The sequence below is a fragment of the Sciurus vulgaris genome (assembly GCF_902686455.1).
Source record: "Sciurus vulgaris genome assembly, chromosome: 17".
In the NCBI taxonomy this organism is placed as follows: Eukaryota; Metazoa; Chordata; class Mammalia; order Rodentia; family Sciuridae; genus Sciurus; species Sciurus vulgaris.
The window spans coordinates 5,498,246-5,620,141 of NC_136478.1; the positions used below are offsets into that span (position 1 = coordinate 5,498,246).

At 42.1% G+C, this 121,896-nt stretch overlaps 1 protein-coding gene and 1 long non-coding RNA gene across 2 annotated transcripts; one reads left to right on the forward strand and one right to left on the reverse strand.

Moving 5' to 3' along the window:
• Positions 1-50,745: 50,745 nt before the first annotated feature.
• LOC306647521 lies at positions 50,746-111,003 on the reverse strand. The gene is made up of 3 exons (XR_013760116.1): positions 110,915-111,003; positions 97,303-97,399; positions 50,746-52,366 (listed from the first exon to the last, which is right to left on the reverse strand). It is a non-coding gene; the product is annotated as an uncharacterized lncRNA (long non-coding RNA).
• A 46-nt stretch (positions 111,004-111,049) lies between these two features.
• Positions 111,050-121,397, forward strand: MPHOSPH6 (M-phase phosphoprotein 6). Its single transcript, XM_079118003.1, has 5 exons — positions 111,050-111,159; positions 113,843-113,955; positions 117,928-118,018; positions 119,979-120,076; positions 120,702-121,397. The coding sequence occupies exons 1-5, from the start codon at positions 111,109-111,111 to the stop codon at positions 120,832-120,834; spliced, it is 486 nt and encodes a 161-aa protein (XP_078974129.1). The 5' UTR covers positions 111,050-111,108; the 3' UTR covers positions 120,835-121,397.
• The last annotated feature ends 499 nt before the right edge of the window (positions 121,398-121,896 follow it).

Here is a 121,896-nt window from a genome sequence, read left to right on the forward strand (position 1 = left end):
TTTTATGGATTCAATGGGCCACTCTACAGGAAGAAGTCATCTTGAAAAGGATAATTAGGCCTCCAATTGGTTTTCATTTTATTTCATTTTCTTGCCTGCAGTTGGCAAGCAGGGAGATTGTGTTGCTTCCACAGCCGCCAACAGCAAAGCTACCCAGTGTCCCCTATTTCTATAGCAAACTCGTGAAAGAGAGAAGCCTGCTGGTGCAAACTGCTTTGATAGGAGGAAGCATCTAAAATGCATTTTAATTTCAATTTGTGTGAAGCTTTTGTATCAAATTACAGATCTGGGGCAGGATGCGGCTCAGTGAAGAATCCCATTTTCCATCAGTTTGAATGTATTTCTTGGGCTGTCAAGGGGTGAAATAATTAAGGCTGAAATCCTGTCTCCACTGGGGACTGCCTGCTGGTGTCCCGCTTCCTGTGTTGATCAGGTCAGGCACCAAAGATTAGTATTCAGAGACCAGCACTACCCATTTGGAGGCCCAGACCAACCAAAAACCTTTGGGCAAGTGGGTGAGTCCAAGGGGCTTCTCGCTCAAACATGATCATGCTTGTGCTCTGATGCTATTTGCAAGATCACCAGTCAGCTAGGCCAGCCAACCTTGCTTGATCTAACCAAAACCTAAGAGGACAGAATTCAGTCATCAGCTGAGTTGTGCAAAACCATCAAGTACTCAGGCAGATGAATCCACCCTATTGCCCTTGCCCAAGTGAGACTGAGTCTGCAAGGCCAACGCAATCGAGTTAAAGTCACCAGTGAAAACATTCAGCCTTTGGTTTCTTGGGATTGACTTATTTCACTTAGCGTGATATTCTCCAATTCCATCCATTTATCTGCAAATGCCATAGTATTATTCTTCTTTATGGCTGAATAATATTCCATGGTGTTTGTATACCACAGTTTATCCATTCATCTGTTGAAGGGTATCTAGGTTGGTTCTACAACCTAGATATTGTGAGTTGTTATAAACGTTAATGTGGCTGTGTTACTGTAGTATGCTAATTGGGTGAGAGAAGAATGGAGGAACTTTAGATTATATGGAGGGAAATGAGAGGAAGGAGCGGGTGGAAAGATGGTGGAAAGACAGACATCATTACTCTGTGTACATGTAGAATTACACAAATGGTGTGAATCTACATCGTACACAACCATAGAAATGAAAAGATGTACCCCATTTGTGTATAATGAATCAAAAAGCAATCTGTAAAAAAATTTTTAAAAAAGAATTACAATATTAGCAGAAAAAAAGTCACCGGTGCTTAAACCTGTACGGTCTGGTCTGGCACACTGAGCGGGTCTGAGCACACACCTCCTCGACTGGCACCGTCACCCTTCTGCACTGTGAATGCTGGCTGCTAGCAACTCGCAGCTGCCTCTTCTGGTGAGAGCTGCTCTGTGCCGACAGGAGCTGCGTCGTCTGGAGGAGTGTGCGCCGCCCAGCCCTCCCCACCACCCGCAGCATGGCTGCAGCATGCTTTATGTCTGGGACACCAACCTCGGTGCTCACACGAGGGCCAGGAACCGAGCCGTCATAGGACCACAGCCTCACTTGCCTTCCCCTCATCCTCTGCTCCTCACTCTCCTGCGGGACTCTCTTGAGGACAGCCCTGAGTCAGTAGCATGTATCCAAATAGCTGTCCCAGGCTCTGCTTCCAGAAACCCAACAGGAGTCCTTTTCTATCACCGATGGAACAAGTAGCCCCAAATTTAGTAGCTTCAACCGTGCAAATGTATTATCTTCTGGCTCTGGAGCTCAGACGTGCACCCTGGTCTCACTGGACTCAACCTGAGCATCAGCAGAGCTGTATTCCTTCTGGAAGCACCAGGGAACAGGGAACAAACTGCTTCTTCCTTTTTTTTTTTTTTTTTATTCTTTTTAACCTTTTGTTGTAAAATAACAGAAAGCCACACAAAGTGAACACACAGCTTAGTGAATCATCGTAAGGTGACTACCCTTGTAATCTTCACCAAGGTCAAGAACTGGAGCTGCGGCAGCCATCCCAGAAGCCCCTCCTGGACCCTCATTCCCGTCATAACCCTGCCCCTACCCCAAAAGGAACCACAACCCCTACATTTAATAATTGTCATGTTCTTACTTTTCCTTATACTTTTATCACCCAAATGCACATCCCCAGATATCATCCCCGTCTCAGAAGGGAACAGCCCTCTGGAGACTCCACCCCCAGAAGTCTTCCCAGCTACCCCTCTTCCTCTTTACCAAGTGCACATCCCCAGATACCATTCCTTAGTTGTGTCTGTTTTGTTGTTGTTGTTGTTGTTGTTGTTTTAATTAGTTACACAGGACAGTAGAATACACTGATACATCATAGATAATGGAGTGCCATTTCTCATTTTTCTGACTATACATGATGTAGAATCCCACCAGTCCTATAGTTATATACATGCCTAGGGTAATAATGTCCGAAGCTGCCTGCATTCCTAGACTCAGGGCCTACCTCACTGACCTCTGCTCCCACTGGCACAGAGCCTCCTCTGACTTCAGTCTTCCCGCCTCCCTCAAACATGGCTGTGATCACATTGGGTGATCTGGGCAGTGCAGGATAATCTCTCCATGTCACGTCCCTCTTCTGTGTAAGGTAACTCTCTGGTCCCAGGAATTGGATGACCATTTTTCTGCCTGTCATGCCGACCTAAGGGTCAGCACAGGAGTGGTGCTGAGAATCTGATTCGCGGGAGGGCACTCTGGAGCTGAATCACCGATCTGCTGCCCGGCAATGAGGACCCACCATGGGTGGGAGATGAAGCATCTACCCCCCAACCTGAGGGCACAGTGTGATTGCTGATACCTCCACCTGTGCAGAACTGGGACCAGCTGTAGGCCTGAGGGGACAGACAGGCCTGAGCCACATCTTTGGTGTGGGAGAGGAGAAATACAAGGATTATAAAGACTGAAGACGGGCAGCTGTTGCCGAACACCATGAATGCCTCCAAGAGAAAAGATGAGAGCCTCAGGCAATCACTCAACAACTTAGAGCAAATTATGTCAGAGAGCCTCCTGGGAAGCATTGGGAGAAACCCTGATCTTCCTCAGCACAAAAGCAGAGCTGAAGAACAGACTCGGGACTTCACCATAAGAGAGTTGAACCTCTCAGCCTCAACACATCTCCTCTGCCAAGGTCAAGGTCCTTGCAGAAAGAAGTGGGACTGAGACTTGAGACTTGCGAGGGAGAGACCTTGAAATACTCTCTTGAACTCCTTCAACCTAAGACCCCCCGAGCCCTCTGGGTCTGAAAAGTGTCCCCTTCTTATTGGAACACAGGTCTCTATCCCTAGCTTGAAGAATAAACACTTTGATGAGTAGGAGCCTAACCAGGCAGTGCTCCACCTCCCTGTGGCCACCAGACCTACCTCAGGGTTGAACCGCAGCCTAACCTGAGTAGGCATGTGTTGGGCCTTCTGGGGAGAGAAGGATTCTTTGCCAGAGGATTCACAGAATCCAAACATGGATGCGCAAGAAGCCGAACATGACTGGCAGTGAATCTGGAGGTGCTGACTCGGGGCAGAACAAAGGCATTTGGGATAAAAGAGAATTTATTCAATGAGAAACTTCCTGTGATGTAGGTTTTAACTCATGGAAAACCCCCAAGAGACAAGTCTATGCAGCAGGGGTGGCCCTTGGGGACTTGGATTTCAGCCCTTAGGATGGGATGCAAAGGAGAAGGGGCTGTGGATAGCCACTTAATGGAAGCCAACTATCAGCAGTGCCTTTGAGACTTAGAAATCATAACTAAGGTATCTGGAAAAAGAAATCTAAGCTGATACTTTGGGAAGCCCCAATTCTTTGTGGAAACTAAGAGAAGCAAAATTGTACTTGTGGGGAGACATGCAGCTGTCTCCTTTGCCAGGGATAATCAATGTGATGCCGAGTACACAGGAGAACAAACAGGGATGACCAGAGGTGTGCTGTCCCTAGGAATGGCTGTTACAAGGTCAGTGCCTGGCTGGCAACTAGAAACTTGCATTTGGAAGAAACTCAGGCTAGAATGAGAGCTCCCTGTGCCTACACCATCTGTACCAACCATATAAGTTTGTGCTGAACACCTACTTTTCTTATGGAGTCTAGAATTTGGGTGCATATCAAGTAGTGGGTGCCTATGTTACCAGACCCCAATAAAAGTCCTTGACCCTGAGTGTCTAGGGAGCTTCCTGGTAGACATGTCATGTGTGCTATTGACACTTGTTGCTGGGGGGATTAAGAGTGCCCCATTGACTCCACTGGGGGAGCCCCCCAGGAAGCTTGAGCCTCTGTCCCTCACCCAGGCACCTTTCCCTCTGCTGACTCTGCTTGGTATCCTTTCACTATGATCAATCAAAGCCACTAGATGGTAACTCTATGCTGAATCCACGAGTCCTTGCAGAAAATCGGCAAACTTTGGAGTGTTCTTAGGGACCTCCACCATATTCAAAGAAAAAGAGATCCACATGGTCTTCATGCATTTTTCTGTGTGCTCCTGAGAGAAGCTTTCATCAGGAAAGAAATGCCCTCTTCCCTCACAGTTCAAGAGGTAGGCAGTCATACCTAGAGGTTTGTATCCTTACCTCACAAAATAGAATTTTCCAGAATTTCTTTTGGGAGCCCTTTCCCACTCTTGAAGTATATTTTCTCCTTTATTTCACTACCCTCAACAGATCTCTGAAGTGTATAAAATTGTTTTGTTCATTCCCCAACCACATTTTCTAAACTAACATTCTACACTGATAAGAGACCAATCCTACTGGAGAGAGTTCTTGTTCTGGCAGTGGAAGAATGGAGAAACTGGGATGATGTTGTGGAAGCTCAGAAGGGCATTTCCATCAGACCAGGGAATAGATAAGGTTTCCAGGCCTCTTTGTTGATTTTAAGGAAAGACTAAGAATTATGTGAACAAGTTGGAAAAGGGGACCATGTGAGAAGGGACAGAAGAAGTGGTTGAGGCCACTCCAACAACCTGCAAGGAGCTCAAATCCTGAGGTGAATGGTGAGGCGAGGGCTTACCTAGAAGGTACCCCACTCAAGGGCCTAAGGAAATAGGTGGGGTACTCTAGTTACAAGGACATCTATGAACATGAACTTTGTGTGCATGGCCTACCCCACAACTCATGTTGCCCATTGCCCCTCAAATTGCTCTGGAATAATAACTTATTCAGAATATTATCTTTCACCCCTCTTTTTGACATGCCCAGTCCCAACAACTTTCCTCACAGTTATGGTTTGGCCAAGTGTCTCTGCCCTCCATTCCCCTATTCTCTGGTCCAGTTGCATTAGGCACACTATCATGGTGCCACAGTTTATGCTTAGTCACCCTGTGATCAGTTCTGGGATTTTCCCCACCCAGTCTTCTCATAGCTCAAAGACAAGGGACGAAAGGTACCTGGTGGCTCTGCTAGTCAGGGTCATGACAGAAAACAAGGGGATCAAGAGTTGATAAGTCTGTTTACAAAGATGTGGACAAGCTGAGGGGAACCAAAAGGAGATGAGGTCCCCACCCAGGGTTATCAAAAGATTGAAGAGACACATGGCGGGATCATTACCAGAACTCAACAAGATCCATAGCAAGAGTCACCAAGCAGAGCTACGACCACCACAGAAAAACACAGACTCTACTAACCTGAGTCCCAGGAAGGGAAGCAGAAATTCAAATGTGCTCAAGTCCATTTCTTCTTTCCCTCCAATCTTCTGCTAGTGCCTCCCATTGGCCAAACACAATGAGAAACGAGAGGTCCAGAGAGCTCACTGATGAGCCCAGGGGTACACCTGAAAGACGTTGGCTTAATGGCTAGGTACACAAATCAAGACACACAAACAGAAATAGAAATCAAGGTACATCCCAGAAGGCTTTATTTCTATGAAATAGACAACAGACACAAGGGTAATTTAAAAACTTATTTGGAACTGCAATTTTGCACTTCAATAGCACATACCTTGGTAGACAGCCAGCTATTAACATACTTGGGTGTCTGGAGAGGCCCTCTCTCTAGCTGGCTGATAAAAGATGCCACTTTAGAATAGGACAGGAGCATTTGGGGATAGAGCTGGCACTTCAGCACCTCTCTGGGGCAGCAGATACAACAGAGATTGTGTTGCCTGTCCACCCCCACAGCAGTGGTGGCACTTTCTAGCAATCCTGTCTCATATGATCAATTTCACTTTTCTGCAGTTACCACATCTCAGTTTCTAGTTACCCAGCAGACACCTTGCTCCCTGCCTCACTCATCCACCTCAGGGTCTTGTTTCAAAAAGTGCTATCTGTGATCAATTTCACATTTCCACTGTCAACAGGTATTAATCCTAATGAAAGCCACTTACTGTGGGTTCTCTCTGACAAGTGGTAGGAAATCCGTGCATGAAATGAAGACTCAGATGTTTGTGCAGCTTCCTGCTTGGATATGCTGCCTAGGAGTTCCTCTGTCTTTGAAACCACCAGTCCCCCGGGGCTAGGGGCTCAGGGGTGGTAAGAGACTGAAGGGGTGGCCACAAAAGCAGGAAACAGGGAAGGCTGGGAGAGTAAATGTTCCTATGCCTTCCATGTACCAGTGATGTCTGCTGGTCAGGTGAGCAGCAAGTGCCCCCAAAGGCCGTGCTCACTTCCCTTTTGTGAGAGCTTGCCTATTCCGTTCAACAGATGACAGGTAGCTTGGTGTCACATTCTTACAGCAAGACAGTTTTCTTTCCATTAACAATCGGCTGAGGGAGGAAACTGAACAACTCATTCCTTGCTACGTGGGGAGGTGTTATGCCCCTCAGGCGCTGTGGAGAGGCAGGTAAGGGCTCTGGCTCTGGACTCAGTCAGTGCTGGGATTAAAACTCAACTCTACCACTTCTTAGCTGTTTGACCGTGGGAAAGCCACTTAACTTTGCAGGCCTCAGTTTTCTTACCTGTAATTTCTTATCTGTGAGAGGCAGTTAGAGCTATTCCTCACTGAACTGGTAAGAAGATTAAAGAAGAAAACTCAGAAAAAACTCAGCAAAGCCTCAAAAATTAAACACACCTCACTGTATGAACCAGCAATTTTACTCCTAAGCATACACCCCAAAGAATTAAAAGCAAGTATTCAGACACTTGAATATGAGTGTTCAGAGCAACAATATTCTAAAAACCCACGGGTTAGAAATAGCCCAAATGTCCATCAACTGATGAATAAATAAATAAATTGTGGTCTATCCATATAATGAAAGATTATTCAGCCATTATAAAAGAATGAAGAGCTGATACATGCCACCACATAAATGAACCTTGAAAACGTTATTCTGAGTGAAAGAAACCAGACCCAAATGGCCACTTTATGTGTTATTCCATTCATTTGAGATATCTAGAATTGTCAAATCAGCAGAGGCAGAGAGCAAACTAGTGGGGAAGAAGAGAGGAGAGGATGGGGAGAGACAGCTTAATGGGCATGGGGTTTCATTTTGGGGTGATAAAAATACCTTGGAATTCAATAAACACAGTGGTTGTATGACATTATGAATATACTGAATGCCACTGAATTGTACAGTTCGAAATGGTTAATTTTATGTTATGTGAATTTCATCTTAAACTTTTTAAATTTCAGCACAGTGTGCGGAACATAAATGGTAGATATAACATCCCATGTGTAACTTAAATCACCCCCCGGGTTGCATGCAAAAACTCCCCATCGCCTATAGGACCAAGAATCTTTAACTGGGAAGCCAAGACCCTCTAGAACTGGTCCTCAAATTACCCTTCTAACATTATCTCCCAAATCTCATGTGCCAGTCATTCTTACACTAATAGGGAAGAATAGTATTCATGACAATCGGGGGCTCGTAAATTCTTTTAAAAATCTTCTGGAAGCATAGAACCCTATCTGCAGCAGCCAGAAGGGAATCAAATTTTTCACTTGAGTTTGCAGATTTGTAGGCCATTTGTGAGCAGGATTCCTCCTAGTCTTTGTGAATCTGGGGTCAAGGAAATATAAAGACTCTCTACAATGCCCTCCTCTGTGTCACCTGAACCTCCACCCACAGGCTGCCCCTGGCCCTCCTCCCCTCCCCCACACTCTTGCTTGGCAATGCTTGCCACCCTTGAAGGCCCAACTAGTTCGCAACATCTGTGGAAGACCCCGGGCTTCGAGGTTCTTTCCTTCCTCAGAACCCTCCTGGAAGGCCACAGGATATCACCCACTTGGTATATCACACATTCCTTTGTATTTTGGGCTATGTTTTCCTTTCTTTTTAAATAGATTTACTTTTATCTCAACTGTATTGTCAACCAGAGGGTACAAATTCAAACATCTCCAGGAACAAAATAGTCAGAAATTATGGTGAGCTGGCAAGAGTGTAACTCTACCTCCCAAAAGAAGCATCTAGGAAGGGGACACATTTTATTGAATGTGTGAATGCCCTGGTCAGATAAAAGGCAGGGTCAGAACAGACATCCTGTAGGGCCATCTTAGCCCTACACTGCTAAGACACAGTGTGGGTGAATCCTAAGACATCTAGAGGTCTCTGACCTCACATTTCTAGGAGAACCACCTGTTAGCAAAAGTGACTGAGGCCTGTCTTCTTCTATGAAGGACTTAAAACTCTGTGTCCACGGCTTATTCCTGGGATAGAGATTTCAGATTGTCTTGATTTATGCAAGAAGCTAGGGCACAGCCATGCTTAGGCAAGAGGTTGTGATGACTTAGCAATCAATTCATGAGTGTTTGCCCAGTTATTTCATGGCATATATTGTGCAGGGCACAAGAGATACAGCAGAGAATGTTCTCTCTGCTATGCAGATGCTAATACACCATGGGGGGCAGAATAGAAGTTCATTGGATTAGAAAAGATACCTTTCCTATATTCATGTATGAATACATGACAGCGTAACTCCACACCATGTACAACCACAAAATTGGAATCCTAATTAGAATAAGTTATACTCCATCTATGTACAATATGTCAAAATACACTCTACTGTCACATATATCTGAAAAGAATTCTAAAAAGAATTCTAAAAAGAATAAAAATTATAATAAAATTGAAAAAAAAAAAGAAATACATTTGAAGACAAGAGAGACCCACCCTACTCTCAGGATTATAGAAATGAAATACACAAGGATACTAATGAGGAAGACTAGGAACAGAGAAAGAAGAACACAGTGCCAACCAGTACACAGAAAGCTGATTATTACCACCAATGATCATCAAAGTTGATATGCAAATTTAAAGCCCTTCACCTGGGAAAAATTAAGAGGTGTGCTAATATTGATGTGGGGGAAATGGTGACTCTCAAAGCCACAGGCAAGAGTATAATTTGGTACAGGCATTTTTGAGGGTGATTTGCCTAAACCATTAATGTGTGAAAATGTACCCCCAATGACTCAGCATTTCTTCACAGCCACCCTAAAGAAACACCTGGAGTACACAGAGACACAGCTGACGATATTCATTGGAACATTATTGCAAAGGCTAAAACCAGCCTAGGTGTATATTGGTAGGAGACTGTCAGAGCAATCTGTTGGACAAGGTCATACAGTAACACGCTACGCATTTCATAAACCAATGACATAGGCCAGTACACCCCAATCCCAGAAGCGTGTCTGAGACATGGTGCTAAAGGAAACTCTCACTAAATAATACTACACATTTTGTATGACACAAATCTATGGCTAAAAAAGATTCTTTAGTTCAAAAGAATCTACACTAAGCTCGTAAGAGTGGCTGCTTCTTACATGGAGGAATTCCCCAGGGATGACTGAGGTGGTCAAGCCGACTTGAGACCTCTTTGTAATATTTAATCTCTGGAGAAAAAAAAAACATGTTTGTATGTTACCTACATGGTCAAAAAAGTAAAAGCATCTGGATGATTACTTTGTGGATCTGTTTTCATCAAGGATATCCTGTGATGTTCCACTTCTTCACGAGCCCAGAATCCTCATGGTTTTCACCCCAACATTATTGGGCCTTTATTTTTTTGGGGGGTGGTTGATTTACATTATATCAGATACCTGTGTTCTGAGGCAACCTGGGTCCAGTCATGATCAACACGAGCCCTGACGGCACTCTGAGACAGATGCCTGGCTGCCTGCTGGAGTCTCCAGGAGACTTCAGAAAGGGGAGGTTAAAGAGGTTTCATGGCGAAACCAACCTGGCCCAAACCCAGGTTCCAGCTGCCCCAACGTGTGATACTCAGTGCATCTGTCATCTATTGGCAGCCAGTGGGGCATGCGTTGGAATCCCTACACAGCCTCCCTTTGCATGAAGGCATAGACACTTGACCAAGTCTCCCCCAACCAGGGTCCTGCTCACACTTGGAGAGGGGTGTACATGGGCCAAAGCAGGGAGCCTGCAGCAGCTGATCTAACAAGGGCTATGATACCTGGTCTCCTGTCATCTTCTCAGGGCTACAGTGACTCAAGCTCACTGTCGGGTTTGTTGTGAGCAGTTTGTGCCTTAGTGTTTGGACCTGCAGTGACAGTAGTGGGGTCTTCAGTGCCATTAGTTATTCCCAGCTATGCAACCCCAAGACCCCCTATCTCCAGCCCTCCCCAAGATCCTGTGAACTGCACAATACTACTTAGATAAATCAATGGTCCATTTAAATTAATCAGGGTTGGTTTCTATTACTTGCATCCGAGAACACTGACTGACCTGGTGATCTTAGGAAAATTACCCAATTTCTTCTGTTTCTGCATCTATAAAAATAGGGATAATAATATCTATCTCGCAAGGTTGCAAGGAGATGAGATGTATGCCATATATTAAAAATACATATTGCATACATGAAATATATTTTTAAATGCATATATATAGTAATATATCCACTGAATAGATTTTGTGCACATACATGAATTTATGAATATTATATATCTATATATAAAAAGATAAAATATATTAAACCACCTGACCCTATACTTTTCTTCCCAGGGTTGGGGCAATGGGCCATGATGAGTTCTTGGGATTTATAGTACATTGCAGTTGATTTCCACCCCTAACATTTCATAGATAAACGGAAAGGCAAATGATGTACAGCTTTTCAAGGAGGCAGGGAAAATAAATAAAAAGATGGCATTTGTGGACCTAAGCCTGAGTACAAATAATCACTCCAAACCTCCGGTGGCTCACTTATTTTGTGTCTAATCTGCAGTGACCTTTTCATTGAAGGCCAATTTTCCGATACCAAATAACTTCCAACCATAGGCCAGCTGGCTTGACGGCACTCACAAAACTCACCCATTCTAATATCAGTCACAGGAAACATCATTAGGATTGAAAATTTTCTGCAAAACAACTTTCAGCCCTAGAGTGAAGTCCACAAGCACACAGGCAATGCTAAGATTAACGACTTAACTTGGGTGCCCACACCAGCTTCCCTCGTCAGCGCAGGTAATCGAGAGGCCTCGGGGATCATGTGTGCAAATTAGTCTGAGCATCAGATTCTCTAGAGCCAGGAATTCATCCTCCCTCGCCTCACAAGGGGTGTATAACCCTTGTGATAGAAGTGAGGCTGGAGGTTCCTGTTTTACAGCTCTTGGGGGAGCCTTCAAAATGATCAGCCTGGACCAGAGAAGAAACAGCTAAGCCCCAAACAAGCAGGTCTCTTCCCAGTGTCCCTGTGCATCTGCAGAGCACAAGCTTCCTCACCGGCTATGGGGCGTGAGCACTGTGTTCCTCCTTCCACCCATCCACCTGAGGACTTCGGGACTCCCCCAGGACATCCCTTGGACACTGAAGAGAGGTGGACAGCACAAACTCCAAAATCAAACAGGGACAAAGGCAGAAGCAAATCTTGGCCTGAAACCAAAGCAGTCTTCTGCCTTAGTCCTAAAACAAGGATTAACCAAAATGAATCAGTCGTTCTCCCTTAACTGCAGAGCTGGATAATAGAGTCGGAAAGAAAGGGGCTTCCTCCACTGTCTTTCGTGCCTTTCTTCCTACCTATAATCTGATCATTTTTTCAGGAAAAGTGGAGTTTATAAATATCTACTTGTTGTCTCCCTGGTCTACTTCCCCCACTTCATTAGAGAACTTCTGTTCTTTCCCGTGGGAAACTCACACACTACTACCACCACAGCAGTGGACGCCATTAGCCCAACCTGGCCGGGTCGAAAGTGACCATATGGCCTAAGCCTCTGACACATGAATACCAGGACAAAGTCTCTCTCCAAAACTGCAAGTCATAAGGACAACACAATCTTGAGCAGCTTCCCGTCACTTCCCACAGACATATGGAAGAAGCTCTCCGCATAAGCGAGAATAGAGTCAATACCCAAAGAGCTACAAGAACAAAGCAGATGCAGCACCCTGAAACTTTTAAATGGGCCATTGAAAGAATGCCCAGCAAAAGAAGACAATCAAAACAAGTAAGTCCCCATACCTGTAACAGATTTGGGTTTCCCCCGCCACTGTTAACTAGGGTGTGGGCTGCAGTGATCCTGGCATGTATCTAGCACCTGCTGCCTGTCCCCCTCTCAGCCAGGGCCTATCTGATACCTTCTGTGCAGCACCAGGAGTGAGGGAGGAATTCCTTGTAACTCACACCAATTTATTTAACAAGTGCCTGGCTAAGACTTTGATACAGAGAGCTACTTAATAAATGTTTTATTGAATGGTTGTGGTCTGATAAATTCAGGAGACAGGGGGACTATAATCTCCCTTGATCTTAACACTGCACTTCTATTAATTCAGCTTAGGCATGTAGTTTTTATCCACCATGTCACAGAGTTGGCTCTAATTGACTGTGTACTGTTGACTGGGACCTGCATCGCCATTCCCCAGTCAGTCTACAAATAACTCTTCAATGTCCGCTCTCAGCTGTGCATTTAGTTCTATTCAAATTCTTCCTTTAGTTTCAGCCCATCACCTTGATCTGTCAACATGATGTGGAATCCTTATGTACTTCATCCAACTCCTAAGCTGCTTCCTTCCAGCTTCCAGTCATCTAGAAAGGTAACCGGTTTGCCTAATGTAACTGTATCCTGGCCATCAATAAATACAAGCAAGATAAAATAGAAGAGAGTCCCCTGACATACTTGTGGAGAAACCTCCCTTCAAAACTGACATTAGCAGAAGATTCTTACATATAATTAAACATCCAATTATAAATCAACCTGCTAATTCATGCAACCCATGCTTCCTCTCTGACTGTGGGAGTTGTATAAAGTATCTCGTCAGATGCCTTGCTGGGAGTCATGCACATCTTGCCTCCAGGCTGTTACAACGGTACAACAATCCAATCATAAAAGGAACTAGAGGTGGTTCGACAGGACTGGTTCTTGGTGAACCCATTCTGGCTCCCAGCCATCCCAGCTTCCTTTTCCACTGCCTTGAGGGCCATGTGTTTGGTAAGTCAGTCTGGGATTGCACCATTAGCTAGTGTCAAATTCAATGGCTGGTGGTTTCTAAAACAACCTGCTTCCTCTTTTGAAAATCCCTTCAAAGTCTGTTTGCGGTCTGTCTTCAATCACCTCTCCTTTTTCTTTCAACAGATACCTAAAGAATGTCTCACGTGTGGCTCTAGGTAGAGAATTTGGAATATAGAGAGAACTAAGCAGATGGGGTTGTTCTTGTGACTTTGAAGTAAGAATCGCTGACAATTGTGTTTCAACCAAGCAAACATACCACAGGAGACTCAGTAGTGCTACTCCACAGGTTCGCTCAAGGGGAACAGGAGAGCCGAGTTAGTATGCTTGGCCAGATCATCCTCGTTTTCTCCCTGCCTGCTTCCTGCCTCCCTGCAGCTAACACACTCCAAGTTAGCCGTCTTCTCTTACAGTTCTAACAAAAGAAATAAGACAATAGATAGCAACTGCTGAGAGGTAATGTTCACTGCGACCAATGTGCTCTCCACATTAGAAATCATTTACTACAATCAACCATAGAGCTATAAAGGAGCACCACATGGTAAAAAGCCCATGACCAACCTGGGCGCAGTGGCACATGCCTGTAATTCCAGTGGCTTGGAAGGCTGAGGCAAGAGGTTGTGAGTTCAAAACTAGCCTCAAGAGCTTAGTGAGGCTCTATGCAACTCAGCAAGACTCTGTTTCTACATAAAAATATAAAAAGGGATGGGGATATGGCTCAGTGGTTAAGTGCCCCTGGATTCAATCCCAGTACAATTAAAAAAAAAAAAAAGCACATGTCCAATGTGGATCAAGAGTCCCCTAGAAATTCATTCATGCATTAGCCAAAATTTCATGTTCAAGTTCAGCTAGTGACCCGGTACCAATGATACCATCCTCCCTACACTAGGAAACTCCCAAATGCAGGAACATGACTATTTATCCTCATAATCCCAAATGGTGCTGGGTCCACAGCAGGTACTTGTGGGAGATCAATGGTGTTCATGGCCTGCTTGCCATGTGACACTTCTGTTCCTGTCCATCTCCCCGCCTCTTGAGTCTGGCCTCAACTTGTGACTTGCAGAGGTGCTGCCTGCTGGTTCTGAGTGCAAGCCTGGCAGCCTGGGCATCTCTGCTGTGCTCCTACACCTCTGCCACTGCCATAAGAACAGGGCCAGTGCTAGGATGAGAAACCAATCAAGAACTGTGTCATTCTGGTGTTCCCTCACTAAACCCTGACTACACCCATGTGACCTCACGTGCTGAGCAAGCCTGGCCAGGATCAGCAGAGCCACCCAGCCTGCTGCACCCAACTCAGACACATGAGCATCGAAGATTTTTTGCAATTGCTTATTACATGGCATTGATTTTGCTAGGCACCATTTTTTTGCTGTCCATGCTCACATATAAGGACAAAGGGAAGGGAAAGAGACCATTTCTTGTTAAGAAATTTGCCATGTATGTGGCATACACTCTTCATGCTTGACAAGGCTTCCTGTGTCAAATTTTTCTCATGGAATAGATATGGGGAAGAAAAAAACTGCCTGAATGGCATAAATATCTTCAGGAGAAGCAGACACAGGGGAAGAGGGATACAGTATGGCTGTATCCCGTGGAATAACCAATGCCGTAGATTTTACACTTGAACATTTCAGCAGATTCATAGGATGTACTCCCTCTAAGTTTCGAGACCACAGTGCACGCCTGTGAACCAGCACTGGCTCCCTGCCCTCACACCTACACCAGCCCCGATTTCCTTCCCTTTATTCTTGTTTTTCCCATAGCAAGATCATTCCCGCTGGAAGACAAGTCAGAATTCAAACAGCTATTGAGAAGTTCTGTTTCTCTCTCATCTGTTAAAATCTCCCCCGAGCAGTCTTTTCTTTATTCATCTATTTTTCCCCCAAAATGGAAGTGAAGAGCTCTTTTCAGTTGTCTTCAGATGTTTCACATAGTGTAGATGCCTGTGTTCTGGATGGAATGAGATGGTTAAGAGCACAGGCTCTGGAGCCAGGCCACAGGGGTTTGTGTCCCAGATCTGCCACATAGGAACTGCATGACCTTGAGTAAATTTCCTAATCCCTCAGAGCTTCAATTTCCCTTACTGTAAATGGTAGAAATTGTCATATCCATATCAGAAGGTTGATGTGAATCCTAAATGAGAAAACATATACAGACTGCTTGGTAGTTATTGACACATAGTTGGTGTCCAATGTCCAGCCATTGGCATGATTCTTTGAACTTGGGGTCATTCTTTTGAGTTGGGGGATAAATAAGATATTTTTTAGTCCTTTGTCATTGTTTTCTGTTGCTGATACATCCTCTTGATAACTGACTTTTTCAGAGAACTCCGCATGTGAATATGAAACTACCTGTTAATATTCCCCCTCTGTCTTTATTATTCTATACCAGTCCCTAAGATGGGACATGGATGGAGATTGGACTCTGCACCCCTGGACAATAGGAAGTTACAGCAACAATCATCCAGCCTCAGGACTATGAATGATAAAGGAGGATTCTGAGATCTCTGTTGCCAACACCTATCTGCTTCCTGGCTCTTTTGCCCTTGGGATTCAGATTACATTCAGGGCACCTCAAGACTTGGTCCCAGGCCCAACTCCTGCTGGGATACTCCTGTTTCCCTAGGATGTGTCTCCCAGGAGTTAGAAGTGCACACCAAACACCCATTCCCTCCGGGCCTGTTCTGCCCACTAAATCAGTGAACTTTCACAACCCATAATCTATTCTCTGGACTGTCAGCCACTAACAGGGAACTCCCCTTCTTTCTGGAACACCATAGTCTGCTCAGGCTCTGCCCCAGTCACTGCCCTCACTCAGCTGCTTTCCTCCTTGCTCACCCTCTCTCTCAAAGCACCAGCTTCACTGCAAGATGTGTGCTTCATGGCGAGGTCACCCTTATGATAGTCTTAGGTGCCAAATTGACCGGGCTACAGGACCCAGATGTTCACTTAAATAATAGTCTTATTGTTGTGAAGGTATTTTGTACATGTGGTTAAAATTGCAATCAGTTGACTTTAAGTAAAAGATTCTTGATGATCTGGGTGGACTTCATCCAACTGGTCAAAAGGCCTTAGAGGAAAGTTTAAGGTTTTCCAAGGGAAGAAGGAATCCCACTTACAGGCTTCAGCATCAGCTCCTGCCTGAGAGCACACAGCCTCATGGCCTGCCCGGTAGCTTTCAGGCTGGCCAGGCCCCATGGCAAGCACATCTGCATTACCCTCCTCCCCTACTGCTTCTCTTCTCTGTTAACACCATGGCTGACCCACCTCTCTTGCCCAGGCACCTCTACAAACTCCATGGACTATGAAGCTAGCAGAACAGACACACAATGGTTAAAATTTCAACTGACTGCTCCTCCAATTCACAGAAAAAACAACCAGCCCAGTCATGAGGTGAACTTACCAGGCAGACTGTCCTGTTGATATTCTGAACATCAAAAACTGATAGTATTTTATTGAGTTATTCTCCTGGTTAGGGACGATGCTAAGTGCCCTTTATGTCTGATTCCATGTAACCCTTCTGGCATCCTCCATGTGAAAACTATTTCTTATTCCCATTTCTCCAAAGACAAATCAAGACAAAGTCTCCGGGAGACTAACCAAGGTCACTTGACGATTAAGCAAAAGAAATGGAATCCACACCTTTTCTAACGAGCTTCTAGTCCCAGCTTCCATGACTCTTGCTTGAGCTGTTTTCTTGCTCTCAGTCTTACCCCAAATACTGTTTTTACATAGCAGCTGTAATGCACTGAATGGTGGTCCCACCACATACATATCCACCTAATACCTGTGACTGTGACCCTATTTGGAAAAAAGGTTCTTGCAGCCATAACTAAGGACCTTGAGATGCTATCCTTGATTCAGGTGGACCCAAAATCAAATAAGTGTACTTGTAAGTGAATGGATAAGACTCACAGAGATGGCCAGCTGAGGATGAAGGCCGAGATCGAGGAATGCCAGAGAGTTCCAGCTAATGCTAGAAACTAGAAGAGAAGCATCCATTTTTTCTTCCAGCACCAACCCCTCTGATGTTTTCATGTGAACTTCTGACCTCCAAAACGAACAAAATAAACTTCTGTTGTTTCAACTCACCCAGTTGATGTATGGTTTATTTATTTTCTACAGCAACCCTAGAAAATTAATACAGAAGTCAAAGTGACACTTTAAACACATAAAATCATACCATTTGCTGAGGAACACACTCCAGAGGCATCCCGTCACAGGCAAGTGAATTCCAAGCCCCTTCCTCGGGCCATGGGACCCTTACAATCCGCCGTCTCCCCACTGTACTCACTCCCGCTCAGCTCGCCCAGCCGTGTCTGCACTCTTTCCGTCCCCCAAACACAAGCCCGTGCCTACCTGGGGACCTTCTGGACGTGCTTCCCTGAGCTTCCCTGGCTGCCTCCTTCAGAACCTCAGGGTTCCTCTTCCGGCCCCACAAAGAGGGCCCCTAAATACGGGTCCTAACTGCCCCACCCCAACACACTCCTGCCTTGTTGGCTTGATGGGCTTATGAGCACGGCCAGCTCCCTGACCGCAGGTTCTTCACCTGCTCACTGATGAGGTCTACCCTAATAACGGAGCCAGGCATATGATGGGTGCCCAGTAAATATTTTGGTAGTGAATAAAGGTATTTTGTTGTGCTAATCTAACTCCAGGGGAAAGGAAAGCCATCAGATACAGAAGGAGAAAGGATTCAAGATGCCTCAATCTCCAACCTAGTTCTAAACCTGTTCAGGTGACACCTGGGTCTGAGCCCAAAGCTCATTCAGTCCCTGCAGCAAAGTGGACCCTCAAACCACCTGTCAACATCCCCCCTCACTGACTGCAGCAACCCCAAAGATCAGTCATTCATCCCACAGACAAAGAGGAGATCACCTTTCACAGCACCTCAAATGCTGCCAGTGTCTGTCCACCCTTCCACCCCAGCCCTGCCCCTTCTCTGCTGACCCACAGCTAGCCCCAGGTCCACGCCCCCAGTCAACCTCAGAAGGCATTTCTTGGACCTGCAGGCATTTGCCACTTACTTCCTCACAGAGTCACTTGGTAGCTCTCCGCCTGCCTTACGCACAGTGCTCCCAGCTGGACTGCCAAGAAACTCCAATAGCACTGGCAGCTGCAACCTCTTAGCCTCAAGAATCTCATGGACTCCAGGCTGCCCACCAAGGCTTGGGCCCAGGTCGATTGATGGCCCATTAAGCAATAGCATCACAGGCTGCAGGAAGTGGATGAGAGGAGCTAAAGGCACAGGCCTTCCCTGAACAAAGCCCATGGCGCACAGGGAGCTTGCTGGACATCTGTGCCAACCCAAGGACACAGTCCTCTTCTCCAAGGACCAGGACTGCCAATGGCTCTGTAGCTGTGTGTGGGTCCCACTGGGTGGACTGACCAAGCAATGGCACTGCTGGCTTTGAAGACCTCAGGTCTGAGCCCTACCCTCCTGAAGCTTCCTTCCCCACCCATCCCTGCACCCCACAATACTGTGCCTGTCTTCTTTGACATCCATCCAAAGGTGGCCTCTGTCCTTCCTGGCATCAAACTCAACAGGGAGATTTGTTTAAATATTTATACCAGTTCCCCACTCCCACACACAAGCAATGGTTCTGAACTGGTGAGGCCAGCAGGCATTCAAAAAAAAAAAAATCTTTAATGCTTTTGTTGGGTTTGTTTTTATTTTAAGCACAGTTGCTGATTTAGGGCTTAATTCAAGATTCGTGTACAAAGTTCAACTCATTTGAACTCCAGGAATTTCCTAGTACCCCGGGTCTTTCCTGCCTAACACCAGGGCACCTCCTTGACCCTTGAAGGTGGAACTGGGAGAGAGGAGCAAACTCACTTGCACCTCTAGAGCATGTCTGTCTCGAGCTCTCTCACCCTTGCTTCCCAGGAACTCAGTGTGAGAAGTTCCCTCTCTTGTCCCCAAGAAGGCCACACAGCAGCTGCCCCTAACTAGGCTGGTTCACCTGAGCCTCACCAGACAGGCTTCTGGGCTTAGGATGCTCTGCAACTCCTACTTACCAGGTTTCCTGGGCTAGCACTGGGCGGCCCCGGCAGTGAGAGCGCACTGCAGCTGAGCATCCTGCCCCTAGGGTTCATCCCTTGGTCTGCCTTTGAAGCTGGTCAGGCACATCATCTCCCACCCAGAGTCTGGCAGAATCCTCAGCCCAGGGAAATTCAAGCTACACCCCCAGCAGAACTGACTGCCTGTGTGCATGGGACGGGCCCAGGAGCATGCCCTGATGAGCACTGAAAGCTGGAGCAGGGCCAGGGGTGCCCGGATCGCCTGGGGGGCTAGCCGAAGACACAGCCCACCATCCTCACTGCTCTTAGGATCCAGTTGCAACTCTTAGCCCACGCGACCAGCGCCATAGTGCCTGCCTTCCTCTCATTGGCACTCGCTGTCTTTGCTTCTGTGCTTGGTCCAGCGTCCTTCTCCAGTTCTCAGAAGGACTGGGCGCTTCCTCTCCTTGGGGCCTTTGCACATCCTGTTCCTTGCCTGAAGCGCCCCTTCTCTGGGTAATCTACCTTTGGAGCTCAGCTTAACTGTCCTGACCATTCTCTCTCCCTGAAACTAGCTCAGGCCTCATTAGCCTCCCTCATTGGTCCCTTGGTAGCATTTATCAAATGTGTAGTGAACTCATTATCTGCATAATTATGTGCTCATTATCTGTCTTCACCAACCGGCTGTGAGTACCCCAAGGACAATGACCATGTCTGTCTTGTTCATGGGGCCCGGCACTTTAGTATTTAGTCGGTACTGAACAGATGAGCAAACAAAAATATCCATCAGTTAATAAAAAGTTATAATAAGACCATGTTTCCTACCTCGAGCACTTTCAGAAACTGCTGGGCATCTAAACTTCTAGACAGACATATACTGATTCAAGCAACTTCTTGATCTGCCTTTGAACAGCCCACAAGTTCAAAAGGACAACATTTGCCAAATGTATGTGATTTTTTTGCATGACAAAGGGATTCTTCACTTTACCAAAAAAAAAAAAAAATTCCCCAAAAGGCATTTTTAAATAGTGTGTTCCCTCTGGTGCCCATAAGCCATATTAAGAGCTCATTAATTATCTGCCAGGGAGGCTAGAACTAAGAGGCGAGTCGTAAGGATGGTTGCCAAGGGGAGAGATGAGAGTAAATCAGCACTTAAAGCAAAGTGTAAATCATGAGGGAAGTAGGACTCCATTTGCAGAAGTGTGATCTGTACACAGCTTATCAGGAACTTTATTATCAGGAAGTGTGCTTGCCGGGGTAGAAGCACTGTTGGCGTGGAACTAGATTTCCACCTGTGAAAGGCATCCTGTCCTCTTTGGGTCTCTACACAGCTCTGTGCGTTGACTTTGAGCTGGTGGATTGGGACTGGGACTGGTCCCTCCCTGTCTTGGCTATTTGCCTGCTGTTCCATCAAACTCTCCAGGTCACACAGGACTGCAGATGCCCCTGCCTGGCATGAACTTAACAGATTTTACCAAGGTTTAGTCCACCGTAAGCCAGGTGGTCAGTAGATTTGGCGTAGAGAAGGGCACTCCTTAGGTACGCAGCTGGGACTGTAGTAGTCTTCCATCAGGGAAGAACGAGGTTTATTGGTGGTTAGTGGGTGTCAGCACTTGTTTACAGGTTTGATGTGTCTTTTCACAAAAACAGTGAGAATAAATGAAAAGCAACTCATTGAGAGAGCAGAGGCTATTTATGCAGAGCTTGCTATGGCAAGAGTCAGACACCATCACTTGTATATATCTGAGACTCCACAGCAGGCAGGGGAAAGCTTCAGGTACACTAGGATTGGAGGAAGCAATCCTAGGCTAACTGGAAGTGGGGAGTGGGCATCCTATGCAGAGTTGGTGAGGGGAACGGATTTGACTTTTTTAGTCTTGAATTGGAAACAGAGACAAAACCAGGGAAGCTGGCAGTGATTGATCAAGTCCTCGGTGTCTGGGGCCATTTGCTACAGTATATGGAGCACTGTTCTGTCATTGCAGGTGGTCTGGCCATTGCCATTTTCTGTTGGTACATGCAATCTCTCACTAGGATGGCACTACCTCTTAAAATTGCAAGACCCCACCAGGGCTTTCTGCAAGGAGACACACTTGTTCTTTACGGCAGCAACATGGCCTGTTTCCACCCTGGGAACATTGCCAGGTGTCCTCAGGAGTCCACTGCCTCTGCCTTTCCTCCACTTGTTCTCCACTTCCCGGGCTGTGGACTGCACTCGCCAGGGTTGTTGTATAAAAAATCGTCCCCCTTTTAATCTGTCCACTCCTCTGTGTTCTTCTTCGTGCTTCCCTCTGATGGCCAAGGCTTTGTCCACTGGCTGTATCCATCTTCCCTCTCAATTCTGGTCCCAGAACTGACCCTGAAGACAGGGTTCAATCTGGCCCACAGAAAGTGTGGAGCAAATGTCACAAGAATGACTGAATGGACATATTGCTATTGCTGCCAGCCTTCATGGTCAGGGAAAGGAAAAGGAAAGAAAATAATGAAAATTGCAAGCATGAGGCAGTTCCAAGACTGCTAGATGCTAGACATCCTGGGCATCACCACCAGGAGTGTCCTGAACCATCTTTTTTCTTTTTTCTTTTTTTTCGACATTATGTTTTCCACAGTTTTATTGGTGCATTGTAATTACACGATGGTGGGATTCATTGTTACATATTCATACATGATATAATTTGGCTGATATCATTCTCCAATATTTCCTTTCCCTCCCCTCCTCCATCCCCTTTCCTCTACTCTGCTAATCCGCCTTCTATTTTCATGGGCTCCCCACCACCTCGCTTTTCCATATACAAGAGAAAAAATACAACCACTTCTGAATTTGGCTTGTTTCACGCAACATAACATTCTCAAGTTCCTTCCATTTTCCTACAAATAACGTCATTTCCTTCTTCTTCATGGCTGAATGAAGCTCCTTGTGTATATATTTTCTTTATCCCTTCACCCATTGACAGGCACCGAGACTGGTTCCACAGTTTGGCTATTGTGAATGGCGCATGGGTATACATGTATCACTGTAGTATGATGACTTTAATTGTGTAGGATAAATATAGGGTCATATGGTGATTCCATGCCTAATCTTTTGAGGAACCTTAAGACTGATTACCATAGTGGTTGTACTAATTAACAATCCCACCAATAAGAAAAAGTGTTGCTTTTTCTCCACATGCTCTCCAGCATTTATTACCATTTGTATTCTTGATGTCCACCATTCTAACTGGAGTAAGAATGATTTGTATTTCCCTAATCACTAATGATGAACATTTTTTACATATTTGTTGCCATTTGTATTTCTTCTTTTGAGAAGTGTCTACTTAGTTCATTTTCTCATTTATTAATTACTTGTTTATTTGTTTTGATGTTAAGTTTTTTGGGTTCTTTATATATGCTGAATATTAATCCTCTGTCAGAAGAGTAGCTAGCAGAGATTTTCTTCCAGTCTTCACATTCTTAATTGTTTCCTTTTCTGTATAGAGGCTTTTTTATTAGGTGCAATTCCGTTTATTAACTCTTGGAGTTATAGCCTGAGCTTTAGGGATCCCATTAAGAAAGTCATTGCCTGTGCCTGTATGTTGAGTTCTGACCCTACATTTTCTTCTAGGAATTGCATATGTTCTGCTTGAATTCCTAGGTCTTTGGTCCATTTGGAGTTGACCTTCATGCAGGGTGAGAGACAAGGATCTAATCTCATTCTTCTGTATATAAATAACCAGTTTTTCCAACACCATTTGTTTAAAAAACTGTCCTTTCTCCAATGTATGTTTTTGACACCTTTGTCAAGGATCAGATGACTGTAGATATGTGAGTTTCTCTCGTGTCTTCTATTCTGGTCCATTGGTCTATATGTCTGTTTTTTACGCCAGGACCATGCAATTTTTGTGAGTGTAGCTCTGTAGTGTAATTTGAAGTCCAGTAATTGATGCTTCCAGCCTTGCCTTTGTAGCTTAGAATTGCTTTGACTGTTCTGGGTCCTTTATTCTTCCGTGTGAATTTCAGGATTATTTTTTGTAGTTCTGTGAAAAATGTCATGGGTATTTTGATGGGATGTCATCAAATCTGAATGTTGCTTTTGGCAGTATGGCCATTTTAACAATATTAACAATATTAACAATGCCTATCCAAGAAAATGAGAGGTGTTTCTATCTTCTTTGGTCTTCAGTTTCTTGAGTGTCCTATAATTTTCATTGTATTCCTAAGTGTTTTTTTTTTTTTTGAGGGTATTGTGAATGGAATTGTTTTCCTTATTTGTTTCTCAGCAGATTCACTATTGTTGTATAGGAAATCTATTGATTTTTGTATGTTAAGTTTGTAATCCGATACTTTCTGAATCTGTTTATTAGCACTAGCAGTCTTCTGATAGAGCTTTTGGGATCTTCTGTATAGGATCATATCAACTCCAAACAGTTGTAATTCCTATTCCTATTTTTATTCCTTTTATTTCCTTATTTTGCCTAATTACTCTGACTAGAATTTCTATTACTATATTGAATAGGAGTGGTGAAAGTGGACATCCTTGTTTTGTTCCAGATTCACTCTAATGTTGGCTTTGGGTTTATATTATAGAGCCTTTATGTGGTTGAGGTAGGCTCCTTCGATCCGCAGTTTCTTCAGTGTTTTTATCATGAATGAATGCTGAGTTATGTCAAAGACATTCTCTACATCTACTGAGATGACTAGGTGACTTTTGTCTTTAATTCTATTTATGTGCTGAATTACATTTATTGATTTGCATATTTTAAAACATTCTTGTATTCCTGGGATAAAACCTTCTTGTTCATGATGTATAATCTTCTTAATATGTTGTTGAATGTGATTTTCTAGTATGTTATTTAAAAATTTTGCATCTAAGTTTATCAGGGTTTGTGGTCTATAGTTTTCTTTCCTTGATGTGCCCTATCTGGTTTGGATATGAGGGTGAAAATGGCTTCATAAAATGAATTTGGAAGTGTTCCATTCCCTTCTTTTTTTAATTTTTAAACATTTTTTATTTGTTCTTTTTAGTTATACATGACAGTAGAATGTATTTTTACATATCATACATACATGAAGTATAAATTCCCATTTTTATGGCTAAACACAATGTGGAGTTACACTGGTCATATGTTTATGTATGAACAGAGGAAAGTTATGTCTAATTTATTCTCCATCCTCCCTTATTTCATGGAATAATTTAAGGAACACTGGCATTACTTCTTTCTTTACAGGTCTGGTAGAATTTAGCTGAGAATGAATCTGGCTCTGGGCTTTTCTTTGTTGGACTTTTTTTATTACTTCTTCTATCTAGATCATTACAAATTTTTGGTCTGTTTATATTTTCTATGTCTTTTTGATTCAATTTTGGCAGGTCATGTGTATCTAGAAATGTATCCATTTCTTCTGGACTTTCCAATTTATTGGAGATAAATTTTCAAAATAGTCACTAATGATTCTCTGGTTTTCTGTGATGTTAGTGGTACTTCCATATTTTTCATCTCTAATTTTATGAATTTAGGTCTTTTCTCTTTCTCTTTTGGTTAGTTTGGCTAAAGTGTTTTCAATTTGTTTTCCTTTTCAAAAAATCTATTCTTCATTTTTTTTATCCTTTGTATTGTGTTTTTATTCTCTATTTCGTTGATTTCAACTGGGATTTTAATTACTTCCTTCTTTCTACTGGTATTGGAATTTCTTTGCTCATGTTTTTTAAGGACTTTAACATGCACAATTAGGTTGGTTTTTAGGATCTTTTTGATTTTTTTAATGTTGGCACTCATAGCTATAAATGTTCCTCTTTGAACCACCTTCATAGTGTTATAGTGGTTCTGGGATGTTGTATCACTATTCTTATTTGGGTCTATGAATTTTTTAACTTCTGCCCTGATTTTTTCTATCATCCATTTATCATTCAAAAGTGCTTGCTCAATCTCCATATGTTTATATAGTTTCTATAGATTTTTGGTGATTTCTAGTCTCATTCCCTTATGATCAGATAAGATGCAAGGAATTAAATCAGTTTTTCTTTATTTGCTAACAGTTGTTTTGTGGCCTAAAATATGGTCTATTTTGGAGAAGTTTTCATGAAGATTTAAAGAAGAAAGTAAATTCAGTTGTTTTTGGAACAAATATTCTACATATATCTGTTAAGTCCATTTGATTTAAAATATTTTTTTTAGGCCTGAAGAAACCTTACCACATTTATGTCTGGATGACCTATCTATGGCTGAGAGAGGTGTATTGAAATCACCAAGTACTGTGGTACTGAGGTCTGAGTCAAGTTGAACTGTATATGTTTTATGTAATTAGGTGCACAAATGTTTGGGGCATAAATATTTATTAACTTATATCTTCTTGTTAATTGTACCCTTTAGCACTATGAAATGACATTCTTCATTGCATCTGATTAATTTTTCCTTGAAATTGGCTTTGTCAGCTATGAGAGTGGCTACTCCAGTTTGTTTTCAGTTTTCATAGGCATGGTGTATCAATTTCCATTCTTCCACGTTCAACCTGTGATGATCTTTGTCTGTAAGGTGATTCTCTTGCAAACCTGTAAGTGGGACTTATTTTAAAACCATTCTGTCAGCCTGTGTCTTTTAATGGAGAGTCGAGACCACTTACATACACTGTTACTATACAGAGATGTTTATTAATTTGTACAATTTTGATTTATTTATAATGCTTAGTTTGGCCCTGTTTCTCATTTGCTTACCTACTCTTTAAATGAAATTTGTTCATTTGCAAGCTCTGGGGTTTGTTTTTTATTCTTTTGTGTGTAGTATTTCTTTAAAATTTTTCTGTAGTGCTAGCTTTGTAGTCATGAATTCTTTTAGTTTCTGCTTTTTATGGAAGTTCTTTTTATTCCTGATTTGATTCTTAAGGATAGTGTTTGTAGATATAGCACTCTTGGTTTACATTTCCCTTCTTTCAGGATTTGGAACTCATCATTCCAAACCCTCCTAGATTTTAGAGTTTGTACTGAGAGAGATCAGAAGCAATTCTGATTGACTTTTCTCTAACTGTGACCTCACATTTTTCTCCTGAGGATTTTAAAATTCTGTCCATATGTTAGCTATTTTAATTATAATATGTCATGAAGATGCTCTTTTTTCATCTTGTCTATTTGGAGTTCTGAATGCCTCCTGTATCTAGACATCTATCTCATTTTCAAAGTTTGGAAATTCTTATTTTATTATTTCCCTGAATAGGTTATCCATACCATTAGCCTATATCTCACAATGCTCTATGATTCCAATGATTCTTAAATTTGGTCTCTTGATGTTGTCCCAGAGTTCTTATATATTCTGATCATGGTTACTTATTTTCTTTTCTTTAATACAGTCTGAATGTTCAAGGCTGGCTACTTTGCTTCCAGCTTGGAGATTCTGTCTTCAACACAGTCTTACTCTATTAGAGACTTTCAACTAAATATTTTATTTGATTTATTGTTTTTCAAGTTTTCTGATTGGTTATCTATCTTCTTACTGAATTTCTCATTTATATTGTGTACTGACTTTCTTAATTCATTTGGTTGTTTTTCTGTTTTCTTTTGGAAATCATTGATCATTTTTTCATGTTTTATTTATTTTTATTTTTCAATTTGTTCTAACTAATTATAATGACAATAGAATGCATTTATGCATTTTGATAAGTCATATATAAATGGAGTATAATTTCTCATTTTCCTAATTGTACGTATTGTAGAATCACATCAGTCATGCAGTCATATATGTACATGAGGTAATAATATCTGTTTCATTCTACTATCCTTCCTATCCCCACACCCCTTCCCCTCCCTTCACTCCCCTCTACCTAATCTAAAGTAACTCTATTCTTCCCTAATGGGTCCCCCTATTGTGAAGTAGCATCCGCATTTAACAGAAAACATTTGGCCTTTGGTTTTGGGGGGTTGACTTATTTCACTTAGCCTAATATTCTCCAACTCCATCCATTTACCAGCTAATGCCAGAATTTCATTCATATATATATATATATATATATATATATATATATATATGCATATGTGAGATGTAATTGTTATATATATATATATATATATATATATATATATATATCACATTTTCTTTATCCATTCATCTGATGAAGGACACCTAGGTTGGTTCCACAGCTTAGCTATTGTGAGTAAAGCTGCTATAAACATTGATGTAGCTGCATCACTGTATTATGCTGATTTTAAGTCCTTTGAGTATAAATGGAGGAGTGGGATAGCTGAGTCAAATTGTGGTTCCATTCCAAGTTTTCATACTATTTTCCATAATGGTTGCACCAATTTGCAGTCCCACCAGCAATGTATGAGTGTACCTTTTTCCCCACATCCTTGCCAACATTTATTGTTGCTTGTATTCTTGATAATTGCCTTTCTGATTGGAATGAGATGAAATCTTAGAATAGTTTTGATTTGCATTTCTCTAATTGCTAGAGATGTTAAACATTTTTTCATATATTTGTTGATTATTGAATTGTTTAGCTGGTATTTCTCTCACTTCAATGTCTTTGGAGTTAGTTGCCAATGAATTATGAAATTTAGGAGGCATTGTGCTACCTTGTTTTTTCATATTTCTTGTATTCATGTGTTGGGTTTTCTGCATTTGTTTGGAGGGCTTCCTCTTCCACTCTTAAGTGTGGGCTTTTTTAGGGCACAGTCTTCTCTTGCCAAAGTGTTCTGGGATAGCAGGTTGTTGTGAATTTTTCAATATATTTTCAAATAGGGTTTGTATGTTAGGTTACCTTATAGTTCTTTGGTGGTGATTAGTGTATTCTGATACAGTGTATATTGTGTCAGAGCTTGGAATTCCATTTTTCCCTTAGGTGTCCAAAGAGTGGGGTCCTTTTAGATCTGACAATTGTGTTGTATACAGTAGGTTATGTGGGTACACCCTCTGTGATTGCTCTTCTTCAGTTAACAACTCTGTATATTCTAAAGGAGTGTGGTAATGATCCAGATGGAGATCCCTTGTAGATATGGTATCCATAGCCTTTACATCAATTCACTCTGTTTTTGCTGTGGAAGTGAATGTCTGTAAGTTGGACCTGAGGGGTTCCCTAGCTGTTCCTACTTGGAGTCTGGTTGTTAGTTTGCAGTTTTGTCTCTTTTATACTTTGGATTAAAGTTCATTGAGGTTTGCTCCTAGTTAGTGTGTGGAACAACGTGTGCTATTTCTTGGCTGGTTTTTGCTCAACAATGGAGTCTCTACCCTCTGAACTTGTAGTGTCCCAGAAGTTTTCTAGTACCTCACAGAAAGTGCAAACAGTAATAGCAACAACAGAAGCAAACAATATACAACATTAAAATAAATATGTGGTGCCTACTATATCTATAATACTACCAGAAAAATAGGAGTGGCAGGGTGTGCAATTGTGAACAGCAAAAAAGCAATAAATAACCACTAATTAGATCTGGCGTTAAAGTAAACAGCAAGTGTCAACTATGCCATCCACGGTACTAATAACTGCATCCTGAATGGTGGAGCAGGAGTTATATAAACCAAATAATTTTAAAATATAGTAAAAACATAGTTCATTAAGAGAAAAGAAAATGTGATAGAAAGGTAAAAGAATGTTGATAATGTTCAAAATGTGAAACAGAAAAAATGCAAAAGAGATGTAGAAAGCATGAATATAAAGAAGGAGGAGAAAAAATAAAAGAAACAAAAAAAGTAAAGAGAGAAAGAGAGAACAAGAGAATTTGGCTCTTAGAGGAAGAAGAAAGGAAAGAAATAGAAGCAAACGAACAAAACCAAAACCAAAAATAAACAAATATCCTACCTCTCAAAAGACAAGAAAAAGAAAACTAGCAACCATAAAAAATGCTAAAAATGATGAACCAATCAGCAAAGCAAGAACAACAAAATAATAATAACAATAATAATAATAGTAGTAATAATGAAAAAATACTCTTAATGAAAAATGAAAGACCGGGTTCCACCACAGTGGTCCAAACTATCAACAGGAATGGATAATCACCACCTATGCCTGATTGTCCTTCATTCTGTTTCTTCTTTGGCTATGTACCCCTTAGAGACAGCAAGGACTGTGGGTTGTAAACGTCTTCCTCTTTTTGTTTTACTCACCAAGTTACCAGTTAGAGCAGCCTAAAACAGAAACTTGTTGAAATAGCTTTCAGCTCCTTTCTTACCAGTATAGGGTAGGACAGGATGAGAAGTAGCATTGGTTGGCATTTTGTCCAGACAGACCAGATCGATGCACCCCCAGGGTGGGACTGCTACAAAGCTCTAAGTGGGGAGTTTCTTCAGCTGGGGCTTAGCACTAATCAGAGCTTTGGGACCTTGTTGGGTGGTATCAGCTCCAGAGAGATTAGCTCAACACATCTATAGGGCCATGTAAGTGTCATCTCCCCTGTGAGTCTAGATCTCAGGAGCCTCCTACGATGTCTACACATAGGGCAGGAGAGCAAACACTCCACCAGTCTCACACATTCTGCTGTGATGAATACAGCCTTCCCAGGCTCAGTCCCAAGTGAAATCACACCTGCCTTCCCAAACCTCTTCAACTGGTCACGTGAGCCACCAGGCTCAAAGGAAAAGCAAGTTGCACTCCCTAATCATCAAAAGACAAAGAAAAATAGCTATTCTGGGAAAATAATGCTTAAAATGAGAAAAAAGAAACAAATACAAATATATATCCACAAACCAACCAGCACAGCAAGAACACACACACACACACACACACACACACACACACACACACACACATTATTCCTCTTGAATAATGAAAGAATCGTCTCCACTGAAGTCTTCAAAACTGTTGATGAGGATACATGGGCACTGCCCGTGTTTGACTGTTCTTTCTATTTCTTCCGGTTGAAATAGCTCCCAGCTTCCCCTTCTCACCAGTATAAGGTAGGAGTGGGAGAGACTTACTGTTGATGGGAGTTTTGTCTGGACAGAGTAGATAATTGATACACTCCCAGAGTTGGCTGCAGAGTTCTAAGAGGGTAGCCTCGGTGGCTGGGACTTAGTCTAACCAGGCCTTGGGGAGTTTGTTGGGTGGAATCTGCTCTAGAAAGATCAGGCCAACACATTTCTAGGCCAGGCAGATGCTCATCTTTGCTGGGAGTCTTCATGTCAGGAGCCTCCCAAGAATTCTACTCACAGGGCAGGGGAGCCAACCCTCCACAGGTGGCTCACACTCCGCGGCCATGGACGTGGCTTTCCTGGGCTTAGCCCCTGAATGTATTCACACCCACCTGTTCAGTTTCCTGGCCTTCTTCAGCTGGTCATGTGAGCTACCAGACTCAAAAGGAAAGCGAGTTACACTACTACTGTGTCTCCGACTTGGATCCCCTGGGTACAATCTTCCCTGCAGTTTCACTCATGTTCTTCTAGGTACACCCTAGGCCACACAGTAGGCCCTTTCCAGGGCAGGATGGCAATGTTCGCTATGATCTCCCAGGTTCCCACAGCAGCAGGCTGCAGCGTGGCCTCCTCAAGATGGCACCCACCTCAGCTCTCCATCTGCCGGTTGAGAAACCCAGATCCCTTTTCATACACCAGTCAACCATGCAGCCTCTGGGGCAGCTAAGTTCAGGCTGCTTTTCTCTTCTATGAATTTTCATGTGTCAACTCTGTATTTGCTCTTTCTCTCTCTGCTTGTGTTATCCCTCCCCTCTGCAGTGAACCAGCACCACTGCTGTTGCTACGACTAGCTTGGCTCCAAGTTGCTCTTTCCTATCCTCTGTTCAATGTACCTGAACTTCTGAATCTCCAAGAGGCTCTAACAGTCCAACATTGAATTTCAGTGAAATCCCTCTTCCATCCACCTCACTGAGAAGCAGTGCTCCTGCTGTTTGAATCCCAATCCCTGAAGCAACTGGAAATGCAGCCTTTCTAATCCACCATCTTGAATCCGCCAGTGTCCCAAGTCTTTAATGAAAGGTAAATGGACCTAAGTTGGGTCTTCCCTTTCTTTGTCACTCCCCTGCCTGACTCTTACTATAAAATGGTTCCGCGCATGATTTCTTCTCTTCTCTTCGGGTTTTGCCTGGCTTTGGGGCTTTTGTGTTTTTCTTGGACCTCTATACATAGCAGTATCTCACAACGCATCAGTAGCGTGATCTTGAAGCCCACGGTAGTGGGAGGGGGAAGGTATCTTGAAGAAGCATGATCGGAGTGGCAAGGAAACCTCGTCCAAGGAAACAGCCCCCTGCATGATGCAAAATGACAGTAAAATGGCAATTCGAACATGATCACTGTGTGACACAGGAGGCAGTGTGTGAGCTGGAGTACGCTACCCCAGGCTTTTGTTTGGGACACTGTGAAATTGCCAAGAAAATTCTATTTAACCGTGTCACAGGGTCCATGTATTTATAGTTAAAATTCTCTAATTAAGTCAGGTAAGAGTTCCCATCTTGGTCTGTCTCAGCCAAATAATTAAAGGAAAATCAAAGCTTTGAGCCTGAAAAATTGTCAATGCTCCAATGTTTAGCCATTTGTAAACACGGCAATGGCCAGCACCTCTCCCATAACGAAAGAGAGAGGCATTGCCATTTTCCCACTCCCCTAAGCCAGCCTGTTAACTGCAGCTCTGCATGTCGTGAGCAATGATAATCATGACCCTGAGGCCCTACAAGATTGGGAAATGCCTTCTGAAGCATCAAACAGAGATTAAATTGTCCTGCCTGTAGTTGCAGCATTAATTTAAACTGCAATTCTTTGAAAACTGGTATTGGATTACCAGTTCTCTAAAGACGTGAAATTTTATCTAAGGGTGACTTCTTATGAACCAGAATGTACGATTAGCATGAACATTCTTCTTCTGGGCCTTTCTAGATGCACGAGACTCTTTTTAAAAACAATTTATTGAATATAAAAACCATCATTTATTTTTGGAATGGCACATTACACTTTTCAAGCATTTCAACAAATTTTCTGATCTGATGACCAACAATTCCTCAGAATGTGAATGAGATAGGATGTCAGGAAAAATGTCAGTGACCCACCCAATTCCTTTTTTTCTCTTACACCCAGACTTCGGTGTGTTTCCATTTCTAAATTGCAGCTCTGTTTTGAAGGGCTTCCCTCAGTATCAGAGACCATTTGGCCAAATTGAATGAATGGAGACCTCGAAGTGTCTGGGAATTTACATTCCTTCAACTCACCTCAAGTTCTACCCAGTGGAAATGCTAGAGCATGAAAGGCCCAGAAATGAAGTACCTCTCACCTCCAGAGCTCCCCTTGGGATTGGGCAGGAGCTGGCCCCTGGGATTTTGCCTCTGATCACACCCTCCCTCTGCTTGGCTCCTTCCCTTACTGCTATGCCCTGGGAGAACTTCCTTAATAAGCCTCTGAAATCTGCAGCCACTGGTCAGGAGTTACTCCTAGAGAGCGCCATCTAGGACTCAGGGGTCATCATCAATCTTTTACGAAAGAAAAAGGGGATTCAGAAAGGTCAAGTGACTTGCCCAAGATCACGCTGAGTCTAGAGCCCAGGTCTTTTCATCAGTCTGCCATTCAATCAACATTTATCAACCACTCTGCTCAGAGAGGGGAAGAGATGGGTGCACTAGGATCCCCAACTGCATGCAAAGGCACAGGCTGTTGAGAGGGATGGCCATCATGTTGTAGCTGGCACTAATCCCAGCTGAAAAGGTCTTAGAATAAAAAGGTATTTGTTATGTCTTTCTAGGTTGATTTTTATCACAGTTCCATTTGAAGGCAATAAGAAAGAGCAAGTGCTTTTACTGAGCACAGTGTAACACTCCAAGTGTCTCAAGTCTAACCCATTGATCTCCCAGACCAACAAGATTCTACCTCCAAGGAAGTTGTGGAGAGAATGGGGTGAAGAGGGTATGGGAAAGAACTGGAACGCAAAGGGGTCCAGAGTGGAGGATCAGAAAGAAAGGAATGGCTGGGCCCGGAAGCCTCCTGCACAGGGAAAGAGCATTTCTGCACTTGGCCATCATCACTTCTGAAGCACCTCAAAGCAATTGCCCCCCGACCCTTCAGATGCCAGTTTCCTGAGGAAGATCTGAGCCCACCCTCTTTGTGTCACTGCAACAAAGCCCAGCAGTGACTCTGAGACATCTCCAAGACCTGGGGGCTCAGTGATCTGAGTCTCTGCACTCCTGAGCCTGGCTCTCTCTGTCTGAGACTCAGGTGAAGTTACCCACCCAAGTTCCTACGATCCCGTAAGAACCAAAGCTGAAGTTTGAACCCAGAAGTGCCCAGTTCTAAAGTCCATGCTTGAAAAATAATGAGGACAAGGGGAAAAAGTGTTCTTATGAACACTCAAGGTCTCCCAGCAGAGTAAACCACATGGATAAGTCAGGCCAAGTGAATGAAATTCTCACTCGAAAACAAAGAACAGAATTAAGTCTCATAGCAAAGAAATAGCCTGGAAAGGAAAAGCCTAAACATGAGGTGGAGCATAAAGCCTCACAAATGTTCTAGAACTCCAAAGATGTTTCTGCCAGGGAGGAAAAGCTAACAACAGAAGACGCTAGAAGTCATGAGTGTGTGCTTACCTTTAGCTTCATGGCAACAGCCTGCAATCTGGCTGTATCACTTGCTATAAGAAAAGAAAAGGTAGACATTGAAAAGACAAGGAAAGGGTTACGTGGTATTTTCCTAGTGTGCCCCAAAGCATGGTTTAGATCAGACCCTTCCTACAAACTAGTAGGAAGATGAGGTTAAATAAGTACTCCTTCAAACTACATGCAAACCAAGGGACTAGGAGGACACTAGGAATTGCAAAGAAGCCAGTCTAACCTCAAGAGCAGAGGATGTCTTGATTAACCCAACTTGAGGCTAAACCCTAGGACATGGTAAAGAGGAGTAGGCAGTCCTGTGTGTATCTGAAAAAAATGTCACCGTGAAGTGACGGCCAGCACTTAGGAGTGCGATTTTCCATACAAGACTCGACTCGGGATCTCACTACTTCCTAAGCACAGTGGATGGGCTGTCTCACCAGGGGCACCATGTGGGAATCACAGGAGATTCCTCTTTTACTGCTGTACCCCCAGAAGTCTGCTCTCAGATCCAGGCAGAGGAATCTGAAATTCTGACTTGGCTTCCCTCTTGGGGCTTGATGGCCCATTTAAAATGCAGAGAGTCAAGGAGGAAAGTAAAGCCCCATTAACTTGAAGTAGGGCCATTGAAATCTTCCCCATGCACACAAGTCTCCTCGAATGTGACCTTGGGCACTTCCTGGACTATAGAAAAAGAAAGAAAAAAGCGATGATGCTCAAACTCTCTTCTGTAGGGTTTTTCGTGAGAACTGCAAGAATGTGTGGAAACACCTGTCACAAAGGAGATGCTCGGTAACACTAAGTTCTCTCTCCTATAGGGGAAAAGTGAGAGACAAGCAAGCTTAAAGAAGCTCAAGGAGTGGAGGAGGGGAAGGGAGTCTGGATCACAAGCTGCTCCTAAGATGGAGCCACCAGGAAGCATTCTAACTGAACTAAGCATCTCAGTGACTGGATGTTGGGAGCCGGAAAAGGGGAGCCTTCAAGACAATCCCCTCTCTGCTTCAACTCAACATGGACATGTCTAGAAGGGAGACACTCTTGCCAGGTCATGTGGAGACAAGGTCAAGCTCCGATGAGAAGCAGTGAATTGGCCACACTCTCCAGAGTTCAGAGCCCAGAAGGTGTTGGTTGCACAAGGAAGCAGAAGCAAAAGCCCTCCTGTGCCTATTATCAGTAAATCTTTTACTTCTGTCAAATCAGAAGCCTCAGGGGGGCTTATTAAAGCACAGGTTGCTAAGCCCCGACCCAGCCTTTCTGACTCAGTAGGTCTGGGGCAGAGGCCAAGAATCTGCTTTTCTAACAAGTTCCCAGGAGATGCTGATGCTGCTGGTCCGGGGACCACACTTTGAGAACACACCTTTCATGTGCCTTCATTAATAACGTGATGAGAGATTCCCAGCCTAAAACTAACTGCAACCTTGAACAACTCTCCCCATCCTGGCAGGCTGCACTCGATTTGAGGCATTGTGCTCCGTGGCCCACATTACTCCTTCCAGCTCTGTTCTGCAACTTTGCAAGTGCCTGACCAGTTCAAGTGCCTGCTTAGCTCTGGAGTGGAAATGGGGGAAGACCAGGTATGCAGGCGTGATCAAGTGACAAGGAGAAGCTCCAGAAAAGAGAAAGAGCAAATACGGCATTTTTTGCCTACTGCCCTAATTCTCTTCCATACCTAAAATACTCTCTTGACTTCAATTAAGCTTGCCCTGGGATCTTGAGATCCCAGATATTTAAAGTAAAGAATAAGCTGTTTGGCCAGGTAAAGTTTTCCTAAACGTCGTCCCCTGGAAGGAATCTCAGCCCCTCCAGCAGAGCTTCTATGACTCAACAGTGACATCCGGTGGTCATCAAGGTGAGTCCCAGGCCCCCAAAATGCCCACACATGCTTCTGAAGACTAGAACACATAAAGGGGACTCTAAATTCCCATAAGTAATCCCCTTTATCAATCACCTATAGCATAGCCGTACTATCTGTGAGAAAAATATTATTTTAGTTGAATATTATTTTAGTTAAAGCTTCTGAGTCCTATTTGATATCTCTATTCACTGACCTGTTTGAAAGGATGCCATCCTTAGGAGGCTGACAGTCCCACTGTGGTTGGTGCATCTTAACTAATATTCATGTTTAAACTGTTTGGCTAAAGGAACGCATCAAAGCATTTGGCAAGGAAAAAAAATGTAGTCTAACTTTGCTTCCAATGATTTGATCTAAGCAAATAAATAAGTCATTTTCATTTCTAGTTTAACATAACAAGAATATTTTTACATGATAATTTGCTTTTAAAAATTCTAGCTGTGAAGTTTAATAACAGCACATGAAGCTGCCTGTCATTTAATATTTATGTTCCAGCCCCAGTTTTGACAGTTCCCATGGGCTCTAGACTGCCTGGCTAGAGATATTCTAGGCTGTGTTTTCATAACAACAGGTAGAAAACTCAGCCCTAGAGTCAGGAAAGAATAAAAAAGATGCAGGACTGGCTCACCTTCCCACCTTCCCATCAGGCAAGTTCATAGATGGAGAAACGGTCAACCAAGTTCTCCCTTCCAGTCAAGACTGGTCCTAGGAGCCTTTTCAAAGCCAGTCAGGAAGGACCGTCTCTCACAAGGACTGGCTAATGGAACGGCAGCTGGTACTGACCGACAGCTTACTCTGTGTGGGCATGACGCCCAGGCACCATATGTAGGTGGAGTCTCCAGGGCATCTCCAGGAAGGCAGAACTAAGTGTATTCCACCTCACAGACATGGAAACTGAGGCCTAGCTGGTGAGGGCCTTTGGGCAAAGTCTCATGATTAGCAAGGATTGGGCTTGGGGTCTGAACCTGGACACCTGATTCCAGACCAGGGGCTTGCCTGGGTGGGTGGGTCAGGATGAAGGTGACCCAACTCCACCTAGTCAGACCCTTCAACGTTCAGCTTCCATGTTCTCTCCCTCTGCACGATCTTCCCAATGCTGTCGTGTCCCCTGCCCATCCCTTTCCAGTGACAGCCAGGCCTGTCCAGTGAAATCTGACCCTGCTGTCATCACCCCTCCCATAGGCTTCCTTTGAGTAGTTAACTGAACATAAGCATCTTCAAGGCAAGACTCAGATCTCATTTGTATTTTTATTAATTCCACCAGCTGGCACAGGACATTATAAGCAGTCAGAAGTTAGGACATGTTTGCAGACTGAAAAAGATGAATAAATAGACCTTGAGAAATACACTTGCACTCTAAGAGATCCCGAGGCAGGTGTATGTGTGTATGTGTGTGGTGGGGGGTAGTTGATCCCCTTGCAGGAGGTAGGCAGTGAGGACACTGTTACCCAGAGGAATCCACTCAGGACTCAAGGACATCACTAAAAGCCAGGGTGTTCTGCCTTGGAACCAGACACGCGGAGTCACAGTCATTTACAGCTCTCCCTTTTGCCCCTGCTATGGGTATTAGCCCCACTCTCTTCTAGCACAGATCAGCATCCCTTTGGCCTTGGCATTGTCTATTATCTGTGCCTCTCTAGACTGTGAGCTCCCTGAAGACACAGGCTGTCTGTCTGGTTCTCTGCTAAATCCCAGGCATCCTTGACACCCAGAAGGTGATCAATAAATGTTGAAGTCATTGGAGCCTTAATTTCAGCAGCAGATACAAAACAGTGATAAGGAAGAAGTTTGTGTCCTACCCAGAGCAGTAGCCGGTGTTCCTCAGTCTTTCCCTGAAAGGCTGATGTATGCGTGTGCATACTTTGTAGATGCTAATTGTTGACAACATGATTCAGTGGCTCGACAAATTGGAACTGACACCATCAACCTGCTCAATCCATTTACCATCTTTCATCATCAATGCAAGGGACTTTGTCAACTGAGCAGGGCCAGCTTCCCTTGTGAGGCCAGCATCTTGTTTTCTATTAGTGATGAGCATTACAAGTAAATAGATGGGCTTAGCACGTTAGATTGCTTCCAACAGCCCAGCACAAAATCACAAGCTAATGCGGGAAAACGAAATTTGTGAAGTAAGGAGAGGGCAGACTCAAGTCAACGCACAGTTACTGAGCGAGAGTTTTGCTTACTAGTATCTCCACCAGCAGCTTTACTGCCTCTGACAGAATGCCCCAAATAAAATCCTTAAGACGCCAATTGGCTCACATGGCCTTGCTGTTTAAAATTCTCTAGAAGTTTCTCCATTCTGTCCTTATTGTCTTCGTTCCAGACGCTGTGAAGTCTGGGTCTTGCCTAATTTTCTAGCCAAAAACGGCTCCCTCTCCTCTCTTCTCTCCACACAGCACAACACACACACACACACACACACACACACACACACACACACACTCCTGCAGGAGTCTAACTGCACACACGGAAGACTGCAGAGTCACTTCCAGTAGTACATTGGCACATGCCAACCTCTCTTTCTGGAACTGTTTTCCTGTCATTTCACCTGGCTAACTCCTTCAGAATTTAACTCAGCTATTCCACTGCACCTTGAGAGCCTTTCCTAATGTAGTGGGCTAAGTGATAGGCCCCCAAAAGATGTGTCTACATCCTAACCCCCTAGAGCCTGTGAATGTCACCTTATTTGGAAAAAATGTCTCGTGGGTGTGATTAAGTTAAAGATCTCCAGATGAGACCATCCCGGGTTATCTGTGTGGCTCTAAGTCAAAAGACAAGTGCCCTTACAAGAGACAAGGAGGGGAGATACAGAGAGGAAGAGAAAGGAGGCCAGGAGGTTGGAGTGACACAGCCATGGCAAGCTGAGGGAGGGGCCTCCCCAGAGCCTGAGAGGAGAGCACCTTGCTGGTACCTTCCCGACAGAATTCTGGCCTCCAGAACTGGAAGAAGGGAGGTTTTCCCTGTTTCAAGCCACCAGGTTTGTGGTGATTTGGTTCGGCAGCCCTGGGAGATGAAAGCAGGGCTTGACCTTGCCTTCGGGAGCTCCCTGCTCTGTGCTACCCGACCCCGCAAGCACTCCTGTCCGTGCCCTTTACCACGTGGCTTTATTATTGCTATTGACTCTGTCACCTTCCCCACTAGACCTGCGCTGCATTCCAGCACCTCCCTGAGTGGTACACAGAGTTGTCAGTAGTTAAGGGGAAAAAGTAAGAGTCGAACTTGCTCTTGAAAATCCCGAGCTCACCCCCACATGTCTTCTGAGGACAAGCCCGTTGGTTCTTCTCACTGCCCCTCACTCAAGACTTCACTTTGTCCTCCACTAATCCTCCCTCTCTTTCTCAAGGATGCCATCGCCATCCACTCAGCTAACCACCTGAATCAAAGAGTGACAAGGTCTTACAGCTGTCCATCAATGACATCCACAAGGTCTCAGGCTTGCAATCGCCGCTTCTGGCTTCCGCACTTCCTGTGCTGGCAGGTTTACCTTGGTTGAGCCCAGCAATGTGCCCACGGTGCCATTCAAATTAGTTTTCTCCGTTTTTAAATTGCACACTCTTAAATGGACATTTGCCATAATCCCACATGAAGTGCCCCATGAACAAGTGGCAGGATAAGCGAATTGTCATCCCCAGCCTCTTGCTAAGCTCCGTGAAGGGAGATCAGGTAAGGCTTGACTTAAACCCCTTGACTACCAGAGGTTTATAGTCTGGGCGAGTCTCAATAACAGTTTGCTGACATTTGCTACCTCCCCACCAAATTATTTTTGTTTTTAATAAAGCATAATTATCTCAATATGTGCACCTAATTTTCCAAAGGAAAGAAGCCAGTTATGAAGTTTATGTATTTATGTGATTCCATTTATATGAAATATCCAGCATAGGGAAATTCATAAAGATAGGAAGCACATTAGTGATTGCCAAGGGCTGGGGAGAATAAACGTAGAGGGGCTACGTTTTTCCAAAGGAAAATTTTCATAGGTTTTACTTTCCTTTTTTAATAAATATATATCAATTGTAGACCATAAGGTCTATTTACCTGTGTACAAGTAAGCTGGCTGATAAAAGTAATGAAAAATCAAAGAAACAACAGGGCATTGCTGGTAGGAATGTAAAGTGGTGCAGCCACTGTGGAACACGGTCTGGCAGTTCCTCAAAATGTTAAGCATAGAGTTGCCATATGACCTAGTAATTCTACTCCTGGGTATATAGCCAAAGGAATTAGAAACAGGTGTTCAAACAAATACTTGTACATGAATATTCATAGTAGTATTATTCATAATTGCCAAAAGGTCCATCAACAATACAAATGCCCATCTACTGATGAATGGATAAATAAAATGAGATCTATCCATATAATAGAATATTATTTGGCCATAAAAAGGAATGGAGTATTGACACGTTACAACATGTATGACAATTGAAAACATTTTACAAAGTAAAAGAAGCCAGTTATGAAGTTTATGTATTTAAGTGATTTATGTATTATGTGAAGTTTATGTATTTGTGTGATTCCATTTATATGAAATATCCAGCATAGGGAAATTCATAAAGATAGGAAGCACATTAGTGATTGCCAAGGGCTGGGGAGAATAAACGTAGAGGGGCTGGGGGGAAATGAGGTTCCTCAGTTGGTTCAGGTTGCTGTGACAAAAATATCACAACGATGTAAAAACAGACATTGATTTCTCATAGCTGTCGAAGCTTAAGTCTGAGATCAGGATGCCATTTTGGTGAGGGCCTCTCCCTGGTCATTCACATGGCCTTACTTGGTACAATGCGTGCATGAGAGAAGCTGAAGCTCTTCTCTTTTGTAAGGATATTAATGCAATTATGATCACATGGGAACCTAACTGTCACCCAAAGGCCCCTCTTCCTAATATCATCCCAATTGGTGCTACAATTTCAACACACAAAGTTGAGGGGGTCACAAGCAGGAAGTCTACACCACAGGGAGTGATTGCTGATGGGCGAGGGGCTTCTTTTTCCAGGTGGCAAAAATATTCTAAAATTGATTGTGGTGATGGATGCATAACCATGTGAATATACCAAAAACCACTGAGCTGTACATCATTTAGAGAAATAAATTGTATGGCCAGTGACTTACATCTCAATAGAAGTGCTACCAGAAAGAGAAAAAAAAGAAAAGGAGTCCTGCTGTCCACAGGGCTGTGCTCGGATAGCAAGACTCTTCCCCTGGCCCTAGTCACCACTGGTCTGGAGAAGCTAAGGTGGTTACACCATAGGTCGTAGAAAAATGAGCTGGGCCAGTCAGGTTCCTTCCTCCTGTTTCAGGAATTGACACAGGAAGGGAGTTGCCAGTGCTGGGTGGATAGTGCACCGCTCTACATCTGCTGCTGCACTGTTCGATATAGTAACCATTAGCTCTTTAAATTTAAATTAATTAAAATTAAAACCTCAGAGCCACTCTAGCCACATTTCAAGTGCTCGAGAGTCACGTGTGACTGATGGCTACCATACTGGACAGTGCAGGTAAAAACATTTCCATCACTGCAGAACGTTCCATCAGACAGCTCCGCTCTGTGTCTTTCCAGTAAAGCCCACTGACCTTGAGCAACATAAGTGCAACCTCGGAGTCTGTTTCTTGTAACCAGAGGAATCCTATCAGAACTCCCGTTACGTGATTCAGCCTTCCTTCACTTAACATCAAATTTGTATTGATGTGCAAGTACCTTTTGGGTGCTAGGAATGCATTAGGGAAATCCTGCCAGTGATGAGGCTGAGCAAGGAGCCCTGCTCGGAGCCTTAGGTGGCTTTCAGAGTGGTGGCCTTTGCACACTGGTCTCCCTGCTAACTGAGCTTTCAGCTGAAGGTGCTGGTGATCCTGCTTCCCACTCTAAGCTCCTCACAGGCATTGAGGCCTCCTGCCCCATCCTGTCCTCAACCTGCCTCTGCCACTCCTGCGGCTGGCCTGGTCCTGCTTTGCTCTTTTGCAGTTCCCAGTCCTGTCCCTCCAGTTCCCTGGCCTCCCTGGCACAGACCTTGCCTCAGTCTCCATCCCTTCCCTTCTTCCCCTGTACTCAGAGCTATGCCCTCTAATCAGAGATGACCTCCCTCACTCCTTGGTAGCCCCCCAGCGCCAGTTTTCCCTGCTTCTTTTCCCATCCCCAGAGGACATTGCTATAGGATTTTAAGCAAAAACATATACACAAGTCATAATCATCACCCTGAGTTATAGGGGACCCAACAATATGCTAAGCTCTGATGAGGCACGTGTTCTCTTCCAGTTCTTGCGGCCACCTGTCACAGGTGAGGAAAGATGCTCAGAGGATCCAATAACTGGACCCAGATCGTGCAGCTGCAAATAACTGAGTGGGGACTTAAATCAAGATCTTTACTCCAGGTGAAAGTTCTTTCTCCTCAATCTCAACTTGAGTCCTCTCTCCTGGGACTCCTGCACCTCAGGGCTCCAAGAGCCTCAGAGATTCCCCACACTTAAGGTGTCTCCTTATTCCTGCTGTCTATGAATATATGCACGTCTCCTGCACAGAGATGTGAATGACAGATCACGTTTAAACCTGATTGCACTTGGAGCAAAGCATATTCCATGTAAGCCAGAGTCAGGAGTAGGCAAACCGTGGCTTGTGGGCCAAATCTGGCTGTCCACCTGTTTTTGTATGACCCGTAAGTTAAGAATGAGTTTTACATTTTTTAATGGTTGAGGAAAAAAATCAAAGGGAGAATAATGTTTTATGACGTGTGAAAATTATATGAAATTCAAATTTCAGTGTCCATGAATAAAGCTTTAGTGGCACAGAGCCATGCCCTTTCGCTTTCGCGTCTGTGGCTGCTTCTGTGCTATGGGGCAGACTTGCGTGACTGCAAGGGAGACTGTGCAGGCCTGCAGAGCCAGACACATCACCAGGAGACCTCGAGAGAATGTTTGCAGAGCTGAGTGGAGCGGAAGGGGTGGTGTTCCGTGCTGAGGTCCCAGGTGCTCCTCGTGCTGGGAGCAGGGTCCACAGGTCACACCGTGATCCTGGAGCTGCCCGCAGCCATGGCGTGATTCTCTCGGCGGCTGGGTTGACGCACATTGAGGAAGGGATCCAGGAGAGCTTCTGGTAATATCATCAGGTGGAGAGAGGAAGGTGCTCTGAGAGTCTCAGTGACACAGCGGCCTGGTCTGATGGTTCCAGACGGGCTTCGAGCCTAAGCAACACTGGATAGAAGAGGCCTGCTTCCACTTCTTCTATGAGAAGTGGTCTCATATGTAGACCATTTTGTCAGCCTCATAACTCCTTCACCTGGGCACTGCTTTTGTTCTTCTATGTATTATGACAACTGCAAAGGGATCTTGTATTCTTATTTCTAATTCTTTAATACACATAAAATTTCAGTGTCATATAACTTAAATGATTTCTGAAGAAACAGTATTATAGAGTAAAAAGATTATACACATACATATATATAATATAGACGTGTATAAAATTGTATATAATAAAGAATAATATGCTTAACAAAAATACCACTTACCATGCACTTGCATGCACTTGCATGAGCCCAGGAGCTTTGTGCACACCACTTCATTCAATCCCTCCACACCCCTGCTCCTTGTCAGTAGATGAGGATGTCTCAGTGAGAGAGCCCAATTGCAAGTCCACGTCAGGATTCCCAAGGTCAGGCCCTGACTTTAGGCAGAAGGTTGCAGTGTGCAGCAAGAGACAGTCCAGAGGACTTGCCAGGTCACCAGTTGCTCAGAACAGTACAGTTATCAGAGAAGGCGAGAGCTGGGTAGCAAGCTGGAGACACCAGGTGGACAAGGAGCATGGACAGGGACAGACCCATCTACTCAGCAAATGTTCACTGAACACCTCCAAACTCAAGGGGGCTAGGGAGAGGATATTATAACTCTTTACTACATAATATAGAGGGGACTGCTTCAGGAAAACTGTGATGGAAATTCAGCATTCCTTCAGCTTTGGGGGAAATAACAGGTGAGGAATCAAGTGATTTAAGTGCCCAAACTTTGATAGATCCTCTCCTTGTCAATGGCATATAAAGATGAATTGGACACTGCCCTACTGCCACTCACCATCTGACAAGGAGATAATAAGCATGAGAGGAGATTACCTGGAGGAAAAGGCCTCATAAGAAAGACTTATACAGCCATGTGCAAGCAGCATTAGGTGCAATAGCCAAAAAATGAAAGCAAATGAAACATCCCTGGACCGATGTATAGATAAACAGAATGTGGTGAACACATAGGATGGGATGTTACTCTGCCATTAGGAAGGGAGGTCTGCTGCATGCCACAACATTGAGAAGCCTCGAGGACATTAAGCCTGATGAAATAAGCCAGTCTTGAAACCACAAATACTGTGTCATTCCACTTGCATAAGGTACCTAGGACAGTCAGATTCCAGAAGACAATGTAGAATCGTGGTTCCTAGAGGCTGGGGGCATCTAAGAATAATTTTGACCTTTTTTTAATTTATTTTTTTTATTTATTACAGACTGCATTTTGATTCATTTTACACAAATGGGGTACATCATTTTTTTTCCTCTGGTTGTACACAACGTAGATTCACACCATTCGTGTAATCATACATGTACATAGGGTAATAATGTCTGTCTCATTCCACCATCTTTCATATCCCCGCCCCCTCCTCCCTCTCATTTCCCCCCATGTAATCTAAAGTTCCTCCATTCTTCTCTCACCCCCCACCCCCTCAACCCCATTATATATCATCATCCGCTTATCAGGGAAAACATTCAGCCTTTGGTTTTTTGGGATTGGCTTATTTCACTTAGCATGATATTCTCCAATTCCATCCACTTATCTGCAAATGCCATAATATTATTCTTCTTTATGGCTGAATAATATTTCAGTTTCTTTATCCATTTATCTGTGGAAGGGGATCTGGTTTGGTTCCACAATATAGCTATTGTGAATTGAGCTGCTGTAAACACTGATGTGGCTGCATTACTGTAGTATGCTAATTTTAAGTCCTTTGGGTATAAACCGAGGGGTTGGATAACTGGGTCAAAAGATGGGTCCATTCTGAGTTTTCTGAGGATTCTCCACACTGCTTTCCAGAGTGGCTGCACCAATTTGCAACTCCAACAGCAATGTAAAAGTGTGTCTTTTCCCCTACATCCACGCCAACATCTATTATTGTTTGTGTTCTTGATAATAGCCATTCTAATTGGAGTAAGATGAAATCTTAGAGTTGTTTTAATTTGCATTTCTCTAATTACTAGAGATGTTGAACACTTTTTCATATATTTATTAAAAGAGAGCCTACAGAGTGGGAGAAAATATTTTCCACAAGCACTTCAGATAGAGCACTTATCTCCAAAATTTATAAAGAACTTACAAAACTTTACACCAAAAATACAAAAAACCCAATCAACAAATGGGCCATGGAACTGGACAAACACTTTACAGAAGAAGATATACAGGTGATTAATTTTGACATTTTTTAATGATTGGGAAAAAAAATCAAGGGAGAATAATGTTTTATGACATATGAAATTCAGTGTCAAGATTTCAAGAACTCACAGATCCCAAGAAACTTCTTCCACAAGGACAGGATCACACAACTGCCTCTCAACTCAGTCACCCTAAGAAAGGGATGCTCCAGGACAAAGTCATGGACAGCACTGCCAGATGAGAGGGTCGGCCCGGTAGGTGGCAGCCGTGGGAATGCTCCCCTCCGTCCTCTGGCCACAGGAAGCATAACTGACCACAAGCTCAGGGGCTGCATGCTGAAACCCCTGGACACCTTTATTCAAAGCCACACTTCCATGGCTGCTCCCTGCTGATTACTGGGGGTGGAAGGAACCCTCAGGCAAGCCCATTCCTAGGGCACACAGGACTCTGTGACAGACAGCTGACTCTGATTCAAGAACTTCCCTACTGCCCTTCAGAGCCTGCTGTGGCTGCAGAAACCTTAGGCTCCACCAGCCCTCTGCTCCTTCTCCTTCCCTTGGGACCAGCTTGCAGTGGTCTGGCATCTCTCAGCCTCTCTCAGTTGCCTTCACATTTTTTTTCACAGACTTTCACCTCAGAAAATCCTTGCACATTTAATACAATCTTAGCTTCTGCTTCTCGGAGGACCAGGAGTAACATTGCTGCCACCTAAAATTCCATGTACCTATATCCTCTTGCGAAGCCTGTGTTTATTGCACCCCTCTTACCATAAACACCTCGCATATGAGTTTTTATGACTAGCCCCACCCCTATGTCCAGATGAGTATTAATTTATACGGATTCTACGTACAATGGAAACATACTCGTAAATATTTCACAATAGGGAAGAGCAGATTACCTCCAGAAAGGACCTTAGAATTTAATAGGTGAGGAAATAGTGGAGAGGTATATTATAATGCTTTATTCTTAAATAATTAAACCTTTAGATCTGCAATGCTTTGGGGGCCATGCAGAATAATCCCCCAACCCTAACGAACCACACAAACCAGTTGTGGTGGCCATGAAGGGGTACTGTTTGGGTCTCAAGGAAGTTTGCCAAGAGAAGCCCAGGCAGCTGCTGCTTCCTGTGGCAGAACCTCAGAGATGCAGCCTGGGTCCAGCTAAGGCCAGGCTCTACCTGAGTAGCTCCCAGACAATGGCTGCACAGGCACTGGGGCCTGGACTCTTTTGTCCAACGCAGGACACTCTGCTCTGGAGATTTCCATCAGCACAGTTGAGGATTACCCAGGTTGACTCAGCAGGCGGAGGCTATGCCTACCCAAACCTCCTTTCTTCCCCCTCACCTACCACAGGTACCAGATCTTCACCGTGGTCTAAAGGCCCCAGTGAGACTGAGCCCCAGAGAAAGAGTTCACCCCACCTAGTCTTCCTCAGCAAACCCGCTGAGAGCTAGGGAGAGGACGCTCAGCTCTGAGTGCAGCACTCCCTCACGTCACACTGCCTGCACACCCAGCTGGGCTGGCGTGCAGCTCGTGCGGCTCGTGCGGCCAAACACTGACACACACACTCCCACGTTGTTCGCTATGTGTTAGCCAATTACATGTTCGCTAGGTGATAGCCAATTACATGTCCTCATCTCCATTTGCCACACTATAAACTTGAGAGAGCACCTGCCTCACATCAGGAATAAAACATTCCTTGAACCTGGAAGAGAGGGCATAAATAATACAGGATTCTGCACTCAGCTTTCGCTTATTAGGGCAAATGGATGGGTACACAGGTGCAGATATACGGCCTAGGGCTTCTGGGTCTTCCAGAGCAACACCAAGTCACAGAGATCAGAGAGACAAGGGACCCAGGAGAGCTGAGAGGAAGGCCTGACAAGCCCTGGGGAGCAGAGCCGATCTAGGCCTGCCCTCTTAATGCACAGTCTTTCAAATGGAAGAAGAACAAGTGAGCCACAGATACAGCCTTTAAAGTGTATGAGGAGATACATGTTCAAGTTCCCTCAAAATTGCAGCAACACAAAATTAAACTAATGATAAAATAGCATTGTAAATTCAAATTAGTAGAGATCAATATGCAGCACTGATATGGATGTGCAGAAACACCTGATTGGTGCAATTGTCCTGTTAACATTTTTCCAGAGGACCATTTTTACTAAAATGTAAAGTGCTCATCCTCTTGCACCCAGCTGTCCCACTTCTAAGACTTCCTGATATGGATCTATCTGCCCAAAGATGGCCATTGCAGTAGAATTAGAAATAGCCAATCATTGGAAATGAACTCAACATCTATCATTAAAAGAAGGTTAAAGAGCTTATAGTTAATATTCAATTATAGTATGCAATAAAATATGCTAAAATGGAATAATCACTATCTGACTACAACAAAAAGAAAGATGAAAAAGTGGGTTATTATTTTCTAAATAAGTATATACATATATATGCACATATATATGCATAAGCTTAAAGATGCAGAAAATATTTTGGGAAGTGAACAAAGAAACTGATTGAAAGTAGCTACTATTCTAAGAAGGGACTGATAGCAGGAAAGAGTTATCACTGCATGAACTTTAGATCTTATTTTACTATTTTGTATTTCTTACTTGGAAAAAAAACTTGCTAAAATGTTTTTCTACCTATAACACTGCTCATGGCAGCGAAAGTTAAAACAATATAAATAATAACCAACATGTGATCAGCAGTTTACACTCCATACAATGCCACCATCCATCTCTTTGATGTGGACAGGAAGGAATAATTTCTACTCCCATTTCTCAAGTCAGGAAGCTTGAGTCAAAGGGAGTTGGTGAATTGCCCAAGGTCATTAGAGAGCTCATCTGGAGGAACCTCTCTTGTTTTGACCATGGCTCACGTCCACATCTTGAAAGAAAGAAGTGGTAGAATAAGGATTCTAGTCTCCAGGCTTCAAAACCTGGCATATTTTCTCTCCACATCTCCCTGTGCCTCGCAAGGAAGTAAAACTATAGGCTTCCAATTTAGAAAGCAACAATGAAGTTTTAAATAAAGGCAGGAAATAAGTACTTGGCAAATATGGGGATGGGGGAGGTCACAGTCTTAGGTTCAAGAAGGTGGCCTGGGATGTCAGCAATGCATGCTCCTCAGGCAAGTGTCCACAATTTAACAACCTATTAAAACTCAAATTGCAACCGAGCATGAAGTGAGACAGATGTACACATGTAGGTGGCATGCTTATTGTACCTTGACCCACACATGTGCCTATATCATAATGCGATGTTTATCAGTGGCCTTCCCAGAGTGTTCACATGGACTTTTTCAAGTTCTTTGCAAGTTTTAGTCTTTTCTAAACTATACAGTTTCCTGTAATGCTATGATTTGGATGTGGTTTCAGTGCATCCCCCAGGGTTTTGGTATTGGAATTTTATCCCCATTTTGAGGTATTCAGAGGGCTCAAATTTAATCCGGCTATGGGTTTAAAGGTAGGACCTTTTGGAGGTAATTAAGGCTAGAAAAGGTTGTGAGGGTGGAGCCCCTAATATAAGAGGGAGAAAGACCAGAAGAGAGCTAGATACACCCTGCCACACATACACACACACCCTCCCTGACTCAGCACGGGGTGCCTTGTGCTGCCTCAGGACTTTGCCAGAATGAGGGCCATCACCAGACACAGCCCTGGACCTTGAACCTCCTGCACTGTGAGCCAAGATCGACCTCTTCCTAACTCAGCCAGTCTGTGGTACTGCGTTATTAGCATCAAATACATGTTATATGCATGCATTGTTTCTATGACTGAGGAAGGCATTTTTTTGAATAATGGCAATACACTGACACAGGATTAAAAGAGACTTCAACCTTCTGAGTCACTAGGATTACAGGTGTGCCAACCGTGCCCAGCTGCAAGGTCTTGAATAAAGTTGTCACTTCAACAATGTCCTGTGCGATTTCTGTTTAACAACACTCAAAATGAGAGCTGTACTTTGCTGCAGCAGCGGCTCTTAGGAGCATGTTACAATGCAGGATCTTAGGCCCCACCCCAGACCAGCTGAATCAGAATTTCTGCTTTAGTAAGACCCCCAGGTCATCTGTCCGACATTAGAGTTAAGAAGCACTGCTTTCCTCAACCTGACCCCAGTTCCTTCGATTCACGGGGCCCTTGATTCTATGTCTTGGGGTCCTCCCCCATGGGACCTACTCCTCCCGTCGGCTGGGGAGACGGGTGCCCTTGGGCCCTGCCTCTGAGCTCCCACCCTCTCAGCCTCTCCGCTTCCCCCTGGATTCCACTTTCCACAGGTTCTGCCTCCGGCATGAGTCGTCCGTCATTTCTCTCTCTCCAGCTGCACAATCTGGGGTGAGGGGGACTCATCCTGAGGGTACTGTCGGGGAGCATAATAAGAAGCCCTCACCAAGGTCCGCCTGTGGGGGATAGTTTCAAAAGGCGATCAGTCCTTCACCACACCCAAGGTCAACTTCCTAAACCAGTGTCTTCCCCTCCTCTGCCCTGAGTGTAACAAAGGCCCTCTTCTGCTATACCCTGGGGAGCTAGAACAGGGGCACTGGGACTTGTGGGCCAGGCATGTGCCATGGATGAGATTTTTCCCTAATGAAGCTAGACATGTGGGAAAGCCCAAGCCATCCATTTAGTGCCAAGATGCCAAGCAAGCCTGGACTAGGGTTGCCAGAATATGCTTACACTAAAATAAATTTTCTGAAATTCAGATTTATCTTCCTGCCTATCTTTTACCTGGCAACTCCGCTCTGGCTCTCTGGAGAAACTTCCATGCTCACGAGTGGGATATAAACCCCTTTTCCTCTCTCCTGGTTGGGACAGAGTTTTCTGGGCAGATTTACCCTTCTACCACTCCTCCCATATCTTAAGTGGAGGCCTCTTATGGGGAAGGAGGGGGAAGTCTAAAGGAATTAATGGGGAATATTCTGACAAAAGAAAAGGTGATTTTTATCAATAGACAGCTCTCTCAAAACATCTCTTCAAGCTAGTCTTGAAATGTTTCATTTCCTGATCAGGAAATATCATGAAATCACGTAAGTATTCTAAGATCTAGCCAAACAAACTCTTTCCTGATGTTTCTTATGTTTTTTTTTTTTTCTTAACTGCAAGAAAGCCAGATATGCACAGTGAAAAATTTTGGTCCTCTCCCTTTCCACGCCTCACTCCACCACCTGCCCCTCATCCTACCTGGTCAAAGAAAATATCTCTCTCTTCCAAACCAAGTGGCTGGCTTTTACCTCCCTGAGAGCTCTGTTCCTATGTGCTCTTCTACTATGGTTATGTGTGGTTTATGAGTTTCTGTGGTGTAGATTGTGGGCTCGCTGACAGCAGGGACCTGCAGCCCAGCAACCCTGACCCCATGCGCTGAGTGTGCAAAGGCCCCACAAGGGCTTTCTGGGTGAGCCCTGTGTGGCTTCCCCAAGCCTGAAAAAGAGCTCCTAGCTGGACTCCAGTCTGACTGCTAGACTGTGATTGAAACTAAAAACGAAATGCCATCAGTTTGGTCCAGAATTCCCACCAGGGCTGCAGATACAAAAACCACAGATGACACTCGTTACAGTATACTCTCAAAAGACTTTCCTTGGCCTCTGAATGTAGTGGTGCTTTTGAAATAGATACAAGCCCTTCCATGCCTGCTGGGTTCCATTTTGTAATCCACTGCAACCATTAATAAGAAAAATAAAAAAAAAAAAAGAAAGTCTCTCATAAGCTACCACTTTAGCCACTTTCTTATTCAGAACCAGGAATGGCCCCCAGGAGGTGAGACCTCCAACCTCTCAGGCAGGAGAGAAACACAAACCTTTCATGCTCTCTATTCAGAGGCATGGAGCCCATGGTGGGGGCACTACCAATCACAGCCAACTGCAAGATTCCAGGCAGTTCAGGATCAGCAGCCCATGGAATGGAGACTTCAGTGCATAACGGTCAGTGCACTGAAGATTCCACACTCATCCCTGCTGCAGTCTTGGGTTCAGTTGAGGCCCCATAACTCAGAGTCTGTGATGATCCTTGAAGGCATTCCCATGGCCAGCTTAAAGAGCTCATGCTCCCCGAATTGTACATTCCGCCCTACCTTAATGTGCTGCCTTCTCTTTCTGAGAAAAGGGCCCAGGGAGGTGGACCTAAGGAAAGAAGGTTGCCACCCATGAGGTCCACCAACCTCGCTCTTTTCTCACAGTGTCTTTCTAGGAATTTACTTCAGACCCATTATCCCACAGTGAAAAAGCAGTAGCATCCTTTCAGGAGTGGATGTTGCCTGACCTGTCTGCCTTAGATCCACCTGTGTCATTCTAAGGCTGTCACAGTCCCCTAACCCACTCCCCTGGAGGAGGGCAAGAGTCCCAGCTAAGCCATCATGATCCCCATAGCCCCAGCAATAGTGGCTGGTCCAAGGAGAGTATGTGACTCCACTTGGGTTGCCCGAGCTCTTTCCTTGAACTGGTGCAGCCATTACATGAAAGCAAGCATTGTGTCCTCCTGGGGGTGCTAAGCTAGGAGGATGGAATCTCAGGCTGAACACTGGGACCTGCCCCCAGAGGGGAGTCAAACCACAGAGGATGTGGGTCGGGAGTGAGAAACAGGAAGACGTGCCCAAATTTCTTTGCCAAGGCTCTGGATCCTTTAGTTCTTCCCTTGGTCTTGTAAGCTACTCCTGGTGCTTTTCTTCTTTTGCTTAAGATAAAGTTGGGTTTTTATATTTTATAAGAAAAGGAATCATAACTAACATACTCCTTGACTTTCCTTCCAACTAGCTTCGACACTTGAAGAAAAGTAGCCCCCTCACCATCATTTAGGCATCAGGGAGGAGTCAGAACAGAGGAAAGAAGAATGCACAAAACAAGTCGTACACAGTCTCTATAGAGTGTGGCCATGTCTAGCCGCAGTAAGCTGTGTGAATGACCCAATAAGTGGAAACTCCAAAAACAATGACAGCAATGACATTCTGGGACACTCCCAGCTATGCCCATGGCAAAGTTGACCCAATCCTGGTCAAAACTCAACTGAAGAGAAGTTAACATAGATTTGATCAATCGAGTTAAATAGCAAGGAAGAGCTGATCGAAATATCAAGCAGAATTGACATACGTGGCTGCCAATTTGGGGGTGTTGCAATGGAACAAATAAAAGCAATTGAGTTGTCCAAAATCCTCCAAAACAAAATGAAGTCGACCCTTCCCTATAGAAAATAAGGGAGAATACAGGAAGTAACTCCCAGTCCCCTCTTCCCAGTTCCCAATATGACCACCCCTCATGTCCTTTTATCCAGCTGAAGTAGATAATATTCTCACACACATGCTTGAGAGCCTCCTTGTTTACTTGAATTCCTGGGTTGTCTTCTGACCTGCATAACAGAAAACAGAAATTAACTATTTCAAGAGTTGGCACCTGAGGTTTTTGGGGTTTTTTGTTTTAGAAAAACAATTTTTTTAGACCCCCTATATTAAGAGACATACTTAGCTAGACTGAATTGCATGAAGAATTTGAGACCTCAAACCTGCTTTATAAGGAGAGCAATAAATAAACACAGAGGTTAAACTTTGCTACTGAAGAAATGATCCAGAAGGTTGGAGGTAGACAAAAGAATGTGAGAGAGGAGATGAGATGCCACAGCAGGAAGCTGGAGCCTGCAACCTCCCCCGGGGGGAATGGCCATGGGAGTTCTGAGCACAGGTGTCAAATCTATGCTTGTAAGTTTTTGTATTTAAAACATGCAAACATCCTCCCCATCTTCGATCTTTAATAAAGTCTGATAGCACATGTGCATTGGCAAAAAAGGAGAAAACACATCGCCACATGTGGGCTGGGCTGGACAGACAGGAGCAAAGAGAACAGTGGTGGGGACAAGATGCACAGGAGCTCAGCAGCAACAGAAACCTGGCCTTTGGAAGTAAGAGCGAACCCCAGCCAGGTTTGCACAGAGACTTTCAGGAGGACATTGACTTTTTCACAAGAGCAGATGTCTTCAGAGTTTCTTCTAAAACCCTATGTTTTCAAAGCCCTCTGCCCGTGGTTGGCTTGAATACTAAACTGTATTTTCACATGCCTTATCCACTCTCAAACTTGAACTCTTGAGGATAGGGTCATTTCTTAACCATCCCAGAGCCTGGCACAAGGCCTAGTATGCATTTTTTAAATTGAAAATAAACTTTATTTTTTAGAACAGCCCTAGATTTACAGAAAATTGCAAAGTTAGTATAGAGAGTTCCCATAAACCTAACACCCAATTTCCCCTATTATTAAAATCTTCCATTAGCACGGACATTTGTCACAATTAATGAACCAATATTCCCACATTATTATTAACTGAAGTCCATACTTCATTCAGACGGCCTTGGTTTTTTACCTAACGGCTTCCTCTTGTTCCAGGATCCTATCCAGGATGCCATGTTATATTTGGTCATTGTGTCTCTTTAGGCTTCTCTTGGCTATGACGGTTTCTTACCATCTCCTTGCTTTTCGTGATTTCGGCAGTTTTGAAGCACTGGTCAGGGATTGTAGGATGTCCCACAGTTGGAATTCAGCTGGCATTTTTCTCCTGATTAGACCTGGGTTTGGAGAGGAGGGCACAGAGGTGAGCACCCTTCTCACCACAATCATCAAGGGCACCTGCTGTCAAGATGACTTAGCACTGTTGATTTTGACCTTAATCACTTGACTGAGGTCATGTTCACCAGTTTTCTCCCTGCACAGTCACCTTCCCCTACCCCCTTTTCCACACTTAACTCTTTTGTAGAAGTCATGACGCATAGCCCACACCAAGAGGAGGGCGAGTTATGCTCTACCTCCCTGGGGCCAGAGTAGCCACATGAGTTATTTGTATTTCCTCTACGTACAGTCTGCATTAATCAGTTTTGCATCACTAAGACCAATATACTCAATAAGACCTCAGAGGAGGAAAAGTTTTTTGGGTTCTCAGTTTCAGAGGGATGTGGTGGAGGAAAACGGCTCAGCTCATGGCAGGCAAGAAGCAGAGAGAACTTGAGTGCAAAGATTCAGGGATAACATAATCCCCAAGGACACCCAGTGACCTTCCTCCTGTCATGCCCTACCTGCTTTCAATTACCACCCATGCATCCATTCAGATCATTAACCTATCAAATGGATTAATCCACTCATTAGGTTACAGCTGTCATAATCTAATCATTTCACCTCTGGATGTTTCTGCATCATCTTGCACATGAGGTTTTGGGGGATACCTTGTATCCAAACCACAATGGAATATTTGTGTATTTTCCCCACTTATTTACTTATTCGATCATTTATTTGCATCAGTATGAATACATGGGTAGCAGTCATACCTTGGGTTAGAATCTAAAACCACCTTATTTTATCGATTGAATTGTTCCAGGTTTGTCCACTGGGAGTGCTTTCATTTGGCTCCTCTGTCCCTTTGACCTATTCCCATCACTTGGGCTTTTGGAGGTACTATTTTGTTTTGTGGGGGGTTGGGATGGCTTTCATTGTAGTTGCTTTGTTTTTTGCTGGTATAATTTATAGCACACAAGATGCTCCATTCTTATCTGATATATTTCTTGCCCCAAGCCTTAGAATCCAAGAAGACCTGATTTCTTGTTTGGGACAATGGTATTAGAACCATGACCTTGGTCCCAGCTATATTTGTTATTGGGATGTTGTTTCTACTAGGATTACTCAGCTGACCAAGCAGAAATGAAGGAAGATTCCTGTCAGGTCCACATCCCTGCAAGCCACTGTTACTTCCAGGGTTCTTGATTATTATTGTCTTTAAATTCTAGTCACTCTAATAGGTGTGTAGTGGAATCTTGTCATTTTACTTGGACTGCTATAATGACAGATGATGTTTAGCATCTTTTCATATAGGAACTTATAATCTACTTGCATATCTTCTTTTGTGAGGTAACAGTTCAGATATCTCCCCCATTTTAAATAAGATTACTTATTTTCTTATTTCTGAGTTCTAACAGTTCTCTGAAATCAGACGTGTGTTTTACAAGTATTATGTCCCAATCCATGGCTTCTTTTTATTCTCTTAAGGGTGTCACTTAAAAGTCTGGCTTTTCAGCTTTCATTCATTTTAACAAAGTCCAATTTATCAACTTTTTCTCTCATGGACCATGCTATTGGTATTGTATCCAAATTTCATTGCTAAGTCAAAGTCACCTAGATTTTTTTTCCTATATTGTCTTTGAGAAACTTTATAGTTCTGTGATTTACATTTAGATCTATGCAGCACTTTGAGTTATTTTTGTGAAAGGCGTAAGGTCTGGGTATTTATTGGCTTTCTTAATTGGCTTTCATTTTGCATATAGACATCAAACATTTGCGGCACTGTTTGTTGGAAAGAGTAAACTTTTTCCATTAAACAGGCTTTATTCCTTTGTCAAAGGTCAATTCACTGTGTTGTGCCAGAGTTGTCCCACGACCCACTTGCCTATTCTTTCATCAGTACCCCACTGTCTTGATATGGTAACATTGCAGTTAAGTCCTGAAGTTGCTCAGTGTTAGTCCTTTGACTTTGTTCTTTTTCCTGGACCTTGCATTAGCTAATCTGGGTCTTCCATCTTTACATAAACTTCAGAATCAGTTTATTATTATCTACAAAACAGGTTGCTGGGATTTTTATAGGATTTGCATTGAATCTATTGATCGGGTAAGGAATAGTTGATGGTTTAACAATATTGAATTTTTCAATCCATGAACATGGAATATCTATATATTTCAAGGTTTGATTTCTTATTTCAGAGTTTTGTAGTTTTCTATGTGTAGATTTCACACATATTTGTTAAATATGTCATCAAGTGTTTCATTTGTGGAGTATTATTATAATTTTTTTTAAATTCCAAATTTCCATTATTAATTTCTGGTATATAGGAAAGCAATTGACTTTTTTCACATTATCTTATATGCTATAACATTTCTATAATCACTTCTCAGTTAAGGAGTATTTTGAAGATTACTTGTGATTTTTCAATCATATCATCTGAGAACAGAGAGGACTTTATTTCTTCCTTTACAGTGTATACTTTTTGTTTCTTTTTCTTGTCTTATTGCATTACTAAGGACTTGCAGCACAGTGTTGAATAGAGGTGATGAGAAAAAACATCCTTGCCTCATTCCCAAACTTAGGGATGAAGCATCCCCTTTCTCACTATTCAGTCTGATATTAGCTATAGATTTTTGTACAATTTCCCTATAAAGATGAGGAACTTCCCCTCTATTCCTTGTTTGCTGAGAATTTTCATCATACAGTGATGGGCTACCAGATCTGCCTTCAAGGGACAACTTGCTACCCCAGTTAGCAGCTCCATCCAAGCCTGCTTCAGCCACAGAGCCACCTTGCCGGTTGCAGTTTTCCTTGTGCAATTCACTTTCAGTGACTGACTGAGGTCGGCCATTTCAGTCTATTGGGGTCAACTCAAATGGATAGCAGCTCAGAGTTCCCCATGAAGTCAGCCAAACCTGTATCGCAGTTCAGTTTTTCCCCTGCACAGCCCTGCTTCTCCCTTCTCTGTTAACAGGTGCTATTTCTCATAAACATCCTGCACACAAAATCTGCCTTGGCGCCAAATACCAACTCATTCTACATGCCATTCCGTGAATGTTAGGGCAGATCTTTTTTTCATACCAGACCATTGTCTACTGCATGGGGGAAAGGGAGAACAGACAAAACTTTCCTTCCCCCTTTGGTTATCCTGTGAGCATGCCAAATCCCAATGCTTAGATTCAGGGTCTGTGTGCATTTGCTAGCATCACTCCACAGAGATTCTTCTATGACTTCTCATGCACATTGCAGGGTAATTCAGCTATTAACAGAAAGGCTTGGACACTGAAATGGCCTGGTTCCGGCTCTCAGACAAGGGAGGAGTCCAAGTGGGCAGATGTCACCACCCACTACCAAAACCCCCAGACATAAAACCAAAGAGCTAAAAGGAGGGGTTAGAAAGACAGAACCAGTCAGAGGTTGTCCCCACTTTAGGATCAGATGATATCAAGAGCAATACCTTGCATTAAAGAGTAGATTCTCAAAAAATATTTGCTTAATGACTTATTAAGCACTAATTTGGAGTTGAGAGTGCTGGCTCTTGGTCCCAGTCTTTGAACACATGCTTTATGACTGAAGGCTTACTGTACAACTGATAGGGACTGGTTAATTTCCACACAATTTCTAAGCAATCCACACGTTGATACTTTATAAGTATCATATAAGTATGAGCTTTTTATTTCTGTAGATGGTTGACTTTTTCACAGTAGCATTGCTAGCCAACCAATATTTCTGTTTGCATAGCATCTCCATCTTTGAAGGTAAAGCAATGTTTGTGTAATTATATAAATACTTTATTGCATTTGTTCTTATTGGGTTGCAAAACTGAGTGGAAGAAGAAAAATGTGCTGATAGCCATGATAAGAAGCATAGATCTCATTAACGTAATACAGTTGAGACAAAGATAGAAATCATTACTAGGCCTGTGGAAAGTGATAAGTCATTAGCCTCAATCAGATGCTCATTGACTTCAAGCTGGTCAACCCTGTGCTCTATTGAGAGACAGAACGAAATGAAAGAACATGTATGAGAAGTATACATCATCGAGGACGATGCCTAAAAGACAAGGTATAATTAGAATGCTAGAATGTTTTTTATCTCTCTGGTTAACAGAACCCACAGGTAATCTTGTTGAAGTTTTCAGTTTGACTTTTGCAAAAATTTTATGCACAAAACCAGGAGAATGCTTCAGTCATTGTGTGACCTTCCTTCCACTCTTACTGAGTTGCTGCATATCCCATTTTAGACAATAAAATCTGTGATTTAGCAATACCAGTTTTTAGTGTCATATTTGAAAGAACTTTATTTTGTAAGTACAAGTATATTGACAATTTTGTTGTCCTAAAACATAGATAAAAACAGACAGGAACAGGTGTAACAACAGGTATGGATAGAGGACAGGTGTGGGTACAGATATAGATATTTGTACCTAGGCACTTTAGCACCCTCCTTTTACTGGAAAGCAGTCCATGAGGATGGGTGTTCAAAAAACACAGAAGAGGACAGTATGGAAGGGACAAGGGGGGAGTGAAGAGAAAGGCGGAGAGGAGACTCCTAAACCCAGTCTGGCCCTTCCCCCAAGCTGACCGCTTCCCATTCTTCAGAACTAGACAAATTGCCTGACTCTGCTTCTCTTCTGCCTCTTATCCACCATTCCTTCTATTGAGACCTGAGCCCAGCTTGCCCAGACACATTTATTTTAAACGGCACTGCACCTGGAGAGACTCAAGCCCTGAGGGTGAAGGAAGCCAACCTCCAACCCGGGCCTCCTTAAGTGGAGCAATATGAGAGGAGGATGGTGGCCTCTGACTCATTTTTAAGAGACTACAAATAATAAAGTAAGTTCAATATTTTCTTCAATACTGAAAACCTCTGTTTTCCTCGTGCTCCAAAATTTTGCTGATGACAGGAAAGCATTTCAAAGAACACGCAGCAGACATTTTTCATTTCAGAGTTTACATTCTTGATTTTGACAATTTGTGAGAGATCTGGAAGCCTGTGACATGAGGTGATTTGCAATTCTGCTAACCCCCTAATTTGAGTCCACCTCCACTGGGAGCTGGTGGGTGGTGGATAAGCCGGTACCCACATCCTGATATGAGTTCATTGCTCACTGCAGTTTCTTGAAGGTCTTGAGACAAATATTAGGAATCTACCATAGAGCTCAGTACTACTAGGTATTAGGATCATAATACATAAAAATGCAGAAGGTCCCACGGGGCCATCCCTACCTATCAGAGCCAACTGCAGCTGATCAGAGTCCAAACTGGACAATCCACCTTCGCTTTAAATTCTGCCATGGCATTAAGCATGATCATTAACATAGTGATCTAGAAATTTCTGGGTTTCTCATATGAACGCTTAGGTGTTAGGAAAATATTTTGCCCACGAGTGTCAAGTACTGATATGCTTTGTCATCCGTGGTGGACACTATTGCCTGCCAATGTCTGCCCCCATGTCTTGCTAATGGTGTCCATAGAAGCAACAGATTCAGTCCCCACTTCGTCTGCCCCCCCCCCCCATGTCTAGGGGTGGCCTTATGAATCCAGGCCTGGCTAGAGAGACGTAAGAGGAAGCCATCTGGGTAACTTCAGGAAATTCTGCTTCCACACAAAGGGGACAGAGGTAGGCTGAATCATTGCTCCTACCCTCCTCCTTGAACACAGCCATGAGATTCAAACTTCTGGAAGCCTTCCTGCAACCATGAGGCAATCATCAGCAGAGAACAGTTCAGTTAGGGCGTAAGAGAAGGAGTAGCAGCAACAAGCAACAGGGAAGGGACTGCCGCAACAGTAGGTCCTGGCATTGTTGGGCCACTGCACAAGCATCACAGACTTCTTTGTGTAAGAGCAAAATAAACTGTTCTTTGTGACCATCGTAAGTACATCTGTTTCTTTTGGTTGAACAAATAGAAACACATCATTCACACACAAAAAATTCCCGACATTTTGAACCCACTATTCCGGAAGACCTTCTGCCCCACGTTCTATGACTGTGGAAGGCTAGGAGGCTCTCTGAGTGGCAAGCTCCTTCCCTCAGACCTACCTCGTATCTCTTACTCAGGGCATAGAGCTTACATGGGAATCCTACATTTGATTTTCACCACATTTTCTTTAGTAGGGTTTATACCCCAGGAGAAAGAAACCTTTGTACTACGGTCTGTCCTGACACCCCTTCCTGTCTGTCTCATCTTTGATGTCCCAAGGAAGAGGCAGATCCCAAGGAAAGAACTGGCAAAGGCTGTCACTAGCTTTCTGAATCATACTCAAGTGGCTCTCAAGAACCCCAAGAAGACTTTGGACTCTGGGAAGGGTGAAAAATGAGTGAGTGAAAAGAAGACACGGCCTCTTGGACATTTCCATGACTACACATGTGCCAGGGGATACTCAGCTGAGCAAGATCTTCTAGGGATCCAGTAGCTAGGAATACATAAAGCTCACACTTCCATTCAAAGGGCAGTAAAACTCAGCTCAATTAAGCCAACATTTGTGGAAGCACCTACTACAATCTAGGTTGTACGAGAGGAGCTAGGGGCACGAGGAGGGGTAAGGCAGGGCTCTGGCCATAAGGAGATCATACTCTGATGAGATCTATGCTCCTTTGACGATAAACTGGTAATTCTCCATCTTAAGCTTGCATCCAGGTAGGAGTGTGCTAACTCCATCTTCCCCAGACTCGAAGAGCTTCTCTGTATTACTAAGCCAGATGCTGTTTACTGCACCTCATGCTGGGGGTGGGGGGTAGATGGGCTCGTTAACTTACCATTCTTCCTCAGCCTATGCCATTCTACAGGCAGGATGCCCAGCCTAGATGTCAACTTTTTACAAATAACAATTGAAGCTGTCAGTTATCTTGATGAGCAGCGCTCCAGTGAACGAACAGCATAATTGGGGGGTGAAGTGTTAGCGAGCTAATTTCTTTTTTGCCAGCAACAAGAACAAAGCATCTTTCCGGGGATAATGTATTTACTGTTATTATTTGGTGTGTAGCACATAAATTCCAAATAATATAAGAGTTGAAAATATAAAATTTCTCAGCTTTTCAGAGAGGCAAAGCTTATAATCTCTCAGGTTTCAAAATACAGAGATTCACAGAACCCTATTTCTCTTTTCATTTTTTGTTTTTAATTTTTCTTTTTCTTTTTTTGCCTGATCTTAAACAGAAAAATCTCAGTGCTTATTTTTCTTGAGTATTTGTATGCTAAAATACAAGGCAGCAAGACTATAAAAAGACCCCAGTGTTTAAGCCTCAAGGCAAAGATGATATGAATTTAAATGATCTATGACATTGTCCTCTCATGTACTGGATGGCTCGTTATTAAGTCAACCAAAATGTAACTTCTGGTATCCTTTCCACTTCTCCTAGTCTATAAATCCAAGACTCCAACTGAAATGTCAAACCCCCGTGAGGCCTCCCTTCCCTCCTGCCAGCAATGCTAGCCTTTCTTTGCTCCCCAGAGCCATCCACTTTCTGCCCCTCTATCATCTGGCCCCTCCAACCTGTGTTCAATGGTTGCTTGCCTTTCTGCCATTCCCTTTAGTCAGTAAGGTCCTGGGAGTTGAGGACTCGGTTTATTAACCTTTGTGCCCCAGGGTCCTGTACAATTCCTTGCACATAAAACATCAACAAGTATTGGACCAATGAGAAAAAGGGAAGAAGACCTTGGGAAGGGGGAGCCTCTTGGTGAATGCTTGTCACTTTACAGTACCACAGAGCAGAGCCAGGGGCTCAGGCTCCAGGAGGCCAGCAGAGGGCAGCAGAGAGCCTAGGAGCAGAAGCTCCTCTGCAGGAAGCTCAATCCCAGGAAGAGGGTGCCCCTGGAATTATGGGCAGAAGAGGCCATGCAGCAGGGTAAGGAGGACAAGCCCAGTGACACCAAAAACCAGGACACATGGTTGTCAGCTGCCATGGGATGCAGAGGTAGGACATGGAACCTGACAGAAATGTAGGAGGACACTAAGAAACAAAAGGGGCTCCCAGAGTGGATCCAAAACAACTGGGGTGGCTTGCAGCGTGTAGATCAAGGCCTCATCTAAAGGTCCACAGTCCTGGCCCCAGCAGGGAATGTCTCTCAACTGGTCTCAAGTTCTTGAGAGAGAAATAGCTGAAGGAGAGGAAACCCAAACATCGACATGGTCTGGGTCCCTAATAGGAAGCTCGAACTTTACCCAGCCTAAAAATTAGACGCCACTAAGGCAGAAGTTGAGCAGGAGGGAGACCCTAGGCAAAAGGCAGCAACGAAGAGAAGGCTCTGCTGGTCACTCAGAAGTGCCAAGAGCACTGGGCCTGAGAAGGGGCTTGGAAGAACTGATTCTGAAGTGACCAAGCCTCTCCCTCGTCCTTCTTACAGCCCAGGACATTCACACCCGGCCATATTCTGCCTCTCAGCACTAAACTACATGGCTCCCCTTTTAAATTATAGTCACTGCAAAAGCCCCTCAACTGTCCCAGTTGCCACCTTATATAATCAATGGTTCCTCACTGAACAAAGTCCCAGTGAGGTCAAAGTTCAAAGAACCAAGACAGAAAATTAGGAACAAACCCAACCCACCGGTCACATACCCACAGAGCTGTGATCTGGAATTGCACCTTATGGCTGCAAAGCCCTGCCTGGAGCTGCTGGAGGTGGTATCTGTAAACCAGGAGATGATCACAATGCAGAATCTCAACCGCCCCCAGACCTACTGAATTAGAATCAGTATCTTAACAAAAGCTAAGTGATTCATGTGCCAGTTCCATTTGAGAAGCCCCGTCCACCCTCCCTGAGCCCTGCCTACATCTCTGACCATAACTTGAAGCACTTTCCACTGGGTTCCTGCCACATAGACCAACCTTCCTTTGTCTCCCCAAATATGCCATACTGAGTCTCACCTTGGGGTCTCTGTTCTCTCTGTTCCCTCTGTCAGGAGCCATTGAACAGTTTTTTTGACATTCAGATCTTGATTTAAGGTCAACTCTTGGAGAGGCCTTTCCTCCATACCCCAGCCAAATGAAATTTTGGAGCACTGTCAACTAGAGGTAGTTTTACTTCCATGCATGGCACATGGTTCCCCACCTTCGGCAGACACCAGAACGCCTGAAAAACTTTAAAACGGGTCCCTGTGCCCAGTCCCAGAGTTTCTGATTCAGTTGGTCCAGGGTGGAGTCTCATTTACATTTCCAGCAAGCTCCCTGGTGATGCCAATGCTGTCAAATTGGGCCCACCCTTGGAGAATCCCTGGCACTCTCTCATGATATTTTCCTTGGCCTCCCTCTATGTAATGCCATCTCTACTCCACATCTGTTGAATGAGGGCAAGGAGTTTGTATGCTTGTTCACCCCGTATCTGCAGTGCATGATTCATAACAGGTACTTTGTTAAAGAATGAATAAATTTGCAATCAATTCTTCTCATTACAAATTTTGTATCATTTGTGTTTTGCTTAATCTAATTTAGCAACAACTTTGCATTCTGTCCTGTGCGTGTACATAATCAGCCACGAGAGAGTTGTATTTATCAGCCTTATTACAACATAACAAAATATGTAAACCACATTTGGCGTTAACTGTATTTTATCTATGTCTGTTATTGACAGTATATTTTAGGTTGTTGACTTCATTAGTTGGTCTTCTTAAGGACAGAGATTTCACCCAATACATTACTAAGAAAATAGCCCCTTCTTTTTAAAAACATGAACTCATGGTACTCTTTAAAATTGTGTGTGACATCCTCACACATAAAATCAAGAGAGAGAAAGAAACAATGTAATATATTCTTATAGTAATTTTTCATAGCCTTCAAAGTAACATTTCTCATACATCAGAATTAAATACATCATCATAAAGTTTCACTGATCGTTAAGAATGTCTCAGAAACAACCAGGTTCCTGAATCGATCATAAAATGATATTTCACCTGTGGATCAATTGGATCTTGCCTCCACGAAGTTCTATCAAGTCACCCATTTCCTGAAGTTACTGATGAAACCAGGACACTGTCCAGTGCCTCAGGCGCCCCTCCCCTTGCAGCTCACAGGTCCTACAGCAACAACAGCCACATTGATCCATGTACACAGTCGTGCTCATCTGCTTCTCCTGTCGCCCACATCCTCCTTGTCACAGCCACTGACACCCCCATCTTCCTAGCTGGTTCCCCTGACAGGATCCCTGTCACCTGGCTTTCTGTCCCCACCTGGGTCTCCTCCTCTCTGAGAGTTAGCTCTGTCTTCATGTCTTTAAAGCTGAGGCAGAAGTCCTCCCTGCACAGAAGACCACAACTGCAAGCCAGGTTTGCAACTTAGGAATCTAACCCTGACTTCACTCCACAGTTGGTCACTGCGGGGAAGCAGCTGGGGAAGAACAGGGCCCAGAAGGAGTGGCCTTGCTAATTAAGCCAGATTCAAGGTATCTAGAGTGCAGTGTATGCTGCAGAGGCTAAATGTCAAAGCCAGGGAGCCAGCTTGTGGAATGACAGACTCTCCCTGTCAGAGTGCTGACAGGGAGGACAGCTGTGGCTGGGGAGAGGCACTCTCTGTGGCTCCACCATGTCACAGCCGTCCTTCCTGGGCTCTAATGACCAGCCCCTGCACTGAGGGAGCAGGGTCCTTAGAGAGGGCTTCTATCACCCTGGCTATACTTGTGAAAAGATTACTAAAAGCACTGACAGAGATGACAATGGGTGTCTGAAAAGGAGGCTTCATCACAAGCCACAGGCTGGGACCCAAATCAAATATTCTATCAATTCAATAAGGTTGATTTGATGACTCTGAAGATCCAGCTTTGCTTTGAATCTTATCAATTATAAAAAAACATTGACTCAATTGTGATTTGAAGGGACTTACAATGAATATTATTTTTAAACACTTTGCTTCAGTTTTCAGTATAGAAAAATGTATTTTGGTGCATGACCTACAAATGAGCATTAATTCTGGCTTTCAGCACATAATTCCTTTTTGGTGTGGGACCTATGGATTCACCTAGTATAAGTACTTTATTGACTCATTGAGTCATTTTCTTTTGTCCTTTTTTATACTGACAATAATCCCATGCAGTAGGCAGAGCAGATATTAATTTTCATAACCCCATCCCATGGTTAAAAAACTCCAATTCTGAAAGACCAGGAGACTTGCCTGAGAGCCCAACATGAAGTGATGCAGGCAGGACCCCATTTGTGCTGACATGTGGGTCAGGGAAGAAAACCCACTAGGAAGTCCAGCTACTGACCTTGCTGACCACCAGCATCTCCTTGGAAATGCCTCCCCAGAGGGTTTCTTCAATCAGGTAGTGCTCCCTAATAGCTTCACTCCTCTTTACGCAGCCTGGGGCTCTGCCTGCTGTCGAACAACTCACCGCGGTTGCTATGACTCATTCTTTATTTTCAGCTGCCAGAAAAGATCTTCTTCCATCCTCAATGGTGCTGGTGACTTCAACTTCCACTGAAAATTATTTTTCCACTGAATATCTTTGGTGGTTTGTGTAGGCAGAAAAAAATTTTCGATCTTAATTGAGTATTCTCTGTGATGTGTGTTCATCCACGTATGATGGAAAGGTCTTTTTCTTCTCCCTAGCCCCATCCAGCCTTATCCTTCTTCTGGGGCATGACTCATAGGAAGTTTGATTACCAGAAGGGTAGACCAGTAATATAACTCACTGTGGGGCAAGAGGAGACGGGACTCTACTAGCTTTATAAGAAACTACGGCTGCACCATGAAGCAGTAGACACAAGCAATATAAAATATATCTGTTACGATCAAAACCCACCAAGCAGCAGCATCATGCCTTTGTAGAGTGGAGCCAAATGGCACTAGATGGTTGACAAGCTGCTACAGAAACCAAGGAAAAGAAACAGGTCACTAGGAAGGGGAGAAATGGAAAGGAGACAGAGAGGCTAGGGATGGAAGGAAAAAGAGTGGGTACAAAGAAGATGGTTGAGGGGTGGGCATGTGCTTGGTCCCTAAAGCCAGATTTGAAGAATCTAAGAAATGAATGTCTGAGAGTTTTTTGAAGACATAAGGGAAGTTATTACCAAATCTTCTACCTATGACCTCAGTCCAACTTGAAAATAAAATATCATTTTGAATAATCTTTCAGACTTTACTTGATTCCCAAGTACTAGTTGCTTAATAATGGACTGGTCCACCATCACCTTCCAGAAGTGGGGTCAGAGGTCCAGTCATGCTTCTACTAACCATCGACCAAGAACCAGACCCTGCAATGGGAATGGGAAGATGATTAATAAACATGACCTTCCTTAGGAAACTCAGTTCTGGGGCCTCTTCAAGGACAATTACTACAATAGGCGATTTTATGTGTCAACTTTATTGAGCTAACGATGCCAAGAGAGCTAGTAAAACATTATTACCGGGAGTGTCTGTGAGGGGGTTTTGGAGGAGATTAGCATTTGAATCAGTAAACAGTAAAGAAGATCCACTCTTACCCACTAAGCTAAGACAACCATTTCTCCTGACATTGATCATCAGAGGTCCTTGGACCTTTGGACTACAGGATTTACACTGCGCCCCACCACCCTGCTTCGTAGGCCTCCAGATTCAAACCAGCTCTCCTGCTTCTCCAGCTTATTATGGGACTTCCCAGCCTCAATGATTTCATAAGCCAATACTAAATCACCTCTCATATATATCTCTATATACACTACTGGTTCATCTCTCTGGAGAACGCTGACCACTACAAACACCATTCTGTCATAAATTTTTCAATAAATACGTGAAGATTTTACCAAGACAATAGATAGAGATGGCTACTGCAATCACATCATGAATTAGAAACAAACATGAAACTTGGAGCAAAACCTTTGAGAACAACAACTTCTGTCCCTTCTTAGAACCAAATAATATTCCTGAAGCATTTTTTGCATGCATCATTTCTTTTGTATCTTTATTCATATGAATAAGAATGATGAGTACATGTGAGGTATGACTACTATTGTTCTCACAGAAGAAAACAAAGGTCAGGAAATTTCATAAACTTGAGCTCACTTTGCTTTTGCTTTATCCTGAACTACAAATCCTGGGCTAACACAACCCACTAGACATGACCCTTTTGGAGAGAACAGCAGCAAACACTAGGACATAACACCATCTTTGATTTGATTAGTTTGCAGAGTCCTGTGATCTGTCTTGACCTCTGAATATTCAATCTTTGGTAATGGTCATTCTGGTTACCAATTCAAATTATTTCACACCAAATATTCTTTATTATTTTAAAACAACAAAAATTACAAATATGACACTCAAGTAAATTTTAGAATTTAATATTACAACTGAATTCAGGAATTTCTTGAGGAAAAAGTTGGAGAAGACAGAATATAAGACTATTGAATGTTCCATTTTATTATGTTTTAATTTCTTTATGTTCAAGCGAATGAAAATAATTCTAGTAACTTTTTTAGAATTAGAATTTTTTTTTTCTTTTTTAAAAAACCTAATAATGTTTATTCCTCACAGTGTTTCCTGTGGACATCCCTCACTAATTGTTCAACAGCATTCCCTATCAGGGCTTTCTGGGTTGGATTCCTGGAACCATTATGATTTGAAGCACTGTGGAACATTACAGGAGATTCTCTGCTGCTGAAGATGCTTTCTAAAAGCAAGACCGAGAAAAACATGAGCACAACAGAGATCAAAGTGAAATGACAGGATAGTGGATATGGGGAAGGGGAAAGAGAAGGCAGAAGTAGTCAGGAGAAGAGAAAAGAAAGAAGGAAAAAAGAGAGCTCTCTCTTTGGATCACTCCAGTCCTGGTCTTTCCCGTCCTCACTCCACATATCCATACATGACATATCACACACACACACACACACACACACACACACCTTCTTTGACTATTGTCTCAGTCCCACATGTCTTGCACGGGATGTAGAAATTGGCGACATCTTAATGATCCAGATATTCAAGAACACAACATTATGGCCATATGATACATTAATTTGCAATTTTTAAAAATAAAAATTTTAAAGAGTCTCAGAATGGAATCATTTACAAAAGTAGCTTCATGAAAGATTAATATGTAAGATGCTTTCTGTATTTGGTAATCTGCTGTACTTCCTTCTGGCTTTTTTTCTATATTTTTATTGGTACATTATAGTTGTACATAATGGTGGGATTTGTTGTTACATATTCATACATTCACACAATATAACACCGTAATTTGTTCCATATCACTCCCCAGTACTTCCCCTCGTTCTCCTTTTCTCTCCTGGGTCTCTTTCCTCTACTCTTCTTTTGATTTTCATGAGACACCCCCCAACACATACACTTTTCTTTTTCTTTCCCTCTCTAGCTTCTACTTACGAGAGAAAACATATGACCCTTGACTTTTTGAATTTGGCTTATTTTGATTAACATAATGGTCTCAAGTTTCATCCATTTTCCTGAAAATGACATAGTTTCATTCTTATTTATGGCTGAATAAAACTCTACTGTGTATGTATGCCACATATTCTTTATCCATTCATCCAATGATGGACATCTAGGCTAGTTCCATAGTTTGACTATTGTGAATTGTGCTGCTACAGTATGTCTTTAATTCTTCATAATAAATTCTGAGGAGTCATATAGCTGGGTCATATGGCAGATCTATGTCTGGTCTTTTGAACAACCCCCATACTTATTTCCATAGTAGTTGTACTAATTTACAATGTCACCAACAGTGAAAAGTGTCCCTTTTTCTCCACATCTCTCCAGCATTTATTATCATTTGTATTCTTGATGGCTGCCATTCTAACTAGAGTGAGAAGAAATCTAAGCATAGTTTTGATTTACATTTCCCTAATTGCTAAAGATGTTTAACTTTTATATATATATTTGTTGGCCATTTGTATTTCTTATTTTGAGGAGTATCTGTTTTGTCCATTTCCCCATTTATTAATTGAGTTACTTGGTTTTTGGTGTTGAGTTTTTTAAGTTATTTATATATTCTGGATGATAATCCTCTGTCAGAGGAGTAGCTAGCATGGTACAGACATAAAAACAGACATATAGACCAATTGTACACAATAGAAGACACAGAGACACACTTAAAAAGATATAGTCATCTGATCCTTCACAAAGGTACCAAAAACATACATTGGAGAAAAACAGTCTTTTGAACAAATGATGCTGGGAATACTGGTTATCCATATATAGAAGAACAAGACTAGATCCCTATCTCTCACCCTAACAAAAGTCAATGCAAAATGAATCAAAGACCTGGAAATGAGACGAGGAAGTATGCAACTCCTAGAAGAAAACTTAGGGTCAACCCTACAGCATATAGGCATAGGCAATGACATTCTCAGTAGGACCCCTAAAACTCAGAAAATAATTCCAAGAGTTGAAAACTGGGTTGACATCAAATTAAAAAGCATCTGCCTACAAAGGAAATAATTAAGAAGGTGAAGCGAGAACCTACGAAATGATTTTTTGAATAATTAAGACATACTTGTTAAGTGGATGAACAGATACGTGGATGATATACAAAACAGAAAGCTTTACTCATTGAACAGCATGACCCCAACCAGGAGATGCCTTCTGCATGACCATGCTGAACACCCACCCAACCCCTTGCCCCTTAGCAATGTGACTGGGATGCCAAAATTTTCTCTAAGGAATATTTTTAAGGTTGCCAAGGAAAATAACAGAAAATTTTAAACGGAGACTGCCACACACACATCCATGAGCATGCACACTTGTGAGCTCACACACACACCCAGAAACCCACATACCTGGAAGCCACGCATCCACCAATGCATAAGAGGAAACTTGGAGTTTGGATTACGGCTCCCACGTTCTCGATGGATCCACATTGTACTCCCGGATGAGCTGTCAAGCAGCCTGATAGCACTGTTTAAAACTCACAATTGGGCATATGTTTCAATTTAATCTAAGAAATAGCAAGGCCCATTCTGGCCAGTGATACGCTATTTATCTGCTTTCCTTCTTGGTTGTCAGTGTTTCTGAAAAGCCTGTGCTACAGGCGAAGCACTCTGATTAGGATATCAACCTGCCTTTGAGCAGGAGATGCCAACTGCCAGCCTGTGCTGAAGGCTGAATGCCCTTTTCCTTGGTGCAGAGGTGAAAAGCTGGAAGCAGGCAGGTGAGAGCCTGCTCCCCCAGGCCACCAGCTCGTTGGAGGTAAGGGCCAGTATCCAGCAACACCCTCTGTGGCAGATGAATTCAGGTGTCCTCCAAATCCTGGCTTTTCACTCCAAAAGATAAGCTTTGGTTATATTCTTAACAGTAAAAGGAAAAAAAAATACAAAATTCTGTTATTACTTTTCTCATTTCAAGGTGTATTACCTAAGAATTATGTGGATATATATAATCATGTTGTGTAAGATTCAGACACCCAAAATTACATCATTTAAAGCATGAATACTCCCTTTCCCTACTCTTTGGTGGGTAAACTTTATGTCATTTTCCCTAGATTTATTCACAGATATAAACACATTTTTAAAATAAAGGGATCCAGCTCTATAATCGGTTCTGTGGCCTGCCCTGCACTTCAGCAACATCCCAGAGTTCGTGCCTCATCTGAACACGAAGCTTTGCTCCACTCTTTGTAATCACTGCATGTCATTGCATAGAAATGTATACAATAATTTACCAGCAAGGCTCTTAATTATTACTTAGTTATTCACAGCTATGTTGACTCCAATTTTTTATTCCTGTAAGCAAAGCTAAAATCGGCTTCCTGGTAGGTAGATCTTCATAAAACATGTGCTTGAGAGTTTGTATTTAGTCTCCTATAAATGAATTGCTGGGTCAAAAGCTTGTGAATTTTGGAATTGAACTAATACCAACCAACTGCTTCCCAATAGACTTGAACGGTTCATGCTTCATCAAGAGCATGTAAGAATGTGTCTTTCATTGCCTTGTTGCAATGGACTGATATTATCAGGCTTTTACATTCTTTATATTCTAATGACATAATTTCATTCTTTATATGCTAATAAATGAACACTGTTATCTTATTTTAATTTTTATTCCTAACTACAAGTTTGCATGTGTTTATTTTCACAAATGTTTCGAACATCATTTTTTTTGGGGGGGGGGGGGCTTTGTGAATTGTTGATCTTTTATTTTCCTGTATATTTTTGAGTTGTCTGTCACTTATAGCTCTGATTTGTAGGAAGTAATTATTTTATATCAATGTTTTTCCAGTTATGTATGCTTAAAATATCCTAATCTGTCTGCTCAGAATGAACCTTAATTTCAATGTAAGCTTTATTAATTTGCCTTTGATATACTTAATTTTTTTTTTTATTTTTAACTTGATAACTTCTGTCTTTGTTGTTCAGTAGCATGTTAACATTAGGGAGCCTGGGAGAAGGGTATATAGGAACTCTCTCCTATCTCTGAAACTTATATGTAAATCAAAAATTGTTTAGAAAGTTTGCACATCTATCTCTATATGTGTGAAATACCTACATGTGTGAAACACACGCACACATTTTTTTTTCTTCTCCCTCCGGGGCATCTACATTTCATGCCTTCCCTGTCAACGATGATAAAATGCTAGTTTGCATTTTCTTCAAATGACTTTACATCTATGGTAGTGATGGTGGTGCTTTTTTGCATTTAGTTTGTTAATATACCTGGAATTTAATTTCTGTTTATAAAATATACAAAATGTGATATAATCTAAAATTTCATCCAGATATTTTTCCACACGAGAAGCCCTTGATCCCAGCATCACTTTTAAAATGCTGTTATTTTCCTACTGATTGAAGAATTTCCTTCATCATAAGCCATACTGCTGCCTTTGACTCAGTCCATTCCTAAACCTGTCCCATGTCATTCTTCAGCTTATCTGTGGTAAATCAATACCACACTTGGAACACTGCTATAGCTTCGCACAGTTTCTGACTTCTTTCTTGATTTATGTATTGTCCCTTTTATACTAACTTTGCGGCTCTTTGCTTAATTTATTGGTCTTGTTCCCAATTTATTTTTTTAAAGGAAAGTAAGTACCGTTACAAACTGCTATCTAACCACCCAGAAGTAGAATCTGTCTTCCCATTTATTCTTTTATGTCTTTCCATAAAGATTATGTTTTTAATATTCTTCATTCAGGCATTACTCATTTCTTAACTGTGTTTATTCCTAAGTTGCTGATGAATTTCATTTCTAGGGGAAATGGGATTTTTCTTTCCATTACGTTTCCTAAGTGATTATTACAGGTATTATTGATTTTGAGTCTGAATCTTTTTTTAATTGACATGTAATATTTGTACATACTGATGGAATTATAATTTGATACATGTATATAATATGTAATGGTCAAATCAGCATAACTAGAATTTCCTTCTCCCCAAATGCTATTATTTTGAGAATCCTTAGAGCTTGAATCCTTTGCCCATCGCTTTATGGAACACTTACTAACTCATTGGAGTCAATATTTCCATGAATTTTTCTTGGGTTTTCTCTGCTAAGCTCAGGCTATACACAAAGGAATGCTGATTGATGGTTTTCCTTGGATACTTTTATATGAGAAAGAGAACAGAAGGCTGGCTGGGGCTGACCAATATGCAGGCTTTGCTTTAAGATGGACGGGCACCCTAATCATCAAATGCCAAAACAGGGGACTTTAGGCTACTAGGTCCACACTGCTCCTTGGCTTGGCTTTCAAATTGCAGACTCCCTTCATGGCCACAAGATAGCTGCTGGGTCTCTTGGTTTTACTTTTAGGTTGATAGCAGAACTTTTCTCCTCAAAAAGTTAAACAAAGGTCCTGGGTTTGACTCTCAGTGGCCAGCACTGGACTGTGTACCCATTCCTAAACTAATCCCTGTGGCCAGGGGGCTAGATGGTTTAAATCAATAGGAGCTGAAACCTGCCAGTCTTATTTCCTGTAATCTATCACACTTGAGAGCAGTAAAAGGAATGTGGCTCCAGGGAGCACCTCTTTGGAGGGTACCTATCAGAGTGCTTCAGCCCTGACGAGTGAGAACTTCTCTGGGCCATTGCCTCGTCTCCTGGTATCAGTACTCAATTCATTGGCAAATTCCATTGCTACCTACTATTTCCTATAAAGACAGAGGAATCAACTGGCCCCCAAATATATACCCCTTTGATACTGCTTTGGTTCCTTGGATAAGTTGCATCTGGGTTACAGGATCTCTAGAGTGGATCCCCTCACTGCTGCAGCCTCACCTATCTATATTTTGGCTGTATTTTCCTCCATCCATTGACGCACATCTGCATGTTTTTTCAAGCTTCCTGATTGCACTCATTCATGTTGCCAGTGTGGTTACAAATTTAACTTCTTTTCTCATATCATCTCTTACATTTCACGAGATGTGGGATGGGAAGGAAGATAACTGAATACACTCCTTTCCTAACATTTTGATCCAGTCTCTTGGAATTTGTAAGACAAACCAAATTGCCCATGATCTCTTCACCTTTTAAACAATTATTTTTATTTCTGTTCAACCTCCTTTGATCTTTGTTCACAAATATAGACACATATTGTTCTAATCAAGATGTACTTAAAATTTTGCATTCTTCTCTTCTGTTTAATACATCTTAAACATTTTCCGTGTAATCTTCATAATTACCATTCTGATGTCTGCATAATTGTACATTAAGTTGATCTAGTATCATTTCCTTAACTACGCCCCAATTTTTCACCATTACATACAAATGGAAATTAGTATTTTCAAGCATTTACCTTCTCTTCTAAAGGATTATGTCCTTAAGACATATATGCCCAGGAATGGAGTTACAGGTGAAAAAACAGGAATAGTTTTCAGGTTCCAGGGCCATTGTGTCGTATTACATTTCAAAAGGATTTTACCAATGTGCTCTTTTTACCACAATCTTATCAGTATTATCATTTTCATTTTGACTTCATTAACATTATAACAAGCTACCTTGCTTTAATGATGGTTCCATTTTAATTTCTTTAAAGAATAGACAAAGTGAACATTTTCTTAGTTATTTGCTTTCACTCTTTTATAAATTATTAAGAATCTTACAAATTGAATAAAGTATGTATTCCTTATATTCAAATGAGTTTTTTAATATAGGGTATATAGTCATTAAAACCTGCAAAGGAATAGCAAATATCTCCCCCAATCTGTTGAGTACAACATTTAATGATAATTTTGATTTTATCATTATCCAAAACATTACATTTTATAATGGTAAATCTACCAACTTTATCTTTTTTTTTTTATTCTCTTCAAAATTATGAAAACCATCATTCATCTAAATTCTTATGGTAAATGTTTTAACTCTTTAGATATACAGAGTTGATCTTGGATAGGTCATTAGGTATGGACAGATGCCCCTACCCTGCCACAGACACTTTGAGAAAAACAGAGCTGAACTTAGGTAGTGTTACAGGGGAAGAAATTCATGGGACGTCCAATACAGTAGCCACCAGCTACATGTGGCTACACAACTCTTGAACTGTAAATAGTCCAAATTAAGATGTGCTAAAAAGGGTAAGACTTACGTCAAATTTCAAAGACTAGGTATGAAAAAAGAATGCAAAATATCTCATCAATAACCTTATATTGATTACGTATATTGAGTTAAAAGGTTCATATTTAATTTTTTTAACTTTTTAAATATGGCTACTAGAAAAGTTAAAGTTGCCCACGTGGCTTGTGTTTGTGACTCATGTTTCATTTCTATTGGACAGTGTTTCTCCCACAGATACCTCCCGTCATAGCTCTTGGTAAGAAGAAGACCTGAGTCCACAGAACATTGGCATTTATTACAGCTCTCCTCCTGGAGAAAAGACTTCCATCGCCCACTGCAGGAGCCCTCTGTGTCAAGACTACAGTGTGCTCAGCTTTGAGCACGATCCCAAGTCTATTCACTGTTGAAAACTCCTTGGAGCCCCCAAGGGCGAGTGTTCAATGCTAGGACCAACCAGTCCCTAACCTCAAGGAGTTTCTTGAAAAACAAACAGGCCTAGAGCCACCTTCCTCCCACTCTTAAATGTCTTTGCACAGTGCTCTCTAACTACTCTCCTCCTCACCCACAGTCCTGCTCTCTGAGGTGCTGCAGTTCATGGCTTCTGAAACATGAACTGGCAAATATGCTTTTTTCTGTTAATTATTTCAGGTGACACCAGATTCCAGATGGGACATTTGACACCTGTCCCATCTCCATAACTGCTTTTTCTAATAATAGATACTTATAGCATATGTGGCTAATAGTGCCCATTCTCTTCTTTAGTCTAAATTATCTAAATTTTAAATTAAAGTAATAATAACTGTGTATTCTACCAGTGTTCTCCCCAAAGCATTTTCATTCTAACGATCTCATCTAAGCCCAACAGTGTCCAAGTCTAACCTGCCAATTTGATGCATCCTTGTTCCATAATGTGCAATAATCTAGGGACAAAGTGAGGGATTCCAACCGCTGCTCCTCTACAGCGCTCACACCATAAGGCTTATTGGCTCAATCACTGAACTATCTGGAACAAAGCTCTCCCTTTAGAGCCTTTGCCAGGCTGTCATTACACAATTGCCTCTTATGCCATTACTAACTTTTCACCACTTTGCATGGGAATATGTATTTGTATGACAGTAAAAGTGATTAAATAACTAAGTGGACCTTGTAGTAAATGAGTTATTTCTTTGCAGCCATTATGTCTAATTTGCCATAGATTATTCAGTCTGGAGGCTTTTTAGAATCATAAGTAGCCAAGATCATTTTTCACCTCATCATCCCATTATCCATAATGAGAAAATACTTCTAAATGTGAAGATTACTCTTTCCAAAGATCCCTGGTGAACACTCCTATAGACATTAGTGAAATTTATTAACTACATTTTTTTGTAGCCGTAGCAGCATCAGAAATAAGATGCTAAAGGACACCCACATGATTCTGCAGGTGACTCTCAAGAGTCAGGTTCCTTCCGAGTTGTTCATGGGCCCTTGAGGATGATCTTACTGACCTACTGACTGACCACCTCACCACCCCTTACAGAACAAGATGTCAATGCGTTGGATTCACACACAAAGTTTTGAGGGGAAAGAAAAGGCTGACCTAGTGTGAAAATACCTGGGAAACGTCAGTGGATCTACCCAGACTCAGCTCCGTTCCGTAGCTCCACTCACTTCTGCACACACTTTATAGTTCAGAGAGGGTCTCCAAATTATCACACTGAACCCCAATTACTTGCAGGTGGGGAAAGCAAGGTTTGATAATAATCAGTGATATGCCCAATGTCACAGATGCAGTTAATACAAGAGCCAGAACCCATGCCCATACCCAGCTCTGAATTCAGATGCCAGGGGAAGGGAAATTCAAGAAATATTTCATAAAATTCTAGCATCTATTTGACCACTAACAATTTTGCAACTTTGTATAATAATCCACTTCACCAAAATGAGTAGAACCAGAGAATCACTAAGATTCCATATTACCTTAATGTTCAAAAGGCCCTGGAGCTCTAAAGATAATTCCTAATCTGTGTCTGTTCACTCTAGGCCTTCTGCTAGACCCTTGACACTGTTCCCAAAATGTAGTAGGTTCTTTCAGTTTCTGTTCCTTTTCTCCTAGTGTGTAATAAGACCCCAGGACCTCCGTTTTCTCCTACTCCAAGCAAAAGATTCTGTTCACACTTAGGTACTTCTGAGTCTGCATGGGAAAAAGTGGGGAAGCAGAGCTTTTCCTCTGCTTAGGAATCCCCAGAACCCTGTGGTTAAAGGGTGAAGCCAAGTTCATCCTCCCTTATTGCATAAGTTGTATTTGAAATAAATTGAAAATTATTTTGGTGATAATCTTTATGTCCTGGATTGTACAGATTACAGAGCTTTCTAGAAATATTAGCAAGGTGGAATGTTTATGTTCTCTTTTGGAAAAAAGTTCAGGAATATCAGTCCTGCCTCAGATGATGCAGGATATAACCTGAGTACATCATGTGTGTTGAAAAATGAATGCTCAGGTCAAGATAGATGTCTGTCCTCGGTTGATTCAAACATGATAAATTTATTTTTATAGAGTTAAAAATGTCTTTTTCTTAAATTACCTCCACTGAATTCTAACCAATAATTCATGGAATTGCTTGCCAACCTCGCCCCCAGGAGAGATTCTATATCACCTTAGATAAAACTCGTGAAAAATTTAGGTAGTAGATAAAAACCAGTTACAACATTCCTCTCCCCTGTTCCCCTCTCTCTCTCCTGCAAATGCACACACACCCCTTAGCTAAAGGAAAATTTTAGCAATGTGTCTTGAATGTAATATAAAAGTGAAACAAATGACTTTGCAGCAATTATTCTACATTTGTTTGTTTTGTATCTTTCCTTTGATAGAACTGGAGGGGCAAGCAGAAACCCAAATGTGCTACGGATTCTGAGCTGAGTTTAGATACCATTCTAGACACTGAATTAGCATGAATAATTTTTAATTAGATCCACAAAAATGAATGTAATCCACAACTTGAAGGAAAAATTTTTGAGTAATCATTTGGTATGGTCTTATGCCTCCAAGCAGAACTAAATTCAAAGAGATTCATCTCTCTAAAAGAAAGAAATATGCCTCATGCCCTTAGGGATGGGACATTGCCACTCTTATTTCTAATAACACAGTGTGTGGAGAGTCAATATACTTCATAATGCATACTGGACTTGCATTTATAAGACACAGGTTCTGCCCGTGAATATTTTTGCTAACTGACTATAATGTCTTAGGAAAATCATTTAACCTTTACGAGCCTCATTTTCTTCATCTGTAAAAGAAAGGCAAAAAAAGTGTCTAATGAATTAATAGAGCTAGTCCTTGAACATCAGTGGCTGATAACATCACACACACATGCACACACACACACATACATGCACATGCACAAACACAGAGAGAAATATCTAGATTATGAATAAAAAAGGGAAAAATGAACCTGATTCCAATAAAACCTCAAGATTTAAGTACCAATTTACAGGACAGAGAACCATATTAAACCACACCACAGGAATGCAATTAGCAAAACTCAGACTGTGGGAAACAATAAGATAGACATCCTGTGTCTTTGACAATAATAATAGAAAATAGGGGATTAAAAAAAGAAGGGAAAAACTCGATCAAAAGACGCTTAGGGGATTCTGACATTAGGTGGTGTAAGTATGATTGGGATCCTAACTCATACAAACAATTGTGGAGAAAACAATTGTGGGGCTTTCAGTTTTCAATCAGGAATAAAGAGAGCTGGACAGAACACTGCTTTCACCCTTATACCAACAACAAAACAAAAAGGCTAAGCATCTTCCAATTCACAACTTTTTGTCAAACCCATTGGAGAACTGAGATCTAAGAGCCTTTAAGAGCCTTTGGGGAGAGAAGAGGTGTGACCACCAGCCTCACTGGGTAGATGCAACTAGTCAGATGGACACCTGTAAGAACAGTTCTGCTAGACTAGTTCACATAATAATACAAATCAGCTTAGTATTATATAAAAAATGATAATACTCCACAGGTGAGTAGGACTTATCTCAGGAATGCTGGCTCAACATCTGAAAGTCAGTCAAAATAATCCACAATGTGAACAGAAAAATAAAGAAGAAAGATCATACGTGATGGTAGAAAACTGAAGGTTTTCTCACGGAGCTCACTTCTATCCAACATTACACTGGATGGATCATACTGAATGCATCCAAGCCAATGCAATAAAACAAGAAACAAAAATAGAACACTGATGATTTAGAGAAAAAGAAAGAAAATGGTTGATATTCGGGGATCTGTAGCAACCAAAAATAGCTTGTAGAACTAGTATATATTTTTGGCAAATTTATAGGATACAAAATCAAAGTATGACTAGAAATTAAAAATGAGAATTCAAATTTTTAAAAAACTACTATTTTCAATAAAATCCCCAAAAAGAAATGCTTAGGTATACAGCTAAAGGAATGTGTTCAGAAACTGTATGGTGAAAATCATAAAGAAAGAAACCAAAGAAGACCCAAAACTCATGGTTCCTGAATTAGAAGCCTGAGTACTGTTAGGATATTGATCCTTCCCCATGTGATATATAAATTTAACAAATCAGTGTTACACAGTAATACTCTGCACTGATTTTTGTAATTCCTCGGTAACCCTAAAATTATCTCAAATAAAAAATTGATGCAGAGTTTCATTTTGGCCTAATGAAAATTTAATAAAACTGGTGGTGGTGATGGTTTCATAATTCTATGAAAATATTTTAAAACACTGAATTATATACTTGAAGTGAGTAAATTCTACAGTTTGTGAATTGTATCTCAATAAAGTCATTATTTTTTTTAAAAATCGCCTTAAATTGTAAGATAATTGGGACATGTGGTATTTGGTCATCTTAAGGAATTGTTCATTTGTTTTTAGGTGAGATGACGGTAATGGGATTATGTCTTAAGATCCTTATCTCACACAGTCATACATTTATTACTAGATTGCAATGACCATAGCATTACTTAATTTAGGCCAGAATCATGGATGCTAAATAATTAGTGAAAGGATCATGAGAAACAAGGTACTTGTCACAAAATATCTCCCCTCAAGCTACTTATTAAATATAAAGAAAATGACAATAACTTCATAGTGAAGGAGCATGGTAAAAGTTACCTGACCAAGTAACTTCCTGATATGATTCACTGAGGACACAGTACAAATTCTGTGTATTCTTGCCAAAAATACACACCCCCAAATCTTCATCATGCAGAAGCACTACAAAAAGCCACCCAAGGGACACTACACAATGGCTTGTACTCTTCAAAAAATATGGAGATTGTGAAAGATGAAGACAGACTTAATTATTGTTCCAGATTAAAGGAAACTAATAGTTAGAAGATCTAAATATGACATGTGATCCTGGATCAGGAAAAAAAAAAAAATATCTTCACTGTAAAGGACATTAATGAGACAATTGGCAACACTTAAATAGGTTTCTAGATTGAATAATAGTGTTGTGACATTTTTAATTTCCTGATTTTGATCATGGTACTATCAGTGTGTATGAAAAAGATACTATTTTAAAGATCATACAAGAAAAGTATTTAGGTATAAAGGGACATTTGCTATTTACACTCAAATAGTTCAGAGAGAAAGTTATTTATATATATATATATATATAGCTTATATGTATGTATACATTAGGAGAAACTATATTAAGATGCTTATGACATTCATATATATTTTATGTTTATAGCATATATTCTATTTATATATTTGTTTAGAGAGTGAAAATGATTAAACATATATGTTAAAATGTGAGAGGTACACAGGAATTTTTTGTACAATATTTATTCACATCTTTTCTAAAAGTCTGCAATTATCTCAAATATAGAATTTTTTAAGTTAAGGAAAAAAGAGGCAATGATAACAGCTTGGATCCATGGCCTCCCCGGTTTCCGCCCAGCCTCTGTCTACTCCAGAAGCCAGCCCGTCCATGAGGCTGCCAGCCCTTCATTAGGTCCTCACGTCTACCACTCAGTTTCCTTTTGCTGCTGCAATACATCGCCACACACTTGGTGACTCGAAGCACCATGAACATGCTATCTTGTGGCTCTGAAGGTCAGGAGTCCAAAACGGGTCTTCCCACACTCAGGTCAAGGCATGGGCAAGGCTGCCTCTGTGCAGGTTCTAGGACAGTCTGCCCCGCCTTTTCCAGCTTCTCAAGGCTGCCTGCACTCTGGTCCTCCATCCTCAAAGCCAGTGGCATAGCATCTACTTCCTCTTCTGCCACCCTTTTCCACTTTAAAGGACACTTTTCATTAAATTAGGCCCACCAGTGTGCCACAGAATAATCCCCCATAAAGTCAGCTGATAGGCAACCTAAATTCCTTCTTCAACCTGATCTCTTCCTTGCCATGTAACCTGACATTCTCAGCCTCACGGGATCAGGATGTGGACACTCTGGGAGACTGTGATTCCACTCATCGCAGCTCCCTTTTGCAGGAATGCCTAGAAAAACTGCTCTGTACTCAACCCCTTCTAGTTAATCAGGTCTCTGGACTGGGACAGAACCGTGCCCCTCCTAGTTGGAAATATGGTGATCCCCCTACAAGTAACTTCCTCAACTCAGCGGTCCCCAGTAAGCTCACTGATTCTGTGTCTAGTTCTGTTTGCTTGTTTGGTCTACAGTCTTTCTATCTTTGTTATTATCACTGTCTAACTGAACCAACAAACTGGAAGGCTGATGCAGACAAATAAAACAAATGCTGCTGATAAGAAAACTCTTCCTAATGTTTAGCCTAAATTGCCTTTGTTGAAATATAATCATATTTTTTTCTGTCTTCACTATGACAGTAACAAAAGACAACTCATCAATACTTACCTTATAAAAAACATTTTAAATTTAGAGCCTGTGTTTCCATTCCCCCCGAATGCTAGATAATACATCAACCCATCAGCCAAACCAGGACAGAGACCCATCAAGTTGGTTTTGAAGTGATGGAGTGACACAGTCAAGTCCTAAGATAAAGAACTATCCACAAACACAACCTGTGTGCTGCCTCTAGCTTTTCTCCCTTAGCTGACTATCCCTTTTCCAGGCCTTATTTATTTCCCAGAGTTCTCACAGTTAAGGTTACTCTCCCTCAGGTTTGGCCCAAATCCTTCCTAAATGTCCCATGGAAGTTCATCTTGGACCTGCAGCTTTTCCTTCTCCAAATGGGAAAATCGTGTGCATCTTTAAAGACCCCTCACAGATCCTCTCCCCACCCTCCCCCAAGAACAATTAGTTGTTCTCTTCTGTGTTTGCACTGGGTGTACTCGGAGCTCCTGCTTCTAACATGGGGCTTGACTTGCGGGTTGAAATTGCCTGCACTGCATCAGTTCTTAGCTAAAGTCTGGTTATTAGACTATGAATTCCAAGAAAGCAATTGTTGTGTTTCACATTTTATTGCCTATTAAACGAGTCTTCATGGACTCCTTTCTACTTCTCTGCCGACTCCATCTTCTACTGTCGGGTTAGTTCTTCTTTACCTCAGAGAATTCTGACTCAGTGTTGGAATCCCTCCTCACCCGCTCTGTGGTCCTCTTCCTTCTCAGTGTACATCCCTTTCCCTAGTTGATTTCATCCACGCCACCCATTTCAATGTCTACCTTCATGCAGATTACTCCCAAAGTGCATCCCCTGCCCAGAACTCTCCTCTGAGATTTGACCCAAGCTTATCACAGATTAGACCCAAGCATCTATTACCCCTTGAATGTCTTAAAAACACCCTAACGCATCATGTTCAAAATAAAACTCAGGAACTTTTTCTCCAGTAAGAGAACTTTTGGTTACTTTCCTAGCACCCATTTCTATGTTTCTGCCAGTAGCAGCATCCCACTTTCCTTTAAGGACTTTGTCTCTCCCACTCTTGGCCAAATCTGGTCTCATCAGGTCTATCCCATCCTCATCCACAACTCTGACCTGGGCACATCACTCAGTCAGAATCACTGAGTCACAGTGATGTGCTGGCTGGGACTCCTGGGGAGAGAAGCCCTCCCTTTCCTCTGAACACGGTGGTGTGAGTATGTGGTCATCTTGCTTCCATAAGTGACTGAAAGTACCCAAGGGAAGCAGAGCTGAGAGACTGACTTTGTCACATCATTTGACCATTGGATAAGTCATTCCTAAAGCCAATTTACCTTTTTTTTTCCATTTAAATTTGTCAACTAATCCTTCCTTTGATTAATTCAGTTTGTACTGGGTTTTCTATCTTCGATCATAAAGAACTTCAGCTGATACTCCCTGTCCTGCACTTGGTCTTCCAAAGTTCTCAACTCAATGAAATACATCATCATTCCCTCCAGCTAAAAATCCAAATACATAGGAGTCATTTCAATACCTCTTTCTCCCTAATCCGCCATATCCAATCTGTCACTGGGTCCTATTAATTAGAATCCCTAAGTATTCCTCAAATATGTGTGTTTCTCCTCATCTTTATTGGTCCCACTCTGTTCCAACTGTCTTACTGTTTATCTGGACTAGTAAAGTCCCTTAACTCTTCTACCCTTACCTGCCATTGTCTTCCTCCAAATCATTCTCCACACTGCATCCAAAATTATCCCTGTGAAGTGTCCTGTTCAAAATAATCAGTCTCCACTGCCTTTAAGATGAAGGCAAAACTCTTTTACATGGTGTCTCTGCCTGGCTTCCCCTGAAACAGCACAACACACTCTTGCCTGAACCCTGTAATTTGGCAAATGACCCTAGGAAGCAGGAGTCATGGGACAGGTAAAGTGAATGAAACAGAGAAGGAGGGAATGAATAAGTAAGCTGACCAGCACCGTGAACAACTGTGATCAATCCTGTGAGGAACTTCAGAGGAACCCTGGGGAATGTACCTCAGAAGTGCCCACCAGGGACACCCATTGACTTTCATGCACCAGCAGTGCAGAGTTGCCCCATGGAAACTAATTCCCTGGCACTTCTGGGTTGCCTGCACATCATGGCTGCCAACTGTCCTCTGCTAGGGCTGCAGACCTAGGCACTAGAGGAGCCCCAGGCACACCTGGGTGAGGTCAACAGAGACAGTGGGAGTGGATGTGGCACTCTTCACCATAGCCTTGCTGGAATTAGTGAGATAATGTGTCTGCAGGGTCTGGCCTCTGCCTACCTCTCCTATGGCTCTCCGACTTCACTCACACTAGTCTTACAGAGCCTGGATGTCACACGTCCCCACCGGCTCCAGGGTTTTGAGGATGTTGTTGCCTCTGCCTGGATGCTCTTTTCTTGCTTTTCACCTAGTTCCCTCTACTCATTCATCAGAACTCAACTTGAGCACCGCTTCCTCTGGGAAGTTCTCCTTGTCAAATCACCCCACAACGGGCACTGACGGCCGCGTGTCTCCCTGCTGGAGGCACATAGGAACTGTAACTATTCAACGTGTGATCACGTGTGGTCACCCGACTCCTCCTGGACAGTCAGCAACACGGACTCTCCTGCAGCAGCACAGTATTTGGCACATGCCAGACATTCAATAAGTCACTGTCGGAAGGGTAAGCAAATTTATCTTTTTATTCCTACTAATATTTGGAATATATAGGTGGCCAAATATTTTAGCATAATTAATGAATGAAGCTAATACTTTAAGAAGCAGAAGTGTTACTTTCTGGAAGAATTTTATTTAGCTTTTGCTGAACTGTACTCTGGTCCTTAAATTGTTATAGTGAAGCTTCTCTTATAGGAAGCCCTGGGACAGACACTATTTTTCTTTTCTTTTTTTATGTGTAAAATCTGTAAACAGAAACTGAATTTCCCCCAGAAAGAATAGTTGAGAAACAGAAGAAAGAGAAATCACCAGTGTAGATAAGAAAACTTCATTGTGAACTGAGACAGGGATGTTATCTAAAACAAATGGGTATAGGTTATTGACCACAGGAAGAGTAAAATTCATTGGTATGTGAACACAAACTCCCAGAGTCACTCTGGGCTCTCCTTTTCAGCCAGCACCATCAATTATGATTATTAAGTGCCTGCTCAGCTGCTGTACAGTGGAAAAGGCAGGGAGGTTTGGTAGCTAGGCAACAGGCTAAAAACTCAGAGGGTAGGAGTTGTGATTCTGGCTCCTCCATAAAAGTGATAAGTGGCCTTGGGGAAACTCCCCTGCCTTCTTTTCTTCGTCTGAAAAATAGAATCACCGCTCTACCTTTCTGCACTGAAGGCGGGAAAACAGAGAGAACAGTAGACTGTAATTGTAGAAATGTGAGTTTATGGGGCCTCGGGAGTGAAGAGTGCATCAAGGGACCAGCCTTCCACTCAAATCATCACATTTTTACCTACAGTTTCAGCCAGGTGTTCTGTGCCTCAGTTTATCCATCTACGAAGATTCACAAGTAATGGTCAGGTCATGACTTAAATTACAAACTTAAAGATATGGTCTTTACTTTTAGAGGATTTGGGGTATAGGGGGAAACCTTGGTAGAGGAGCCTCTGTCCCAAAGTGTGCTCAGAATTTCTCAATACCACCCTTGCCACCTGCTCTTTCCAAGCCTCACCAGAACTTTGTCTGTGCCCCTATTGAAATTTAGATTGTCTTGTGGTTTATTGACTTGAAACATCTGCCTTGCCTATGAGGTTCAAAAGACCCAGACCATATATGTATCTGTACATGGATCTCTAGGATCAGATAGTTTCTTAGGCAGAGTTGGTGTTCAACAGATGCTTGTTGGAAGAATTAATTTTTAAAATGAGTGAATGAAGGAACAGGAATGAATGAATCAATTGACTTCCCTCAACACCAGTAGACCCTTGTCTAACTTCCCATTTGGTCCCCACCTTTCTCAAATGATGACACTTTGCATGAAGGCAACCAGAAGGCACAAAGGAGTCTGGAAAGTCAACAAGGAGGTAGGGATTCCAGGTACAAGTGATGGAAAGAGGAGAGGGAAATCAGAAAGCAAAAATGGAGGAGTGGAATTTCTTACAGAGACCAGGGAACTCCTATTGAGAAGAAAGCTGGGATGAAGAGAAGAAGAGGGGAGGCCACAGAGAATTATGAGACCTTTAGTTGGGCGGGGCAGTGACCCAGAGCCTGTAGGTATACCTGGGGCAGGGTGAACAGGGCTCTAGTGCATAGCAGAGTGAGGACAGGAGAACTCACTTCTTTATTTCTTCTCCTGCCTATTGACACCATGTAGAGTAAAAAAGAAATAGTTTGGGCAAAAATAAACTAGTGGACATGAATGTTCACAGCAGCATTGTTCACAGCAGTGAAAAGTTGCGGCCTAAATGTCCATCGACGGATGAATGAACAAACACCAGGTGGTCTATTCACACAGTGGAATATTTTCAGCCATAAAGAGGAATGAAATTCTGACACATGCTACAACATGGGTGAATCTCAAAAGCATCATGTTTAGTGAAAGAAGTCAGTCACCACAAATGATGTATGGTATGATTCCATGTAAAACATCCAGAATTTGTAAATCCATAGACCTAGAAAGAGACAGGTATTGCCAGGGGTTGGAGAAAGAGAAAGTAAAGAGTCACTATTTGGGGTTTCCTTCAGAAAATGGTGGTGGAACTTTTGGGGGAACAGAGATGGGGGTCATACAGCATTACAAATGCATTCCATGCCACTGAACTGCACTCCTCAAAATGGTTAGTGGTTAATTCTATGTGGATTTTACCTCGACTTTAAACAGGGAGTGGAAAATACATCCATCTTGACAAACCCCATTACTTGAGTCTTCTTCCACTATAGGGACTAGAAGCTGCAGTTAAGTGAACCAGGGCCTCAGCTAGCTTGAGGCTGAGGGCAGAGGACACATCCCTCCTGACTCTGCAGGAGGAAAGTCATTCCTCATGGCTCCTCCATCTTCCTTGGCTCCCACCTTCCCTCTCACAGGATGCAGGCTCCAGGAGGGCAGAGACTGGCTCTACCCTGCTTGTGCCTGTTCCCAACACCCAGCACAGTGTCTGATATGGAGGAATTGCTGGGTATCCTCCAGCCCATTCTCCACACTGCTGCAGACAATCTCTTCAAAGGCAGAACCACTCCATTCAAGGAGGAGAGGACCTCTCCTCCTGCTGTAGTCCCCAGTGGCTTCACATTGCTCCTAAAATAAAGGGCAGACTCCTTATCCAGAATCTTAAGGCTGGACATAATCTGGCTCCTCCTGACTCTCTTTCTGCCAAGGTCTCCACACACTCTTCTGTCACATGACCTCTGCATGTGCCACCCTTCTCACTGAAGCCTAGTTAGCCCTACTCAGTCTTCAGAGACTGCCCCTACACACACACACACACACACACACACACACACACACACACACACACACACACACACACCTGCTGTGGCCTTCCTTTTACAACAGAGCTCCTGAGGCAGCTTTCCAGCTACCTAGGTGTGGCCATGACTAAGTTCTGGCCTAGTAGCAAAGATGTATAAAGCTTCTCAACTGCCTCCCTTGAGCCACTTTCTCCCCTCCTCCTGGCTCAAAATGGCACTCACAGGAGCAGCCTGGGAGCCAGTGCTGAGGACAGCAGAATGGCCCACTCAACCTGTTCACCTCTGGATTGCCATATGGGAAAGAAAGAAACTTACAACAATTTAGCATATTTGTTCAAGAAGGTTAGCTTGTATCCTAACTAGTCTATACCCTATCTGGACTGAATCATGTCAGAGTCTTTTTTTGGTCTAATGTGACCAGTCCAAATCTCCTTATTATGTATGTTCTCAAATTCTATAAAACTCTTATTGCCATGTATATAAACTAGGTGTGAGAGAGAGACAGAGACAGAGAGAAGATTTTTGCCTTCTCCCCTAGACTATAAGACCCTCAAAAGCAGAAGTCAGTCACATCTGCCTAATAGACCATGCAAGCCCCAGGCCAGTATCCAGCACACAGTTGGTACTAAATTATGTTACTGAACGTATATATTGTTTAAATAATATCACCATATCACCTCTTTAAATGAGGTCAAGATGGTCTATTACTAGCCTTGAAGAAAAAACAACAATTCTGTTGAATGGCTTTGGAGAAAATGGCATTGATCTGTGCTCTCTGGTGAGGATGAGCCCATGCTAGGTCACCAATAGCCATTAAACGCAATGACACTCTGATTGATTCTCTTTCATTACTTTTACTATTATTTAGAACAGTCCCAAATAATGTAGTTACAGCCCAGCAGCATTCCTCCCTCCAAATGTAACTGTCATTCCTGTAGAGTAAGTTTCAGAAATGTTTATATATTATCAAAATTAAGTTTCAAAATGAGCTACAGTATCTGAGAAAGGAGGATAATAATATTTCACAGAAACTAATTGGAAACTTGTTTTGAAATAAAGTAGTTATTATTTCCATCATGGAGAGATGAAAGTACAGAGATTTCCTTTTATCTCACCCAGCCTCATATCTTACATTATTTATTCAAACTGAAATTAAAACCTGGCCAAATCCTACTGAGGCACTGCATATCAGTGAGAGATTATTCTTCTGGAAATGAACTTTTGTTCACAAATTTCATTATGCAGTTACAAATGACTATTATTAAAATGTAACATATAAAACTAAACTGTCTTTTTTTTTTTTTCTGGCCATGCATAAGGTTCACTTTTCAATGCACTATTTATTTCCTCTGGACTTAGCTGCATGCTGTTCCTCTGCTCATTTCCAAAGCATCCAGACAATTTCATAAAACCCACTGCACTGTCCTGTTGACCTCCTGGTCAGGATGCTCCCAGGCTTTCCACCCAAGCTTTGGGGACTCCCCTCAGTGCCCCTTTCATTACCCTTTGCTTTTCAAGGAACAAACAGCAAGGAATGTCCCCCACCTGGTGACCTCGCCAACACCAAGACCATTTTCATTTTTTCTAGACTTAGATCTCAGGCAGAGTTACTACCTGCAAAAAGTGCCTAGAGTATGGTATTGGCTTATTTGTGGGTTTCTGAAGTCCTAACCCTGAAGCTCTTTCTTACCTGTCCCCAGGCCTTCCATATCCTGTTTACTTTGCCTGTAAGGGTCTTCCTTGTTCCTTGATTCCCTTGTTCCTTGATCTGTCCTTCCGATGTCAGATTAGACATAACTTCCCCCAGAGAGACTTCCTGACCTTACTCTCAGCTCCTAGGTCAGGCACAGTCTGGGTTGCTGTGGAACCCCATGTCACTGAGCACTCGCAACTTTTTCTTCTTCATTTTCTCCACTTTCTACTGGACTGGAAGTCCCGAGGGCAGGGCAAGGGTGGGCAACAGGTAGGCCATCTTGGCTCATCATTCTATTTTCAATACCAAGCACAATGAAAGGCACATAGCAATTGATCCGTAATTGTTCTCTGAGTTTGGAATTTAGATTCAACTCTGGTATCTGGACCCTGAGAAAACCAGTCTCCCATGCAAATACTAAAGAATAGTCACTACCTTCATGCTTTCCAGGTGTTACCTTTGTGGCTCACCAGAGTTCTCTTTGTTTTTTCCTCTAAGAACTCTCATTTATCCTCTGCTAATTTCCCTCCATCCCTTAAGGTCCTGTCTTACTAGTACATCCTCTGTACTAGTCTTCTTTTCTGGTCAAACTGAATGATGTTCAATAGCCAGTTTTTAAATCCAGTCCTATTTCTCAGGTTGTTTGCATCTAAATCTCATTTTCTGTACAGCTCCCTTTAAACTTCCTTCCCAGAAGACTCTAGCTCCCTTTGTCTTGGAAAGGACTGAAGCTTGGTGTGAACTTGCAAAGGGGGCCTGCCCATCTCTGGACACCAGACAAACTGTTGTATGAAACAAAAACCTTAAGAGACTTTCAAGCCTGGTTTCTGCATGTACATGACCTCTGCTTAGAGTCCCTTTTCCCCAGGACTGTGGTACTCCTCTACCTCTGATACTTTAAAAAGTCTCACATCCCCACCCCTGAAAGTCACCTTCCAATCAGCTCAATTTAACTTTGCCTCTGATTCCTTTTCATCATAGTTTTCTAGATCTATGTCTTGCATGGTTGCCTGTCTCTGTCTGTTTAACCATGATGTAAAGTAGGAAAAGAGTGGGTTTTCCTGGCAGAATATCAATCAGATCACTCTGGCAGGTCACCTAAAGACTGCCTTGCTTCACATCTTGGTTACATGTAAAGAAGCAGCTAATTGCTCTTGTCCACCTTTGTTTTTACTACTTGCATCATTTGAGGTATGAGGGTATCAATAAGTAATATCTCTCTTCCCTTCTTAAGATCTATTAGGAAGCAAGACAAAGAAGACAGACAAATATAGATCAAAGCACAGCTTTATGATTATAACTAATAAGGCTGATGAGAGAATTCAGCTGCTGTATTGAGCATGAATCGACTTGCTGATACTCTTTCTCAGTTAGTCAGATTTTCCCATCAGTCCAAGGCATCACTACACTAATGCAGGACTCTCCCTACCCAGACATGGCTGCTTTTCTAAGTTTCAAATAGGCAACATCCTGGAGAAGGACAATTCTAAGGAAAAGAGAAAGGTCTGAAATAAGTAGGTTTAGTTCTTTCTCCAGAGAAGTCCAAGAATATGATGCATGTTATAACAAAGGAAATTCCATTATGAAAACATAAACACAGAAAATGAAGAGTCTCCACACAGTAACCAGTCAATTTCTATCCAAGGTTCCACCAACAGCCCTAATATGTCCACAGATCTGATAGGCTCAGGGTTCCCCTGGTGATTCAAGTTTGCCTTCTCTTGCTATTGTGAAATAATATGTTAGGATGCACATGAAGTGTTATGAATTCATTTGGCCCCATTCAGGACCAAGATGTTTCTCCATAAGCATTCAGAGACTTGAAGGTAGGTAGGTACACTGTTTACTCTTGGATTCTAAGATTAAGAAGATGGTCCATTTTTTTCATATTCCTTTTAAACCAGACTCAGCTGAGAATCTTTGTAAAGTGCATTTGTTCACTTTGCTGCTACCATGAGTATACTCTATATAATTTCATCTTTCCTTGAATATGGTCATTGAGAGACTTACTTTGTAATTATTTATATAAGTTCTCATTGTTGGTGGCTGAACACACAGAGAGAAAAGATAGAAAGAATTGGATTAAGAGTGTTCTACCTATAAGAAAAAAAATGTGGCTCTCTGATGAGGTCAGACTGCTTAAAACACATGTGAAAGACGACAGGAAGACATGACAAACAATGATGCTGGTGGTAGTGAGAATAAGCAACTGCGATGTGACTGATACTATTCCAAACCCTTTATGTATATTAAATCATCTACTTTTGGATCCTAGAAGCAAAGTGTTATATATTTATTTTACAGATAAAGCAACTCGGGTTCAGAGAGATTAACTAATTTTTCTATGATCTCACTGCTGTAGGAAGCAGGACAGTCAGGATTTGACCCTGGGCAGTGTGGTCTCAAAGCCCTCACGCGAAACCACATTCTAAAACAAGGGGAAATGTGCACAGGAGCATTGAACTTAACAAGCATACTAAAAGAATTAACCCCTCAAAAAGCTGAAGTGGAATATGCTTAAACCTTCATCCACAAGCTCAGAAACACACATGTGTAGACACATCCCTTATCTGCTGCAATCAAAAGGAAAAGACAACCAACAAAACAGACTCACTGCTCGGGGCAGATGATATAACATTAGCAAACAACAAAGAGAAAAATCATATATCTTGACTCCTGTTGTATTTCCATCTTCTTTATCAAGGAGAAAGATCTTTAAACTCAGGAGGGTTGAATAAATGTAGTTCAGAAGGAATTGAAGTATGGGATAGGTAAGGTGATAGCAAGAGACTGTCGTACTATTTTAAATGAGTTCAAGTCTCCAGGCCTAAACAAATTACATCCCAGAGTATGGGGAGACTTTGCAGATGCAATCTGAGAGTCACTGTTGGTAATCTTTGAGGAATCGTGGTGAACATGAAAGATGCCAGGGCAGTGGAGCTGGAAAAAATAGCACTCTAATTTTTTAACATGAGGATAAAGATGTATTTCATGATCTACAGATCTGAAAGCTTGATGTTGAATCCTGGTAATATTCTAAAATGATTAGATAGGTGATGTGCAGGCTCTTAGAAAAGGAAGTGGTGATCTCTAGGAACCAGGGTGGAGTTACTGGGGAAAAACAACAGAGATCCTGTATGCCTTTTGGTGACTTTGATGGCTGGCGAAATTGAAGGTGCCGTGTGTTCAAGGAGGGATGTGAGAGCAACCTCAGTAAGGCTCCTATGATGCCATGGGTCACCAGTGTTGACTGGGTGACCTGGCTAGGCAAGGGGTCCCTCTCTTTGCTTTAAGCTCCATGAAGCTGCATGCTGCTCAGAGAGAGAAAGGTCTTTGTATGGATGAGGGCCTACAACTCATGTGCACCCTCAGGTCCTCCAGACAAACTCAGATCCATCTGCAGCTCATATTGATGAAGAGTCCCTTCCTGGGGATTTGATGAATAAGTAAGACAGTGGTCGCAAGAGAACAAATGCCTCTTGACCACACATACTAAAAAAGCTTGAATTTATGGATCAGTGTCCTTATTAGTGCACTTTTCCTTCCGACAGCTGCAATGCTCCTGTCCTCCCTCCATCAGGAATGTACCCAGTGTCACTCCTGAGAGAGGTCTTTAATCATACAGTATAATCTAGCTCTTGTCCTCTCTCATACTACCAGTACCTTATTTTTATTTTCCTACATAGTTCTTGTCATTACCTGATATATATTCTGCTTATGACTACCTGATATATTATACATAGTATTTTATATACACACGTATGATCATATATATATATACAGGCAAACACATACACACATACATGTATCTATTCCTCTTGCAGAGTTAACCATTTCTATGCAACTCATGTCTCTATTACATGGTAGCCCTGCCCTTTTGAATGTCAGCTCCATGAAGTCAAGGACTTTGCTACATTTTTCAACACTATGTCCCTAGCCACTAGAAAAGTACTTAAACATAGTTGTGCTCAATAAATATTTATTGTTCAATCATATTTGCCTAATTAAATGAATGTCAATGGAGAATGGTCTCTAGTGGTTACATAGTTCTGTCCTTGGCCCTATGCAAAATATTAACTCTGATCCAAATAAAAATAAATAAAATAAGAAATTTGATTGAGTCGCTGTCTAACTCATAAAAGAAAGAAAGCATTTATTATTATTACCATCACCATTACCTACTATGTGATTGACACTGAACTAGGCTCTTATATTATTGCAAATACTGACAACAAACCTAAAAGAAATTATCATCATCTTCATTTTCAGATAAGCAAAGAAGTGAAGTTTAAATAACTTAGGGTGTTTAAAATAACTTGCTTAATATTAGGCAGTGGGCACATGATAAAACTGGAATTAAAATCAAAGATATGTTTCACAGCAAAGCACATCCTTATTTTACAATACTATAACAATACAAAAATATGAGAAGCTTACTTAAATTCGTAGCTGACAGGAAAACCAGTATATTAGAAAAATCTTGATTTTTCAAGAGTGTGACAGATTTGAATGGAAGTCCAGAATTCAAAAACATTAAGTATAAAGGTAAGGTTTGATGAAGAAATTTTAAAAATCAAGGGCACAGATAGGTATGCTATGGAGGGAAACAATCACTTTTTTGAAATACATCGAGAGGCATCAACTGACCACAAACTCAGTATGCACTAATGGTAAGATGGACTGTCTAGTGAATTAAACAACATTAAACTGTATCACCAGATTTTTAAAAGGGAGGATGTTCCCGTTTTATCCTGCAGCTAGACCAGGAAAAGCGAAGGCGAAGTAGAGTGGTGAAGATCTTGCTATGAATGAAAGGATCAAAGGGTTCGTTAGCCTTGGCCTGGGGGAGAAAAGACACAGAGGAGTAAGATGTCCCCTGCACCTCTGAAGGGCTGTCACCACAGAACGGGAAGACATTCTCTGCTGCTACTGATGAAGGAGGCCAAGGGAAACAGGCTTAGCCAGAGAGGTAAAGCTCACTAATAACTAGCTGCCTCCTTAGCAATGAGCTCCCAATCTCTCTGGGAGACATTCCAGCAGAAGCGACAACCTGGCCCAGATGCTTATCTACCCAAAACAAATCAGTTGACTTTATGTATTTTTCAGTTCAACTGTTTTCTGTATGTGGCGATCTTACTTTCTGAACTCTAAACCAAAACCTGTGATCCTATAAGACTTATATGTGCTTCTGGCCAGTCTATCAGATAAAACCATCAAAAACATCATTTGTAGGAGATGTAAATTATTGAAATAATGGGGGAAATACATGAAATTGGGACTTGCCTAGAGAAAGGAAGATGTAAAATCATGCTCGCGCGGGCATCATCTCTCTGAGTACTCATGTTTCAACTCAGTGGGTAGAAACTCTTGGTAAGAGTTCACTAGTTTTTTTCTGGCATAGCAAGTTTTCTTGAACTTTTCCTCCAAAAGCTGAGTGCCAAAATATAATTACCTATTCCAGTTCATTTTGATTTAGAAAATCAAGCAGTCCCTGGAAAAGCTTCTTGGAGCATAATCAAGAATATCAAGTCCTCCTACTGGAGCTACACCAACCCCTCCCACACCATGCTGCTTCTGCCTCTGTGCACACACGGATGCTCTGTCTGTGCAGTTGATCAAGATCCCACACCATCTTGTCCCTCCTGCCTGGGCCAGAGTGCCTGCCCACCACTCCTCCCTTTGAGCTCTTGTACAAAAAGGTAGGTGGGACAAAGACTGATCCATGGCCAAATCTGGTCTCTCTACTGCCCACAAGGAACCAGGCAGATTGATTAAGATATTGTAATTCCAGATATAATGCATTGGGCTGATATCAGCTGTTCCCTATTAGACACAATGTTCTTTTCAATAGACTACTTTGTTTCACACTGACAGTCATTTTTCACCCTGCATGGCAGAATTTCAAAGCCAAGAATCCTGTATTACACAGTAAACAAACAAAATTAGACCCAAAATTGCCTTTTTTGATTTTGATATATTAATCAACTCTTCAGGAAAGCTTCTAAACATTTTCAATTACATCAAAACAGGCTGGAAACATTTTCCAACTTCAAAAAAAAAAAAAAATCAGGCCTAGTTAAAGGTTTGTTTTCTATTCCACTGATACTCTGTATTACATATTTGCAACTATTTCTGTTTTAGGACAGACTGATTAATAGCATCAGTTCTAAAATCTCAGCATGTCCAAAGGGGGAAAAATATTTCCATCTGTGATCTTCATTAACCAAGAAAGAGCTCTCTATTTTGGTATGCCAGCTTCTTCCTTTAGCTGCGACCTTGGGTCCTTGCAGATCTCTGAGACCAAGGGGCTCATGGCTGCCGTTCAGGCTGACATTCAGTGTTCACTGGGAGATCTCTAGAGACAAAGGCCTAAGAATGGATCAGATGATCCAAGGAGAAAGAGAATTCTTGACACCCCAAACACCCAAACTCCCTTCTGTACACATTACTTGCCTGGGCAGGAAAACTGGCATTTGAACTAAAAATGAAAATAGGCTGAGAATCTAAACAGGAAGCTGTATATGATCCACGAGGGATGAACAAAAGAAATTATATACTGGACAATTATGTGCTTAATAGATTAGATGATGACAGCAGCTAAGTAGCTTAAATTATGTCTCTTGTTACCTCCGTTGAGCAGTGGAAATCACAGGAAGAATTGTTCCAAGACAACTGAAGTGCTTGTGTATCCCACACTAAACAAATTCTTTAAGAAAAGAGCTTAAGACTACTCCTGCTGCTAATTGCTACAGGTTTTTGTAACCTTGAAAGAACGGTCTTATCTACTAGTTTAAACTAGTGAGTTATCAGGATTTATAGAATCCCTGCCGTTTTGAGTATGTGTCATGTATTACAATGCAAAAGAATTAAAATACAGGCCTCTTTGTTCAAAAGGGGTTACAATGTTTGGTAGAAACTGGACAAAAAAAAACTTACAAAACATATAAGAATATGTGAAAACCAATGTGCTCTCTCATATAATTAGATGGGGCTGTATGTGTCATTTCATAGGAATTTCACCTCCCTTATTAATATGAAACAGAATGAAATGCTTTTAGCTCTTGAGGGAGCTTCTTTGGAAGGACGAGGGTGCTATGGTTTGGAAGTGGTTTTCATGTGTCCCCAAGGGTCCATGTGTTGGGAGCTTTGTCCCCAGTATGGTGGTGCTGAGAGGTGGTGGAACCTTTAAGAGGCAAAGCCTAGTGGGAACCCTGAGGTCACAGGGGGAGCTATTCCTTTACTGCTAGCGGGACCCCGGAACTCTCCTCAGAGGGAGATGTTATCAGAGCAAGTCTGTCCTCAAATCACGCTGGCTTACTATTGGCAATGTGATCTCTTCCATATTTGTCCTTCCATTTGATGTCATCAGCCCAGGGATCTCACCAGAGCAGAGCTGATGCTTATGCCCTGCCCTTGAATCAACAGCACTATGATCTGAATGAACCTCTTGTTTTTACAAAATTAGCCAATGGACTAAGTTAGAGGGGTTGACCAATTATGCCCAGCTCTGCCCTATGATTACACACACACAACATACACAATTTTCTTGGCACTCCTTAACACAAAAAATAAATTTTTCAAAAAGACTTTAGTATTTCACTTGTGCAAGATGCATAAAAGTGGTTAAGTTTACAGAGTCCACCATGATAGCTACATGAACCTTGTGGACCCCACAAATATTCACTTTCTTATCCCCCAAAGACATGAGTGAGGCAACATCTACGTGAGGCTGTGGGCTTCATGAATGCCAATAAAGATAGAATCTTTGAGCCTGTTCTAGGATTTTCCAAATGAAGTACATCTCTTCTCCCCAACATAAACTGTACTTTAATTCTTTTTTATAATGATGGGAGGAAATTTTAGGATGCCAGAAAGATTCATAAAAAGACTCATATACTTCTTACTAATGCAACACTAAACAATATGTCAGTATTATTTATACTGCTTCCAGTATTCTAAAGGCAGGGATTTTTAATCACTCAAGGCTGGCAGTGTTCAATTACTACGTAAAGCAGAGAGAACAGGATCTATGCCCTCCAGGAGAGTTCTGTAGAGACTGAGCTGGAGGAAGGTCCCCAGCATGTAGACCAAGATTCCTGGGAAAGGTTTTATCATTCTATGAGCACAAAGCCCATAGTGACATCCAGTTACACCTTTGTTCTGTCTTAAATGACAGACATACCTAGGAAAAAGCACTGGCAGGCAGGTGTTCTAAATAAACAGCTGTAGGGCTGGGGAGATAGCTCAGTTGGTAGAGTGCTTGCCTCGCAAGTACAAGGCCCTGGGTTCAATCCCCAGCACTGCAAAAAATAATAATAATAAAAAAATAAATAAATAAACAGCTGTAAGCTGTTGAATCTTAGTTTTATGTAGATATTTCCTATTTTCTTCCTCAATGTAGACACACAGAAATATGTTTGCCAGAAAAGGACACAGGAGTTTTGTTCTTGGATTAATAACAATGATCACAATCTATCAGTCTATTTATTACCACGGGAAGAAGACGTGGCCACATGGCAAGGCCAAGGGTTGAGCCCTGCCATGGGGACCATCCATTAACAGCCCTGTCTGTTAGGTTCACCTCGTTGGCTTTGTTCAGATGACTGATGGAAATACCTGACACATAATGTCACCTTTAGTGAGACCTCATCCCTACACTGACAGTTTGATCCTAGTGACAGTGAGCATGAACCTCTTGATGAAACCACAGCATTCAAAGAGTTACTCACAGAATAAAATGGACACTATCTGTCAGCAACTTTACATGGAAAAGACATATAAAGGGATGGCATCCATGAGAAAGAGACTTATTCAGAAGTGGAATTACTTGAGGAAGTTTTTCTAAAGGTAGTGAGACTTCCCCATAGACTTGATAATAATCTAACTACACTTATTTAAAAAGGTTCCTATAAACTAACCCTGGTGATTTGTATCAACCAATTAATATCCATGCCTGGTAATTATCCAGCAGAAAAATTTAATATATGTTAAATATATGTCAAGTTAATTTTTTGTTTCATTTAACACAACAGCAATCTCAATTCACATATGTTCAGACTCCTTAATCTACAGCTGCTATTGCATGATTTTGTGCTCACAACTTTAAAAATAAGTGGAAAGTTAATTTTAAGACATCTAAATTAAGCATGTCTGTTGGGAAGACATCAACTCAAAGGAGATGGCCATGCTAATGCAACCAAAGGTCTGCATCATTCCTCACAGTGACCCATGTAATTCCCCATTCAGATTGACCTCTTTGGGTGTACTTTGTCCCAAAATGATGATACCCAAAGAGCTTAACAGAGGGAAAAGACACTGTAACAAAAAGGAACTCTATGGGATTGGTGATTTCGTAATTTAATATTTACAAGATTGTAGCTAAATGTTAACTCAATAAAAAGGAAACAACACTGGTTACATAGGTTTGAATACTTACAAATATTGAGATAGTGGTGATTGGGAAGTGAAACAGAGAAGAGGCACGCCTGGTCCTACTGAGCAACTGCAGTTCCGACTTCACCTCCTCCTGGCAACTATGATCAAAGAAAACAAAGAAAGCTGAATTGTGATTAAACAATTTTATATCATATCAGTTACAATATTTTCTGCCAAAAATAGGAGAAGGCCAGCTAAAATTGGTTTAAAACATGACTTTTATTATATCACAATCCAGAGATCAAGTGGCCCCAAGACAAGCTCCCTTGCTAATTCACCAGGTTCTTTCCATCTTTCCTCTCTGCCAGACTAAGTGAATCATTTGTCCTCTGAGGCTGGCTCTCCCCCAGGTGCTAAGATGATCTCTGGATTCCAAGAATCACATGAAGGTGACAGAAGTGGCAGAAGTGTTTTCTTACAAGCTGTTTCTTACAAGCTTTGTAAGTGTTTCTTACAAAGTTACGTGAAAGCCCCAACAACCAAAGCCTTGTTGGTCCAAACTACCACAAACCCATATCTAAATCAATCTGTGGAAAGGTAGCAATGAAAATATCTAGTTGAGACTATTCAAGATTTACCTCCCCAGGGAACAATGTTCACTCACACATGGATGGTGGGGCTGCAAATTGGTGTAACCACTATGGAAAGCAGTATGGAGATTCTTCAGGAAACTTGGAATGGAATACCATTTGACCCAGTTATCCCACTCCTTGGCACATACCCAGAGGATTTAAAATCAGCATACTATAATGATGTGGCCACATCGATGTTTATAGCAGCTCAATTCATAATAACTAGGCTATGGTACCAACCTAGGTGCCCTTCAATAGATGAATGGATAAAGAAATTGTGGTATATAGCCACAGTGGAATATTACTCAGCCATAAAGAAAAATGAAATCATGGCACTTGCTGGTAAACACATGGAACTGAAGACTATCATGCTAAGTGAAATAAGCCTATCACCAAAACCCAAAGGCCAAATGTTCTCTCTGATATGTGAATGCTAATGCACATTAAGTGGGGGAGGGAAGAATAAACATTCATTGGATTAGACAAAGGGGGATGAAGGGAATGACGGGAATAGGAAACACAGTAGAATGGCCCGGACATAACTTTCCTGTGTTCGCATATGAATACTAGAACAGTGTAACTCCACAGCATGTCAACCACGAAAATGGGATCCTAGTTAGAGTGAGCCATACTCCATGTATGTATGTCAAAATGCACTCCACTGTCATGTATATCTAAAAAGAAGAAATTTTAAAAGGATAGGGAAAAAAAGGTTCACCTCCTCTCAAGGTCGAGGGAAATACCACTTCCCCTAAAGCACACGAGAAAACAGTTCTAGCAAAAGACTAGGTTGGTGAGAATGACAGTCAAGTAGACGGCCTGAGGCGTCTATCACACGCACCAGGAAGAAGAGAAAGAGTTCAGCTCGCTATACCATGCTCATTCATAGAGCTGACACCGGCAGCTCGTCAGGTGGGCAGTACCATGTGCCTCAGATTAGCCGTTGTCGTAGAGCAGTGTGTCTACACAGAAACCTGGGAAGCTGTGAATCTCTCTTTAAAAGTCAGTAAGTGATTATAATACAAGCACAAATCATTGCTAAATCCATAGAGTCTACACGAACCCAGAATAGATATTTCCTCTTTTATTGAAAAATCAAGGGTTCCTTTACTGGAAATCCGAGATCCAGTGAGTTTCCAGTAACAGTTTCACCTTCCAGATGTGCTTTTGTGATAAGTTTATATTAATTGGGCTTAATTGATCTAATCAGCTACTAAAGTGGTCGATTGTTTATTCAAATTGGAAATTGTGACTGTTTTAAAAAGTAATGTATTTTATATCATCTTAATACATTCAGATATACATTGCTTCATTTTTCTAAATTCTTCATGTATTACATGACCATCTGACATGGAAAATGGCTAAAATGATACTTGTTAAGTGTGTTCTTTTCTAAAATATGTAATCAACTCCAATAAGAAATAATGCTATTGACATACTTTACTATGTTTAAAGGATGTCAGGAGAGACAATGTGGTGCCCCTCTAAAGAAATCAGCAAGAGACAGGAGAAACGAATTGTAATTCCAACAGCGCATGCTGAGTTCTCACTACGTACCAGGCCCTGTGCTGTGTCACCTGTGATCATTTAATTTAATTCTTCCAATAATGCTATAAACTGTGAACTATGATTATCCCATTTTCAGATATGGAAACTGATGCACAGAGAAAGGATGTAACTTGCATCAGGTCATACAGTTGATAAGTGGAAGGGGCAGGATTCCAACCTTTGACTTTAGAGCCAAAGCAGTTAACCAAAATGTAGTTGCTCTAGTTGCTTCAATCTGTTGGAGCCTCAGTTTCCTAGTGAGTTAAATAAAGAATCTGAGTAGAGATTTTAAGAATATGTCCAACCCTAACAGTTAAAATATCATGAAAGCTATGACTCTTATAGACATCGTCCTCTGCCAACTGGTTTATATTAAGATGACATTTATCACACAACTAAAATCAATATCTGGACTTCCTGGTAACAACTACAAGGTGATACAGAAGACAAAAGAACTAAAAAGCCAACCATGGCATGTTAGTCACAGGCAAAATACATCTCCTTGGAGGGATAAAGCTACAGTTCATCAGAACTAAATCCACAAGGTGCTCAAGACACTGGTGTGAGCCCATCTAGAGGGCATGGAACTGGCTTTCCTTTAGCATGGCTCCTGAAATAGCTAGAGGTCCTTCAGATCATGCTGCAGTGTTTCTTGACTATAGACAGTGGAAAATTCTTCCCCTTTCTGAGTAGTCTCTTCTCTACCTGGGCTTCCTAAAGGTAGAATTTAACTATTTTAAACTAGCTCACCAAATATAATTATAACTGTTCATAAGATTTCTCAAAAAACCCTCTTTGTGGTATCCAAACACAGAGACACAGAGAAGCTATATTCAACATCAGAAAAATTAATGTTAAGTGTATTTCTCTGAGCACTAAATGCCCACTAGTGTAGCCTACCATTCAACTTATCTAAAGGGTGACATGTTAAACCTAAAGGACCAAACCTGCCATCTTACTTGAAGAATACAAGCAGGATTGGGTAGTGCGGAATCTCTCTGAGGTCTGTGCGGTAGTTCATACTTACTATACTTTTCCACTGTGTGTAAAGAGGGACCTCAAGTGGTCTGAGTTCTGGAAACTCTGGCTTTTCACAGACATTTTCTACACACAGCTCTGACAACCCCCACTAAATGGCATAGAAGAAACATCTTTAGTAATCACTCGAATACTGTCAGTAAATTTCTGATAAGGATAAATTTTCAAAAATAATTGCATATCATAGTATATGTATGTGGGTTGGTTGTTTTATAGATTCATTTGCTTTCCCAATTACAGTCTTCTTGTATTATATAATAAAGTTAATTTGTTATTTCTGAATGAAAAATGACAAAAAGGCCACAGCATTATGGATGTTAAGGTCTAGTTGTGAAAAAAAAAAAAAAAAAAAAAACTTTGTTACAGTTTGCCAGGGCTCATCTATAACAAAAATTTTTAAAAACAGAACAGCTTGTTTACATCTATCATTTGGAATGTATTCAAATAAGAATGCTGGGCTATTCTATTCCCATATACTTAAAATCTCTTTGTCCTACATTGATAGATAGATAAATTAAGAAGAGCTTTATCACATTTCCACCAAGGAAAAAAGGTCAGGCAGCTGGAGAATAATACAGAAAGCCACTAATGACAAGAGCCATCTGCCTGTCATTTAAATGTTTCCTAAATTAGAAAAAAACATGAAATTCTTTTGAGGTTGTTTCTCCCTTTATTCCTTCAGTTAGATTCCATGGACAAAATGGGAGGAATTACTGCTCTCTCTCTCTCTCCTGAACCACTGAGTTGACAGGAAAACAAACAATCGAGGCTGACATGGAAATCCAGCAACAAGTCATACAAGTATGAGCTAGCAGAATTTGTTCTGTACCAGTGAGGCCTGCAGAAACCCGGGAAGCAGAATGATCAATGAGGCAAAGAGCACGTGAGTAGGGGGGTCCCCCAACTCAGGACCCAGCTGGGGGCAGCTTCTTCCAACTTCTGGTAAGTTACTCAACTGCTCTAGATCATAGTTCTTAATCTGTCAAATGGGATGATAACACCTGCCAAAAGGCGACAGTGAGAAGTGCATCATTAGACAGAGCACACCTGTCTAGAGGCCTGGCACCAGAGGCCTCTGCACACCAGCTACTGCTCTTACTCACCACCCAGAAAGATCACCCAGGGGAGGGACAGGCCGTACTGACCTGAGAGTGCCTCTCATTTCGCATATGAGTAAAACGTAGTTAGCTTCTTCCTTCTATGAATTCTCATTTGAAAACAGTTCAAAAAGCAATATACATTTTTTAAAAGACACCGAAGAACAGATTAAAAATGAGAGTCCTTTCCCACCTCCAATGCCAACAATAATCATTCTTACTTTAAAAATGACTATGGTTCTCAATTTGAGGTATATGCTTCTAATGTTTTTACATGTTTTATTAAGGAGTTTCTAAAATGGACATAGAACAATGTCACAAAATTATTCTATTAGTTGCTCTTTCACTTAACCTATCGTGGATCTCTTTCAGGATATGTTCATATGTGTAGATTCATGTTGTTGACATAAATTTCACATTAAATTTTAAATAAGATAAATAAGTGATATAAAAATAAATAAATAAATGGTTGGCCTGGGCACGGTGGCACACACCTGTAATCCCAGTGGCTCAGGAGGCTGAGCCAGGAGGATCGCAAGTTCAAAGCCAGCCTCAGCAAAAGAGAGGTGCTAAGCAACTCAGTGAGACGCTGTCTCTAAATAAAATACAAAATAGGGCTGGGGATGTGGCTCAGTGGTTGAGTGGCCCTGAGTTCAATCCCTGGTACCAAAATAAATAAATAAATAGTTAAATGTTTTCTCATTGTTGCTTAATTTCTAAGGATGATCAGAGCATTGTGATTGTCTTAAGTTCTAACCTTTTAGAGAAACGTGCTGAAATGTTTACGGATAAATCATATGGTGCCCATTAATAGCTTCAAATTGAAGAGGGATAGAGAGAAGGAAATTGGAGGGACATAAATCAAACAAGATTGGCCATGAATTGTTAATTAAGCTGGCTGATGAGTATGTGGGGATTAGATTATTCTGTTCTATGTGCTTTTGGATATTTTTTAAATTTTCCATAATAAAATAATTTTAAACCTTTTCTTTCTTCATCTCACAATTTATCTACTAAATGCCAAACAGCCATACTTTTAAATCACAAAATTAATTCCTGACTGATTAGATAATAATTTAATCAACAAGACTAATCATCCCTAACACCCTCCCCTAAGCAGCACAAACAAAAAGCAACTTAGCTTTCCTATAGTTTTGATGATGCCATAAAAATTCAAAGACAATAATCAGCCCAGAGAAGCAATGTTCACTAATATTAGGGGAGTTATTTATTGGCAAGTATAAATTATACCCTACCATAATTACTGCTTTTTGAAGTTACTGAAGAAGTGTTTTCCTTTTTCTCATATGCTGAAATTATTGTAGCTGGATGAAAAAGGAAAACAGTTCCTTAGTCTATACACAGTCAAGAAATCATAAAGATAATCTTGACTATTCTGTTCATCCAAACGGACACACACACACACCAAGACTTTTTTGAGTCTGTAATCTGTGTTTTGCTCTATGCATACCTCGACAATTCTAAGAGGTGACCTGGCCCGTGGTATCTCTTGCCTCTGGGGCAGTGGAGGAGGGCAACTAGGAAGACTGAGGAAACTGTCTGAATTCTACAGTTCTTCCCAATGTTTGTAAAAGCCTATACTCACAGAAGAGCTATGTCTCTGTAGCCTGGAAACAGATGGGAGAGACTAGCACTTTCTAGGGCAACAAAAGGGAAAAGGGAAGTTTTTTCAGTATTGGGAAGAGATCCAAGTTCAGAAGGTCCAGTGGGACATGGATTGAAAAGACCAGGAGTGTCCAGGTGGTGCACCCAGAGACAATGGAAGCTAATTCTCCAGGTTCAAAATTCTTGAATACCAAAGATGAACTGGAAGCAGTGGGTGAGCAGAATTTGACATGGTCCAGATGGACATTGGGTGTCTGTACCATCCAGTGAGAGATAATAATAAGTGAGACCAGAGAGAACTTCAACTGTGCTTTGGTATCTCTTGAGATTTTGAAACTTTGTACAATCTTTGGGACAGGAAAGTACTAATAAATGTTTAGATTTAATTTCTGCTAGCCCAAAGATATGATGAGAACTTAGATGTGTACTTCAGGGAATTTAAGGGAAACAAATATGTGCAATAGTTTTTACAGAACTGGATTTATGGTAGTTAATTCACACAGACTGCTGCATTAAAAATCAACCATGCCGATTAAAGTGGCTATAAAAGCAACCTGCCTCCACGCTGCAATCACCGTCCTTCACATCTGCACAGTCTTGTACATTTGGTAAGGTGTTTTTACATATGCTATCTCATTTGAAACTCACAGAAAAAGAGGGTTCAGTGACTCTCAAGCTGCTGAGAGTAGACAAGCAGGATTGAAATGGCTTAATGGAAGAGAGGACATCTGGTCACAAGGCATTTCCTTTCTCCTCCTTACACCACCAACTTCACTCCATCTTTTTAGGAAGAGGAGGAAATTTTCATTCCACAATTCATTTAAAAACATCTGTGCAAAGTTGTCATTTGTAAGACGGATCTCACAGAACCCACTGCTCAGGATGAGCTCACTTCTGAAGGGGCTCAGCTTAGGCTGCCACCCGATGGTGGTAGTAAGCATGTCACTCCTCACTAAACAAGAACCAAACATTCATGGACATATCTCAAGAGGAAGAGAGTCATGACACTCTGCAGTGCTTTCTTATAAAAACAGATTTCTTAAAACCATCCAATATTAAAAAGTTTTTGAATATTATTCTTTTAACACAAACATTTAAAATCAAGGAATTTATGGAAGTTGCCTTCAAGGATTGAAGTAGGTGAGATTTTTATTTTTCTACTTTGTACATTTCTATTGTTCATTTTAATTTTTTTTATTGATTACAGTGCAATTCATTACTTTTGTAACATAACTGTAATTTGAAAACTAGTCTTTTTAAATCAAAGGAACCTGATATCTACTTGAGTCTTTTCTCCTCTTTATTACAAAACATCATTGCTAGCTAACAAAATAGCTACAAACATACAACTGTCCTTTAATACTTTACAAGGCATCAAAAAAGAGTGCTTTGATTTCTTTCTTTTAATTATTCTCTTTTGTCATGAAAACCTTAGTTTGTCCATGCCCTATATGCCAGTGATTCCCAGCTACAGTGGGAACACCAGTGCGATAAAGTAGTCACAGGGGAACTCAGAAAGAGCATCAGAATTAAGAATTCTCTCTCCACCAACCCATGCCATCTGGTGAGCATGCAGGATCGAAAGCTCCTGCCATTGAATATTCAAGCATACCCTCAGCATACATGTAGTAATCAAGGAGAGCAGGTTTTTGTTTCTACTTTAAAGGGAAGAAATTCTACAAAAGGCAAAAGTAGTCTTATGTCTGTAAAACTACAAATAATAAGACAGCTACAAACATTAAGTGTCTTTATTTAAAATAAAAAAAAAAGGACATTGTTTTTGCAAAAGTGAGGTTCACTTTCTTAGAGTGGTCAAGAGATGTGAGAGGTGACGGCCACCACCCTGGACTGGCTCAGGTCTCAGCAGCCTCCCTTTCAACTACTGGATTCAACTCCTTTAAGCTCCTCTCTCCTTTTCTGGTAGTAATAACTCATCCTAGGTAAGACTGTTCTCCCTAGCCCTCTGATTTAAGACCGATCTTTTGTCCATTCTTATTAGTAAACACACAGATAACCTTTCCTCTTGGGAAAGAGAAACATCCATCTCAGGTATGGCTTGATATCTCCCATCACAGCATGTTCCTCTAGCCCCTCAGGTCCACGATTCTTTTCTTTCTGAGACCTACTTTGTCTTTCTCAAATGTCTTCCAGGTTTAGACCTGATAGCTTCATTTGCATGAATTGGAGATATTTTTTAATTTTTTTTTCTCTTCCCAATCCCCATAGCAACTGGCTTCTTCAGAAACTTCCTCACAAAGTCCAAAGATATCATCTCTCTTTTAAGTGAACAGAACATTCTGAATAGAATTAGTACAGGAAAGTAAGCTGGCTTTATTACCACATCCTTAGACTTTTTCTTTTATAAAATGAAATTTTAAAAAAACTGTCAACTCAGCTGGATAGAATTTGTTGGGTACTCTGAGGCTTATAAGTAATTAAATGATGTGTATAAGTCTAAAAGATGCTGTCTCACCCATTTTTCAATAAGTATTAAGTACATTAAGAACTACATTTAATACTTAATATACTTAACTATTAAGTATGTTAAGTATCTTCCTGTGAAAGATTAGGGCAAGTATAACCTCAGCATTGCCCCTGTGCACTTGCCACCATGTTCGGTTACAATAAAAGGCAGGCGTCATGAAACACTGAGACAGTAAAACAACCCTGTCATCACTTTCAGTTGATATAAAAGGAAGGTGAAATTTGAATTGGGCCCTGAGAGGCAGATAGGATTTGAAAAATTGAAGGAATTGAAAACCTTACCCCAGGCATCATTCCAGAAAGATGTATTTATGTGGAGGGTAACCTGGAATGTTTGGAGGGATGGTGGAAAGATCAGTTTGGCTAGAAGAGGATAATGGAGATGTACAAGGTAAGGCTAAAGAGCAGGGAGATAAGGCTAAAAGGCAGGTGAAGTCCTGACCACCAGGTCTTGACCTGGGTTTGGATTTTTATCACACAGGTGATAGGACCAAGTAATTATAAGAGGAAATTAGTCTAAAAGAAATTAGGAAGTGTAATCTAATATTAATCTCTGAAATGTCTTGAGAATTCCTAATACATTCCTGTTCCAGTCTCATTTTTCCTCCCTCCACTTCCCTTCTCCCTTATCAGACAGAGTCATTTTATAAACCGCAGTTCTCTTGTGAAATTTTAAAATGGCATCACTCTCCGGCTCACAGCAGTTCAATAGCATCAGACCTTCAGGGAAACCCCAACACCTGGCCTGAAGGTGCTGGGCCTGGCCTGCCTCTCCAGACTCGTTGCCTCCCCCAGGCAGCATCCAAACCCCTCCCCTTTAACTGGAACCTCCTCCTTCACTCCTACCTGCCCCTTTCCCTTTTTTGTCAGACAACTCATAACCCATCTTGAGGTCTTCACTTAGATGCCACTTCCCAAATGAGGCTCACAGAACTCAAGTCCAGATTAAGGTCCCTACCACTCTTATTTCTATTGACAGTTCTTAGGACCCGCATCCTTCTCTGTGACACATCCTTGGGGAAGGCATGGTTTCCCCAGAACCTACCGAAGGACCAGGAACAAAAGAGATGCCCAAAAATACTTGTTCCACTGAAAAAGGCAGAAGGCAGAAAGGAGTGTATGGAAGTCAGCCATAGATTTAGGCACAAATTTGAGGATGATTAGGGACATAGTAAAGAAAGAAATGGAATGTTAACAAACCTGAATTTCAACTGAGTTAACACAATTTGGTATATATAATTAGAAGGTCCATCTAGTTGAGTGATTACCAAGTCCTGGCTGATCATTAGAATAATCTAGGGAATCAGGAGTGTTATTTCTTTTTGAAGTGTTTTAATTTCCTTTGGTCATTCTGACATAACAACTGACTGATGTTTAGGAGTAACCTTCCCAAATGTCCTGTGAGACCATTTCTAGCACCAATGTCCTGATTTGACCAAGACACCTATGAACAAACAATCGACAGAACCTGATAAATTACTTAATGTAAGAGCAGAAGGAACATATTATACTTCATATAACATATTATACTTCATATACTTCATATAACATATTATACTTAGCCTGAAGTCACAATTTGCATGTGTCAGGCAGATAATACTTGTCTAATGAATGAAATAGGGAATCAAGAAGAGGAAGCATTCTGTGAAAAAAAAGACAGATTTGACTTTGAATATGAGTTTCCTGACACTTAAACAATTCTTTGTCCTCTGGATCTGTCTCAACAGAACTCTCCTCCTTTTTGCCCTAAGTGAAGGTCTGCCCTTGGTATTGCTGATTGGGCTATCATAGCAACGATCTCGTCTTTGAGGATTGGCACCCAATCTCTCTTAAGAATTATCCTCCCTATCACGTACAATCTTGCTGAGTTTGCAAACCTGGTCCTATCCTAAACTAAAACAAAAGCGATTCGCTCCTTAATTTTGGAAACTGTAACTAAGAGCAGAGAAATCAATTGCTGTTCATCCATTCTTAAAGAGGTCTTAGGTTCCCTACTGCTTCCTACATCCTGGGCTGTCCCAGCTTCTGTCCTTTTAATTTAACCTTGTTCTTAAGCCTTCTCATCAATTCTATGAACTACCAGTATACATCTAATAAATCCTTGTTTTGTTGAATAAGTCATTTTGGAATCTGGTACTTGCAAACATATAAATTAACAAAATCTAATAATATAACAACTTTGTCTCATTGCATAAGAGTTCCTTCCTCCGCTCACAGCAGACTCTTCTACTCTAGTTTCTGCACTGGGAAGGAACACATGGCCAATGCAGTCTTATATTAGTGCTGTCAAAAAAGAAAGGAAAGAAAAACAGAAGAAATGCAAACCATGCATGCAATTTAAAATTTTCTAACAGCCATTTAAAAAAGTGAACAGAAACAGATGAAATTAAATTTAACACTACGTTTTATTTAAACCATAATATCCAAACTATTATTTCAACATGTAATCGCTATGAAAATATACTGAGATATTTTACTTTTCTCAGCCTAAGTCTTTGAAATGTGGTACGTTATTTACACTCACAGTATATATCTCCAAGTCAGATGCTAAATTTTCAAAGGTAAAAGTGATAATAGCGCTATGAATACAAAAAACTATTTTTTAAACTTAAATTAGCTAAAATTATTCAGTTCCTCAGTTGCACTAGCCTCATTTCAAGGGCTATGTGGCTACTCTACTGTGCAGCTACAAGGGAACCTTCTCTTATAGATCCAGTAGCTGACTGGAATTGGAGACTCTCACTCTTCCAACAAATTCCATTATGAAATGACTCAGAACTGTGTGGAGGAGACCTATTCAAAATATTTCTTCCTCCAAAACAATGTTTCCTTGGCTGTTTAACTACAAAAGGCTACCATAATATTGAGTGTGACGACTATCCTCTGTGTTCTATAATTCAGTAGCACGGGAAGATCAAGGAGTTATCCTCCCTGTCAGGGAGTTTAATTCAAAGTTAAAATTACACTATTACTCTTAAATCACTTTTCGTTTATTACATTTTAAAAGGTGGAAAGAGACTTTGGGGATTCACTTCCGGTATTTCATAGTGAAATAAAAATATAGAATTTTGAGTGGAAGGTTGAAGAATTTGACCTTTATCCAACCGACAATAGCAGCTGTTGTAAATTTTGGAGTCAGAGTAATATGATAACATCAGTGTTTCAGGAAAACAAATCAAAATCCAGTACGCAAGTAAACTGGCAATGGCAAAAGTGCACAGGGAAGGTGTGGCACTTCTAACATCCTTAGCTGGCTGTACATGTGCTCTTAAATCTGCCAGGAATGTGCTTTCCTCTTCTTACGCTAGCAAAACACATGCTCATCCTTCAAAATCTGGCTCAGTCACCTCCTAATTTCCTGGATGCAGATGGCAAACTGAGTCCCTTCCTCCCCTCTGCTCCTACAGAACTTCTTTTAAAATCCTGTCAGAAGCCAATTTAAGACAGGCAGCAGAACAGTGGTTGCAAGAGGCAGAGGAGTTACTCTTTAACAGGTACAGAGTTTCAGTTTTACAAGATGCAGAGTTCAGTGGATGAATGGATGTGATGGCCGAGCATCAATGGGAACAACTAGAAGGACTTTCCAGCAGGTTAACTCCTCCTTTCCAATCTCAGCTTAAAGGGAGGGCCTTCTCTTTTCCAGGCCAAAATGGTTTAGGCACTCTTGCTGTACCATCTCATGAAGCGAGCTTTTCTCCTCACAACTGTAATCCATACCTAATTTATGTGGTGTATTCATTTACTAGGGTCACCATAACAAAATTATACAGTCTGGGTGGCTTATATGCATTTTCTCACAGTTAAGACCGAAGTGTTGGTGGATCTGGCTTCTTCTGGGGTCTCTCTCCTTGGCTTGCAGATGGCTTTTCCTTTACACACACACCCCTTTGGCATCTGGGTGTTCAAATATTCTCTTCTTATAAGCACACAGGGGCAGCAGGTGTAGATCATTGGTAGGGCATTTGTCTAGCATGCAAAGGCCCCGCGAGTTTGATCCTATCAATCAATCGATAAGGATACCAGTCATATTGGGTTAGGATCCACCCTACATGCCTCATTTAAACTTAATCACTTTTTTAAAGGCCCTATCTCCAAATAGTCACATTCTGAGGTATTGAGGGCTAGAACTTCACTATGTGAATTTTTGGAGGCTACTCTTCAGGATACATGTGGTTAACCACTATGGTACTCACCCGGCAAACTCCATGAAAAGAGGGACTTTGTGTAGTTCTCCTTTCAAAACCTTTACAGTCGCTATACCTAGAGTACACTCCACCTCCGACTCCATACAACAGGAATTTCTCAACTTTCATGATACAGCACTAACATCTGACAAGAGCCATCCTGCACTATGTTATCTAAAGTAACCTTAAAAATCTCTCTTGCATCATTAGTTTCTTTCCACCATGGCACTCGCCACTTATTTACGTTCAGAACATCAGCTTTAGAAAAGGGCAGTCATGTGTTTTTACACACTGCTGTACTCCAGTGTCTCACTCGTATTTACGCATGAACGAGTTTCTGTAACCACTTAGCATATTTAATGTCTTTATTTACCCCACTGAGGAAATCTGCAGGGCTTTTAAAATCCCACATGCTTTTTGAGTCTCAGCTTTGACACTAATCCAGCAGGTCCCTTACCCTGTCTGGTTCTAACCCGTGACAGCAGTACCTTCCTCAGAGTTCTGACAAGGTATGGTGCCTGGCTCAAAAGTGTGACCTAAGTGCCTGCTACTGGCTGAAAAGCTGGTGTCTCCCGAAGCGCGGGCCTGGCTGCCGAGGGCGTCCTGGGGGTGCACGGGGCACTCTGCAGTGAAGCGCTAAGGCGACCCTCCTTTTGATGCTCTCTCAACTCTGGGGTGGAACGAGGTCCCTCGTGCTCTTGTTTTGACGCCTGTCCCTGCCTGCAGCTCTCTTTTGGGGAAAGACAGGGCACAACGACGCACCTACCCGGGTGCCCACTGTCCTGAGCCCAGGGCCCAAGGGCCGCTCCGCAGCGGGCCTGCCGAGGTTCACGCCGCCCGCTCCCCGCGGCTGGCGGTGCAGTGGCAACCGCCTCCGGAGGCCACGGGGGACACAAACTGAGCTACTGCACCGCGAGCGGCGGGAATTCGGGGGACTGGCCATGGCGGGCTGGGGCTGGTTGGGAGGGGCGGCGGGAGGTGTCCCCGACGGCCCGGCCGAGGCGGGCCTCCTCTTTGGGGACTGCGCGGCGACAGCAAGTCACGGTCTTTCCCCACGCGCTTACCCAGCCTTTCTGTGAGCCGAGGGCACGCAGAGAAGGCGAGCGAAGAGCCCGGCACGCGTCCGGGCGCCAGACGCAGGGGAGGGGCCGCCGGCGGGTGGGGCGGGGCGACGCGAGCGGCGTGTGACGTCACCGACGCACGCCGCGGCACGCATGCGCGGAGGGGCTGGTGGGCGGTGCTCGCGGCCGGAGCCAGCATGGCGGCCGAACGCAAGACCAAGTTGTCCAAGAACCTGCTGCGCATGAAGGTGCGCGGGTACTGGGGGTCGAGCGGGGCGACCAGGCCCCCACCTCCCAACCCGGCCGGGGACGAAGCGGCGGGCGTGCGGGGGGCAGCAGGCAGGCCTCCAGCGGGCGCGCTCATTCGTTCCCCGTGTCCCCGGACCGGCTGGTGCCGGCGCTGGCTTCCGCGAGGTGCTGGGAGGGTGCAGCCGGAGGGTCCCGGACTCGGGGAAGGCGAGTTCAAGGGAGAAAGAGAGAGAGGGAAAACACGAAGGTTCCGAGAACTAAGGAAACCCACTGGGTCTGGAAGGCAGGGAGTGTCAGGCGGGAGAGGATTGGTTTTTGGTTTTTTGGTTTTTTCCCTTTAACTAATGAGCAGTAGGAAGCTGGTGGGCACGGGGAGCAGCCACTTTGGCTGTTATACTTCTCAGGATTACCCTGACTGGCCTGTGGAGAATATGTTAGTGGGAGAAAGGCCCGACAAGCACAGAATGGTAGCAGTTGAGGGAAAGTGAATTGTCGCCCAACTTTGAACAAAATTGAGTTTAAGATTTGAAATTCAATCAGTTTAACCCTGTCTTTCAAAGTGGCACCAAAAAAAGCATGGTAAAATGAACTCAGGAATGAAGGCAGAAATCGTTAAGCCTTAAAACTTGGGTAGTAAGATAGCCAATATTGACAGCCCTTGCTCTGTACTGTTCTAAGTACTTTCCATACGCTAATCCTTGTGATTCACATAGTCACCCTTTGAGGAGCCTGTGGTCCTTATCCCTCTTGACAACTGGCAGCTGAGAGGAAGTGACATGCCTCAAGTTAACACAGCTAGTAAGGACTGGAACTCAGTTCATCTATCTCCAGAGTGCTTACTCTTGATTACTACTCTTCACTGCCTTTTACTTGCTGGAGATGGTCCTTGACTTACAATGAGATTATGCCCTGATAAACCCATCATAAATCAACATATGAAAGGGCATGTAACACACCTAACCTACTGAACACATAACTTAGCCACCTGGTACTCTGTAGAGTACCAGTTGTTTACCTTCCAGTTGGTGTGGCGAAAAGGGAGCTGTAGCTCACTGCTGCTCTTTAGTATCACCAGAGAGCATCACACTGCATATGGATAGCCCAAGAAAAGATCAGAATTTGAGTATTATTTCTACTGAATGTGTGTCACTTTCCCTCTATCATAAAGTCAAAAATTCATTAAATTGAACAGTTTTAAGATGGGGAACATCTGCACTTACAAAAATTGTTAGATATCATGTTTAGAGAGTGGTGGAATTTCCAAGAAAAAAAAGTAAGGTGTAAGTAATGTTTTGAAGATTAAAGAAAATGTTACATATGCAAGATTTAAAGGAGTCGAGTTTGGATGTAACTAGGGATTAGGATGAGGAGGGGGCAAATTGTAGCATAACTTACATAGTTTATAAAGTACTTCTTTTGTGTATATCAGCAAACTTTGAGTCTTTACTGAACAGAATTTTATTTTGGTTATGGTTTATAATCTCATTGATTTCAGAGAAGTACTGAAAAGATTCTAACACTGGCGTTGACTCTTGGAATAGGCCAAATAAAGATGTGCTGGGTGATTAGGGCTGGGACTGAAGATCTGACTCTGGAGTTAACAAGGAAGAAATTGTCTTAAAACAATTACCTGCCCCCCCAAGAGGATTAGGAAGTTGCAGTTGGATGTTGGAAGCAAAGGAGAGATGGGGAAATCACCCAGCTTCTCTATGTGGGTCAGCAGCTTCAGGCACTGACTAGAAATAAGTTAACCAGCAGGATCACAGGTGACACTGCATACTGAGAAAGCCGAGTGTATACTGTGAAAAGTTATGGGGCATCGTAGCCTGTGTCACTGTTGACCCAGAGCTAAGTGTAGGCAAGTGTGAGATCACTGAGCATTTAGTTCTGACTCACTTGTTTTCCATGCTCTTAAATTCCATTGACTTAGCCGCTGGACAGTGGGTGATCCTGGCAGGAAGTAGAAGGAGAAGGATGTGGATGGAAGGTTTGCCAGTATGATAGATTGCTTATAGAGAAGGTGCTTATTTGTGGCTTTAACTCTCTTGAACCCTTGGGATAGGCTTTGGTGAACTTTTTCTTAAAAGTTCAGATAATAAATATTTTAGGCATGTGGGCCAGGCAGTCTTTGTGGCAACTACTCAACTCTGCTCTTGCTGCTCAGAACCAAGTGAGCATTATTACTGTGTTCTAGTAAAACTTCATTTGTAACAGCAGATGTCCAGCCTGGGGGCTACTTTTCCAAAGCCTGGTCCGGATCCTCATTTGTGAGGGAGACTAAATCACTAGCTTTAGAATGTATTCTGAGATGCTGTAGTTAGGAAACCACTTGCTGCCTGAGAGTGGAGGTGCTCGATTCACATCTACAGGGCTTCCATCTTTCAATGTGTACAAAACATAGATATATGAGTATTTGTGTACCATAAAGAATATCTACCTGACTAAAAGTAGAGAAAATGGTAATTGGCAGGATTGGTATGTTTAGCACCAAGAATGTGAGTGTTGAGAGGAGGCATCTGCGTGTTGAGAGAACCACCCAGGAACGAATCTGTAAATAATAAGACTGGTCTCGGTTCCTTTACATTAGAGGGCCTTTAGGAACTCTTTTCACATGCCAAGTGCAGCCTAAGTACCAGCAATATGAGACAAACAAGAGTGCTGACATGGACTTTGTTTTGACAGTTCATGCAAAGGGGACTGGACTCAGAAACCAAGAAACAACTAGAAGAGGAAGAAAAGAAGATCATCAGTGAAGAGCACTGGTACTTGGATTTGCCAGAGCTTAAAGAGAAAGAGTAAGTGTATTAGAATTTATATTGATGATGTTTGGGACAGTCAGAAGAAAATCCCTGTAGATTTGACTTATCATTCCAGTGACATAAAATAATTTCTGTTCAGTTTCTTGGGTTAGCCTCACAAATAATTTCCTAAAAACTATTAAACCTATAAAAGTTCTACCTGGATCTATACATTTTTACTGGTTTCCCAGCCATCATTTATAACACGGTCCTTTTTTTTTTCATTGTATAAAGGAATCTAATGCACACATCTCTGATAACAACAGGGGGCTTTTTAATAGGAAGCTATCATATGCTCCGTATCACATTATGTTCCAAAATGAGATGTGTACTTTGGGCCACCCCAGTGTTGTTTCAGTAACAGACTGAGCTTCTTAAGGCAGGTCAGGAACTTTTGTTTCTTTTCTTTAACTGTTACTACTTTAAGGACCATTCATCTAGCACACATTCACTGAGTCTAGAGTGTGTTCCAGGTACTTGGCTAAGCACCTTATATCATAGCAAACATAAGAGCAGCCCATTTCCATTCTGTCCATCTTGCAGCTTAACAGAGTAGTTTGCCCAGAGCCACCCAGGTAGTCAGTGCCAAAGCTGTGATAGTACACAAAGACAGTTTCCCAGAGCAATGGATTCACCTCGTTTATTCATCTAGATTCTTCTGGAAGCTCCTTATGATTGTTCCCTGATAATTCTTTTGCCTTGGCAAGCTCTGCATGTATGATTTTACTTAAACGTTTGCCCAGTGGCTGAAAATACTGCATACTTTTCAGGCACATTTATGTCTCTCCTTTCTTTCCTTTGTAGTATGTTTTTGATTTACCATGTTATAGTCCTTTTTTTTTTTTTTTTCTGACTTTCCCTGGACCTTTTGAAAGCTTAGATGTCCTTCTGTAAAGACAATGTTTGCCCCACCAGGAAGAAGAGACTTTTTTCTCCATTTGCCTCTCAGAGGGAGCAAGGTGTTGGTGAGAAGAGAGCAAATGCTGCCAGAGATGTGTTGATGGGGTAGGGGCAGGAGAGGATCAGTCCTCACGAGGAGCCGTAATCTGGATTTGTGCTTTGCCTTGTGAACTTGCTCTGAGTGTCCAGGTGGTCACTGAAGGGTAGGACAGTTTTGATCTTGTTTTCAGTATTCTTTTTTTTTTTTTTTTTTTTTTTTGGTCTCCTATACACAGAAAATGACTTTAGATTCCTTTCCTTGGAAGGTAACAAATAACTTTTTGCCCTTACTCAGAATCCTCTGGATGTGTAGGTGTGTACATCAGCACAGGATGTTGGCAGGAAAAGATGGCACTGTCCAGTTGTGCACTGTCACGTTGGGTGATTGATTCAAGGAGAGCATACTGGTACTCTTGCAATTTCCATTCATAATTCAGGTTCCCTAATTGTTTCTTCACAGTATTCATATTTTCATGTAAATTCTTGAGCATATTTATAATTATTGTTCTAAAGTCCTTTTCTACTGATTCCATCATCTTTCTTTTGATTTTTGTTTGTTTGTTTGAGGGTGGCATTTTCCTGCTTCCGTGCATGTCTCATCATTTTTTTACGTGTGCTTTGCTGTGTGTGTTAACTGGTAACTACCTAGATTTTGTTGTCTTCCTTAATAGAGTGTTGAATTTTGTTCCATTAGGCAGTTAATTTACACTAATCAGCTTATTTTTGTTAGACTAGGTTGGATAGCTCCCTCTTTAGGCTTAATTTTCCCTACTCCTAGGGTGGGGCCTTTCTGCTCAGTATCACAGGGTGTTCAGGCTTGACCTCTATTTCCTGGCTAGACAGAACTCAAACATTACACTTCTGTGTGTAAGCTCTGGTATCTGTTTAACATATAGTTGCAGGACAAGTTTTCTTTTCCAGGTATGGTAGACTGGAAAATAGCAAGGTTCTTATCTGTGGAACCTGTTACCTTATGTGGCAAAATCGACTTTGCTGCTGTGGTTAAGTTAAGGATCGTTAAATAAGAGATTGCTGCGGTTTACCTGAGTGGACCCTAAACGCAGTCATGTTCTTCTATGTATTAATCCATTTTTAATTTCAATAATCAAGTGCCTGAGGCTGGGTAACTTCAGAACATAAAGAAATTTGTTTAACTCATGGTTCTGCAGGTTCAAGGGCATGACTCAGGCATCCTCTGGGCTCTGGGGAGGACCTCATACTGGATGGTGCATACGGGAGGAAGAGTTACCATCTTCAGACAGGATGCCAGAGAGTCAGGTTCAGGCTCAGATTTTCTAACTGTTCGTTATCATGAGAATTCACTCCAGGAGGACCCACATTCCCTTCCAAGGGCATTCCCCTCCAGTGACTTAAGGACCTCCCTCTAGGCTGTACGTCTTAAAGGCTTCAGGACTTCTCGCTTGGCCTCCTTGGGAGACAAACCATTGCATCTTATAAGAGGGAGGCCAAGAGAGATCTGACGTACAGAGCAGGCAACCATGAATGAAAACGCTGGAGTCATGTAATCCCAACCCAAGCAGTGCTGGCCATCACCAGAGCTGAAGAGGCAGGGGGCAGATTCTCTCATAAAGTCACTGTCCTGTGAGCTCCTTGATTTGACAGTTTTCACCTCCAGAATGGTGAAAGCTTAAACTTCTCATGATTTAAGCCACCAAGTTTCTGGTAATTTGTTACAACAGTCATAAAAAGCTCAGGCACCACATAACTGTTCTTCCAGAAGGCATCTCTGTGAGCTGCTTCTCCTGATATTGTAGCTTCACCTGCACAGCTTAGTGTTCCACTGGAGGTTCAAGGGACCCCACAGCAGGTCCTGGATTCCCTTGTGTGTGTCTCCCTGTCTGTGGTCCTGACCCATGTATTCTAGCCACCTCTGTCGTCCCAGGCTTCAGCTGGTCTTCAGGTCAGCAGGGTTGGGCTGTTTGTTTCTGGCTTCCTGCTCCACAACCTGGAAATTGCCTCTGGGCAGAAAGCCGTGCATTCGTGGGGCTCACTCCATTTGGTCAGCCAGTGCTCTGATGTAGCAGGAATGTATCTGTTCTATATTTTGCCCTATTTTGTAGTTGGCCGTGACGTGGTCAGGAGTGGAATAGCCTGCTGGTTTTCTTCTGCTGTCTGATGGCAGTGCTTTCCTCATAGTCGGGCACCACTCTGGGCTCAGCCTCCACGAGAGCAGTCGCTTTTTCATTCCCGACTGTTCCCAGCCTCTAGAAGAGAGCCTGCGCTGTCTGATCCCTTGAGTGTCTGCTCAGTGAGTCCTGCTGTGGACCAGAGTCCCCCACAGCCAGGCGCTTGCCTTCCTGGCCTGCTCAGGGTCATAGGCAGCTGAGAGTGCTCATCTTGGATCAGGCTCATGAACCCTTTTGGAGACAGTGCAGTCCTCCTCCAGGAGAGCCACACTGCCTTCTGCCTCGGTGCCAGTGCTGGCCCCCAGCACGGGATTGTTCTTCCTGGGCTACGGTGGAGGGTGAGTCGTTTCAGTTCACACCTCACCACCCTTATTTCTGCCGGTTTCTACTTCTCATCCAGCTTTCCCAAGGTTCTTATGGGAACATCCAGGGCCAGTCTTTAGTCTTCAGGGTATTTAGCTAAACACTTCAAACAGTGAAAGCTGCCCAGGCCTCTCGTGGATATTTATTCATTTGATTTGTTTAATGTTTCATTTTCCTTGATGTTTTATAAGAATTGGAAGGGTGGGGACAAACATCAAATTTTGCTACAACTTTGGAAAAGTCAAGTTTACTAGTACTTTTGGTCTATACATCATGTAGATATTTGTGCACAGTATTGAGAAGAGCCCATGCCTCCAGCCTGTAGCTCGAGTCTCACAGGGCCTTTGCTGGCTGAATTAATCAGATTTTATTTCCAACCCTGGGTTAGAAATCTTATTGCGTTTTTACTTGATCCTACTGAGAACCATCAGATTGATTTTTTTCTTCAGCCTTGATTTTTACTTGCTCTGCTTTGTTGTGTATAGACTTGCCATTGATACAGGCTTATTTTCCCATTTAGGAGTGTCATAATAGAGGAGCAGAGTTTCTTGTTATGTGAAGATCTTCTCTATGGAAGAATGTCATTCAGAGGATTTAATCCTGAAGTTGAGGTATTAAATATAATTGCTTCAAATTTAAATTTTTCCAATTGAATTTTTTCTGCCAATAGTTGAGCTTAGGTTTCTCCCTACCAGGTATCATTTCTCCTCATTATATAGAAAATAACAAGTCTTGAAATACTGCTGTAGCTATTTAAGGAAATTGCAGGCGTTGCAGTCTAGTTTTATGGAAGAATTGAGTAGATAATTTAATACAGCAGCACATGGTCCCTGATGGTGCCACTGTGCTACAGTTTCAACTGGAGTCTTTTACAGGAGTGTCAGGATTTTATTTGAATGATGCTATTATGAAAACTTATTTTCTAGCATCTGTAAATGTATCTTTTCTAATGGAAAATGTTACTTTAAAATTGTATAATTTGACTTTAATGGGCAGATTTCAATCCAAGTTTGTAAATAGACTTTTAAATGAATCCCTTGGAAAGTTTGTTCAAAAGATGGATATTCACCTTGTAGCTGAGCTGTGTGTTTGAATTTCTTGCCTCAGGTTTGCAGAGAAGTAGACCCTTAATTTAACACCTTTATAGAACTCTGGCATATGTGTTGGTCCCATATCATACTTGATCATCCAGATGGACATTGGTGATACAAATCTTTAGTTCTGTAAATATCACTTGAAGCCGAGTCTTCTTGCCCTTGACATTATTGACTTATGGGACCAGATCATTCTCTGTGGTGGTGGATGTCCTGAGCATTACAGGGTGGGACAGTTTTCTACCCACTGAATGCCACTAGCGCACACACTGTCCCCTTTAAACAAGTTGTGACAACTAGAAGTATCTGCAGACATTGTCATTCATTTTATCCTGCTGGGAAGAATTGTCCCCAGGTGAGGACTGCTTCTCTAGGATACCTCTGGAGAGCCACCATTGATCAGCCTTGCTGCAGGGCTGTATTAAGGATGGCAGGTTGGGGAAGGGAGTACATGATGATGAGGTGTTAGGTTTACTTTACACAAAGCCAACACTAACCTTGTTTGGTTTTAATATATACTTGGCTTTGGCCTGCTCAGATCTGAAGATGGAAAGAAAAAGGGGGTATGAGGCAGAAAGAAAAAAAATGGAGACCGAGTGTGGGATGTCCAAAGAGCAGGGTTTGGGTGGCACGCCCCCCAAGGTATGCCTGGTGTGGGAACATGGGGGTGCCTGAAAACACTGCTGGTTGCTGTTCTATGATCATAGACACCCTCTCTGGGGAAGGTCTGTCACCTATTTGCTTGTTGGTCCTTTAAGTGTTAGAGAAACCAGTTGAACCTGTTTCCTCATCTGCCAGCCTTTCTCATCCATGGCCCCCCCAGCCCCACCACCAACTGTAACTATGGTAGTGTACTTTATCCTCTTTAATTTTATTTTTTTAGTCTGCTAGAGGATAGCTATTATGAAAAGATTAATGAGGGAGAAGAGGCCGTGGCTCAGACACCATGTGCCACGCCTCTTCCACCCGAAGTTCACAGTGGGCTTGCCTGCAGACTCCGTGCATTGTTCGGGGCCAGGCTTCCACTTCTGCCCGCACTGGCTGCCCTCCCACCCTCCACTGAGACATGCAGCCCAGATTACTGGTGACTACACTTCTTCACTAGTACTTCTTCTGGACTCGAAGATGGGAAGTTGGGAGGAAATCTGAAGTTTACTTTTTTCTTTCCCCCCTCACTGTATTGTGGTATGCTTCACACACCTTAAATATGAGTGGCAAAAGATAAGATACACAATCTAAAAGACACTTTGAATTCCTTGGCACTAAATATAGTGTGGTGGGGTTTTTCTTACTGTTCTATGACTCAGAGCTGAGCTGTAGCAGCTGTGGCATCAAGTGTACAGGGAATCCCTTATAAATTCCGACTCACCCTCTAGGTTCTTTGACTTCAGTTTCTCCACCTTCAAATAAGTTTGATGCTAGTTCCTTTCACAAGCCTTGTGCTAGCCCTTATCATCAACACTGGTGTACTTTTCAGAAATTGATGCTTCAGATGAATGCTAAGAACAAAGCAGAAGAAGAGGATGAAGATGAAGTAGTAGAGCTTGATGTGTCAGATGAGGAAATGGCTAGAAGGTAACTGTTACCTGGGAACAACTTTGCAAGCTGGGCCTTGTCATTGGCACCTTGTGTGTACTTATCTTACCCTATAGGCTGCTGAAGCTTTAAAAGAACTCCCCAGAGCTCGGCACCGCGGCACACACCCTAATCCCAGCGGCTCAGGAGACTGAGGCAAGAGGATTGCAAGTTCTCAGCAGCCCTAGCCAATTAGCAAGGCCCTAAGTAACTTAGCAAGACACTGTCTCAAAATATAAAAAGGGCTAGGGATATGGCTCAGTGGATAAGCACCCCTAGGTTCAATCCCCAGAACCAAAAGAAAACTGAAGAAAGAGTGCCCCAGCAAGAAGACTGCCTCTTCTCAACGGCCTCAGGTGCCTTCCCTATGGCAAGCTGACCGTTGAAGTCTCTCCAGTGCTTCTTCCATGTACTCAAGAGAGGTTTATTTAGAGTAATGCAAAAGCAAAACCAGGAAATGATTCAGTCGTTTTTTAAAAAGTTCACAAAGCTTTAAATCAAATTGTTTCTTTTAATCAGTTTATACTTATCCTATTCTTTTCGTTGCCTTTGGTTTGATATTCTTGACAAGACTCGATTTCTACTTCATTTGAAATTAAACTTGTGCTGTGTGTCATCTTCACAGATATGAGACTTTGGTGGGGACAATTGGAAAAAAGTTTGCCAAGAAGAGAGACCGTGCCAATTATGAAGAAGATGAAAATGGAGACATAAGACCAGTTAAAGCAAAGAAGATGTTCTTAAAGCCCCAAGATTAAAAATGATGCCTTAAAATATGTCTGGGGTGACTGTGAAAACAGCAGACTTTGGAGCCCATTTCAGTGGCATCCTTTATCTGGTAATACTTGATGTTTGTAAGGAGATGTATAATTTTAGGAACAGGCTGTTTGAAACAGATGTGTGATGGATGTTATACATCCTTTTCCAAAACGGATTAGGCAAGAGCAGAAGTCAAGCCTGGATCTTCAGATGTACATAGGCACAGCGTTGCTTCCTAAAGAGTTTACCTCAATTTTTTTATATAGTTCTCCAATCACTGACCTTGAACTGACTCCTATAGATTAATGCCAGTGTTTAAATTGCCCTTGTTTATATTTTACTTTAAATTATCAATCATATAATTATGTCACGCCAATTCATACATTCATTTTAGAGTCAAATGTCATAGGAATTTATTATGTGTACATTGATCAAGAGCAAACACACCTCTCCAGCCTGAAGTGTTTGCATGCTACCAGTCACTATCACTTTATGGTATTATGTTTTCTTTTAAGGCATTTAATTTTTTTTAAATGTTCTATAATAAACATCTGTTTCTACATGCTTTTTCTGTTTTCTTATACTTTCAAATAATTTCATTCTAGATAATATAACTTATCCAAATAGTAATTTTTTAAAATATCAGTCATTAATTTAAAATATACTGATATATTATATCGAACCATAAGAAGTTGCCTTGTGTGGGTCAAAACCAGTTGTCAGCCTCCTATGATACAGGCCAATAGAACGTACCACTCACCAAACCATCTCAGCCTGAACCTGTTCTAAGTATCAGGAATAAGTGTATCTGTGTCCATCTGGAGATAGGTACTGAAAACCTTTGAAAATTACTGATTTCATTTAGTTTTGCTCTCAGCAAATGAATGTGGTACAGGTAGATTTGGGTTGTTCTGTGACCTCAGTTCTCTGGTGAATCATGACGAGTGAATTTGAAGAACCAGGCTTTCTTTTCTTGTGAGGGTGGGAACAGTTCGCCTGCAGTGTGCTTCGTCTTGGAGCCGTGTTGAAGTGCCTCCCCATGCCCTGCAAGCACCAGGGCC

Excerpts from the sequence above, each read along its gene's own strand:
- MPHOSPH6 (XM_079118003.1), top strand. The coding sequence starts at position 111,109 with ATGGCGGCCGAACGCAAGACCAAGTTGTCCAAGAACCTGCTGCGCATG. Across the intron at positions 113,956-117,927 it reads CCAGAGCTTAAAGAGAAAGA|GAGTGTCATAATAGAGGAGC; the intron begins GTAAGTGTATTA and ends TTTCCCATTTAG. Across the intron at positions 120,077-120,701 it reads GATGAGGAAATGGCTAGAAG|ATATGAGACTTTGGTGGGGA; the intron begins GTAACTGTTACC and ends TCATCTTCACAG.